Source organism: Pongo abelii, chromosome 16 (assembly GCF_028885655.2).
Source record: "Pongo abelii isolate AG06213 chromosome 16, NHGRI_mPonAbe1-v2.0_pri, whole genome shotgun sequence".
Taxonomy (NCBI): domain Eukaryota; kingdom Metazoa; phylum Chordata; class Mammalia; order Primates; family Hominidae; genus Pongo; species Pongo abelii.
This window is the reverse complement of record NC_072001.2, coordinates 43,130,858-43,254,073: the sequence shown is the minus strand read 5'-3', so window position 1 is coordinate 43,254,073 and position 123,216 is coordinate 43,130,858. Positions and strand designations below refer to the sequence as shown.

At 54.4% G+C, this 123,216-nt stretch overlaps 5 protein-coding genes, 1 long non-coding RNA gene and 1 pseudogene across 17 annotated transcripts; 5 read left to right on the top strand and 2 right to left on the bottom strand.

The window, feature by feature from the left end:
• Positions 1 to 14,239: 14,239 nt before the first annotated feature.
• On the top strand, positions 14,240 to 23,792 carry CCDC9B (coiled-coil domain containing 9B). 5 transcript variants are annotated; one of them, NM_001133825.1, is given in 12 exon segments: positions 14,286 to 14,438; positions 15,234 to 15,344; positions 15,632 to 15,739; positions 16,348 to 16,503; positions 16,592 to 16,717; positions 17,358 to 17,530; positions 17,819 to 17,877; positions 18,462 to 18,515; positions 18,607 to 18,697; positions 19,449 to 19,491; positions 19,575 to 21,871; positions 22,301 to 23,771. In NM_001133825.1, coding segments are annotated over 11 exon segments (1,608 nt in total). In that variant the 5' UTR covers positions 14,286 to 14,294; the 3' UTR covers positions 20,118 to 21,871; positions 22,301 to 23,771.
• Positions 23,793 to 28,544: 4,752 nt separating this feature from the next.
• INAFM2 (InaF motif containing 2) lies at positions 28,545 to 31,646 on the bottom strand. 2 transcript variants are annotated; one of them, XM_054531385.2, is made up of 3 exons: positions 30,686 to 31,646; positions 29,767 to 29,906; positions 28,545 to 28,865 (listed from the first exon to the last, which is right to left on the bottom strand). In XM_054531385.2, exon 1 carries the CDS (start codon positions 31,194 to 31,196, stop codon positions 30,735 to 30,737), a length of 462 nt encoding a protein of 153 aa, XP_054387360.1. In that variant the 5' UTR covers positions 31,197 to 31,646; the 3' UTR covers positions 28,545 to 28,865; positions 29,767 to 29,906; positions 30,686 to 30,734. The 2 variants fall into 2 exon arrangements, with proteins under 2 accessions (XP_054387360.1, XP_063572204.1); XM_063716134.1 differs by having other exon boundaries at positions 29,767 to 31,646.
• A 10,295-nt stretch (positions 31,647 to 41,941) lies between these two features.
• LOC100460198 (large ribosomal subunit protein uL10-like) lies at positions 41,942 to 42,983 on the top strand (annotated as a pseudogene).
• A 4,330-nt stretch (positions 42,984 to 47,313) lies between these two features.
• On the top strand, positions 47,314 to 67,506 carry PLCB2 (phospholipase C beta 2). 6 transcript variants are annotated; one of them, XM_024232488.2, is made up of 32 exons: positions 47,314 to 47,663; positions 51,165 to 51,242; positions 51,885 to 51,953; positions 52,632 to 52,772; positions 52,892 to 52,971; positions 53,053 to 53,106; positions 53,209 to 53,284; positions 56,208 to 56,308; positions 56,472 to 56,638; positions 56,729 to 56,875; positions 57,057 to 57,214; positions 57,478 to 57,560; positions 57,832 to 57,916; positions 58,526 to 58,676; positions 58,800 to 58,912; positions 59,042 to 59,138; positions 60,147 to 60,231; positions 60,373 to 60,497; positions 61,003 to 61,157; positions 61,708 to 61,872; positions 62,420 to 62,519; positions 63,002 to 63,106; positions 63,286 to 63,380; positions 63,513 to 63,588; positions 63,787 to 63,831; positions 63,950 to 64,172; positions 64,254 to 64,419; positions 64,614 to 64,690; positions 64,779 to 64,874; positions 65,369 to 65,426; positions 66,048 to 66,134; positions 66,488 to 67,506. In XM_024232488.2, exons 1-32 carry the CDS (start codon positions 47,580 to 47,582, stop codon positions 66,689 to 66,691), a joined length of 3,546 nt encoding a protein of 1,181 aa, XP_024088256.2. In that variant the 5' UTR covers positions 47,314 to 47,579; the 3' UTR covers positions 66,692 to 67,506. The 6 variants fall into 6 exon arrangements, with proteins under 6 accessions (XP_024088256.2, XP_024088255.2, XP_024088257.2 ...); XM_024232487.2 differs by having other exon boundaries at positions 58,526 to 58,688; XM_054531383.1 differs by having other exon boundaries at positions 47,321 to 47,663; positions 58,526 to 58,688; positions 63,790 to 63,831.
• A 4,761-nt stretch (positions 67,507 to 72,267) lies between these two features.
• ANKRD63 (ankyrin repeat domain 63) lies at positions 72,268 to 77,038 on the top strand. The gene has a single exon (XM_002825292.4). The coding sequence runs from the start codon at positions 72,801 to 72,803 to the stop codon at positions 73,947 to 73,949; it is 1,149 nt and encodes a 382-aa protein (XP_002825338.1). The 5' UTR covers positions 72,268 to 72,800; the 3' UTR covers positions 73,950 to 77,038.
• An 877-nt stretch (positions 77,039 to 77,915) lies between these two features.
• PAK6 (p21 (RAC1) activated kinase 6) lies at positions 77,916 to 116,362 on the bottom strand. 2 transcript variants are annotated; one of them, NM_001132552.1, is given in 11 exon segments: positions 77,916 to 79,474; positions 81,096 to 81,230; positions 81,696 to 81,821; positions 81,900 to 82,026; positions 82,371 to 82,504; positions 82,649 to 83,146; positions 88,881 to 89,534; positions 90,371 to 90,579; positions 102,579 to 102,690; positions 115,199 to 115,281; positions 116,070 to 116,362. In NM_001132552.1, coding segments are annotated over 8 exon segments (2,046 nt in total). In that variant the 5' UTR covers positions 90,575 to 90,579; positions 102,579 to 102,690; positions 115,199 to 115,281; positions 116,070 to 116,362; the 3' UTR covers positions 77,916 to 79,306.
• Positions 102,980 to 103,559, top strand: PAK6-AS1 (PAK6 antisense RNA 1). The gene is made up of 2 exons (XR_008513537.1): positions 102,980 to 103,210; positions 103,329 to 103,559. It is a non-coding gene; the product is annotated as a PAK6 antisense RNA 1 (long non-coding RNA).
• Positions 116,363 to 123,216: the final 6,854 nt, after the last annotated feature.

Here is a 123,216-nt window from a genome sequence, read left to right as displayed (position 1 = left end):
TAACCTTCCATCTTGGCTGGAATCATTCCTGAAGCCCCAAGGCCAGGGGAGTTTTTTTTTTTTTACCTCTTGCCACAAGCCCAGGGGGCAGGTAAGAGACACCACCTTGCTTCTGTGGTAGGGGACTGGGGGTCTGGGGCCCTGTGGAGCAGGGTGGGGCTATGCTCCCACTGTCCAGGCTGGATAACTCCCCGGTCTCCTTCTGCCTCCTAGGGCTTGATTAGGGCTTGGTACCAGTGGGGAAGAGGCAGGCTCCAGGGCTGGGTGCTTTCCTGTGACCATGGTAGAGCAGCCCCTGCCCCATCCAGGCTCAGTGATGCCTGGAAACAGCCACTTCCCACCCCACCTGCCTCTCCGATTATGGCTCTTTTGTTTGGGGGTTGGCACACAGACCCAGGCCTAGGAACTGAGTCTGCTGGTGGTAGCCAGTGGGTGAGAAGAGGTGGAGGAAAGGCAGTCTCCTTTCTCTGGCAGGAGTAGGTCCTAGGGGCCTCATAGTGTGGTTGGAGTTTGGGAGCAAGCCAGCTATCCAGCGAGGCTGTGGGGGTAGCCAGGAAAGCAGAAAAGCGTAGAACAGGCGGGGAAGCAGCAGGAGAGAGGATGGGCTGCTAGGGCAGGGAGGGGACGTGAGGAAAGGAGAGAGACAGATGGGAAAACAGAGGAGAGAACGCCAAGAAGGCTGCAGCCAGCAGGGGGTGGAGGAGTGCAGCGCTGCCCACCCCACCCCCACTCCACGGGGCTGCTACCTGAGCTTGCTCCCTTCTTTTCATTTGGGGGAAGTGGTGGCTGCTCCCTGAGGGTCTAGGAAGGAGGCTGGGGGTCTGGAGGACATGACAGTGGGAGGAAAAAGGGGAGAACATTGGGGGAACTTTCCTACCTTCGGACCTGTGGGAAAGGAAGGGAAAAAAAGAAGCAGCTTTGGTCATTTGGTTCTGCAGTAAAAAAGAAACCTATCTTCTCCCTGGCACTAAGGATTTTGTGCCCACACCCCTACCCCAACAGGGCCTCTCAGACGTGGTCACTTGCCTGACAATCATTTCTTCATTCATTCTCTCAGCAAAGATACATATTGGAAGTCAATATAAGGTTCAGCGGTGTGTCCCTGTGTGCTCAAGGGCTGGCTGAGTCCTCCTGGGTGGAGTGGCGCCAGTTAGGAGGTATGGGTTCTTGTCTCAACTCTGTCAGCCTGGAGGTGCTCCATGGTGGCCAACCCTGTCATTCACCTGATTCTTGCTTCTACCTCCAGGCCAACAGCCCTGCCAACCTCCCCATCTGTCCTCTGCCCCGTCATGCCCCACGTATCTCGGCCCAATCTCTGCTCAGCCTCTCAGAGCTGTTTGTTGTCTCCTGTTTATGACCTTCTGTTCTCAGCTCTTGGCCTTTGCTCATGCCTCCTGCCACTTGGAAATCTCCCTGGCACAGCTGCGTGTTGCCCTCATGCAGGAAATCCACATGGGGGCCATCCAGGCTGCCCAGCTGCGGGTCCACTGGGCTCCTGCAGCACCCACCTGAGTGGTCCTGCGTGTTCTGAAGTGCCCCATTGGTGGGAATCAGCTGCTACTTCTTAAAGTCTAGGACGGTCTTTTGTTCATTTCGAGGGAAGCCAATGGCACAGTTCCCAAGAACTGGATTCTGGATTCCAACCCAGCTGCACCTCTATGGCCTTTCCCTGAGCATAACCCCTAGCTCCCCTGGGCCTCGAGTGTGCAGTGGGAGAAGCACCTACCCTTAGAAGCACCCAAGAACATGAGTAAGCATGCTTCTTAAACTGTAACGTGTTCTACAGAATATAAGGGCTTGTCTTAATTGTGGACCCCTACCACTGCCTTCATACAAACACACACGCACATACATTTTTGGCACACACTAGTTATGGCTGACTGATAGTCCCTGCCTTTACCGTTCTCCTGCTCTCTGCCTTCTTCCAATTCCCAGTCTCTCAGCCAAAGTGCTTACCTGGGTCCATCTTTTTGGAGTAAGAGCAGGGAATGACACAAGGAATACCTGTGTTCAAAAGGTGACTTTTAATTTACTGTAACCTGAATTGCAGTCTTTCCTTTCTCCCTCCCAGGGATGCGCGCGCACACACACATACACACACACACGCACACACACACACACACCCTTCAAAGGAGAAGGGGAAAAAACTGCTCCCTCTGGCTTAGCTTGGCCCCAATATAGAGTTGGCCCTGTAGGTGCCAGGCATGGGGGTTAAATGGACACAGCGGGTTAGGTAGATGGAGACACAACAGCACCATGTACCAGCCCCTACACCCCATACTCTTACACTTGCCCCCCTAGACTCACAATTGTGTGTTAATTCGATTCCGCTTGGGAAGATTTCAATATCCATTCATTTGCTAATTATTCATGTTGTGTGCCTGCCCTGTGCCAGGTCATGGTATGCCTGTCCCTACAGACTCTTGTCTTGTGTAAACATCTGGCATGGCGTGGGAGCAGGAAGCTTGGAGTTATCAGTGTGCCCAGAGCAGGGAAGGGGAGGATGGTTTGCTAGGACAGGAATGGGGTTGGTGGCCCCTGAGGGCACAAGTGAATGGATTTTTGCCCAGGGGCACAAGTGAATGGAAAGCCTTCCATGGGGTCCTAGCTGCTTGTACCTGTCTCCTCCCACCAGGATTGGAAGGGGGTGGGAGCTTGGAGCCTGAGCCAACTTGTCATTCACCAACAAGCCGTGCTGTCATGAGATGGAGCTGCTGAGGTAAACTGGTGCCAAGGCTGGCCATGTCTTGCTTGGGGCTGGCAAGTCACAATGGACAACCCCAGAATGGGCCCAGTGAACATACAGTACATTCATTTTTTTTCAACCCTCAAATGGGAGTGTAGTATGTGATGTCAGGAGCAAATACTTGACATCAGGGCTTTCTGGTACTTACAAGTTTGCCGAGCATACAAAAACAAACAGCGCCCCCAATACAACAACCCTAGCCTCTTGCAAGACACGGCCCCCTGAACCTCTTTTTTTTTCTAGGAAGCGTTAGTGCCTCTTTAAAAGTTTTTTTGAGACAGTCTCGCTTTGTCATCCAGGCTGGAGTGCAGTGGCGTGATCACAGCTCACTGCAGCCTTGACCTCCAGGGTTCAAGCAATCCTCCCACCTTAGCCTCCCGAGTAGCTGGGACTATAGGTATGTGCCACCACACCCAGCTAATTTAAAAACATTTTTTTGGCAGGGCACGGCGGCTCACGCCTGTAATCCCAGCACTTTGGGAGGCTTAGGTGGGTGGATCATTTGAGGTCAGGAGTTCGAGACCAGCCTGTCCAATATAGTGAAACCCCGTCTCTACTAAAAATACAAAAATTAGCTGGGCATGGTGGCAGGAACCTGTAGTCCCAGCTACTTGGGAGGCTGAGACAGAAGAATCGCTTGAACCCGGGAGGCAGAGGCTGCAGTGAGCCGAGATCACAGCACTGCACTCCAGCCTAGGTGACAGAGTAAGACTCTGTCTCAAAAAAAAAAAAAAGTTTTGTAGAGACAAGGTCTCACTATGTTGCCTAGGCTCAAGTGATCCTCTCACCTTAGCCTCCCAAAGTGCTGGATTACAGGCATGAGCCACTGCACCCGGCCTCCTGCACCTCTTGAGCTACCCATTTTCATTGGCCTCTACTTGTACTCAAAATGTTCAGCTGAGGTCAGCCCGTGAACTATACCCATGGTCCTTCCTGCTCCCTCATCCTTTCCCTTAGTGAGTGATGAGGCTGGAAGGGACCCATGGGGCTGGGCTTTGCGGGGAGGAGAGGTAAAGAAAATCTCAGGGCCAGTCAGGATCTGGGTAAGACGAAAGAGAAAAGACAATCCTCAGAATGTATCTCCCCAATTCAGGCCCAGGTGTTTGAGGGACAGGAGTTGGCAGCTCTGGAAGGGACCTCATGCAATTTCTTCCACTCTCAGCTAAGCCCTGCTGCCTGGCATGGCAACGGCTGCAAATCAATCATAACTGAAGAAGACAGTGGAAGTGCAGGGGCCCAGCCCAGGAGTGGGGACAGGGCAAATGGACAGACACACACCCCCACACAGAGACACGGAGGCACAGATACCAATTCAATGCACATACACACCCAGAGAGACCCTGACCACATGGACACACAACATACCCCACAGAGACCCTACTGTCCCCAGCCAACAGCAAGCAGAGCCAGGTCCCTACCTGAGAGTGCAGAGCAGGGGCAGGAAGTCTGGGGTACTGTCTGTCCTCAGGTGTATTTGTACAGGTCAGGGAGGGGCTGGGATTGAACAGGTGCACTGGGAGGGCCAGATGCAGAAGGCTCAAGGGAATGAAGAGGGATAGGCTAATCCTTATCTGGGCAAAGGACAGTTGAAAGCAGGATGTGTGTGTGTGTGTGTGTGTGTGTGTGTGTGTGATGGGGAGGCTGGGGAACAAGCCGTTACCAGATTGGTGTGGTAATGAGATGCCACAGAATCCAGGCAGAAGTCCCCAACGCTGGCAAGGCTGTTTACACCAGGGACTGGCTCTGAACATTTGTAGAGTTCCTACTGAATGCCAGGCCAGGCATGCGGTGCTTCACACACATTAGTAACCCAGTGAGTCCTACAAGATAGATAGGATGATTACCTCCTTTCAGCAGGTGGAGGAATAAACAGTGACCGTAGTGGAGGACCTGGTGGAATCTTTGCCCTGGGCGCCAAGCCCCAGGCATGAATTGTCAGATGTGCTGCCTAGCCCAGGGAGCTAGCCTGAGAATGGAAATTAGACACAGAAAAGGGAACTTTTGGGATGGATCTAGGCAGGCGGGGAGGGAGCCCAGGCTGCCACCTTGCTCTGCACTCTGAAAGCCCCTTGTGGTCCGGTCCCCACTGACCCCTGTGGCCTCTGATGCCTGCCACAACCTCTTGCTTGGTGTGCTGTAGCCATGGTGGCCTTCCTTAGTCCCCTGCAGACAGACCCGGTGCCCTTGCTCGGCTCTCCTGTCTCCCTGGATCCTTGCTCCTGATGTCTTTTGATCCCAGTGGGGACTCTGTGCTCCTCAGAGGCAGGGGCTGTGGTGGCTTCCTTCCTTCCCTCCTTCCCTCCTCCTCCTCCTCTCTCTCTTTCTCTCTTTTCTTTCTGAGACGGAGTCTCGCCGTGTCACCCAGGCTGGAGTGCAGTCGCACGATCTCAGCTCACTGCAACCTCTGTGTCCTGGGTTCAAGCGATTCTCCTGCCTCAGCCATCCGAGGAGCTGGAATTACAGGCGCCTGCCACCACTCCTGGCTAACTTTTGTATTTTTAGTAGAGACAGGGTTTCACCATGTTAGCCAAGCTAGTCTCAAACTCCTGACCTCAGGTGATCCCCCCACCTCGACCTCCCAAAGTGTTGGGATTACAGGCATGAGCCACCACGCCTGGCCCGTGGTGGCTTTCTTAGTCACCTTTATATCCCCTCAATTAGAGCAGTAAAGTAACCACCATCAGGATACAATGTGGAAAATGGAGAGGAGGAAAAGAGTGATCCTCCTTTATCTCCACAGTGGGCAGGAAAGTGTTTGTGTGCCAGGTTCTCTTACAGTATCAGTTATCTCCTATCAGCTCTTGGAGGTAACGGTAATGATCTTCCCCTCTTTTATAGATTAAAACATTGCCAGGGTTCAGAGACATTAAGAAATCTGCTTGAGGTCACCCAACAAGTGTGTAGTTAGTCCCAACTGGGAACTATTTGAGTCTAGAGCCCGGGCCCTTTCTTCACCTTAGGTAATCTCTCCTTTTAGGAATGCTCTTCTGAAAAATTCCAGCCTGCTTTGCTAACATTGTTGGTCAGAGGACTTTGGTTTATGACTTGGTGGGAGGTTATTAGTCCCTTCTGCACACATTTGTTGTGGGTCTATGGGGAACCAGGACAGGGCGGCCTACTGGGGAGGGGCAGAAGTCCCAGGGGAGATTTACAAAGGTGTGGTGCCTGCCAGGCTCCGGCCCACACTGTGTGAATGTTACCAACTGTGTCCACCGCTCACTGTGCTCACCGCCCTCACCAGCCCTCTAAGCCCTACTCGGCTTCCTTTTACCCTTCAGGGATCTTGACACCGCAACCTCTCCACCTCTGTCCTCAGCCTTTGGCAGGAAGCTGAAAGAGAGGCCTGTGTCTTCACAGACCCCCAGGAGGAAAGCAAGGGCTGAGAGGAATGCATGGGGGCCCAGTGCTCTGGGTTCCAGGCTTGAGGCCTAAGTTCTCCATCTCAGGAATCAGGGTCTGAGCTCCAGTGGGTGCCAATCACAGAACCCACTACAGCAGCAGGCGGGCAGAGTAGTGAGGTCTTGGTTGGTGGCGGTAGGCCCTGCCTTGATGGGGTGGACTGAGAAGACAGGGCGGCCTCTGAAGCCTGAGTGGGCCCAGAGGCCTGTGGGAAGTGAGGAGGGCACCCACAGTGTGGTGGCACAAGGGAGATGATCTGTAGCAGGGTGTATGTGTTCATGGACTCTTCTCCTACCCAGTCCTAAGATTTTGAGGGCAAGCGGGGCCTTCTCCGTGTGTGTGGCCCCGCTACCCCTCAGCAGGCACTGTGCCTTACAGATGATAACTGCTCACCAAGTGCTTGGGCATATTGCCTGGCTGAGAGTGGTGGCGCTTCCCTGCTGGAAAGCCACAGAACGGAGATGGGAGCTCTGTGGAGCAGGAGGAGATACTTCTGGGATGAGGGGCTGGGATCTGGAAGAGGAGACAGGAGATCAGGGAGGGAGGCTGAAGGGCATCTCCTGGGGCAGTGGAGGCCATGAGGGGGCCCTGGGAGGTTGAGGACACAAAGTGAAGGCCCTCTCTGGAACCCCCAGTGCCTGTCAGCAGAACCAGGAAGCCCCCCTGCCTGCTGGGCTGCCCTGCAGGGTGGGGAGGGAGGCGGGACAGCCAGGCGCCACTTGGTGGACAGGTTTTCCACAGTATGAGGCCAAAGGTACGTGCTGGAGAGAGTGCTGCAGGGATGGGCCACCAGCCACAGTGATTCAGAGGCAGTTGGGAGGGCCCCGCCCTAGAGACTCCTGGGCAGGTCTCTGACCTTCATCTCCAAAGAGAAGCTAATAGCACCTGCCCTGGCTAATTCACAGGTTGCAGAGCTTGAAGAGATCCAATGGCATCATCTGTGTGAGGCTCTGGCAGTGTTAGACGTTGGAGTGCAGGGTGTTACTGTTATCAGTATGAATATCAGTGGTGACCTCTATGCCTCATCAGAGGCTCCGTTGCCCAGCCCTGGGGACCTGCCTGCGGGACACTTCCCTCGCACCTTTGGCCTCTGGTCCCTCAGAGCATTTCACTGACAGGCCCCCAAGAGGCCCCCCTCCCTGCCCCAGCCTCCTGCAGCCCCCTCTTCCCCCAGGGTGCCGAGCATCCAGGTGTGCCTAGGACCGAGGTATATTCCAGACTCAGGACTTTCAGTGCTAAAACCGAGACAGTTCCAGGCAAATGGGGACAATTAGTCACCCTGCTGCCCATCTGCAGGTGTCCAGGCCCGGCATTTCACCGCACTCTCTAACCCTGGTTGCCCTTTCCTGCCTAGCCACCTCTAGGCTGGGTGAAAACCCCTGAGCCACACCACCTAAGGCCACTCCAGAGGCCCGTGCCCTCTCCTCAGTGGCCTGGGCTCTCATCCTTCCCTCAGCCTCCTAGTCACCCTTTTCTCCATGCCTCAAAGCCACACTGGACCTTTTCCCTGCCCCAGAGATGCCGCCTCAGACCCATGTGACAAGCCTAGAGAAGGGGTAGAGACTGTCCCACCCAGCCTTCCAGCCTCTGCTGCCCAATGGGCACCCTTCCCGGAGACATCAGGCTAGGCCATTCCATGCCTGACTCTGTGAGGGCCCCCAGGCCTGAGCGCTTAATGCTCCCTCTCCACTGTGTCGCACCAGCCGTGCCAAGGCTCTGAGTCCTCCTGAAGGCTCTCCCGCTCACCTTTTCCCTGGACCCCCCATGCCCTGCCTGGCCCACGTGCCTCCCTCTGGTATCTGGACACAGCCTCCTAACTGCCCCCAGCCCTACCCCTGCCCTATGCGACCCATCTAGACCACTCTGGCTTCAGCTTCCTAAACCGCGGGGTGGCCTCATCAGCAGCTGCTGTAAAACTTTCAGCCCCTCTGGATGACTCCACCTCCTCAGTCTACCTTCCAGTGCCTCCCCAGTCTGGTCTGTACCTTCCTAACCTAATGTCCTCTTGCAGGTAAAAGCCACCGCCACTCCCCTGCCTCCTGCGATCCTGCTATCTCCCGTGCATTCATGGAATGCCCTCTCCTCCCATCCCCCTGCCTGAATCTTGCTCATCCCCTTGAAGCTCATCCCCTTCTGGAAAACTCCCTGGTGGGCCTGAGCCCTTTGCTGGCTGGGCCTCAGGCCAACGCAGCCTAGTGTTGGCAGGTGCCTCTGAGGTCTTTCCCTGCTGGTTCCTGCATCGCCTTGGCCAGGTGAAGCACACAGTAGGTGCTCTGTTCATGGCATAGTGTGGGCAAGTCCCAACAGGGCAGCATTCAGCCTCTGCTCATAGACAGCTCTGGGCTGGGGGTCAAGGTGGGGCTTCTGGGAAAACACAATGAGTCCCCTTTGCACCATGAAGAGATCCAGTGTTGGTGCATGGGAACAGAACACCAACAAACAAGGGAGACCTCAGGGGCTCAGGTCCACGCCAGCGTTTACCTCCTATTACTGGGTCTGACGCTGGAAGGTTCAGGATGCCCCAGCCCTGGGTATGTCTTGGAGAGCAGAATGGAGGAGTATGTCCTTGGTCCAGCTTTCCTTCTGCTTCCAGTGCCTCAAAAGACTTCAGCCTGGGCCCCACCTTGCTCTGGCCTATGTGTTCTTTTGAAAGGCGTGGCCCAGACTTTGTCCCTGGCAGCTGGAGCCTGCCCAGGGCTGGTCCCTCCAGCCCCACCTCATGCAGTCTTGAGTTCTCCCACCCAAGACCAGGCCTGGCCTGACCACACCTCAAGTCCTGGGAGCCAGGACAGGAGTTTCCTTGAGACAAGAATCGCCACGGTGGGGCAGGGAGGGAGGATGGGTTTGCAGAAAGGGAATGCTGTGCTTTAAGCCACTCTCTGGCCCCTTTCCATCTGGAGGGTCTCCCTCCCTAGTAGCTGAGCTCTCATGCAATCCAGCCTGGCTCACTCTCTTCCTCAATGCTCACCCACACACCCAGGGCTGGCTAGTGGCACCAGTGACCTCTAAGAGCTCGGCCCTCCACCAAGAAGAAGGGTTCCTGAGCACTGAGGTGTGACCCTGGAACTGCGCCTGGGGGGATCCAGAGGCAGGTAAAGTGCAGGGACTGCTTCCAGAAGCACCAGTGCTGGCTGGAAAGAGATGGCAACCAGGGTTTGGGACTTCAGAGGGGACAAAGAGGGACAGGGAGGACTCCCTGGAGAGGGTGTGCTGGGCAGGAGACCTGAAGGGAGGTGGCTGAGGGAATGCCTCAGCATCTGCCCCACCAGATCACAAATGGTCTCCATAACCCAGAAGTCTTGATGTGTTCAGGCCCCAGCAGGCTGGTAGGAGGCAGCCTTTGGGCCTCTCAAAGAATGCTGGGGAGTTAGCATCCAGAAGGTGGCCATCAGGAAGTTACCTGAGGCAAGAAAACTGTTTTGAGCCTTACTCTGGGCATACTTTGTTCCAGATATGGATGGTTACCCATGTTATTTCATTTCCTCTCCAGATGATTCTGTGAAGCAGGTACACCTCATTTTATAGATGAGGGCCAGAGAGAGAAGGGACACAGCCAGTAAGGGGTGAAGTTCATTTGGAATCCACCCACCCCCCATCCCATCTTCTGACAAAGCTGAGGGGAAGGGCAGGGGCCGGCTTGCTTATGTTTCATTGATCCAGCTGCAGGGGCAGCATTCTGGAAACAGAATGAGGTCTGAGCTGTGCGGCCCTCGTGGGTGGAGCCTCTGCCAGGGCTGTGATCCCAGGGTCGCGGTGGCTCCGTGTGTGGTTCCGAGGGTCTTTCCTTCCCTGCAGCCGCTTCCCTCTTTCTCCTCAGTGAGAATCCCAACTTGCAGCCATCTCGTTCTCAGGGCTGGTCCCAGGTCTGTGCTCTGAGGACCATGAATAGGGTCCAGATACATTCCCTTCTGGACCTCAGGGGGTAGCCCCTGAGCCAGCGGGTGGCCTGGGAGGGTGGGGGACCACAGAGAAGAGCCTGTGCCCGAGGTGCTGGGACACCCGGCCCAACCCCAGGTGGAGAGAGGGAGGGCACAGAGGGAAGGATCAGCAGAACGGCATTGGCGGGGCAGCCGGTGAAGGCGCCCTGGGCAGGAGGCAGCGCCCGGGTGTGTGGCCTCAGCGGCATCACAGATAGGCTGTGCCACCTGGGCAGAGGACGCCACCTCTTTGGGCTTCAGCTTCCTCATCAATAAAATAAGTCTTCTACAACTAGATGGCTTCTCTAGTCTGATGGAGTTGGGAGGTGGAGGTTACAGGGACTTGGGGGAGGCCCTGCGGAACAACAGAGAAAGGGAACCGCCTCCCGCACCCAGAAACAGGCTGTTGTCGCTCTGCTGCCCCTTAGTGGCGACACAGAGAAACAGATACACAGTCTCATGGGGATGGCAAGCTGGTCCTTCTCCATCTCCCCTGCTTCCTGTGGGCTTCTCCGGCGGGGGGGGAGGGGGCACTCTTAGGGCACCTTTACCACCCACCGGCTCCCTCAGGGCTGCGTACATTCTAGGTGGACAGAAAGGAAGTCCCAGCCTATGCATAGGATACCCACAGCTATGCACAGGATGGCAAGCACAATTCACGCATGTCTTCATTCTGCAAGTGCTGATGGAGGTTCTTTAGTATGCAGGGGCACCGTGCCAGACACTGGGGATCCGGAGGCACTTGGCACGTCATTCCTGCCCTCAGAGAGCCTCTGTCTAATGGAGAGCAGACAGGCCAACCACAGACTCTGGGGAAAGTGGGAGACTGTGGGGGCTGCTCAGAGGTGTGACGTCTTGTGTGAATAACACTGGGAAACACACAGTCAGCAGATGCTGGTAACCCCCGTATGATGATTGGTTTGTCTTGGGCACATACCCCTCCAGCCTGACGGACCAGAAGGCCTTTGCCCTAGGTGAGGGGAGTGTGTTCCTGCAGGCCCTTCCAGAAGAGCTGTGTGGCCATCCCATAGGCAATGAGCCTGTGCCCATGCCTTTACCCCCCTGCTACTCTCTTGCCCCCACCTTGTCTGGGAATGGGGGAGGGGGGTACACAGACCTTGCCTTATCCCTGTAGCTTCCTTCCCCCATCTACACATCTCCTCCCCAGACCTGGTCCAGGCCTGAGTTCTGAAGAGGCTGGAGAGCATTAGGTCTCCTTTCCCAGCAAGTGCTCTGCGGGCCTCCCAGCTCCAACACAGTGCGGGGCAGGCAAAGGGAAGTTTGAGGCTTCTGGAGGCTTCTGAAGCCTCCTGAGGCTGGCGTGGAACTCAGTCCACTGTATGGGGCAGGACGCAGAGCGGCTGGGAGAAGGAGAGAGAGTGTGTGTGTGTATGTGTGTGAGAGAGGCCCAGGGCACAGAGCCTGGGTGCGTCATGGTTGCTGGGAGAGTTTGACGACTCTGACTCAGTGGGGACATCCGGCAGGGAAGGAAGGGAGAGCGCAGTGGCATTTGCAAGCAAGATGGGAACTCCGGGGTGGTGGAGATGGGGTGTGGGGCCAGGTGTGCTGTGCGAAGGCCTGGACAGGAAGAGGGCTAAGCCTGGCGGAGCTGGGGGAGGGAGTGGGGAGGAAAGGGCAGTTCTGGAGGGGTGGAGGTTGGACCTCTGGCTGCCTGGGTGGGTCTGGGAGGAGAAAGAAGGCAGCGGGGGTTTCTGCTCTGGAGACAGAGGGGACGAGTTGTGGCATTTGGGAAACTGGCCTGGTCAATCAGGGATGTGGGGAATGCAGGGGCTTCTGATTCTCACCTGAGGGCCTGGAGGTGAGGGCCTGGAGGTCAGGGCCTTGTAGCTGAGGAAACAGACTCCATGAATTCCTAGTCCAGAAAGACCACCCTTCTCTCAGCACCCCCAAGCCTTGAGTCCCAGAGGCTCTAGGGTGGCACTGCCAGGCAGGCTGTCCCCCTAGGCAGGGAGACCAGCCTCAGCTGTATGAGGAAGATATGGGGGAGGAGCTTTCCTGAGAAGGGCTGATTCCTTTGCCAGGTTCAGAGAGGCTGAAAAAGCCAGTCTTAGAGAGCAAGGCCAGGAAGGGCCCAAACTTAGGGCCCGAGGGAGGAAGGCTGTTGACCAGCTCTGAACTGCCATGGCAAGGGCCCTGGAGGAATGCCTGGCTCACCATACCAAAGTGCTAGAGACCCAAACAACAGAGCCTCTTGGAAGTGGCTGTGCTTTAAAACATAGTCATGTGTCTGCTAATGACAGGGCTATGTTCTGAGAAATATGTTAGGTGGTTTTGTCATTGTGTGAACACCACAGAGAGCACTTACACAAACCTAGATGGTATAGCCTACTACACACCCAGGCTATATGGTGTAGCTATTGCTCCTAGGCTACAAACCTGTACAGCAGGTTACTGTACTGCGTACTGTAGGCAGCTGTAACACAGTGCTAAGTGTTTACATATCTAAACTTAGAAAAAGATATAGTAAAAATACGGTGTACAAGATTTAAAATGGCACACCTGTATAGGGCACTTACCATGAGTGAAGCCTGCAGGACTGGAGGGTTGCTCTGGTGAGTCACCGAGTGAGTCATGAGTGAATCTGAAGGCCTAAGACATTACCATCTGCTACTATAGATTTTATAAGCACTGTACACTTAGGTGAGACTAAATTTATAAGAATGATTTTTTGGTCAGGCATGGTGGCTCATGCCTGTCATCCTAGTACTTTGGGAGGCCAAGGCAGGAGGATCACTTGAGCCTGGGTGTTCAAGACCAGCCTGTGCAACATAGCAAGACCCTCTCTCTACAAAAAATTTAAAAACTACCTGGACATGGTGGCATGCGCCTGTTGTCCAAGCTACTCAGGAGGCTGAGGCGGGGGGATCCCTTGAGCCCAGGAGGTTGAGACTGCAGTGAGCCATGATCATGTCACTGACCTCTGGCTTGGGTGACAGAGTGAGACCCTGTCTCAAAAAACGAAAAATTAAAAAATATATATTTTTCTTTGTTCAGTAATAAATTAACCTTAGCTTACTGTAACTTTTTTACTTTATAAACTTTTTAATTTTAAAAAACTTTTTGACTCTCTTGGTAATAACACTTAGCTTAAAACACAAACACATTGTACAGCTGTACAAAAATATTTTCTCTTTATATCCTTATTCTGTAAGTTTTTTTGCTATTTTGAAACTTTTTCTTTTTTTTAACTTTTTAAACTTTTTTCTTAAAATCGAACACACACACATCAGCCTAGGCCTACACAGTCAGAATCATCAACATCACTGTCTTCCGTTCCACATCTTGTCCCACTGGAAGGTCTTCCGGGGCATTAACAGGCCTGCAGCTGTCATCTCCTATGATAACAATGCCTTCTGGAATTCCTCCTGAAGGACCTGCCCGAGGCTGTTTTACAGTACACTTTTTTTTTTTGTAAGTAGAAGAAATACACTCTAAAATAATGATAAAAAGTATAGTATAGTAAATACATAAGCCAGTAACATAATTGTTAATTATCATTATCAGGTATTCTGTACTGCACACACTTGTATGTGCCATACTTTTGTATGACTGGCATGCCGTAGGTCTGTTTACACAAGCATCACCATAAGCACATAAGTAGTGCCCTGTGCTATCACGTTATAATGGCTACAATGTCACTAAGCCATAGGAATTTGTAGCTCCATTATAATCTTATGGGACCACCATCATATATGTGGTCCATTGTTGAGTGAAACGTCGTTATATGGTGCATGACTGCACAGAGAAGACAATGTCCAACCTAAAAGAATGAATGACTAGTGTTGTCATTTTAGGGATGTGGTAGTACTTGGTAGTCTAGGGGAGGTGAGCTTCTTGATCCCTTTGAATTACTTAAACCAAGGCTGATGAGGAGAAGGAGCAGGAGAGGGCAGGCACATTTGTGTGCTGTAGGCCTTTTTCTACTCATGGGAGGCACAGAGGCCTACGCTGGCTGCCCATCTTGTCTGCAGGCAGGCCCAGGCTGGGGTCCTGCTGGGGCCTAGGCGGCCAGACCTCCTGTGTGGGCTTGACCCACCAGGGAGAAGTCCCTACCAGTTTGTCTGGGGACGCTGGGGTGGGGCAGGGAGAGGTGCTAGGCAGGACCAACCAGCTGCCAGTGCCCTGGTCCTCGCCCTCTGAGAGTGGAAGGGTGGGGGTGGCGGCCCGACGTTCCTGGCTGGGAGCCCAGAGGAGTCTTTTGTAATCACAACATGATCTCGTGTGCTGAGCAGCGAAGCCGGCAGGGAGAGGCCGGCAGAGGCCCGGCTCCGGTGGCTCCAGCTTTCCTCCCAATCTGGCTCCCCAGGGGCTGCTCTGGAATTCTCTCGGTGCCCGCCGTTGCCATGCACTCGGCTGTGAGTGGCAGTCTGCCTTTGGCAGGGGGCTTCTTGGGACTGGGAGGGGGCTGGGATACCAGGCAGCCACCCTCTGGGGGCAGCTGGGGACAGCTGGGGCTGGGAGGAAGAGGGCTGTGACTAGATGGGTCACAACAGAGACCCTGCATCCAGACAGAGAGGAACCTGGAATCTTGATGCAGAGACATGGCTTGCCCAGGGTGACTCCTGGGCTGGGGCCGCCAGGGGAGCTGGCTCTCTCCGCCCCGACTACCAGCAGCTTTCGGCCTGGAGAGGCTGGGCCCATGGGAGCAGCTCTTTCCTTCAGGCTGGGCACAGGCCTGGGTGCGGGGTCCAGGGCCTGAGAGCCCAGGACGGAGCCAGGGCCTCTCCTTTTTCTCTGGTTGTGGATCTGGGAGCCAAACAGCTCCCCCCTCGACCTCCCGAATCCCCTGGCAGCTTCCCAGTCACGGCAGGTTCCGCTGCCAGAGCCATTTATAACTCCCATTCCAGGCTCTGCTCGGCAGTGAAGCTCCCTGGAGAGCTGGGGGAGGGGCAGCCCACTGCTGGGAGCTGTGGCGTGGGGTATGAGGCCCTGACCTGAGCCCCCCGAGGAGGTAGGGACAGGCAGACAGGCCTAGCTGGAATGGGGGCTTGGGGCCTTCTTTGGGCCATCTCCCTGAGCAATCCCCTTCCTTCCTGGGTGACCTTAGCTGTGGGTCTGGGATCTGTTCCTTGGGTGGTGAAAATGTGAAAGCTGGGGACTGGTGAGAGGGGGACCCGGAAGTCAGGAGCTTGGGTTCCCTGCCTCTGCAGGGACCTCCCAGAGCCGAGTCCTCCATGAGCAGGCAGGAGAAGGACGCAGAACTGGATCGGAGGATAGTTGCCCTGCGCAAGAAGAACCAGGCCTTGCTCCGCAGGTACCAGGTGAGTGGGCTGCCACAGGGCCGGGAGGACCCACTTGGCTGCCGCTCCCTGTGCCCCACACGTGGTGGTCTCTCCCTGCAGGCTCAGGAATGCGCCTCTGGGGCTGGGGTCAGGGGTAGGGTGGGCATGGTCCCTCTTAGAGGCTTGGTCAGGGTCCTGGGGATGTGTGATGTGGCGCCTCTGCCCCCTGGTGTCCCACTGGTGTCTCTCTGTGTAGGCCTGTCAGCGTCTATGTCTCTGTGCACCTGGGGGGCCATGGCGTGTGCTGACCCCTGGCCCTCCCACAGGAGATCCAGGAGGACCGTCGGCAAGCAGAGCAGGGGGGCATGGCTGTGACCACACCAGCACTCCTCCGGCCCGATGGCCTCACCGTTACCATCAGCCAGGTTCCCGGTGTAAGCCTCACCCTGGGAGACAGGGCTCGTAGCAAGGAGGTGGAGGCCCAGACCATGTCGGGGGAAGACAGCTGCCTCTGTTCCCCTCTCCCACTAACTATTCTGGGGTGCACCTGCCAGCTCCCAACCTCCTGCAGTCGGACCACTGCTGTCCCCACCAAAGAGCCACAGCTGAAAGCCCCCCTACCCCCAGTAGACACATCCTCATACCCTTTTCCAGTCCACAGCCCTGCGCCTATGCCACAAAGCACAGGCCACTCCTAAACCTCAAGCCCCAGGGGCTAAAACCCTGCAGGAAGTGGGGGACAGAGAAGTTGGGGCTGAATGCCAGGAGCAGTGTCTGAGGGACAGAGACCCATTGTCTGAGTGCTCTGGGTTTCCCAGCTCAGAGATGACGGGCCACTGTGGCATCTTGGGCTGCTGGGTGGCCCTGGGCCCTGGATAACCTCATGCCATTGGCATGTGAACACCCTGTGGGAGTCAGCTCTTCTGTGGGGAATGCAGGGAGGGCTGGGGTTGGAACCCAGGCCTGGGGAACCACCGAGAGGACCCAGCACCCAGGTGCTGCCCAGCACTGCCCATGTGGCCTGAGGGTCTTTGTTCTGCAGGAAAAGCGGGTGGTTAGCAGGAACTGGGCAAGGGGTACCTGTGGACCCGGAGTGATGAACGAGATGGTTGAGGATGAGGATGCTGAGGACCACGGGGGTACTTTCTGCTTAGGGGAGCTGGTGGAGCTGGCTGTGACCATGGAGAACAAAGCAGAGGTGAGCAGGGTGGGTGAGGAGTGCAGGCATCGGTGGGCAGCCTCTTCCTCCCTGGTTCTGCTGCACTGCCCATCTTCATCCTCCGCAGGCCAAACGGATTGTAAGTGAAAAGCCCACCAGAGCAAGGAACCAAGGCACAGAGGGGTCACCTGGAGGGCGTATGACCCGGAGCCCCCCGACACAGGTGGCCATCAGCTCGGATTCTGCATGGAAGGTGCGTCTTCAAGAGGGGATGGGGACATGGATCTGAAGGTCCTCACTTGGGGGAGGCAGAGAAGCTGAGTCAGATATGTCCCTCATTTGCGGGGACATGGCCGAGGGAGCACATGCAGGAGTTCCTGCTCCTCCTCCCTTTCTCTGGCCAGTCTCTACTTTGGGTGGGCTTTGAAGTGGGAGACAGTTTAAGCCAGAGATGGGATCCAGCCCCCTCCCCTATTTAGCCCTGCTGGTGGCATGGGAGTTGGGGAGGGGGCAGGAGGGTGGAGTTGACTGGCCAAGTGCCAGATGTGACCTCTAGGTGGCAGCAGCCCCTAGTCCTTGCCCTTGCTCACAGCCTCCAGGGCCCCTCCCACTCCGGCCCGTCTGCCTACCCCTGCAACACCCCTGTGGGTTGGTGCTACGGAGATCCTCCCCATTTTACACATGAGGAAATGAGACACAGAGAGGTTAAATTACTTGCCTAAAACACACAGCTAACAAGTGGATGGAAACCATTTCCACGGGAGAGCTGGAACAGACCTAATTTTTAGCTGGAGATGTGGAAACCTTGAGAGAGGAAGCGCCTGGAGTCTCCAAACCCCACCCCAAGCCTCTTCCTGCTTCTCCCCGTCACTCTGAGTGTCTTCTCCCTATAGGGTGCTTGGGAGCCCCGGAGGAGCCGGCCGATGGGGGAGCCCCCAGAGGCGGGCTGGGACTACGCCCAGTGGAAGCAGGAGCGGGAGCAGATCGACCTAGCCCGCCTCGCCCGGCACAGAGACGCACAGGGTGACTGGCGCCGCCCGTGGGACCTGGACAAGGCCAAGCCCACGTGGGTGGCTGGGTTGGGCAGGTTGCCTGTGGTGTGGGGTGGAGCTGGCAGTGGGCGCTGCTGGGAGGGCTGCAGGGACCTTCCTCGGGGTTGAGAGGACCTTGCTGGGCATTCTGGTCGAGCCCAGGGTTCAAGGCTCTGTGTGCACACTGGGTCTCCCATCTTTCTTGGGCCCACCAACTCCCTGCTGCCTTCAATTCTGGGCCTGGGCTTTGAGGAGGGGGGTGTCAGGGTGGGGCCCGCGGCAGCTTCTGTGCACCAACAACCTGACTCCCTGTGTCTACACAGGCTACAGGACTGCAGCCAGCTGAGGGGAGAAGGCCCGGCCAGGGCAGGCAGCAGAAGGGGTGAGCCCACACCTACCTCATCCCTCCCCTCCTTGGCTTTGTTCATCTTTAACCCCCTTGTCCTCTCTTTTCTCTGTCTCTTAGTCTCTTACTTATTTTCAGAGCTGAAAGGAAGCGTTGGAGAACATCTTCCTTCCTCTCCCTCACTATCAGAGGAGGGCACCAAGACCTCCCATCCTCCCCTCTGAGCCCACAGCTCTTGTCCAGGTTTCGAGCAGAAGGCCCCAGAAGGAGGCTCAGTGGAAGCCTGCCCGGGGTCTCTTCGAGGTGCTGGTCCCTAATGGGTGAAAGTCCTGGTGGTCCTTCCCCAGACCTACTGTAGAAACAGCTCTGTGGAGTTCTGGTCCCCTTGTTTTATATATAAAGAAGCTGTGGCCTGAGAGTTGGGGCCAGACACCTAGCCACGGAGTGGCAAAGCTAGCACAGGACCCGATTCTTCTGACCCCCAGGCAAGGGTGCTTTTGGGGAGGCAAAACCCACGACTGGCCCCAAGGACTGACAGCTTCCTGAGGCTGGAAGAACTGGTGTTCCTGTTTTGGAACCTTTGTCACCCCACCTTTCCCCACTTCTTTTGCCCCCCGCAGGTCCCAGGAGCCACCGGAAACTACAGCCCCCACCATTGCTCCCTGATGGAAAAGGTGAGTTGGGGAGGAGGAGGGGCTGGGTCTCGTCAGCTAAACATGGAGCTGGCTGCTATGGGCCTCTTCTCTCCTTGGCCATCTCTTGCAGGTCGGGGCGGGCAAGCCAGCAGACCCTCGGTGGCACCAGCCACAGGCAGCAAAGCCCGGGGCAAGGAGAGGCTGACTGGCAGGGCCCGAAGGTAACAGGTGGCAGGGGGCAAAATCAAGATGGGCATCTGGGTGTCCCAATTTCCTGGACCAGTACAGGCCCAGGTGCTAGCTCCATCCCTGGGGCCCCTGCCTCCTGGCTGACTGCTGCCTGGCGACAGGTTAATGAGATGCTGGGAGAGGCCATTAGCAGAGGCTGCAGCGAGAGCCTGGTGCCCAGGGAGTCTGGTGGTAATTACAGCAGCTCCCTTCCCCTGGGAAGTGAGGTATGTCTTTCCCAGGCATTGCAGGCAGGGACATGCCTGGAGTCCTCACAGAACTCAAGGTGCTGCAAGTTTGGCCATAAACAGCAGCTGGGGACCCAGGATGGGCCCAGAGTGCGTTGCATTCAGAGGAAATGGTTGGATTTAGGGAACAAGGTCAGGCTTGGGAGGGGGAAGCAACCTGGGGCCACATTCTGGCTCTGATCCCAGTCTGAGACCCTTGGGCTTTGGCTTCTGACAGGGGTTTCTTTGGCAAGGAGATGGAGGCCCAGAGGAGGTGGAGGCCCCTCCTCTCTGGTCCTGCCATGGCTGCTCCTCTCTGCTGAGGGCTGTGGGGCTCTAGGGAGAGTCTGGGTCACCCCTGGGATTTCTCCACTGCTCAATGTGAGGCCTAAGTCATAGGGTCCCAGCTCAGCCTTCCTCACTGGCTCTCAACTCCACCCCACCCCTCTATTCAGGCAGGGGGACATGGCTCTGGAGTGAACTGGGGTGGGGCGTGCCATGAGCTGTGTTTCTACAGGTGGGATATGAAGGAAGACAAGGAGGAGCTGGAAAGTCAGGAGGTAGGTACTTGGGTATAGGATGGGGCAGGCTGCGGACGCGAGCCCTGGATTCATCAGCCACTGGGGCTGTTCTCTTGTTTCAGGGAAGCCAAAGCACCAGAGAGACTCCTAGTGAGGAGGAGCAAGCACAGAAGCAGAGCGGGATGGAGCAGGGCCGACTGGGGAGCGCCCCTGCAGCCAGCCCAGCCCTGGCATCCCCAGAGGGGCCAAAGGGGGAGTCAGCGGCTTCCACAGCCAGCTCAGTCCCCTGCTCTCCACAGGAGCCTGACTTGACTCCTCTTGACCTCTCCCTAGGAGGGGCTGGCATCCCTGGGCCTAGGGAGAGCACGTGTGTGCTCAGTCTGAGGCCTGGGGCCCAGGAGAGCCCTGTGTCTTGGCCAGAGGGCTCTGAGCAGCAGCCCCTGGGGTGGAATGATCACCAGGCTGAGCTGGAAGTCCAGACTTGCCCTGAGCCACAGAGTGGAACAGGGCTCCCGGAGCCCAGAGAAGACAGGTCTGGCAAGGCTGGGGCCCAGCAGGGCCTGGCCCCGAGAAGCCGGCCCCCGAGAGGAGGCAGCCAAAGGTCGAGAGGCACAGCAGGTGTGAGGCACAGGACAGGGCGCCCCGGCCCGGCAGGAAGATGCTGAACACAGCTCCTGGGAGCTGGGGAGTCCCAGGGGAGAGGAAAAGGGAATCACTCCGTTAAAGGCCCTCTGTGTGATGGCCATGTGGTTGCTGGTGGCTTGCGCCATTGTCACTGAGCAGTGTGGCAAACTCTCCAGCATGGTGACCTTGTGAGGGCAAGGAGTGGCCTCCCTGCACCTCACACGCTCATCTCTGTGCACATGTGTGTTTTCACGCACGGGCACAGCCCCTGGTGTATTCCTGTACTGGTATCTGGCATCTGAGGCTGGTGCACCCTGACCTGGGCCTACCGCTGCCCAGGCCACAAGCCTTCTCCACTATGATGAGAGAACAAGGCTTGGTGGCACCCAGCACCTGGCTCTCCTGGCTCCCCGTCACCGCCCCAGGGCCTGGCCTCCCTCTCCAGCTGCAGGCTTTCACCTCTTGCCTGGGCTGGATTCCCCCAGTCCCAGATTCCCAGGATGCCCAACCAGGGGAATCCCAGTAACCACGTGCCAGCCTCCTGCCTCTCCTGAGTGGTGGCTGAGGCCTGGAGGAGGGGAGGCCACACAGCTGGCAGGGTCTGGCCTGGGCAAAGAAGAGTAGTGCTCACGTCTTCTCAGTGAAAAGGAGGATCTCTGGAAAGTCCTCCTCTCTGAAATGGGTTGGGATGGGGAGGGACAACGTCCTCTTCCCACAGCAGGATGGGAGCGCTTACTCCCAGGCCCCCACACCCAGGTCAGACATCACGTGCACCCTGAATGTAGGCAAGGGCCTGGCCCTGCAGCCCAGGGTCATTTCCTGCTCTTTCCACTTCCTCTTTCCCCACCGTCCTGCACTAGCACCAGGGCCAGGCCAAGGCAAGAATCAGACAGGGACTCCACAGACAGAGAAACAACTTCCAGCTAAGTATGACATCAGGACTTGTCTTTCCTACTAAGCCTCCATCCCCGCCCCTCCCCTGAGGCCCACGTCTGCTGAATTATCCGGACTCCGCACAAGCTGTGGCTTCCTCTCAGTTCAACAAACATTTCCTGAGCACCCACTACCAGTAATCCAGCCGGTAGGCGACAGAGACTGCCAGCAGGAGGGAGGGAAGAAAGCCAGTCATCCGGCAGATCTGGGCTGTTCTGGGCGGGAGCTGTTCTGGGCCACAGGTGCCCTACAGGGCTGGGGGCAGGATGGTGGTGGGAGCTCCAGGGGACCCTCCCACCTCTGCCTGGCAGAAGCAGGTGCCCTTCTTTCTTGTTATGTGTGCCTTCTGCTCCTGAGCCCTAGTGTGGACCTCACTGCATGGTCCCCTCTGCCCCCTCCTTCTGGTCCTGCCATGGCTGCTGCTCTCTGCTGAAGGCTGTGGGGCTCTAGGGAGAGTCCAGATCACCCTGGGATTTCTCCACTGCCCAGTGTGAGGCCTAAACTGTGGGGTCCCAGCTCAGCCTTCCTCACTGGCTCTCAACTCCACCCCACCCCTCTATTCAGGAAGGTGAGGGGTGTCTCTTTAGCAGACCAGACTGTTTTGAGAAGTGTCTCTCACACTTTAACTGAAGAGTCATGCAGATTCTAATGGTGTGGGGAGGGCCTGAGAGTTCGTCTTTTTTTTTTTTTTTTTTTGGTTAGGGTCTTGCTGTATCACCTAGGCTGGAGTGCAGTGGCACGATCATGGTTCACTGCAGCCTCGAACCCTCCAGACTCAGGCGATCCTCTCACCTCAGCCTCCTGAGTAGCTGGGACTACAGGCATGCCACACGCGTGGCTAATTTTTGTATTTTTTGTAGAGGCAGGGTTTCACCATATTGTCCAGGCTGGTCTCCAACTCCTGGGCTCAAGCGATCTGCTCACTTTGGCCTCCTAAACTGCTGGGATTACAGGCGTGAGCCACCACACCTGGCTGAGAATTCATATTTCTAAGAGGCTTCAGGTGAAGCCCATGCTGGTTCCTGGACCATGCTTTTGAGTAGTTAAGGGTTTGGACTAGAATATATGAAGGGCTGGGGGTGAAGACAGACTCTAGACTCTAAAGGTTGGTGGCTAGCTATGTAGGGGATGGGAGAGTGCTACCCCTGTCAGGTGGTGGGGGCTTCCTGGCTGCAGAATTGGGTGGGAGACTTGGGGAAGATGCTTTGGAAGGCAGTGAGTGGGTGGTGTCAACTTCTGGTAGTGCAGTGGGAGAGCTGGTCAGGGATGGGATGGAGTGAAGCGGGCAGAGGCATTTGGTGTGGGGTTGATCAGAGGAATTTTGGAAAGGCTTGGAAACATTCCTATGTATGTGAGACACGCCTATGCCAGGGCAAAGACTCCAAGCTCAAGTTTTTCTCTTGCCTTCTAATCACAAGAACATGGCTTTGGAGTGTGACACTGGCCTAGGAATCCATGACTCCCAAAGGACGGGGCTAGGGGTAGAGGAGGTTCAGGCAAAGCCCTTGGATTTTGAAGACATCAGGCAGATGTCTCCAAAAATGATTGTGATCAAGAATCTGAATTATAAGATTCACAATCTGCTCCCCAACCCAGTGCTGCCAACCGTACAGCTGCGCCTCCACGAAGGCACATATGCCAGGCTCGTCTGACCCTGGAATGAGGATGTAGGAAGCAGGCAGAGCTCCGGTTCAGCCCTCACAACGGGACTGAAGCAGGAGAGAAGGCTGGGCAGAAGGGCTGTGGGGAAGTAGGGTTTGTCTCCATGGAGTGACATCCAGAAGGATGTCAGGAGGAGGGATGTCACAGGAGTTATAGACATTGGAGGGAACAGAGACTGGCACAGGACCTCTTCATTGCAGGAAGATGGTGGTGTAGGCAGGTAACACTGAGCTCCTTTCAAAAAAGGAGAGCTCTTCAGGAAGTGGTAGCTATGGTGGTAACCTCCTGCTATCAGTCCGGATGGTTGCCACCCCTCCTGCTCTAGGATGGAAGCAGCCATGGAGCGGGAGGGAGGCGCAATAAGACACCCCTCTACAGACCTGGCATCATGGGAAGCTGGTTCTACCTCTTCCTGGCTCCTTTGTTTAAAGGCCTGGCTGGGAGCCTTCCTTTTGGGTGTCTTTCTCTTCTCCAACCAACAGAAAAGACTGCTCTTCAAAGGTGGAGGGTCTTCATGAAACACAGCTGCCAGGAGCCCAGGCACAGGGCTGGGGGCCTGGAAAAAGGAGGGCACACAGGAGGAGGAAGGAGCCGGTAGGGAGATGCTGGCTTTACCTAAGGTCTCGAAACAAGGAGGGCAGAATAGGCAGAGGCCTCTCCGTCCCAGGCCCATTTTTGACAGATGGCGGGACAGAAATGCAATAAACCAGCCTGCAAGAAAGACATGTGTTTTGATGACAGGCAGTGTGGCCGGGTGGAACAAGCACAGGCCTTGAAATCCAATGGACTGAATCATCTGTCAGCCGGGTCACCTGGGTCAATTTTAGCCTCTAAAAGCCTCAGTCTCCTTATCTGCAAAATGAGGCTTGTGATACCTGTTTTGAAGGGTTGCTGAGAAAATTAAAGATAAGGGTATCCAAAATAGTCTACGGCCATACCACCCTGAACGCGCCTAATCTCGTAAGCTAAGCAGGGTCGGGCCTGGTTAGTACCTGGATGGGGAGAGCATGGAAAATATACCTGCCCGCAGTTGGAGTTGGACTCTGTCTTAACAGTAGCCTGGCACACAGAAGGCACTCAGTAAATATTTGTTGAATAAATGAAGTAGCGATTTGGTGTGATCTCTGTCTACTTTGTTTTCTATCTTTTCCTTACCTTCTCTTCTAGCCTCATCTTTGCTGGGGGGGTGGGGGGTGGAGGCACTCAATGCACTTTCAGGGAAACAAGGAACGGTCTGTAAAGATTATCTGGCCCACCAGGTGAGCTTCCTTCAGTCCCATGGGGGGGTCCAGTGGAGTCGCAGCCTCGAGCAGTGCCCCTGCTTTACCAAGGAGTGTTCTTTGACTTCCCCCACTGGCTCCATCACACTTACCCCCCTTCACCTTGCACGCTGTGCTGCGCTTGGAGCTCACAGGGGTTCCTCCTCTCTTCTGTCTACCTCAGTAGCAATCTCACACTCACACCAAAGTTTTTTGCTTATTTTCCCCAGAAACAAACCCCCTTGAGGAGTTTGCTCTGTGTGTCCCAGAGTTGTTTTGTCACCCAAAGGAGCAGCATGACTAGAGTTTGCTATGGTCAAGGGACAGGAACTGGGGATCCTTGGAAGCAGGAGAGCTTAGCTTATCTAACAAGGCACAAGTTTGGAAGGCTGGAGCACCAGTCAACTCCAGCCCCGACCCTGTCAGGGACAAGAACAACAGGAAAAGATCGCACTCACCCCCCAAAACAAGAAGGAACTGTCAAAAATCCTAATACAGCCACATTTTCTTATTTTAGGGACTAAATCAAGCAGAGGGGCCGAGGGAATAGGAGAACTAAAAACACCACGTCACTTCCGTCTTGAGTCACTTATCCATGTCCACACACCCCACACACATCTTCTGAGCAAGGGTTATCAGGGCTCATGAGGAAGGGCTGACAGGGGTTGATCACAACCCCACCAAAGGGGGAGAACTCAAGGCTGGGAGAGGGAAGGAGAGCAGCCAGCAGAAAGCATGGACTGCAGCTGCTTTCTCTCAAGTCTGCTAGGCCTTACGTCACAGCTGCTCATTAAGCACCCACTTGACGCCGGGGAAGTGAAATAGCACAGACCTGGCACCAGAAAGAACAAATGTGGCACCCACTGCTCCTTTTAAGGACTGGCTCAAGAAGCAGCAGGCCTCAGGGCAGGAGGTGAGGCAAACACAGCAGTACCTTCGCGGGAGAGGGAGGGGACTCGTTCAGGGCTGCCTCCTTTTTAACAAGCTCTCCAGGGCAACTTCTGCGGCAGCTGTCAAAAATAATGGACAATGCAGCCTTTTTCCCTTTTCTTACAAGCACTAGGGACACTGTTTCCTCTTCCCCCAGCAGGACTGCTGGCTTTAAGCAAGAGAAATGTTCAAAAGGCACCTCAATGACCATCTGCCAAAACAGAAATACCCTACCCCTAAGTTACAGCATCAGAGGAAAAGGCTGGGCCAGTGGTTCTGACTTCAGTGTGCATCAGCATCACCTGGAAGGCTGGTTAAAACAGAATGCTGGGCTTCCCTTTCTGAATTTCTTCTTCAGTTGGTCTGGCTTGCGGCCTAAGCTGTCATTGTTCTAACACATTCCCGGGTGACGCTGATGCTGCTCGTCTAGGCACTGGTGTAATGTTTACCACCTACCCCTTCACATTTCTTTCTGTGCATCATATTGCCCAAGGGACAGACATTCCCTTGAAAATATATTACTTCTTGTGTACACGTTGTACTTTTATTCCCAAGATCTCAAAGCCCTTTCATATCTATAACCTCCATTTGCTCTCAGGAATTCTCATTTGGTTAGCAGAAAAGAGAGAGGTCAAGGGCCTTAACTAACGCCATTGTTGAGTCCCCAGGCTTCCCATCTTCCAGTTCAGGGGTCCCTCCCAAGAACACACACAGTCTCCCTGCCCAGGGCCTTGTGATGCCATGAACTGTCTATACCTCTAAGCCTGACTGCTGTGACTCTACACCATCCAGGCTACCAGCAGGGAGCTGAGGGAGCAGGTGGGCCTTCAGGACAAGTGTGGGGAGACCTCAACTAATGACTCTGAACACTGAGGTAGCAGAGAAAGGTATATGTATGTCAAAGGAAATCCTTGGTAATCAACGCAATTGCTTTTTTTTGGACAAGTTGGTTTTCGGAGTTTTGAGGCTCACTTAGCACACTGTAGACACCAAATAAAGACCTAAACTAAACTAAAGTTCTTGAATTAAAGGTAATGGTTCGTGGAAAATATCCCTAAGGATATTGGCTAAAATCTTATTGCTATTTAACTGATAAGCTATTGCAAAAACAGAATACTGAAGTTAAGAAAACAGGATAGTTTGACAAGGGGAGACTTGTGGGCATGACTGTAAATTCCTTGAGGGTAATTTTCTGGTCCTTTATAGTGGTAGCTTAACAAATGTTTATAGAATTGAACGGGGCACAGGATCCAGTGAGGAGCACTGACCAGGTGGCTCCCATGCTGGGTATTTCTGCATTTAGGGTGGAAAGCCTGGTAGAGTCTAGGTGAGTGGTAAAGGGAAGTTTGTTTGCTTTTTCAATTAGCTACTGGAGGGGACAAAAAGCATAACACAGGCTTTCTGGCAGCAGAAAACCATAGGCTATGTCAGCAAGTAAAACAGAGGTAACCAAAAAACTGTCAACAGAGCAGGTATTTTTATAGCTTAACATGAGGCTGCAGGGCTGGGACCTAGGAGACAATGAATGGGTCACATATCCTACGGTGTGTCCGTTAAGCACCATATGGAATACCACTGTGGACTTCCAGCACCTGGAAAGAACAGGAAGGCCAAGGCTGAGTCCTTCAACTTGGAAATAAAAAAACTGAGGCCAGAGAGATCAGTGCAGCTATGATTTGCAGGGGTTTTCTTTAGCAACCCACCTCCTTGAACCAGATTATGGGCTGTGGATACGGGTATGCAAGTAGATTACAACAGGGACACCACAATGACACTAAGGCTGATTCCATCAGCACCCAGCACCCACTGGGTGCTGATCAACCCAGAGATCAACAAATTCTGAGTACCCACTGCCAGGCACTGAGTGAGTACTGGTCATGAGAAACAGGCAAAGCCACTGCAGTTTCTCCTTCCACCAAGGGAGATGGAAAACAAAAAGTACAGCTGTGGCCCTTTTGTTACTGAACTGCAATTCCAGAAATACCTCCATTCTCTGTAGACAGGAAACAGAGGACAATTATTACCCCTTTTAAATAGCTGTGGTAGTCCTAAAGCTTGTGACCTGACCTTTCAGCTCTCCTTAAAGAAACATGTAGAAACAAGTAGATGCTATGCATTCAGCATTTCAAGACAGGATATAAATACTCCACGAAAGAACACGCTATCTCAGAATTCCCCAGTGAAAACTGAAAAACAAGGTAGACAGAAAAGCTTCCAAAACATGGTCTCATACCATGTGGAAATCTAGGGCTGTTAGGAAGAGAAATATTTCTTAATGCTTAAAACCTCGGAGAAACACTTCATTGTACCTTACCATTAATGGGGAAAGTGAAGATACCCTCACAAACTCAGCCTAATGGGTTCCTTCCCTGATCCTCCACCCCCCAAAACTTCACTTTCAAAACAGGCTTATCTCTTTCTTCAAGTTCAGGCTGTCAGGAAATAAATGAATGCACACCGTTAACTTCTAATATAATCAAACACCTAGAAAGGGTCCTGGTAGTCCCGGTACAAAGCCGTTGAAGGAAAAGTAACCCCCTTTGCACAGATCTCTCCTTCCTGGCTTAAAACTTGATGGACAATTTTGCAGCTGATTTCTAACCCTTGGAAATAAAGCTATTCAGACCACTGCTCCTCAGCCAACCAGGCCCTGTCTCGTCGGCTAGCAGGCTCCCACTGTACATATTGCTGTATGTGCCCAACATGTGAAGCTGCCGTGGGCAGCTGTAGAAGCCACATGTCACTGTCTGCAAAAAGGAGAGGCCGACCAAAAGAGCCTTGGAAACTCTTTCACTCCCCTTCTGCTCTGCCTTATCAAGCCCTCTCTCAGAAAGCCATTGTGTAGGCTGAAGAGGGAAATAAAAGAAGGGCGGACTTTTTCCATGCCTCCCTGCAGACTACAAGGTAATGTAAAAGAACAGTAGCTACCCCCCAACAGCTCTGCTGAAGTGCAGGCCTCAGGGGGCCCCACCAACACTCGCTTCTCACTCTGGATTTGTACTGGGCAGCATTGTCTAATAATGAGCTGAGCTCAATTGCTTACCATGTATTTTGCAGCATAACTAATCCCTTATATTTGTGCTTTTCACCCACATGTCTTTTTTGTTTGCTTAAAGGGAAGAAAAAAACCTCACCTTTGAAGCAACCTAAACCTCTCAGCCATTTGGATCTCTTACCTCCTCCATGGTAGACAAAGCTCTGACCAAACACCACAGATATACACCTGCCTTTCTGGTGTTAGCACTTCTTGAGTTATCTAGAGGCCAATGGTTGAAAGGTGAGGACAGTGATGCTATCAGGCAGCTTATCCTCACCTCAGTGCTTAGCCAGCTAGATGTTTGCAGTAAATCTTAATATTCATGCCTACTGGTCCCTTAGCTTTGTCAGCTAGGCATCTGCTCTGGTAAAGCACAACTTTTTCTCAGCCTGTTTAAGGTTGGCAAAAGGTGGCTGAGCTAGAGATCACTGTTCTTCCACCCCGGGATTGCTTCCCGACTAAGATGGATTCTGCCACCCTTCGCTAATCAATTCATTCAAGCCATCAGGCACTGAGAACAGCAGGGCAATTGCTTTTTCCTCCTCAACCTATTCATCACCATCCATCACACCTCAGACCACTTACTCTTCCAACCTCTACTCCATCCCCACGAAGCACAGTAAGAGAAATGATCAACTTACACAGGCTTAGGCAGAGTTCTTAGGATGTATTTTTGTTCACCTGAAAAATAAAACTTTTAAAAAATATACAGGACTTTTTGAGTACAGGTATATCTTAAATGGCTGAATTATAAATAATGTCTCTGGTCATGTTCACAGCTAGGGCTGGAGCAAATGTCCCAATTCCAGTGAAGGCTTTGGAGAGTCAGGAGGCCAGCAGCTGGACCTATGAGTGGCCTCTCTAGACTCTCTGATCCATCCCAAAGAGGATTTAAACAGTCCAGAAAGCAGGGATCAGGACGAGGACAGGGAAGTGGACTCCCAGATGTTCTACAAGTTCAAAGGATTCTTGGAATAAGAGATCAATTTACAAATTATTAAAATATAGGACTAAAAATTCACACAGTAAATATAAATTACAGGCTATTATCGAAGTTATAAAGTGGCATTTTATGTTTCTTCCCCATCTCACACCAAAAATGTAAAGGCCTCATAGGCTTCCCAATGACTGAAGTCCTAGTCAGCTGCTAAGAAATCTGCTCTAGAGACCCTGGAGGTGTTACCAGCCTGCTGGTAGGCTGTGACAGCTCAGTTGCTATTATCGTGCCCACAACAGGACATGGCTTAAAGCAAGGCTGTTGTCCTGTAAACTTGGATCAGAGCTAACTAGAGTATAGGCCAGAAAACTGGAGAGACAAACTGTTTCAGGACTCAGGTGGGTAAGTTGTCTTTTAAAAAAAAATAGTGCCTCATTTCCCAAAAAGGAAACACTAAGGGGTTTGATATCTCATCACTACCCACACTCAATTGCCTAAAAGCAAGTGGCAGAAAAAAATGGAATCCAAATTGAGGAAGTCTAGTTCTTGCTACCCCAGAGCTACACGTATGTCATTTCTCTTGATGTTTCTCATCTCCTTTATACAATTACAGGCTGCATTTAAGTAGGGCTTATCGCGAAAGGTAAAGACAGACAATTCAACCTTCCCTTGGCTGGTCTATTAGCTGGCTCTCAAAGCACAATCCTGAGTGTGAAGCCCACCTTCCAGCCTTTCTGATTCTGTAGAATAACTCAAAACCAGAGGATGTGTAATCAAAGCTCTGGTGTCACAACAGATTTCATCCCAAATCGCAGGGCTTTGTCACTACACGCTCGGGAAAGAGGGAAGGCAAAAGTGATTGCCGGAACAAGACAACATTTTGAGGAGCAGGAAAAAAAAAAAAAGATAAAAACACTTGCCACTCTACTTACAAAAGCTTGCTCTTCCTAAAAGAATTCTGTGAGGGGAAGGCCAGGATTGAAGCACAGCAGCATTGCTCTTTCCCTTCCTTCCTCCCTGGCCCATATCCAGATACTGAGGGCTGCAACAAGAAGCCTCTTTGGTGGGGGCACTAGGATGGAAAGAAGACGGGATGAGTACATTCTCCACCCTCCCTAAATTGCTTCTACTTCTCCTAAGGCTTTCCACAGCCATGTCAACAGTCTAAGAATGATTATACTCTTTTGTGAAAGAACGTCATAAACTTATATTTCAGAAATAGAAGGGGAACAGGAGAAAGTGAGTGATTTAAGAAGCCGTGTTTGTGCCCTTCTGGCCAGGTGTACTTTGGGGGACAGCAAATAGCCCTTGCTTGACCCCTTCAGTCAGTAGCTACCCAGGGTGTGGGAGGATATACATAGAATTCTATGTGATTATAGCTTCTAGTGCATATGTCAACAACTATATACAGGGATCTAGAAATTTAATGCATCTCTGGCCACTGCAACTAGGTTGACGTACCTGAGCTCCACTACTTTTGGTGCCCTCCTCCTTTCGAGAGCTTCAGCTTACTTAAAAAGAGCCCCTACAGCTCCATCCTTCCCCTGAGTCTTGGGGGAAAGCCCCAGTCACCCTTGCATGTAGGATACACCAGAGCGAGCGGCGCAGAAGGGTTTGGTGCCGGGATCTCCCCACCCCTCCCCCCATCCCCCTACGGCTCAGGGCCCTGGTGCAGCACGGTCCGGGCAGCAAACCCCCAGCCTCCCGGCGAATCGTGGTCCCTTGGCTGAAGATCTGGCTGCAGGCCTCCCGCTCCGGGGCCAGCCGGCGATGGTGAGAGTGTGAGGGGCGTTCACTCCCGCGGGGGTCACTCCCGCGGGCTCTCCACCCCATCCGGCTGCGAAGTCTTGCCTCTGGGCTTGGGGAGGATGGTTCCCGGCGGCCTCCAGCGCGGAGGGCTTCAACGACTCCCGGGCGCCGCCGCCGTTTCCTCTTCGTCCTCGTCCGGCCCCCGAGGCCGCTCGAGCGGCCCGGCCGGGGGGCTGTCCGCAGGGGGCTCCGGAGGCGCCGGTCGCGCCGCCTGCAGTGGGGGAGCGTCGCGCGGCGCCTCGCGGCGGGACGACCCAGTGGTATTGGGCCCCGCCGCCGCCGCCCCCGAAGTCCCAGACGGGCCAGTGGCGTTGGAGCCGCCGGGGGGCGGGCCAACGGCTCCCCCCGAGGTCCCGGCGCCCACCGGCTGCCAGATGAGGCTGTAGTAGACGGCGAGCACGATGGCGGCCAGCGACACGGAGAGCACGTAGGCGAACACGGTGGCGAGCCGGACCCACTTCTTGTTGGTCTTGGCCGCCATCTTCGCCTTCTTGTCCCCGGTGTAGGTGGCCGGCTTGCCCCGCTCGGCCGGGGCCGCGTCGCGCTCCTTCATGGGGGGGCCCCGGCCTTTGCCCCGGTGCTCCACGGCCCCGGCTGGAGGGGGCCTGGCGGCCTGCAAGGACTGGGCAGGGGGCGGCCCGGCGCCCTCGGTTCCCGGCGGCCCCGCGCTCCGCCGCCGCTCCTCACGCCGCCCGCCCGCAGCCCGCCACCGCGTCGCTGCAGCCGCCGCCGGGGCCTGGACCAGTCACCGCCGCCAGCGCCGCCGCCGCCGCCGGCCCGTCAGCTGCTTCCCCGCCGCCGCCACAGCCACAGCCGCCACAGCCGCCCGGCTCCGCGTCCCCATCCGCCGCCACGCCGCCGCGCGCTCCGCCGCCGCCTGCCCGGCCGCCGGCCGCCTGGTCTCCAGTGGCCGCGCGGACCGCGCGCTCCGCTCCAGCCCGGCTCCCCCGCCTCGCGCGCCGGCAACAGGGGGCGGGGAGAGCGCTGCTGGGGGCTGCCCCTTAAAAGGGCGACGCCGGGGTCCGGAAGTGCCGCGAGGGGAGGCGGCGGCTGCCGGGAGCCGCGAACCCGGCCGGGACGCCCCGTTAAGAGAGAGTTAAGGGAGGCTGGCTCTTAAACGGGCGACGTCGCCGCGACCCCTTGCGGGCTGGCGCGGCGTAGACTGGAGCCCCGGGCACTTCTTTAAAAGGGGGAACGGCGTTGTGCGAGGCGGAGTGCCGAGCTAGAAGGGGGCGGTCGGAGCGCGAGCTGTCAACTCTGGCACCTCCCCGCTCCGCCCCGAGGCTCCGAAGTGACAGGTGGAACAGCAGCCCGGGCTTCGGACTCCAGGCCTTGGTTTATCCTCTGGGAGGGGACGGTAAGAGGGAGAGGGAAGATACCACGTTCCAGCTCTCAGCTTGCGGCCCGCTCCGCGTACCCCCTGGGCGGGTCTCCCAGGCCCATTCACAGCTAAAGAACCTGGTTGACGCCAGGGGTAGGCGGTTCTGGCACCTGGAGCGCTCACTGGGGCCGCAGCTGGTTGTGTTCCTTCTACCCAGTCAAGGCTGGGCTTCGGAGCTCTACTGAAGTCTTCGCAATTCCATACCCCGGCCCGCCTCACCCCGCCAACCCTGAGCCTCCGGGACAGAGCCACGGACTGAGCTGTTCTCCAGACTCGCCTGCCACCTTAGTCCTGAAGTTCGCAGCAGGTCGCTGGTCCCGCTTTTTGCGTCTTCCAATTCCTGGTTTTGGCCTGGATTTGGACCCAAGGGGCTGCACTGAACCTGAGGAGTTTAACTCTCAGGACTCCTAGAGCGTTTTCACTCTCAGATCCCCTCCAGACCTCAAGGCTTGGGCGGTTGTCCCCTCCCCACTTTCCCATGTGAGGTTTGTCTTCTTTGGCTCCAAGCCAGGGGCCAGGCAGTGGGCTCTGTGCCTGGTCTTTGGACCCCCTAGGTGCTAACAACCCTTCATGCTCAGACTCTCCCTTAGGGCTTTACTTGTGCCCTCCCCCTCCTTCCGCTCTCTGCTCTCCCTGCCTTCTCTCCTCCCCATTCCCTCTCTATAAGGCTTTCCAGAATTCTGGTTCCCTCCTCCTTGGATGCTACTTCCTGTGTTCCCAGAACTGGGCATATGGACTGCCTGGGTGTCTGAATGAGTGAGGGAGACTTGCCTGGGCGTGTGTTGGGGAAGAGGACTATGGTTCTGATGGGGTTCTGTGGGTGAACCCTTCCTCAAGCCCCTGCAAGTGTGAGCCTGACCTGGCTTCTACCCTGTGGGGCAGGATCCCCTCTGCCCTTCTCACTTCCCCCCTCCTCCAGGAATCTTTGGCTTCCAGAGGACCCCCCCTACACACACACACACACACACACACACACACACACACACACACACACACACACACACACGAGGAAGCCCTCCCAAAACTGCTGCCTTGCCACCTCAGCAGCACAGAAGTCAAGTGGCTACCAGAACTGAGTGTGCTAGTGGACTGCTGGAACCACAGGCCTCTAACCCAGCCTCAGACTCATTCCTGATCCAGGCCCAGGTGTGGGGCTGCCACTAGTAATGGCTAGCCAGATGCTATTTCAAGGAAAAAGCTGTTTTTTTACTTTCTGAGAAATTTCAAGGATATTGGTAGTTTGGAGTGTTTATGGCCTTTTGTGGGCTGATGGGGAAGAAATAACTCACTCCTCCACCCTGCTCCTAGGTCAGCCAGGGCAGCCTGTTGACTTAAAATTCCTGAATTGTCGCCGGGCGCGGTGGCTCACACCTGTAATCCCAGCACTTTGGGAGGCCGAGGCGGGCGGATCACGAGGTCAGGAGATTGAGACCATCCTGGCTAACATGGTGAAACCCCGTCTCTACTAAATATACAAAAAAATTAGCCGGGCGTGTTGGCAGGTGCCTGTAGTCCCAGCTACTCGGGAGGCTGAGGCAGGAGAATGGCGTGAACCCGGGAGGCAGAGCTTGCAGTGAGCCGAGATGGCGCCACTGCACTCCAGCCTGGGCGACAGAGCCAGACTCTTGTCTGAAAAAAAAAAAAAAAAAAATTCTTGAATTGTCTCTGGAAGTTGTCCTCTCTTCTCTCCCCTGCTCTAGGGCCTTCCTGGCAGGACATATCATACAACTATTCCATGATGAATTATTCTTAAAGATTCCAGGTTGAGGCCAATACAAAGCTTCCTTCAGTCCCCTTTCCTGAATGCACTCCATATTGCTTCTCCGTATTTCTGTTGCAAATTAAATGCCTTTCTTCTTACTTGGTTCCCAGTGGAGTGGGAAAACAGCATGTCACTCTTCTGTACCAAAGAATAATGTACTTGAAGCCTTTATTCAATTCCTCTCACTCTATCTTCTCTAAACGAAACAGTGCCAGATTCTTTAACCTGTCATCAATAATCCCTATTTATTATCTGAATTTACATAGTGTCTTTTACCCCAGGAACTAAGAATGCTTTCAGATATAATTGAGCCTGATCTCCCTGGTGCCTGAGCCATTAAGAAACCATTAGTGTTCTCCTGTTGCAGAAAACTAAATGGCCCCCTAGTGGCCTGAAAGTGAATATGCCTCCCCCCACTAAGAACAGGCAGGGATCAGAGAAATCAGAGAATCAAGGCAGCTTGGGGACAGAATGGGCCCAAAAAGTCATCTTTTGTGAATACCCCTGTGGGCCCTAGAGCCTCCTCCACAAAATCCCTGGGGAGCACTCAGCAGCGTCAGCCCAAAGACCATCTGGGATGGTGGCATACCTTACTGTCTGCTCCCTGAGGCAGCCCTTTTTGGCTTTGGAAAGTTCTGACCAATTATGACAATAACAGTGCCCTTAGAATGTGCTAGGCACTATACCAAGCCCTTACATTCCTTGTCTTATTTGTCTCCCAATGACCTATCAGGTAGTACTATTTATCTTCATTTCATAGATGAAGTCCCTGCCTCAGAAAGGGCCAGGAACCTGCTCAAGGTCACATAGTCCTAATGCCTTGGAATTCAAAAGCCCTGATGGAATTCAGACCCCTGACTCCAGGGCATTAGGCTCTTGATCCCGGATCTGCCCTGCTCATAGGCAAAGCTAGACTTTGTCTCTGTAGTGGATATTGGGGGTTACTACCCAGGTCACCCTCAGGAGGGAGGTGCTCATTCTTCCAATTGTCAGGAGTGTTGGCTATGATGGCTCAGCTGCAACTGTCACTGGGACTTGCCTTCTGACGCCAAAGGAAGCTGCCTCTCTGTCCTGGCCTACAAGCCCAATACATAGAGCCAGATCACAATAAAGCCCAGTCAGAGATGTGCAGGGGCCCGCTAGGGAAGAAGGCTAGACCATGAAGTCGTTGCGGAAGTAGCCAGTATATACTGGCAGGATCCAGGAGCGAATGTATAGGCTAGATCAAGGTGAGGTGCGGTGCCAAAGGTTAAGTTGAACAAGGGAGACTTTGTTGTTATAGGAGTATTCTCCTGAATCGGGATGTGATATCCCGACAAGGATCCTGGAGACAGGAGGAAGGCAATGGCCACCAGAGCGTAATGGAAATGCCAGAACTACCACAGCAGAATGTAGAAGAAGGGTTCAAAACCTCAGAGAAGTGGGTATATTCTATGTAAGGCCAGAAACCACGTAAGTTCTTTAGGAAGGCCCAGAGGATACTCTAGTTATCAAAGCAACAAGGAACACACTGGTGAGAGGGGTACCAGCATCCCTGAGAAGCTGAGTTTGGACGGTCCTCTGTAAGCCATGCCTGACAGCAAGACGCCACTCCAGAACTGGCTCCAGATAGCAGTGGGGATGATAGGACCGTGAAATCATAGAAGCTAGACAGCACAACTGTTGTAATAAGCAGCAAGTTGGAGTGGCAGTGGGGGCAGTCCTGGCCAGTAGAGGACCATGGTTGAAGATGGTTGATAGCATAGCATCCCTGGAGCAAGCTAGCTGGGCAGCCAGTAACAGTACTGCTCAATCTATACCAGTGATTCTCAAATGTTTTAGTTTCAGGATCCCTTTACACTCTTAAATATTGAGGTCTCTAAGCCTGATGTGGTGGCTCGCACCTGTAATCCCAGCTACTTGGAAGGCTGAAGCAGAAGGATCACTTGACCCCAGGAGTTCAAGATCAGCCTGGGCAAAATAGTGAGACCTCATCTCTACAAAAAAAAAAAAGTTGAAAATTAGCTAGGCAGGGTGGCACATGCCTGTAGTCCCAATTACTCGAGAGGCTGAGGCAGGAGGCTCGCTTGACCTCAGGAGTTTGAGATGGCACTAAGCCGTGATCACGCTACTGTACTCCAGTCTGGGTGACAGAGACCTAGTCTCTAAATATATATATATGTATGTATATATGAGAGAGAGAGGCATCTAAAGGGATTTTGTTTATCTGGGTTATAGCTATTTTAATTTGACATATTAGAAATAAGACCAAGGGTTTTGCAAAATATTTATTAATTTGTCTAAAGAATAATAAGCCCCACTACATGGTAACATAGATAATATATTATTTATTTATTTATTTATTTATTTATTTATTTTCCAAGACAGAGTCTCACTCTGTTGCCCAGGCTGGAGTGCAGTATCATGATCTCGGCTCACGGCAACCTCCGCCTCCCAGGTTCAAGCACTTCTGCCTCAGCTTCCCAAGTAGCTGGGATTACAGGCGCATGCCACCACACTCGGCTAATTTTTGTATTTTTAGTAGAGACAGGGTTTCACCATGTTGGCGAGGCTGGTCTCGAACTCCTGACCTTGTGATCCACCCGCCTCAGCCTCCCAAAGTGCTGAGATTATAGGCGTGAACCACTGCACCTGGGCAGATAATATATTTTTATGACAAAAAATAATGAAAAGAGTGGCTTTGCTTTGTAAGTTGGCAAATCTCTGGAATGTGGCTTTATACTGTAGAAGACAACTGGATCCTCATATCCACTTTTTTTTTTTTTTTTTAGATAGGCTCTCACTTTGTCACCAGGCTGGAGTATAAATGGCGTGATCTCAGTTCACTGCAACCTCCACTTCCCAGGTTCAAGCAATTCTCCCACTTCTGCCTCCCAAGTAGCTTGGGACTTCAGATGCACACCACCATGCCTGGCTAATTTTTGTATTTTTTTGTAGAGACAGGGTTTTGCCATTTTGCCCAGACTGGTCTCAAACTCCTGAGCTCAAGTGATCCACCTGCCTTGGCCTCCCAAAATGCTGGGATTACAGACATGAGCCAACATGCCTGGCATCTCATATCTGCGTCTACATTTAATCTGCTGGCAATTTGTTATGGCTAAAATATATGAGGAAAATCCAGCCTCATATAGACATGTAGTTGGAAAAGAGAGGAGCATTTTAACAGCCTTTTCAGATAACTGTGGCTGTTTTTCTTTGATACTACACCAAAACCCAACAAGCAGTATGTTCTTAAATGGTGGTTGAAATGTAGACTATAAAACTATATCAGTGAACTTTTTTTGTATTCAATTACATTAAAGTCCATTGATCTAACTTGCCCTTTGAATGGCACTTTTACCCATGCATGATTTTATAATATCCCACTTTGATCATTTGGAAAATATTGGTTCACTGAATTAAACATATCTTTGCAATATTGATACATTTCATTATATAATAGAAAAAATCACATTTGATAATATTATAAAAAGTTTAAGTATTAGGAATCTAGGAAGCTCATGATAGTGCATACATGTTTTCTAAAATTCTAGTTTTTATTTGAAAACTCAAATTTTATAATTGGTAACAAACACTATCAGTTATTTTTTCTCAAAGTGACAGGCTCACTTGGTTCAAAAGTGAGAAAACATCTGCCAAATAGCCAAGTCTGCATAGCCATGGTTTTTCAGTTCTTCTTTCAAGTAAAACTGGTGTTCCATGAAAAGAGCGGCTAGTTGAGCTCATGACCCAATGGCAAAAGTGCTTTTCCCCAAGAGAACCATTATACTTCCATATGCAGTAGAGTACTTTTCATTTAATTACATGGAATATTAAAAAGACATCTATTTAAGGGTCATAACTTCATACAATTTAACAATTGTTATTGTTTTGTTAAAGATATATTCTAAAGTAAAATGACTTTTCTCCCTTCCTTTTTTTTTTTCTTTTCTTTCCTCTTTCTTTCTGCAATGAACTACTAGTTCAGTTTGGTGTCACTGCCTTGGTTGTTTAAGGTGCCAGAAGTTGTACCCATCATTGCTTTAGCACCATCAGTGCAAATGTCAACACAGTTAAAAAGGTAAATAACATGTTAGTATTATTATGAAAGCAATTTTGACCTTGTGAAACCCCTGAAGTGATCTCAGGGACCCCAAGGGGTCTGGAGACCGCACACTGAGAATTGCTGAGCTATACAATTAAAATAAATCAAGGATGAAAGACCAGGAGGTTGATGGCAGCTGCTCCAATAAAAAGTCACAATATCTTGTTTGGTTTCCAGTCCCGATTCAATTTTCAGTTCAGGTTCCCAGGAGAAAGGTTTCTGCAATACTATAGCAATACAGTAATGATTTCCCCACTACTTCCCCAAAGGGAACTATGCCATTTACCTGGGTAACTGTACACTGGGGATAGTAGAATAGTCAAACGCTTTAAGGTCTGCTGGATGCAGTGTCTGCATTGACATTGATACCTGACTGGGAACTGAATCATCAGCATGGCCCCTAGTAGAGCGGCCTGAGGTAAAAATGTCTACAGGCTCATGAGCTATAGGCAAATGGCTTGACTGGTTGGTTAGAGGGCTAGAAAGAGAAATACTGGAAGACTGGGAACAAGAAGGTCTTGGGAAGAGTTATGTGGCTATATCTATTTGAGTGAGCACCAAGTGTGAATATCTTTATTTTTTATTTTTTGAGACAGGGTCTTGCTCTGTTGCCCAGGCTGGAGTGCAGTGGTACGATCTTGGCTCACTGCAGCCTCGACCTCCGGGGCTCAAGTGATCTCCTACCTCAGACCCTGGAGTAGCTGGGACTACAGGCACACACCACCACACGAGGCGAATTTTTTTTGTAGAGCTAGGTCTCACTATTGAAGATCTTGATATTGCATGTTAATACTCATCAGAGAGCACCTGCCACAGGGGAGGCTGCATAACCAAGTAGATAGAATGATGTGGAATTGATGTTAGCTTGCCTCTGTCATTGACCACCCCATGCCGGCACAATGGGCACATGAATAAAGTGGCCATGGTGGCATAGGTGGAGGTGACACATGTGTCACGTGTGTGGTGGCAGGGGTGGCTCAACAGAATGGGCTCCCACTCACCAAGGCCAATTTAGCTATTGTCACTGCTAAAAGTCCAACCTGCCAGCAACTGATACCAGCCACGCAGTACCAAGCTGGCTACCTTGGACCTGTTCCACTCCAGAAGGGTGAGGGACTCATCTTGACCTGAATTGCCATATATTCTGGATATGGATTTGTCTTTTCTGCTCAAAGGCCACTCTCTGGGGGCTAAAAGAGTGTTTGATTCACTGATGTGGGATCTCACATACCATTGCAGAAGACTGAGTCCCACTTTAAGGATAGAATGGGCACATGATCATGGGATCTTTTAGGCTTATTACATACTTCACCACCCAGAAGCTGAATAGAGCTGGTGGAATGATAGAACAGCCTTTAGAAGTGCAGCTGAAATACCATGTTAGAGATGATAGGACACCGTGCTCCAGGATGAGGTATGCATCCTAATCAATAACTATTATATATGGTGCTATGTGTCAACGTGTAGAATAGAGGTTTAGGAAACTAGGGGTAGAAGTAGGAATGACTCCACTTACCATCACTCCCAGTGACCTTTCTGGAGGAATTTGTGGTTCCCATTCCTGCAGTTCCAAGCTCTCCAGGTTCAGAGAATCTGGTTCCCAGAGGGGGAACACTTCCACCAGGGACAGAACAAGAACCCCATAAACTTAAGTATGGCTGCTTTCTGTTAGTCAGACTCTTTGTGCCAAGAAACCAGCAGGAAAGAAGAGGAGTCACTTCCTGGAAGGGCAATTGACCGCGATCCTTTGGGAGAGATAGGGCTGCTGTTACATAAGGGGGTCAGAAAAGAATATGTTTGGCACCCAGGTGATCCACTGGGGTGTCTGTTGGTATGCCCAATTTTGGTGGAAGGTGGGCACATCAGCAGCATGGTCTGAAGGCCATGGTGATTGGTGATTGGTTACCCCAACAGGCAAGCCACCTAGACCAGCAGAGGTGCAAGTTGAAGGTAAAAAGAATCTAGAATGAGTGGCAGAGGAGGGGAATGATGAATATCAGTTGTGTCACCAAGACTAGTTGCAGTAGTGGGGGCTATAGTTTCTCCATTTAATTCTTGTAAGTTTCCCAGAATCCTGGAGGAGCTATTCCCAGGTAGCGTGAACTTACCACATAAATCAAGTAGGTCTGGGCTATGCGTGGGGGTACTGTCTCGGTTGCTGTGGTGCACCACCCAGATACTGCTTTTAGGACCAAGGAGCTTATCCCCAAAGTTGCCAGAAGTGTTGGCTGCCAATGGCTCACACATGAGTCTCTCCCTTGGCATTTCCTTCAGCTGCCAAAGGGAGCTGTCTTGCTGGACTTCACAACCCTTCCCTAGGAGTCATCTGCCAAGTCAATGTGGAATTCAAAGGTACAGCCCTCTTATCCAAGTTGGGGCTAACTCTACAGGGCCAGCTCAACCCCAGGGCTTCCTGTGGAAGCATTCTGTATTGTGACTGCATTGTTCACCAATTTCTTCCTCTGGCTTGATTCTGATTCTTTCACTACTTCAGAGATGTTATCTCTGAAAGCACCCCCAATAAACTTCCTACAAGAAAATCTCTATCTCGGCATGTTTCCTGAGAAACCTGACCTAAGACAGTCTCCTAAGATTCTAACTTTAAAAAAAAAGTACTTAAATTTTTTTTGAGACAGAGTCTCACTCTGTCGCGCAGGCTGAAGTGCAGTGGCACAATCTTGGGTCACTGCAACCTCCACCTCCCGGGTTCAAGCAATTCTCCTGACTCAGCCTCCTGGGTAGCTGGGACTACAGGCATGTGCCACTGCGCCTGGCTAATTTTTATATTTTTAGTAGAGATGGGGTTTCACCATGTTGGCCAGGAGGGTCTTGAGCTCCTGGCCTCAAGTGATTTGCCCCCCTCAGCCCCCCAAAGTGCTAAGATTACATGTGTGAGCCACCGCACCTGGCCTAGGTTCTAACTTTTGGGACCTCAGAGAACAAGTCTCATCCATGTGAAGTTGGGCCTCCTAGCCACCTGTGTCTTCTATAAAGTGGTTCCCTTCAGAGTGTTGCCTGCATCCTGGCTGCTTTCCACCAAATATCCTTCAACTTATGACTTTCCCTGCAACAAAGCAACCTAAACTGAATTCCTCAAGTATTTTGGGTGTGGTCTGTTGTGCTGAGAATGAGAGTGGGACTGAGTGTTCCTTGGTTCAAAAGCCCTGGATGCATCTTGGAATGAGGGGGGATACTTTTTAGAAACTCAAACTCCTGGCTGGGCGCAGTGACTCATGCCTATAATCCCAACACTTTGGGAGGCCAAGGCACGAGGACTGCTTGAGCCCATGAGCTTGAGACCAGCCTGGGTAACAGAGTGAAACCTGTCTCTAAAAAAAAAATAAAAGAAATGCAAACTCCTCACCTTCCTTTCTCTCTCTCAACTCATCCCAGATCATGATTCAGAGGGTCTTGGTACAGCAAGGAATATGCAGTGTTACCAGATCTTTGCAGGTGGTTCTGGTGTGATATCAAGATGGAGAACCACAGGGCTCAGTACCCGACTTCAGTTCAGCAGCCTGAGTCTGTCCGTTTTTATTGGCAGCACTGTCATTTGACTCAGATGGAGCTGGCTGTCAGTGAAAACCCTCAGTTTTATTCACACTTGCTTCTGCTAAGCTGCCACTTCCCCACCCTGTCCTTGTACAGTCGGTGTCTTGGCACCAAGCCCAGATCTCTCAGTTAAGCCCTGTTCATTTCACCTTGTGAGGTTTAGGCCAGTGCTCCAATAGGTTAGAATGTTTTTGGATCCTGAGTCTGTCTTCCAACATATTCCTGTCTTCACTGGCTCCTTGCTATTCACAAAGTTGAGGGGCTTGTTCTCTGTGGCTTTGCCCAGGTCCTGATAAAAAGGTGGATCAGAGGCCAAGTTTGGTGATACATGCCCATAATCCCAGCTACTGGAGAGGGTGAGGTGGGAGGATTGCTTGAGCCCAGGAGTTCAAGACCAGCCTGGGCAACAGGGTGAGATTACATCTTATATTAAAAAAAAAAAAAAAAAAAAAAAAAAAAAGCTCTCTCTTGGCATCCTCATGAAAGTGACATTGTCTTTAAACCCTGCGTGGCAATCCCTGATGCACTGCCGTGATGCTCAGGGAAGACAGGGTGACCTGGAAGTCCAACTACTTTAAGATCATCCAGCTTTTGGATGATTATCCGAAATGTTTCATCGTGGGAGCAGCAATGTGGGCTCCAAGCAGACGCAGCAGATCCGCATGTTCCTCTGAGAGAAGGCCGTGGTGCTGATGGACAAGAACACCATGATGCTCACGGCCATCTGAGGGCACCTGGAAAACAACCCAGCTCTGGAGAAACTGCTGCTTCATATCCGGGAGAATGTGGGCTTTGCGTTCACCAAGGAGGACCTCACTGAAATCAGGGACATGTTGCTGGCTAGTAAGGTGCCAGCTGCCACCTGTGCTGGTCCCATTGCCCCATGTGAAGTCACTGTGCCAGCCCAGAACACTGGTCTGGGGCCAGAGAAAACCTCCTTTTTCCAGGCTTTAGGAATCACCACTAAAATCTCCAGGGGCACCATTGAAATCCTGAGTGATGTGCAGCTGATCAAGACTGGAGACAAAGTGGGAGCCAACAAAGCCACGCTGCTGAACACACCAAACATTTCTCCCTCCTCCTTTGGGCTGGTCATCCAGCAGGCGTCTGACAATGGCAGCATCTACAACCCTGAAGTGCTTGACATCACAGAGGAAACTTCATTCTTGCTTCCTGAAGGTTGTCCGCGATGTTGCCAGTGTCTGTCTGCAGACTGGCTACCCACCTGTTGCATCAGTACCCCATTCTATCATCAGCGGGTACAAATGAGTCCTGGCTCTGTCTGTGGAGACTGATTACACCTTCCCACTTGCTGGAAAGGTCAAGGCCTTCTTGGCTGATCCATCTGCATTTGTGGCTATTGCCTCTGTGGCTGTTGCCACCACAGCTGCTCCCGCTGCTGCAGCCCCAGCTAAGGTTGAAGCCAAGGAAGAGTTGGAGGAGCCGGATGAGGATATGGGATTTGGTCTCTTTGACTAATCACCAAAAAACAACCAACTCGCTAGCTTTATTTACAAAACAAGGAAATAAAGGCTTAACTTCTAAAAAAAAAAAAAAAAAAGGTTGGACCAGGACAGGAGTAAGAACAGAAGCAATTGATCAATACTGATGACCTTCCCTATATGCAATGCACCGTGCCCACCCAGAGAAGGACATCATCTAATTTATTTCTATCACACTTATTAAAACTGGCCCATTTCACAGAGGGATTGACAGAGGCAGAGGAGTGATTGTGCCCAAGAATCTCACACTGGGGTGAGAGCTAAGCCTCTCCTGCCACCTATAGCTCTCATCTCTAGGTTTGTCATCTCTCAGAGGAAAGGCAAGAAAGAAAAGTGACAAGATTGGCCCTTCCGAGTGGAAAGAGATTTTTAGAGCTGGAAGGAATCTTAGAAATGATCAAAAGTTTGACAGATTCAAGGGCTCAGGTAACTTGCTAAGATCACAGAACAAACCTTTGCTCCAGTGGGGACTAAACTCTGGGTTTCTTGAAGATGGACACAGGTAAATTTGATCCAAAATAGCACTTCAAAGAGAAACATACATGGACTGATTGTTTTCCACTTTTTTTTTTTTTTTTTTTTTTTTGAGATGGAGTCTCGTTCTGTCACCCAGACTGGAGGCAATGGTGTGAACTCGGCTCACTGCAACCTCCGCCTCCCAGTTCCAGCTGTTCTCCTGCCTTAGCCACCTGAGTAGTTGGGATTACAGGTGTGTGCCACCATGCCTGGCTCATTTTTGTATTTTTGGTAGAGACGGGGTTTCACCATGATGGTCAGGCTGATATTGAACTCCTGACTTTGTGACCCACCCGCCTCGGCCTCCCAAAGTGCTGGGATTACAGGCGTGAGCCACCATGCCCAGTTTGTTTTCCACTTCTAAGTCCCACATGGTTCCTTGTGGGGTTCTAGAGGGGCTTGGAATGGGAGGACAAGCAACATCTTCGTCCTGGGCATCTACAGGAACCTTGATTGCCTCTCTCCTCCCTAAGGGATCAGCGTTGGCTACCCAGCCTTGCCCATGCCTCCACTTCTGCTTAGCTCTCAGTACGCAGAGGGGGGCTGGAGCTGGGGCCACAGATGGACATACAGCTGGGCAGCTCAGCACTCTCATCTGTGCCTCATCAGCTGGGGGGCTGTGGTGGCATGAAGCCGGTGGGAGGCTGGCACTTGCTCATGATTGGAGCCCTTGTGCTCATCACTTCATGAGTTCAGGCCGCTTGGGAACAGCTTGCTTCAAGTCCACAGACAGGAGCAACCCTAACTCAGTATGCCCTGCAAAGGTGGGTCCAGCCCCTGATCCACATGAACTGCCAGAAGAAAAATCCAAAGAGAAAGGCAGTGAAGACATTCGTGGAAAGAACTGTGGAAGAAGGAATAAGAAACTGCCATTTTTCCTGCCAGTGTCTGCTAATAAGTAATAATAAAATAACAATGATAACTCATAATGATAATGATAGTATTATTGAGCTCATGTGTAGGCACTGTATTAAGTACCATTCATTATATTCTTTAATCCTTGCAACATCCCCATGAGGCATTATTATCCCCATTTTACAGGTGAGCAGGTTGAGGCCCAAGAAGGTTAAGTATCACAAGATAAACCAGCTAGTAAGTGGCTGGGTTCCTAGAGTGGTGAGTGTGGCTCCCTTTGCCAGACTGGGAAACAGATACCATAAGAGCCATATTCCCTCCAAAAGAGGGCCAGCCCTTGACCAAGATGGACAACAGGGTTCCACGCTCCTGAAACCCACTGCTTCAACAGTCATGGCATCAGATAAGAAACCGACCTAGTCTGATCCTCTCATTTGGCTGGTAGCTGTAGCACCTGAAGGTCTGAGTTCAACTTCTGCCACTAAACTTCTCTGATGAGCAAACTGGGAAACCAATGCATAGGGCTCCCACATAGCACTGGCAAGTGAACAAATGAACTTGGGACATATGTGCTGGGGTCCAGGTCACAAGCATGTCCCTTGTGGGAGGCAACATTTGGTTGAATGTAAGTTCTTACCACATTCTATGGCCCAAGGCTCCCACTTGCCAAACTCTCTGGCATAGATGTTCCCGTGGGTCACAAATGACAGACCCAACAGCAACTTCCAGGACATGCGTGCTTTGAGTGCACCCAGCAGGGGGCATCCTTGCCCTTCCACTGCCCACCCTGGGGGGTGAGACTGGCCCACTGCAGGGAGTGCCCTCTACCCAGCTCAGCCCAGGAGCCCGAGGCCACATTTCCCAAACGGGGCATTCATGTAACTTCCCTGATTTTCTCTACTATTATTTACATAACATTTTTCTTTGTCAACACAAATTTTCAAACCTAAATGTATTTTTAAAAGAAAAAAAGCCCTCTTTGATGAAGATTTTCCGCTCTCCTGACTGCCTGGATTTTCTGCATTTTTGGAGCTGGCTTTGCAGGAGGTCAGGATGTGAGCAGGAGAGTACAGGCCCCCACTGAAGCTACAGTCGGGGTCCCAAGAACAGTGCAGGTAGTGTCATCACTGAATAAAGATGGGCAAGGCTTTGTTCTGTGGATTCAGAGCTGGAGATGGAAAGGAACAGAGTGAGGAGCCCTGAAATCCTGAAATGAGGAGAGGAGCCTGTCCCTTTCCTCCTCAGGCTGAGGGGGAGGAATGGACAGGTCTCTCCAGGCCCAAAGTGGAGAGGGGGCTGATGGCTACAGGACAGATGAAAGGGAGGGACTTGGGTGCCGGGACCAGAGCAGCCGCAGGTGACAGGTGCAGGGGCTTTGGGAAGGGACAGGGATTTCCCTTGCAAAATCCATTCAAACAGACATTGAGGGAACCTGATCCCAGGGAGGGACCCAGAACAGCATGGGCTACCAGAGGGGCCCCCAGAAGGGCCCCAGACTGGAGGGAGGGAGAGAGGAGAGAGGACTCTGAGGGATTGGGGGGAAGGAGGAGGAAGAGTCCTCTGAATTGTTACCATTTCCAGGAGGCTTGGTCAGGCCCTGCTCCGGCTCCATCCCCCTGGCCCTAGAATTGCTCTTCTGCAGATTATTTCTGTGCTGGGAATTCCCTTAGCTCCAGCCTCCACTGGGCAGTTTATTATCTTAATTCCCCATGAAGAGTGTCCTCCCTCGCCCTCCATCCTGCCCTGGACCAGACCTCCAGCCGTGACAATTCTAGGGCCTGGGTGAGGGTCTCACCGTTGTTGGGGGTATGCAAAGCCCCATGGGGGGGGCGAGCCAGGGCAGAAGGCCAGGTCCCAGAGGGGAAGGAAGTCTTGGGTAGAGCTCCCTGCCTTCCGGGCTGGGCTAAGAAGGGCGATAAGAGGAGCAGATTAGGCAAGAGGAAGTGGGCTGGGCTGAGCTGGGCTGGTGCTGAACTCCCTGGGCCTGGGGCAGAGTGTGGGTCAGGCACCTGAGCAGCTGGGGCTAAGCCTGGCCAACCAGAACAGCCATCCCTCCGCCCCAGCCCCGCTGCAGGCTGGGGTGCACAGCAGAGGCGGACACCCAGAGGAGAGCACAGTGGAGGCAGGGGCAGGGGCTGCTCAGTGGGGATCCAGGCCTCAGGCAGTCCCAGAGGCCCAGAGGTGGGAGTCTGGTGAGGTGGGTGAGGGGAGTGATTGCCTTGCCTCACGTGCCCCTCATTTTCTTTCTTTTTTAATATTTTTTTGAGATGGAGTCTTGCTCTGTCGCCCAGGCTGGAGTGCAGTGGTGCGATCTCGGCTCATTGCAAGCTCTGCCTCCCGGGTTCATGCCATTCTCCTGCCTCAGCCTCCAGGGTAGCTGGGACTACAGGCGCCACTGCCATGCCCGGCTATTTTTTTTGCATTTTTAGTAGAGACAGGGTTTCACCGTGTTAGCCAGGATGGTCTCGATCTCCTGACCTCGTGATCCGCCCGCCTCAGCCTCCCAAAGTGCTGGGATTACAGGCATGAGCCACCGCGCCCGGCAGGTGCATCTCATTTTCATGGGGAGGAAGCATTGAGAAAGAGGAGCATGTGTTCAGCAAACTTTGCTTATTCAAAACACTCCATTCCAGCTGGGCCCTGTCCTCACCCCACCCCTGCCTCTACGGGGCTCCCAGCCTTTGGGGTCAGATGCCCATGCTCTGGACCCTGCCCCTGAGGAGGTCCTTTCTCCTAGTGAGCTCCCTGTGCCTTCCCTCAGTCCAGGCCTGGGCAGCAGTCTCCCCAGCCGGTCTCCATGTCGTTCTTCTCCAGCCCTCCTGGGCCAAATCTGACCAGAGACCACCACAGGGACTGAGAGGCCCTGGCTCCAAGGCGACCCGGCCTCATGACCACGTCTCCGCTGTGAGCAGCGCAGAGAAGGAAGCCCAGAGCAGGAAGTGCTGAGAGGCACAGGGTGGGGGTGGGGGCGGGGGCTTCCAGAAGAGGCGGGGGCTTCCTGCTTCAGCCTCCTTGGGCAGAAGCAGTGACCACAGGCCCCCATGGCAGGCAGGGCGGGTGGGAGGAGGGTGATTTACAAGGCAGATGGGCCTCTGGCTACAGCTCAGTCCTGCACTCAGCCAGGGCCACCCCAGGGGCTATAAGAGGCAACTAGATTTCTGGAGCAGCTCGGGGATGGGTGCCATTTGAGCCCAGCTTGGCTCCCCCTCCTGGCTGGCCTCCTTCCTGCCCTTCTTCTGCCTGCCTGTGTCTGCCAGATTCTCCAAAGAGGAACGCTTGGCACCATGTCTCTGCTCAACCCTGTCCTGCTGCCCCCCAAGGTGAAGGCCTATCTGAGCCAAGGGGAGCGCTTCATCAAATGGGATGATGTAAGTGGGGCAGGGGCCTCAGCTGCTGGAGCACCAGGTGGTGGGGGCTGGGCTGCTAGGGGGCTTTGCTGGGGTGGGAGAATTGGTTTATGTCTCCTAGGATCCAGGCGCCTGTGTGGTTTGACCAGGCAGCTGACACCACTGCTTGGATAAACAAACCTGGGGTTAAGGGTGTATGTCCCCAGCTGCAGGGCTAAGCCTTGGTTCTAGGTGTGAGAAGTGGGTGAGCTGCCTGGGTGGTCACTGGAGGTAGTTTATTTGGGTCTGCATCTCTTCTCCTTCAAACCCCCAAGAGAAGAGGAGGAAAGCACACCCCAGAGCTGAGGCAGGCTAGGAGGAGAGGTGAGCTCGTCCCTGCTCCCAGCACAGATGTCTTGCCCTTGCTGCGGCAGGGCGCTCAGACCCAGCTCCTTCACCCCCTCCACTGGGCATCATTCTGTCCTGGGAAGCCTTGCTCTCCCCTGCGCTGCTGTGGGGGCAGCCACAAAAGGCCCCTGGACCTAAGTGAGAACTAGAGGCTTCAGCTCCCAGGGAAGGAACTGATTTGACTTCTGCTACCCCTTGCTGGGCTCAGCATTGCTCCCCGATGCAGGCCTGTCAGCAAGGGAAGGGGAAGGCACTGCTGCACCCTGCAGCCCTCTCTCTGCTGTGTCTGTTCCTTCCTACATGGGGCTGCTCCCAGCCTCTGGTTCTCCTGGCCCCTGAAAATGTTACCTTAGGCCAGGGATTCTCTTAGGCTGGAGAGAACATTATGGAGATCCTCCTTCAGGGAGGGGAGGCTGCTGGGCTGGCCCAGTCTGAGAGTTAGAGTGCTGGGCTTGTCCCAGGAAGGGAAATGAAGGCTTGGTGGGGGAGGGAAGACAGCCCTTAGTGCTGGCTTGTCCACCTGATGGGAGGTGGGATGAGGGGGTCTGGGTCTAGGCCCTTCGGCGCTGGGCTAGGCTAGGGGATCTCGCTGCCCATGACTATGGGTTGGGGCCCTGTGGTGAGATGCTTTCTGCTTCCCTAGGAGTGATGTGGGGTTGGTGTAGCATGGCAGTGGCATGGAGGTGACATGCCCCAGGAGCCTGTGGAATGAGGGAAGTGGCTCAGAATGAAAAGCGAAGTGGCCTCTCTCAGTTCCTCTGGGCAGTGTGTGTAACCTGACTGGGCAGAGGGTCACAGGGTGGCAGTGGAGGTGGGGGATTGGTGGCCAGCGGAGACTGTTTGTCCTTCTTCCTAAGCTGGCACCTGTGTACCTGGCTGTTCCCTTCCCTTCTCCAAGGTAGGGCATTGGATGTTCTCTGGATCCTGACCTGCACAAGCAAGAATGTCCCAAGCCTATCCACAGGTCCATGCTGCTGCGAGACAGGGCTCTGCTTTCAGGCTGCTTTCGGCACAGTTAGTGGATGGCATGGGTGTGCTGTGCCATGTTGAATAAGCAGAATACATAGGATGTAAGCAAATCCCAACTTTATTTCATCTCCCATGGCCTCTACAATATATTTCGTAGGAGAAGCTCTCCCCCTGGCCATGGAAAGAAACTCTGCAAGGCCACAAGCATTATATTTACTCTCAGGTAACACAGTCCAGTGGTCACTTTTCATCACAAAATCCAGTCAGATGTCAGAAACTGGCTATAATCAAAACTCCAACCTTTATTTACATTGACATCTTCTACCCTTCTCCTTCTAGGAACGGTTTCAGGTAGGCTGTAGGCCCCCTGGAAAGGGCCTTGGTGGGATTCCCTGCTGGTCCTGCTCAAGGCCCCTCTAGGCATGAGCTATAGGGAGGGAGATGGGAAAGGGGTAACCAAGTTCTATTTAAATAGGTGCTGTCATAAATTGGCTCATGCTTTCTGAGCCTGGCAGAAGCTTAAAGCTGATTCTTTCTCTGGGGGACATTTTTGAGGATTCTTGGGAGACCCACCCCTTCTAATGGGAAGCTCTTGCTTGAAGTCCCCCCAGTGTTTCTATTTTAGGGGTCACTCACAACTATGTCTTCAGCCCCTCGTTACCACCTTCAGCTTCCTGTGGCTTTAGGCCCTTTGCCCCCACTCTCCCATGGGCCCACCCTGGACCCCAGCAAATACCCATGCATCCATTGTCCCAAGGGTGCAGGCTTGTCCGACAGGCCAGCATCCCCTGCTCTGCCTCACACAGTTAGCTTGCTGTAGTCCACTAGGTCTCCTGGGCAGGAGTCCGACCTCTGTCTGTTACACCTACAACTTCAAGGATCACAGGGGCCTGTTGTGGGGTGGGGGGAAAGGGGACGGAGAGCATTAGGACAAATACCTAATGCATGCGGGGCTTAAAACCTAGATGACAGGTTGACAGGTGCAGCAAACCACCATGGCACATGTATACTATGTAACAAACCTACACATTCTGCACATGTATCCCAGAACTTAAGGTAAAAAAAAAAAAAAAAAGAGAGAGATCACAAAAGCTCTCCAAGTAGAGTTGAAACCCCTCACTAGGCTTAAGGTGGGGGATCAGGCACTCCAACTCTCCCTTGGGGAGGTAAGGGAATGGAGCTCCCAACACAGCTTTCTTAAAATTAGCTTCCCCACAAAAATTTTCTCTTTCCCCTGTACTCTAACCACCTCTGATCTGAGAACATTTTTTGGATCATTTACTTTGTAAATGCTGCATTTGGTCTGTTTTAGTATGCGGCAACTATTGTGCCTTGCTGGAAACCTTAATTTTAATATCTTGTTATATACACATACAAAGACCATTAAACTAAAAGGTAGCCTATGTGCTCTGTCAGTGAGTGGAACAGGACTTTAGAAGGTGAGTTCATTCATTCATTAATTCATTCATTTGCTCATTCAGCAAACACCACATTCAAGTGCCAAGCACCAAGCTCAAGGTCTAGCGCAGGCTTGTTGTCCTGGAGTCCATGAGTCCCTGGGGATTTCCTAGGTGGGCTTGTAGGTCTGTGACTCACATTCCCCCAGTTACTATAGCACATTTCAGGAAGGGTTTTCAGAAGTTGGGGGGCTTGGGTTGTCCTTGAAGTTATTTCAAGCAGAGATTTGGGCACTTAGGTTTGGAGGTGGGAAGGCTTGGTATCTTTATGGGACAGTTGAATGGACAGGGTAGGAGGTGTTCATGGAGGGAAGAAGGGGCATATGGGAAGTTAGGTTGCATCTGGATTGTGCAGGGCCTTGGATGCCGGTGCAGGAGTTTGGGCTCTTGGCTCTCGCTGTGTCAGTCTCTCCTGGGTGGTGGTAGGGAGTCTCCCTCTATGAGGTGAGGTAGGGGCCAAGATCCTGTTTAGGGTCTAGAGGGAGAATGCCTATTTGGGCTTTAGAGGGGAAAACCCTTCTCTTCCAGAAATGGCATCCCCAGTCCTCTGTCCCTCCCGGTGCTTAGCTCTAGACAACAAAAGGAAATGCCTTCAGATTTCTGGGATGGGCACCTCCTGGGAAGATAATGAGCTCTGAAACCCCTGGCCTGGACCAGGGAGGCTTGGCCTGAGGTCTCGGAACAGAGTGCTGGCCCCTTCTCTCTGCAGGAAACTACAGTTGCCTCTCCAGTTATCCTCCGTGTGGATCCTAAGGGCTACTACTTATACTGGACGTATCAAAGTAAGGTGAGAAAACCCTTGTGTGCCATGGCCCTGGACTCCTGCTTATCATTGAGGATAATGATGCACCGAGGTGGAGGCATGGATGCTGGGGAGTACAGAATGGCCTGGAAGGGTGGCTCCAGGGGCTCCCCTGTGGGCAGGGGCTCTTTGCTCTGGAAAGGAGGATGCAGTCACTCCAACCTGTGGCTACCCAAATGTTCCATCCTTAGCATCCCTTGGGGAGAGAGAGAGACAGGCGAAAGCGCTGCTGCTGAAGGCTGATGCTCTGCCTATGGCTGTGGGTTGACTTGGGGCTCCGGGAGATGAGAGATAGGCCCCAGCTGCTGGACAGGAGGACGGGAAGGGGAAGCTGGGGAGGGTCCAGGATGGTGGAGGAGACACTGTAGGCTCCAGCTCCCTGCCAGGGAGGAATGGACAGAGGGAAAGGGAGGAGGATCTGCATGAATAGAGAGAACCTGGGCCATAGGAAGGGAAGGTTGGGTCCAGGTGTTCCTGGGCAGCCTGGCATCTAGAGAGAGGTGTTGGCCAAGATTTGAAGGGTGTGGAAGCTCCCTTCTCCCTGTTGCTTATTCTTGACCTGGACTTTTTGTCCCACATCCCTTCTTTGCTCCCACCTGGATCCACACCCCGCCCCCCCACTCCCAGGAGATGGAGTTTCTGGATATCACCAGCATCCGGGATACTCGCTTTGGGAAGTTTGCCAAGATGCCCAAGGTAGGTGTGTCCAGTAGCAGCCCAGGCTCAAGCACAGCTACTAGCTCCATGGGGCAAGGGCAGGGGTCCCTGTGGGCGTGGGAAGCCTGACTTCTGGAGCACAGGGAATGGTTCCTGGGCTGGGCAGCAAGGACCGTGGCCGGAAGCCAAGGAAGGGGAGCGGCGGCTCCTGGGCTCGCCTGGGCTCTGAGCTTCAGAACTGCGCACAGTGAGTTGAGATGGCAGGGATCTGGGAGGAGGGGTCACCTCCTGCCCCTAAAGCACCCCGGCCTGTCTGGGAGGGGTGGCTTACACCCCCACCCCCGGACTAGTTTGCCTATATTTGCCTAATGCTGGTAGGAAAATTGGAGGAAGGGATTGGTGGGAAGCGGGGTTTCCTGAGACTGGGAGCTAAGAATCTATCTTCAAACAAAAGTGGCAACCAACATATACAGGACTCCCAGGCCCGCCTCCCCGCCTGCCCGCCATCTTGGCTAATCTTTTCCTCAGGGCCTCTCCTTCCCATCCCAGCCGCTGGAATCAGGGACAGGAAGATGCTAAGGCCTGTGGTTCCTCGGATGGGGATGGGGTTCTGCCCAGTGGGCCATAGCCCAAGTGGCTGAGGGGAGGGCCAGAGAGAGCCACACTGGGCAGGGAGGGAGCACACCTCCATCCTAACGATGCCACCACGTGCTGCAGAGCCAGAAGCTCCGGGACGTCTTCAACATGGACTTTCCTGACAACAGCTTCCTGCTGAAGACACTCACGGTGGTGTCCGGCCCGGACATGGTGGAACTCACCTTCCACAACTTCGTCTCCTACAAGGAGAACGTGGGCAAGGTGTGCCAGGGAGCACTGGGCCTGGGTCTGGGCCCCTGGGATAGCCTGGACTTCCTGAGAGACACAGGCCTGGGCGGGGGTGCTCAGGAGCCTGACCGCTGCTCTCTGTGGTCCTGCAGGTGTGGGCTGAGGACGTACTGGCCCTAGTCAAGCATCCGCTGACGGCCAACGCCTCCCGCAGCACCTTCCTGGACAAGATGTAAGTGCCCCCTGCCTGGCCTGAGCCCTGGTGATGAGCATGCCAGCCCTGGGCCTTGACGGGCTGCTTTCTGCCCCCCAGCCTTGTGAAGCTCAAGATGCAGCTCAACTCTGAAGGGAAGATTCCGGTGAAGAAGTGAGCCCCCCAACCCCTCCCCAGGCTTCCAGGGGCTCCCAAAGCCTTTCTTTTTCAGATCTGACTCCTCTCTGTACCTGGTACCTTTCTCTTCCCCTTCAGCTTTTTCCAGATGTTTCCTGCTGACCGCAAGCGGGTGGAAGCTGCTCTCAGTGCCTGCCACCTCCCCAAAGGCAAAGTGAGTGGATCTGCACTCCTGCCCATCCCCCAGTATTCTTGTCCCCACCAGAAAGCAACTTGGCCAGGAATGGTGGGTGGGGGAGCAGAGGTGACATCATAGCCCCAGCCAAGAGCCTGGAGAGCCAATCAACCCTGGAGCTGCTGGTTACTGACACTAGGCACAGGGGTGGAGCCAGGGCAAGGGGGTGAGACACTGAGCTCCAAGCAGGTTTGTCTGTATCCCCTACCCTGGGTGGTGGGGGCGCTGGGGCTGTGGTTGACGGACTGTGTTCAGGGCAAGCAGCAGAAACAGCGTGCATTCCCAGTCTAGTGTTGGGAATGGGAGCTAAGCGTGAATGTTTTCAGCCTGGAGGAGCGAGATAAGGTCGGCAGTGGCAGGCGGCAGTCTGCAGGGATCTGGAAGTCTGCAGGGTGTCGAGGCAGAGGAACTGAACCAAAGGCAGAAGCTGCCAAGATACAGACTTCTGCTCTGTACAGAAAAGCATTTTTTTCCCTCTCTTTTTAGTTATTAATTTTTAATTACAAGTTGTAAGCAGGGTCACCCCATGAGGCAACTTATGTGAATTACAAAAAGGAGCCCTCTGGGCTGATACGGCCCTGAGCTAGGGTTCAAACCTGGCCAATGGAGTGAATCTCAGCCCCTGTCCCTGCTTGGCCAGTGCTCTTGTGTGGGTCCCAACCTATACCCCATGGAGTATTTTCTCCTGGTAAGAATTTGGAACATTATAAATAAATAGAACTACGACCCCCATTGATCACCTGCCCACATGAATCCCAAGAGGAGCATTTACCCCACAGCCACAGCTCTGCAGAGCTGGTGACTCCTTGATGCAGTCACAGGGATCCAAATGTGGCGTTGGGGAGAGGTAGGAATGGGCTCCTGCGGCTCCCCTACAGCCAGCAACACTTACCTGTGGTCAGCACACATCCACCCTCCCTCTCTCCTGCAGCCTGAGCTCCTCCCTTGGCTAAGTCCTCCTTATCTATCTGCTTTCCTTGTGTCTCAGTAGAGGCTACTGACCCAACTTTGCTTGGAGCTGAAGCTCCAGAGACAGGGATGGATTTGGGGAGATCCAGTTAGACTCTCCTGCTCAGACCCTCTGCTCCAAACTAAGACTGATGTTGGCCTTCCAGTGTGATTCTGAAAGACATTTAATGTTGTTTTTTGGGGGGAAGGAATGCAAAGGTACAGAATCCCTGAATACCACAAATGTACTTTTTGTTTCTATTTCTATAGATTTGCCTATTCTGGTGGTAAAGTAAATGAAATCATAAATATGTGCTCTTTGATGTCAGGCTTTATTCATTTGTCATAATGTTTTCAAGGTTTATCCATGTTGTAGCATGCATGAGTACTTCATTCCTTTTTACCGCCTAATAATATTCCATTGTATGGATATACCACATTTTGTTCATCTGTTTATCAGTTGGTAGATGTTTGGGTTTTTTATACTTTTTGGTTATGAATATTTATGTACATGATTTTGTATGAACATGTGTAAATTCTCTTGGGTATATAACCAGGGGTGGAATTGTTGGGTCATGTGGTCACTCTATATTTAACATTTTGAGAAACCCCCGAACTGTTTTATAAAGTGAGAGCATTGTGTAGGGATTTATTTATTTATTTATTTATTTTGAGTTGTCCTTCTCTTTGTCCTTGTTTTTTTTATTTTTTATTTTATTATTATTATACTTTAAGTTTTAGCGTACATGTGCACAATGTGCCAATGTGCAGGTTAGTTCCATGCTGGTGTGCTGCACCCATTAACTCGTCATTTAGCATTAGGTATATCTCCTAAAGCTATCCCTCCCCCGCTCCCCCCTATTTATTTATTTTTGAAACAGAGTCTCACTCTGTTGCCCAGGCTGGAGTGCAGTGGTATGATCTCAGCTCACTGCAACCTCTGCCTCCCAGGTTCAAGCGATTCTGCTGCCTCAGCCTCCCAAGTAGCTGGGATTACAAGCATGTGCCACCATGCTGGGCTAATTTTTGTATTTTTAGTAGAGATGGGGTTTCACCATGTTGGCCAGGCTGGTCTTGAACTCCTGACCTCAGGTGATCCACCCTCCTTGGCCTCCCAAAGTGCTGTGTGGGGTTATAGTTTAGTCACATCCCACTAACACTTGTGATTGTCTGTTTTTTGTTTTAGCCATCCTAGTGGGAGTGGTATCTCATTGTGGTTTTGATTTGCATTTCTCTAACTACAAATGATATTGAGCACCTTTTCTGTGTTTATCGGTCACTTATGTATCTTCTTTGGAGAAATACCTGTCCAAATCCATTGTCCATCTTTCAGTTGGGTTGTCAGTTGGGTTGCAAATCAGATATCTGATCTGCAAATATTTTATCCCATTCTGTGGGTTACCTTTTCACTTTCTTGATGGTGTCCTTCGAAGCACAAAAGTTTTTAATTTTGATGACATTTAATTTATCTTTCTTTGTCCCCATGCTTTTGGTGTCTCCAAATATTATTGTTGAATTGTCCTCCTTTCAATTCTATCAGTTTTTGTTTTTTATATTATGGGGTTCTGTTGTTAGGTGCATATATGTTTATATTCAAATTGTTTCTTTTTGAATATTTGTCCTCCACTTAAAAAAGACAGCCTACTAGCCTGGCAAGCAGCACCCATTTCTTCTGACTTCTTTTCTACCTCATTCTGGTCATTCTTAGTTCTGATCCTGCCCCAGCCGATGGAATAGCCACTGTACAAAATCAGGGTCAGAGCAAACCAGCTAAGCATGCTCTTGGCTCAGCAACCAGGGCTTTGAGAAGTGGGTGCTTGGCTGTCCTTGAAGTTCTTCTGTCTGCCTTGAGCCCGCCTTCTGACCAGGTCCCCTTGACCAGGGCTGGGCCGAGTTTGCGGTTCTTAGCTCTGAGAAGGTGAGGGCAGGGGCAATAAGGTTACTATGCCCCCAGAATGACGCCATCAATCCTGAGGACTTCCCAGAACCTGTCTACAAGAGTTTCCTCATGAGCCTCTGTCCTCGGCCAGAAATAGATGAGATCTTCACTTCTTAGTGAGTTTCTTGGGTTGTGCTGGTCATGGGAAAAGGGTGGTGGCTAACAATCCCCTCCTCCCACCTGCCATGCTGGGAATCAGGAGGCTTCACTGGACAAGGGGGTTGTCTAAGCCTCCAGGCCCAAGGGATATGAACCTGTGCTCTTCTCTCTGGCCTGAAGCCATGCTAAGGCCAAACCCTACATGACGAAGGAGCACCTGACCAAATTCATCAACCAGAAACAGCGGGACTCCCGGCTTAACTCCCTGCTGTTCCCGCCAGCACGGCCTGACCAGGTGCAGGGCCTCATCGACAAGTATGAGCCCAGTGGCATCAATGTGCAGAGGGGTGAGGACTAAGGGAACCCCCCGTCCCCTGTGGTCCTGTCCTGCCTTGGCAGCAGGGCTGCAGCCTTGACAGCTATCTCCTGTCCCCCAGGCCAGCTGTCACCTGAGGGCATGGTCTGGTTTCTCTGTGGGCCAGAGAACAGTGTGCTGGCTCAGGACAAGCTGCTGCTCCACCACGACATGACGCAGCCACTCAATCATTACTTCATCAACTCGTCCCACAACACCTACCTGACAGGTGGGCCCTGATAACCTCGGTGCCAACCTCTGCTTTCACAGGGGTTCCCTGCATCCTCCACAGGGGTTGCCCACATGCTGCTGGCCCTGAGAATAACACAGACCATGATGGAGTGGCAGTTGGGGGAGAGCTGGGCTGCCTTTGGGTGATGCCCTCACCTCTTTGCCATCCTCTGGCTCAGCCGGCCAGTTCTCAGGCCTCTCCTCGGCTGAGATGTACCGCCAGGTGCTGCTCTCTGGCTGCCGTTGCGTGGAGCTAGACTGCTGGAAGGGGAAACCCCCTGACGAGGAGCCCATTATCACCCACGGCTTCACCATGACCACAGACATCTTCTTCAAAGTGAGACCCTGGGCACAGAGGCTGGTGGCAGTAGCAGTAGGGAAGGGCTCTGGGCCAGAAGCTTTGAGGGGTTGGAGGGCTGAAGCTAGAGAGGAAGAATGGCTGGAAGACCTCAGACCAGTGGGGACCAGCAGGGATTGGGGGCCAATGGTGGCCATCCAGTTATATGTGTGTATTGAAACTAGGCAGGGGGGAAAAGTGCTATCACGGGACAGGCAGTCGGAATACTGACCTTCTGTTCATGGAGTCTCCTTCTCCTCCAGGAAGCAATTGAGGCTATTGCAGAAAGTGCCTTTAAGACCTCCCCCTATCCCATCATCCTGTCGTTTGAGAACCATGTGGACTCGTGCGTATCCAGGCCCATTCAGCCACATTCTCACCCAGTCCCCAGTCTCCTGCCTGCAACTGTCCTCCCTGCAACTGCCCCAGCCTCTAGCCATTGCCTACAGCTTCTCCCATGTCTCAGTATAATCTCCCTAAGGCCCCATGTTCTCCTGCTCAAGTCCCAGCCTCCCTCACCTCCTGGCCCCTGATCTGGGTCATCAAGGGCACAAAAGGATGCATAATAGGGTTGGTGCTGAGCGGCTGAACCCCATCCCCACTTTTGCTCCCTGCAGACCCCGCCAGCAGGCTAAGATGGCTGAGTATTGCCGGACCATCTTTGGGGATATGCTGCTCACAGAGCCCCTGGAAAAGTTCCCGGTGAGTGGGCTTCGCTGTGGGACATTTGGGCCTTGGGCCTGGGAACCTGGGGCAGGGTGAGAACCAGGTTAGGGAGGGAGACACTCCCAGAGGATGCTAGGGTTCACTTGGTTAGATGCGGGTCTGGGATCCTGTCACCTACCATGTGTCAGGCACTGTGCTGGGCTTCGGCGTATGCTAGTGACAAAGACACAGTCCCTGCCCTCAGGTGTATTACCCTCCAGTGAGGAGACAGACAAGTAACCGGGCCATTACAACCCAGTGGTTGTTATGGGAGCACCTGGGGAGTTCTGATCTGGTCTTGGGGATCAGGGAAGGCTTCCTGGAGGAAGTGATGGACAGGGCTCCTAGAGTAGCCTGTTAGGTCCTCCTGGTGCAGATGGCCTTGGGCCAGGGTCCCGTACTCAGGGACAGCTACAACAAGCGCCAGATGAGCCGCATTTACTCCAAGGGATAAGCTGGATTTATCTCAGTGAGAATGAGGATGACGAGCAGTAGTGAGAGGCGGGTCAAGATGAGTGGGGGAGGCCGAAGCATGCTTGGTATTAAGGAGCTCAGGCTATGCCATGAAGGTGAGAAGATGGTGCTGACCTGCTCTCCACTCCATAGCTAAAACCAGGTGTCCCCTTGCCCAGCCCCGAGGATCTCAGGGGCAAGATCCTCATCAAGAACAAGAAGAACCAGTTTTCTGGCCCCACCTCCTCCAGTAAGGATCCTGGTGGGGAGGCTGAGGGCAGCAGCCCACCCAGTGCCCCTGCAGGTGAGCGCACAGGTGAGTCGGGGAGGACTATGGCAGGGGGTATTAGGAGCATCTGGAACAGGAGAGGGGCTGGACCTGGAGGAGCCACGCAGGAGCCAGTGCCGACAAAGCTGTGTGTGGCAGTGTGGGCTGGCGAGGATGGGACTGAGCTGGAGGAGGAGGAGGTGGAAGAGGAAGAGGAGGAGGAGTCAGGAAACCTGGACGAAGAAGAGATTAAGAAGATGCAGTCGGATGAGGTGTGTGGGGGTAGCCCCGGGCCCCTCTGTGTCATCCTCCACTGCTAAGCCCCCTGGATGGGGGCCTTGGGCCACATTCCTGGGCTCTGCACCATCCTCCTCTTCTTTGCCCTCCCCTCTCCTCCTTAGGGCACAGCGGGCCTGGAAGTGACGGCTTATGAGGAGATGTCCAGCCTAGTCAATTACATCCAGCCCACCAAGTTCATCTCCTTTGAATTCTCTGCCCGTAAGTTAGCATGAGTAACTTATGGGTGGGTAAGAAGAAGGGGGATCTCCCCCTTCCTTGGACTTGGGGCCCTCCCTATAAATATCCAGCCACGGAGTCAGGCAAAGGGCTTGCTTAAGTGGCAGTGGCTCCCAGTTTCTCTAGTGAGGAATTTGGCACCAAACAGAATGCTCTGGAGTGTGTCGGTGACAGGCTGGGTGTTATGACAGGCCACCTTGGCTGGGATGGCCTGGGGCTCCTGCAGCTGCCTGCAGGCTCTGTGGCTCCCAGGGCTGAACTGTGCTGTGGGCTGGCCCAAGCCCAGAAGCCCTGGCCATGGGACATGAGACTTCCTGAGAGGGAGTGGAGGCAGAGAAAGCCACCAGAGCATACTGCCCTTTTGCACCCCTCCCCTTTCATGCACACCCCGGCTGTTTACCTTTATCTTCTCTGGACACAAGCACAGTGCGTTCCTCTCACTCTGTATGTCCCATGCACGAGCACCTCTTTCTGTCTCCTCCTGTGCACAGTTGGACTTCTGCAGCACTGACTTCTCATCCCTGAACCCACAGCCTGCATCCCCACCTGGGCACACTCATGGCATGTACTACAGTTAATGTGCCCCTCTCCCCGGACGCGTTCAGCCATAGCTTACATACCTCACTCCCTGTGCACATCAAAGCATGTCTTCACATTTCATGTGTGCACAGCATGTTACTGACCCCCTAGGCTCAGCCTGGCATGTTCCCCATGCCCTCTGTGCCCATCTATGGCATGTGGGTCTCACTCTCCACATCCATGGCACACACCCCACCCCTGTGCATACAGACTGAGAACACCCCTCACCCCAGCAGGCACTGTGATCCATACACTTCTGCCAGAGGTTCGTCCCCAAACCTCAGGCCTCAGTGGAAATGCTGGGTTGGAGGCATCTCTATAGGCCAGAGGGAGCTGCCCCAAAGGGGAGGCCAAGACTGTGGGAGGGGACAGCCTGATAAAACTCCTCCCCTCCTTTTCTCCCCTATATAGAAAAGAACCGAAGTTATGTCATCTCATCCTTCACAGAGCTCAAGGCATATGACCTGCTCTCCAAGGCCTCGGTGCAGTTTGTGGAGTATCCTTGAGGTTTCAGTGGCCAGGGTCCCTGGCTGGGGTGGGGAGCCAGAGGAGGGCCTGGGGACAGGGCCCCCAGGGTAAGTTGTTAGGTCCTCCTGGTGCAGATGGCCTTGGGCTAGGGTCCTATACTCAGGGACAGCTACAACAAGCGCCAGATGAGCCGCATTTACCCCAAGGGAACCCGCATGGACTCCTCCAACTACATGCCCCAGATGTTCTGGAATGCTGGATGCCAGATGGTTGCCCTCAACTTCCAGACAATGGGTGAGGGCATTCCCAGGCCCCTAAGAATCCTTCCCTAGTCCTTGTGCCCCCACCTTTACATCCTTGAGGGGTCTTTGGAACAGCCTGGGGAGTCCTGCTGTTAGTGTAGACTCTGGGAGCATGCCCAGGTACGTGAGAATTTGGGGGTAGAAATGCATTAGCCTGTGCCTGCGTGCCTGCGCATACATGATGGATGTGAAGATGCCAGGCTGCCAGCGTGGGTTCTGGCCACTCCACCCAGGTATGTCTGTGGGCCACCTGCCCCAGCTCCCACCACAGGCCCTCAGCCTGGCTGTGGCTTTCCTCCTTGCTGCCTCCAGGCTGTGGACCCTGCCTAAGAGAGGAGACACCGCAAGGAACCAGACTGGGACAGGAGAAGCCCTCATCCTCATGGTCCACCCAACCTCCCTATTCACCAGACAGCAAAGGCTGGGAATAGAGGAAATGGAGACTGGGCACAGCCCCAGGGCTGGGCCTTCCTCACTGAGTGTCCTTGTCCCTCCAGACTTGCCCATGCAGCAGAACATGGCAGTGTTTGAGTTCAACGGGCAGAGCGGCTACCTCCTCAAGCACGAGTTCATGCGCCGGCCAGACAAGCAGTTCAACCCCTTCTCAGTGGACCGCATCGACGTGGTGGTGGCCACCACCCTTTCCATCACGGCAAGGCCCTGGGGCACAAAAGTGGCCGTGAGGCTGAGGTCTTGAGTAGAAGGGCACAGGAGCCCACCCCTCACTCAACTCCCAACCCCCTCCCCTGATACCCTGGAAACTTCAGCCCCAGCCAGTTCCTGCAGTAGCAAGTTGCCTTGGAAACTGCCTCCTCCTCAGCACTGGAGGCTGCCACTTGGTCCCCATGGAAACCAACGGGAAGGGCTGAGGCTGGGGTGGGGGAGGGGAGGAAGAGTGGGCAGAGTAGGGCAGCCGGAGCCCCAGCTCCTGGGGGAAGGCGTTGTTCCCTCCTTGGCTAGGGAGGGTGGTGGGAGGCCGGTGGGAGGCCCACCTCTTCCCTTCATGCTAGAAGCAGCCTGGTCCTCAGAGCTTAGCTGTAACCCGTGGGCTACACAGCCTCTACTCATGGCCAGAGCTGAATGAGGTTCTTCATAACACCCAAGAACAAATGCTTCAGCTCTAGGGAGCCAGGGGCCCCAGATGCTTGGGGAAGAGCCTGGGTGGGGATTTGATGCTGGTTTTCCTGGGCCCCTACCCCCAGGTGATCTCTGGGCAGTTCCTGTCAGAACGCAGCGTGCGTACCTATGTGGAAGTGGAGCTGTTTGGCCTTCCTGGGGACCCCAAGAGGCGCTATCGAACTAAGCTGTCACCCAGTACCAACTCCATCAATCCTGTCTGGAAGGAGGAGCCCTTTGTCTTTGAGAAGGTGGGGGCCAGGGCACGGCAGGGCAAAGTCTGTCTAGTTCTTGGCCTCTACTTACAGACAAGAGGAAGTAAACAAGGCAGCTCCTTGACCTTCCTCCTCCTCCTCTTCCCACCCCTCACCCTGGGCCCTCCTGTTTCAAGAGTGCAAAACCCAAGTTTACAGAAGTTTACTTGGTAGGCAGAGTGTGTGTGTATGCGCGTGTGTGTGTGAGGATTAGAGGCAGAAATGTGCAATCAGGGTTGAGAGTCCCATGTGAGTCTTTGCCCCACTGGATACCCACTGGCAAAGCTGCCAAGGGCTGTCTGCGCCAGGCCCCCTCAGCCCTGGGCTGCAAAACCAGCCCTCCTCCCCTGTGTGGAACCAGCCACGGCATGTGCCGTGGGGATGTCTTTGTATATGGCCTAGAGTGTGCCCTCTGTCTGTCCTCACCAAATCTGGTGACACTCACCATGTTCTCACACTGATGCTGAGACTTCTGGAGCCAGGGAGGGGGTCAGCTTGGTTCCTCTCTCCCCTCCCAACCTGTCATGTCCCCAACTCTCCCCAGATCTTGATGCCTGAGCTGGCCTCCCTCAGGGTGGCTGTGATGGAGGAAGGCAACAAGTTTCTTGGACACCGCATCATCCCCATCAATGCCCTAAATTCTGGTAAGGAGTGGGGTCCTTCACTGTTCCAAGATCAGCAGCAGGAGCCTGTGCACAGGGTGGGGCAGCTTCTGGGAGAGGGCCTGGAGTGAGGCCTTACCTAAGCCCTCACATTGTAAGGAGCAGGGCAGAACAGTACCTCTCCAGGAACCTGAGAGAGGCGGGAACTCTGCCCACCTAACAGAATTGCTGTAATTTTCTGAAACGGCTGGGGCAGTTTCTCAAGTAGCTGACACTTATGGGCATTTAAAATGTGCTAAGGGCTTATAATACATTCTTACTTCATCCTCACAATAACCACACGAGTAGACACTCATCCCCTCTTCATAGATGAGTCAAGTCTCAGACAGTTAAAGTAACCTGGCTGAAGTCACACAGCCAGGATGGTGCAGTGCCAGACTCAGACCCGTGGGTCCTAGGCTGTGTGTGCACAGCGCTGGCAGGAACGGGCTCTGGCTCACTGCCTACCCTGTCCTGTCTGACAGGGTACCACCACCTGTGCCTGCACAGTGAGAGCAACATGCCCCTCACCATGCCTGCGCTCTTCATCTTCCTGGAGATGAAGGACTACGTACCTGGTGCTTGGGCAGGTAGGAGCCCATGGCATGCCAGGAGCCCCAGGGTGTCTGTTCCCCCTTCCTTCCCATCAAGCCAGCTTCCAGAGTGGGGTGGGATCCAGATGGGGCATCCTGGAGTGGGTGAGGACAGGGGAGACTTCCAGGCACATCTCCATATACACCATGTTGTAATGTCCTGTGCACCCACCCAGATCTCACTGTGGCCCTCGCCAACCCCATTAAGTTCTTCAGTGCCCATGACAAGAAGTCTGTGAAGCTCAAGGAGGCCATGGGAGGTCTGCCTGAGGTCTGTGTTGCCTGCACCGCTGCTCACCAGAGATCGGCCCTATTTATGGGAGAGGATGGGGAGAGGGCCGAGTCCCAGGCTCGGGGAGAGAGGGCTGTCAAGCCACCTTCCTAACCTGCTCTCCCTACACAGAAGCCCTTCCCACTGGCGAGTCCAGTTGCCAGCCAGGTCAATGGGGCGTTGGCCCCAACGAGCAATGGGTCACCAGGTATGAGCTTCGGTCCGCACACCTACTGGGGGCACCTCCACCTCCGCACCCACAGGCACTTCCCTTTAAAAAATTTCACCTGGGGAAAGTGCGGGGCAGGGGGCACATACTGCGACTCCCAGGGGGTGGTGTGGGGGAGGCGAACGGAGCCAAGGGGCCCTCCAGAGCACCTGCCAGCCCAGCCCGTGGCTCTTGCAGCAGCCAGGGCCGGGGCCAGGGAAGAGGCTATGAAAGAAGCTGCGGGTAAGGCCTGCTGAGCCCGCTGATCTCGGGGATGAGCCTGGGGCGGGTCCGGGGCTCCCTGGGGGTTGGACGGGCAGGACGGCCTGGCCGGTGGTGCGCCTCACCCGGGCCTCCGCAGAGCCGCGGACTGCCAGCCTGGAGGAGCTCCGGGAGCTAAAGGCCGTCGTGAAGCTGCAGCGGCGGCACGAGAAGGAGCTGCGGGAGTTGGAGCGGCGCGGAGCGCGGCGCTGGGAGGAGCTGCTGCAGCGGGGCGCGGCGCAGCTGGCCGAGCTCGGGCCACCGGGCGTGGGAGGCGTTGGGGCCTGCAAGCTGGGTCCGGGCAAGGGCTCTCGCAAGAAGAGGTAAGGCCCGTGGCGGTGTCCTGCCCTCTGCAGCGCGGGCGGCGGAGGATCTCAGGGCCTGTCCCCACGTGGCCTCCCCAGGAGCCTGCCCCGCGAGGAGAGCGCCGGAGCTGCGCCGGGCGAGGGCCCTGAGGGCGTGGACGGGCGCCTGCGGGAGCTGAAGGACAGGCTGGAACTAGAGCTGCTGCGGCAGGGCGAGGAGCAGTACGAGTGCGTTCTGAAGCGCAAAGAGCAGCACGCGGCCGAGGTGGCCGGGAGGGGCGGGGCGACAACCCCACCAGCCCCACCGACCCCACCAACCCCATCCGCCCCTCCCACCGACCCAACCCCCTCACCGACTCCCCCCCCCCCACCGACCCTTCCCGCCCTCCCACCGACCCCCCCACCACTCCCTCTGAACAACAAAGGGCTTCTCGCCAAGCCTATTTCCTCTTCCCGCAGCAAATCTCCAAAATGATGGAGCTGGCCAGAGAGAAACAGGCGGCAGAGCTGAAGGCCCTGAAGGAGACGTCGGAGAAGTACGACTGCCTCCCTCCCACACCTGCCTCGCCTCCCAGCAAGGGCTCAGCCGCACAAAACAGCTCCTTCATGCCTGTCTCTCTGCAGCGACACCAAAGAGATGAAGAAAAAGCTGGAGACGAAGAGACTGGAGCGGATCCAGGGCATGACCAAAGTCACCGCAGACAAGATGGCCCAGGAGAGGTGAGCCCTGGAGGGGAGGCCCAGGGCTGGGCAGACCCCACTTCAGGTGGAAAGGGGCCTCTCTACAAGTGGATCCTGACTCACTTCCCAAAGATGCACCTGTCCCCTGGCTCTCCAAAAAGCGGATCCCACCTGTCACCTTTGATCAGAGTGTCCTCCTCAGACAAAACATGGAGGCCAACACTACATGGGCAGAGCTCTGGAGGCAGCCAAGCCTGCAGGGAGGGAGCTGAGGCCTTGGGATCGCAGCCTGTCCACTGTGGTGGCACTGTTTCCCACGGAAGGACAGTGTGTTTTGGTGGTGAAATGGTTCTCTCAGAGGGCCCCAGGACTCCCAGTGGCCCCTACATACTGCTTGAGTCCCCACACCTGCCCCCAGCTGGTTCCTGCCCTATGTTGGATTTCTCATTTGCCTACACCCTGCGTAGACTTCATGTTACCCTACTCTCCCTAAGGGTTCTCTCCCTTTTCTAAAACTCCAATTACACCAACAGGTTGAAGAGAGAGATTAACAACTCCCACATCCAGGAAGTAGTGCAGGTGATCAAGCAGGTGTGTAAGGGCTGTGTCCTTCCTAAACACACACACACACACACACACTCTCTCTCTCTCTCTCTCTTTACGAGTGGGAAGGGGTGGCCCCAGGCCCTGACTTTGCCCTTAGGAGATACACTGTCCATGCAGCTGGGGTGGCAGGGGACATCCTGGGTTCTGGCCTGTGTATGGAGGTTGGGGTACCAGCCTGAAGGGATCTGTCTCTGGCCAGTTCTCATGTGTGGAAATGATATGGGCTAAGTGGCCCATATCAGGGCCAGGGGAGGCTGGGACTGGCGAGGGTCAGGGGATGAAAAGGGAGTGAGGAAGCTTCCTGAGGTGCCAAGGAATAATGGACCTGAAGCTCCCCTAGGGATCATTAACCACAGAACACAGCTGCCACCTACTGGGTCCTGACCTGTGCCAGGCACTCTGCCAGGTGCCTCACATGAGCTGTCTCGTATAATCTTTCACAGTCCAGTGAGACAGGTGCTGCTATCCTTATCTTACAAATTTTAAAAACTACCTAAATGTTAAGGAATTTGCCCAAAGTCTTACAACTAGTTAGCTGGGATTACAGCTGGATTCTGACCCAGCTTGCCCGTCTGCGCTGTCCTGACTCTCTGCACTCCCACCTAGATGACGGAGAACTTGGAGGGGCACCAGGAGAAGCTGGAGGAGAAGCAGGCGGCTTGCCTGGAACAGATACGGGAGATGGAAAAGCAGGTAACAGGTTCACTACTGGGGCCCCCAGCAGAACTGAAGGGGTTCCGGGTTGTAAAGGGGCCTTGCCCCAGGGAGCTGCCAGTGAGAGGGTAGGGGAAGGGGGCCGTCATCCTTCACTGTGGGGTCCCGAGGCCCTTTCAAATGAGGCAGCTCTGCAGATCTCTGCCTGGTTAGGATCCCCTTTCTCGAGAGGCTTCTGATGGGCTCCACCACTCCCCCACCCTGCCTCTCACCCCAGTCTCCTGGGAGCTCCGAACATGGGTATTGGGCATCTCCTTTTCCCACTGTCCAGGGAGCGAGGGTGGCCAGGGGGCCCCTCCTGAGCCAGGCAGGGGTCCTTGCTGTCTCCACAGTTCCAGAAGGAGGCGCTGGCAGAGTACGAGGCCAGGATGAAGGGTCTAGAGGCAGAGGTGAAGGAGTCGGTGAGGGCCTGCCTCAGGACCTGCTTTCCCTCTGAGGCCAAGGACAAGCCCGAAAGGGCCTGCGAGTGCCCCCCAGAGCTGTGTGAGCAGGACCCACTCGTAGCAAAGGCAGATGCCCAGGAGAGCCGCCTCTGATGCCCCCATCCCACTGGGACATTTAGCAAGGAGGTTCAGCCCCTTCTCTGGGATGTGGGTCTATTCCCCCAGGAAAAAGGAGCCCCAGCCTTCTGAGGCTGTGGGAACCTGTGGCTGCCTTGGATGCTGCAGCCCCCTCCTCAACGGCCAGGCCAGAGTCTGAGACAGGACCCAGGCACCCTCACGGCAGGGCCTCTCTGGGGCCTAGAAGTCTTCTCAAGCTGACTTCCTACCTCCCCGCCCCCATCTCTAGATAAGTGTCATATATTTGTTGAGGGCAAAAGACTATGGACTGGGAGGAAGAAAGTGGGATCCTGGCCCCACTCTGCCTTTCCTATTGAGCAACCAGCTCTGGGCTCAGTTTCCTCACCTGGAGGGTTGGACCCACCCACCTCCACTCTAGCCCCGAACCGTCCTGCCCCAGGCTTCCAGGCCCCATCAGGCCTGCCCTGAGTTGGCCTTGTCCACTGCTTGAGGCAGAGCCTGGCACTACCTCACAGCTCCCTGGGGACGGCCACTCCCTGGCTGAGGGCTCTCCCCCTCCCCTCTGCCTGTCGGGAACAAGAACGGGAGTCTGAAATGGAAAAGCTGTCTTGGCCCTGCTTGGCTGAGTCACAAGGGGCAGTGGCCTCTTGGGTGCTGTTCCACCCTGAACCTGGCTCACCCCTCTTCCTAGGCCTGGGGGCAGGCAGTTCCCAGCATGTACCCCTCTCAGGCTGCCTGCCTGACAAGGTCAGCATCATTTGCTCTCCTGAATTTATGAGGTTTATTTATTTTTCTCTTTCCTACTCCTATTAAAGAACCTTGTCCCAGTGTTTCCGGCTTAAGCCTGGTCTCTAGTCTACAGGTAGGAAATGGAGGCAGGGTAGTGGAGTGCCCCTGAAATGAAACGGGCCGGGGAAGAAGAAATCTCCTGGGAGCTGAACCCAGGGTGAGGTCCTTTCCAGAGTCCGGTGAAATGGCCCTGCCTTTGAACTTGAAAAGGATTCATTTCCCCTTCTGCTGGCCCTGATGCCACAATCACTGGAAAATTATGTCACCCCCTCTTCGCCCCCACACATATGTGGCCCTTCATTGTCTCCACTCTCAGGGTTGGAGCAGAAGAGCTGAGTGCAAAGATGTCCCCTATTTTAGGGGGAATTCCAAACTTTTAGGCAATCTAGGCCCCTTTAGGAAGACAGAGTGGTTGGATGCTCAGGACCCTATGGCAGCTATGGTTGACCTCAAAACTTGCTGTGGAAGGGCTTGTGGGCAGCCACTCACTGCACCGATGACATGATCCCAAATCCCAAATAGGGACAGGCACTGGCTTAGGAGAGGCAGAGAGGGGTTGATTCTGGGAAGAGGTTGTTTTCTTATTAGAGAGTTACAGCAGATGCCATTAGCTGTGAGCACCTGTTCCTTTGGAAAGTAAACAGGTCCTCCTGCCCCTACCCTGCCATCCCATCCCTCTGGGAGTCTGACCTCTGGGATTCTACCAGGCCCTGGCTGTAGGGTGAGGTGAGGGGGCCTGATCATTTACTGGGCTAAGGCCTAGCATTGATCAGCCTGCTCCCTACATCACTACAGACTGGATACACTGGGGCAGACCACATATACCCCAGGGCGGTGCCCTATCTTCAACCTTTCTGCCGGGCACTGGCCTGTAAAGGTGAGGATTCGGGTCTAGAGGAATTCACTGACCCAGGCATGTGCATGTAAGCCAGAGCCAGGGCCCAATGGAGCCCACTGGGCAGCCCCCAGATTTTGCTGATGACTGTACAGGAGAAGGAAAAGCTGCCTTCCCCTCGCCTCTGGACCGGGTCACGCAGAGTCTCTGGGCTCCCAGTCTGGAGCTGGGTAGCCCAGGAATGGGGAAGGCGATGCAATCCTGCCCCTGGAGAGGCCTCTGCATAGCAGACTGGGGCCTTCCCATGTGGCCAGGCCTGGATACCCGCCTCCCTGCTTTCCTCCCAAAAAGGCAAGGTGTACCTTAGGCAAATGCCATATCTGGGCCCTGGAGATGAATTAGTCTCTGGCTGCAGGGGATGTATAGAAGAAGAGTTGACGCCCTCCCTTGGGGCACTGGGGCAGGTGAAGGACACCTGGGTTCCATCACTGCTGTGTATCTATGGGACTGGGGCAAGGCTGCCTTCACCCATCATGCCTCAGTTTCACCTTTTGCACAAAGAGAAGGGTCCCTACCCCTTTCCCAATTCCATTGCTGACTCAGACTTGAGTCCCCTGCTGACTCACCCCGCCCCCTGCATCCCCTGAGCAGCCCTCTGGATCTCCCAGACACACGCTACCAGGCCCAACCCTGCCAAGCTGGTGCAACGTGACAGTGTGAGGGGGCTGGTGACACTTGAGGAAAGAAGGGGCCTGGGAGGGAGGCAGTTGCAGACAGAGTGGCAGACCACACTGAGGCATCTTGGGGAGGGAGCCCTTTTGCCAGCCTGGGGCCTGCTGGGGGGACAGGCCCAGCAGGTGGAACGGGAGGGGAGAGGAGGGGAGGTGAGTATGACGTGCCTGCCTGCCCTCTGCCTGCCTGGGCTCCATCTCCTGTCAGCCTTCAGCTCCCTAAGCGACAGCTTCTAATTCCGGCTGTTGGTGCCTCTGTGCTCTGCAGCAAAGTCTCAGCTTTTTTTCAGCTTTGCTGTTTCTTTTCTGTTCAGAACATAGTGAGCCCATAGGGAAGTCAGAGCAAAGGCTCCAGGGCTCGAGACCTGGCACCACCACCCCCTTCCTGCCATGGGAACCAACTGCTCCTTCCAAAGGGTAACCAGCACAGCACTTTCTGCCCCAACTCTTCTTCCCTGGAACTGTCTCAGTCCACCACGGGGGAACAGGGACAGAAATGAAGCTCAGTTGTTTCAGGGAGGAGGGGCTCTTCAGGACCAAGAAAGTGCCCATTCTGGGTTTCTGCTGCTTCTCTCCTCCACCTGGGGGGTGTGAGTCATGGCTTGTCAGGCTGGTGGGCCACACACAGGTTCCAGGGGTACACCCTCCTCTGACCTTGGAAATAGAAGGGAAGAAAGCAATTTCCCTCACAGTGCTGAAAAGACAAGTTGAGTCATAAAGGGAAAAAAAGGCTTTCTTCTGCTGAGTAAAGGAGAGCATTCCTGCCCAGTTACGGGGGGTGGAGAGTCTCTACCCATTCCTGGGGGCCACCCCAGAAGGGGGCCCTAGCTCTGGGGTGGGAGCAGCTTTGAGGGCTGCACTCTAAATAACTATGCAGCTCTAGAAAACAAAACAAAACAAAACAAAACAAAAAAAATGAAATAACTATGCAGCTCTTTCCCTGACACTCTCTAACTTGTTCTTGTGTAAAGCAGGCAGGGCTGGTATTTATCAGTCTCATTTTGCAGCTGAGAATATGCAGGCTTGGAGCCACACTGCTAGTAAATGCCTTCAAGCTGGGACTTAACGCTGATGTCAGATCTGTGGCCTTTCCATGACACCAGGAAAGAAAATTGGCAGATTCCTGACCAAAGGCTTAACAAATGCAAAAAGAGAAAAGGGGGGCTTCATAGTGGATGCAGGTACACATCACATGCTCCTCACGTGACAGAGGGGAGCGGGAGCCTCTGCTCCATGGCCTGGGCGCCAAATTCAAGGCGGACATCCCTGGAGCCTGGGAGCTGGAGAGAGGCAAGGGGTTCAGGGTGCAGGACCATGAGCCCACTTTGCCACGCCTATCTATGCCCAGTACCTTTCCCCAGGCATCTCCTACTGCAAAGCATCTGCTCAGGCTGAGAACACCATCATTCTTCCCTTATTTCCTGTCTCTGATAGGAAGGGACCCCTTAAAGCAGCCCTCAATAGTGTCCCCTGAAGGTTTATCCCGCTTCCAAGCCTTTGCCTCCAGAACCCGTCTGGAATTCCTTTTGTTTGAGATGGAGTCTCACTCTGTCTCCAGGCTGGAGTGCAGTGGCGTGATCTCGGCTCACTGCAACCTCCGCCTCCCAGGTTCAAGCAATTCTCCTGCCTCAGCCTCCCAAGTAGCTGGGACTACAGGCGCGTGCCACCACGCCCAGCTAATTTTTGTATTTTTAGTAGAGACGGGGTTTCACCATGTTGGCCAGGATGGTCTCGATCCCTTGATCTCGTGATCCGCCCGCCTCGGCCTCCCAAAGTGCTGGGATTACAGGCATGAGCCACTGCACCCGGCCTGGGATTCCTTCCTTTTTTCTTTTGCAGCCAGATCCCGCACATCCTTGAAGTCCTATCTTTAAAAGGCCCGAGAGCCCTCTCCTCCCCACAACTCCATCTTTTCATCCAAGGACTGTGTTGGTACGTATTTAGCAGATGTATTCAGCCCTCAGGTGACAACGTCCATTTTTTAAGTCCCAGTGTTGTCTTCTTAAGAGGGGGAACGTCTCACACCCAGAACCGAGCTTCTGTCTCTCTCTTACCCGCTGCCGGCAACAAAATGTGCGGCTCATGAAAAGTCAGTAAATGCTGCAGCTGATACCTGCTTTACTCCTTACTTTACAAATATCCATTCCAACCCTACTCACTCCCTCCCCACCACCCACACCCAGGCACTGAGGCGCCCTAACTCCGCTCCGCCCAGGCCTGTGTATCATCCCCCCTCCTCCAGGACCGAGGGGGACCTGCTGGCGGGAGGGAGAGGAGATGCAGTGGTTTCTTCAAGCATCTTACGGAAAATGGAACGTGTGCTCGCCCCCTCTCTTTAGGGGTCAGCCAGTGGTCAGAGCCAGAACCCTGTGGCCTGGGGGTTGTTTTGTGCTCCAGGGAGAAGCGAGGGGCAGGGAGCCTCGCGTGGGTCCCTAGCTCTTTCCAGGGCGGCGGCGCCAGGGAAATCCTAACATGCCCGCGGCACTCCCGGGTCCTAAGGAGCCCCTTCCTGGTCTGGGCGTCTACACTCTGCCCGCTAGGCAGCCACCGGGAGCTGGCACGCGGGCTCGTTGTCGGGGTTGGAGACGTCTGAAATTGGAGAGCGCACTCGGCCCCCACCCCTCGTTCCCAGGGAGCGTGTGCAGGAGGAACAATTGTGTGTGAGTGCGTGATTCTCTGCACTTCGAGTGGCAGTTCCCAGCCAGGCTGAGCGCCCCCAACCCGCAACCCCTCCCCCAAATTACTCCGCATCCGCCTTTCGCTGCCACCGCTAGCTCACGCGTGGTCCAGTTCTGCGCTCATGGGGTCCCACTTCCTTTCACCCTGGACCGCTGGGGGCAGCTTTCAGTCTTCCCCGACGAGCCCGAGGTCCCGCCAGTTTCTAAGGAGCCGAGGGCACCGACTCGGGTGGGGGCGGAGGGCGGGGAGAGAAGACTGCGACTTTGGGATTGGCCCGGTTGGATGCATGTGGCCCCCGGCGAGCAGCCCCCGCCCCCTCCCCGCAACCGCCGCCGCATTCCCAGGGGAGCGCGGAGGAGGAACCGCTCCCCGACTTCGTGGCCCACGAAGGGGTGGGGGTCAGGAGCGGTCTCCCCCGCCCCGTCCGTCTCTGCCCTGACGGCGCAGTCCGCTTCCAGGACAGCCATTGCCATGGAGACCCCCAAGGCTATAAAGTCAGGTATCTAGGCGGGCGGCAGCTCGTCGCTGAGCCCCCCAAGTAAGGAGCAAGCGCCCTGGCGTGGCCCGGCCCCCGCGAGAGGGGAGGAGGCGGAGGAACGGCGCCAGCAGCTTGAGGAGCGGCGCGCCCCGCCAGGGCTGGAGGCAGGCGTGCACGGCGGGCGCCACCGTCGCTGCGGGGGAGCGGGGGCTGCCCTGGGTGCGGGTGAGTGGCACGGCGGCTCCAAACCACGAGGACTGAGGGGCGCCGGACACGCGGAAAGCGGCGGGAGACTCGGGAGAGGGTCGAGCCTCTGCTCCCGACGTCTGGTGGAGGGCCAGGAGCGGAGCCCGGAGTAGCAAGCATTCAACACCTTCAGGCGGGAGGCCCGGGGAAGGAGCGGCGAGACGCCAGGCGTGCGGCCCAGGAGCGGCGGGGCAGTCGGAGCCTCCGGGACACCGGAATAGGAACCTCGGGACCGTCGGCTGCAGCCGCCCACGCGCGGAGGGAGAGGTATCAGAGCGCGGGCGGAGGCCGCAGCCCCGCGGGGCGCGAGAACAGGGGCGCCCCCGTGCGGAACTGCCAGGCTGCCCGGGCGCGGCGGCCGGGGCCATGCTCAAACCCAAGGACCTGTGCCCCCGAGCGGGGACGCGCACCTTCCTGGAGGCCATGCAGGCGGGCAAAGTGCACTTGGCCCGCTTTGTGTTGGATGCGCTGGACCGCAGCATCATCGACTGCCGCGCGGAGCAGGGCCGTACGCCGCTCATGGTGGCCGTGGGGCTGCCGGACCCCGCGCTGCGCGCGCGCTTCGTGCGGCTGCTGCTCGAGCAGGGTGCTGCCGTGAACCTGCGGGACGAGCGCGGCCGCACCGCACTCAGCCTGGCGTGCGAGCGAGGCCACCTGGACGCCGTGCAGCTGCTGGTGCAGTTCAGCGGTGACCCCGAGGCGGCCGACTCTGCGGGCAACAGCCCGGTGATGTGGGCGGCGGCCTGCGGCCATGGGGCGGTGCTCGAGTTCCTGGTGCGGTCCTTCCGCCGCCTAGGCCTGCGCCTCGACCGCACCAACCGTGCGGGGCTCACCGCGCTGCAACTGGCTGCCGCCCGCGGCCACGGGACCTGTGTGCAGGCCCTCACCGGGCCCTGGGGCCGCGCCGCCGCCGCTGCTGCGGCCCGGGGCTCCAACTCCGATAGTCCCCCTGGCCACCCGGCCCCCGCGGCCAGCCCCGAGCGTCGACGACCCAGCCCCCGCCGCCTCCCGCGGCCTCTCTTGGCGCGCTTTGCGCGAGCGGCGGGCGGCCACGGCCACGGCGGCGAGGCTGGCTCAGTGGGCAAGAATTCGGGCCGGCACCGGGCGCAGGGCAGCGAACGGCCCGAGCTGGGTCGGAGCATGAGCTTGGCTCTGGGTGCGGTAACCGAGGAGGAGGCGGCCCGCCTGCGGGCTGGGGCCCTGATGGCCCTACCAAACTCGCCCCAGTCTTCGGGGACTGGGCGGTGGCGCTCGCAGGAGGTGCTGGAGGGAGCGCCCCCAACCTTAGTGCAAGCCCCCATTGGCCTCAGTCCCCACCCGGAGGGCGGCCCCGGCTCTGGCCGCCTGGGTTTGCGCCGACGCTCCACAGCCCCAGATATCCCCAGCCTGGTCGGGGAGGCGCCAGGGCCCGAGAGTGGCCCGGAGTTAGAGGCCAACGCTCTGCCTGTCTCGGTGCCTGGGCCGAACCCTTGGCAGGCGGGCACCGAGGCTGTGGTGCTGCGTGCTCAGCGGTAAACGGCGCCGAGGCCCGAGGCCTGCTTCCCCCACCCTCCCGTTTCTACTCCACTGGTATTTCTCCCTTCTAGGTCCCTCACCTTTTCGGCAGCCGCCCCCCGCAGTCCATTTTGGAACCTGCCTCCCTGCCAAGGCGAGACCTCCACCAGCCCTCCACCAGAAATAAGGGACCTCCATCTTTTTTGTGCTCCTCGGTATTCCCTGCCTAGGTCTAGAGGTGTCGATTGACTGGTTCCGTAGGCTAGAGACAGGAAGGTGGGTTCCCCCTCCCCAGCCCTCAGGCTCAGTCCTGGGTCGGTCTAGCCACCTGTCGCTCCTGTCCGGCCCCCCTCCCCTCCCCTCGCTGGGTTTCCCAACAACTGGGCAGCCAGGCAAATAGAAGGGTACACCTTGGAGAATAAGGACCCAGCCTCCCCACTTTCTGCCTACTGATGCTGACAATAATCCCACAAAGTACCAAAGTCTCCTTTCCCTCGAAGTGTGGGAGAAAGAAAGGACCGAGGGGGCCCTAGAGCCTTTCAGGACTGGAGGGCTGAGGAGGAAGGGGTCTGGCTGTTATGTTTTTCCAGGGTAGAAACTCCTGTCTCAAGACAATGAAAGCATATTTTGGGAGTGGGAGAGTCCCTAGTGTTGAACACCAGTTGTCCCTTGAATCAGCTCCTGGGTAACTCCAGCTCCCTCTCTCTCTGCCCCAGGATTCAGCTTCATTGATAATGTGGGGTCACTGCTCCACACAACCCCTACCCAGGCCAACTCCGGGCTCCTGAGCCAGCCCGCTCTTCAGCTCAGATGTATTTGAATTCCATCATCGAGGTTCAACACCTCACCCCTGGAGGCCCAAGCCCTATTTCCGCTGGCTCACAGAGGCCTGAAATGGAAAGGACTGAGCGCTTCCCCGCCTCCACGCCTCCCAGCTCCCCCGTCCCGCACGTGGGTGCTCCCGCGGGGTGGAACGGTTGCGAAGGCTGTGCTTAATTGTATTTCTTCCAATCCTCAAAGAACTCGTGTTTTAAGCCTTTGTATATGAGGCAGAAAGCAGCGGGTCTGATTCCGAGGCTTAAGAGCTTGACAATATCTCTTTAAATAGAAGCTCCGCGAGGGGGATAATTGACTGAAGTGTTTGCGACGTGAAACGGCGGCGCGCGGGAGTCGGGAGCCCACACGAACCGCAGGTCCAGGTTTAAATTATATCAAACTGGGGCGAGAGCTGGAAGAAGCCTGTTAAACGGCTCCTGCTTCTCGCTGGGCAGTTAATGGAGGGCAGGGCGGACGATGGATGCTAGAGGTCGAGACCTGGGACTCCTGCCTTGGTCCTACCGCGTGGGACGCAGGCCCGGCCCAGTTTTATTACCGGGTAGATGAGTGAGTCAGAGGCAACCGCAGAGAGGTGGTCAGAGGCCCTTTCCTGACATTGTCCTTTGTCCCCTGCCTCCTCGCCCCCACCCTCCTGCCCTGTGCTGGCCTAGCGAGGCGGCGGGGTTGGGGGCGGGGGTCCGGCGGGACGCGTGCGCTAGGACCCTGCGGAAGCGCTAGCACTGTGTCAGTGCGCCTGGCCCGCGGGGAGGCGGCAGGTGGGGCTCTTTTGTGAACCCTGAGGGTGGAACTTGAAGCCTTTCACCTGCCTGCAGTAAGGTCTTTGCAAGACGTCGATCTGTTTGCCTTTGCAGTACGGGAGGTTTCTCGCCAGCAACTCCCAGGGAACTGCCCAGAGCGAGAATGACTGTGCCGAGATACTGCTGGGCCTGGCGGTGAGGGGTGGGCGGCCAGGAGTGGGCCTCGTGCAGGTGTCAGGACACCTATCCAGTCCTTGCCCCCCACTGCCCCGATCCGCTAGGCCACGCAGGCCGGCGCACTGGACGTGATCTCTGGTGCCCCCTGGTGGCAGCGCTGGGCCCTCGCCGCTGCGCCCCGACTCGGACCTCAGACACTTGGTTTTCTTTGGGATCACCCCTGTGTACTTCTTCCTCCATGTGCATTTATCGTGGAATCCTCTTCCTCTTGTAGAATATTAAATCCGGATACTTGAAGTCACTTCACAGCAGTGAAGTGAGGGACAATGAACAAAAAACTCGCATTGAGAGTAGCAGGAGCCCAGACCCTTCACTAAGGACCCCATGTTGAATCTTCCAAGTTCAGGCTGCGTGTCCTGAGAGCTAGTGCTCTCTTCCGAAAAGCTGGAGCTGCCAACCCTTCCCTTGGGACCTGCCGATTATGCAGTTTTCTTCTGATATTTGCTTTGGTTTCTGAGGTATTCTGCCCTCTCCTTCCCCTCTTCTCCCAAAACATCTGCCTCTCCTCAGTCCCCCTGTCTGGGTGGTGGGTGCACAATACCAAGTGCCTGAAAAGCCTGAGGGAGAGGGTCTGGGGTAGGGTGGGGACCACTGGACACCTCAAGTGCAAACTGCTGCTTTCTGACCCTTGCTTGCTCGTGTACTCCCTTTTCAAGTGTGTTGAATTTTAATGACGTTTTTAGTGGTGTAGGAATGCAAGTATTTTGGCTTAACAGCATGAAGTCTGGGTTGCACATTGTATCAGAGGTGCTGTAATCTTTCCAGTATCTCTGATATGCGACTTTCTGGTTGAATGTCACCCTGGGCCCTCTTGACTGGATAAACAACCATGAGGGCTCTTCTCTGTGGAGCTGCCAAGAGCTTGGTGGTAGAAAGCGATGTTTCTAAACAACTGCAGCGGCTCTTTCCTGTCTGAACTGCATCGTGTGTCTGACTGCCTTGCTGTCCATACATACAGACGCCTTCCCAGGCCCGGCTCCGTGCAGAACTTCCATGTTTTACCACATTTTTCTCCCCTGAACTCCCTTTGTCAACCCCAGGGTGTTGAGGCTGGGTCCTCTCTAGCAATCTCTACCTTCAGAAGAGACTTTTCTAAATATTTTGCTTTTCCAATTCTTGTTGCTTTTGTCATTGTGAAGAGTCACCCAGGATGCTGGCGCTCGGTACCCTAAGATCAGAAGCAGTCTGTGTGTGAGCTGTGGGACATACGCACACCCTTTCAGAGTGATATTGTGTGGTGGAAAGACTGTTAGAACTCAAAGAATAGTTAATAAATCCAGTATTATTCCGTTGCGAGAACTGGCCTCTCTTTGCCTTATCAATCACTCCTGACCCTCGGCTCCCTTTGGAGAGATGGACAGAGCCCTTGCCTCCTGTGGAGGCCCCTGCCTTAGTGAGCCTCCGCCCTGCCTGTCCCACTGTGCTGGCTCCTGAAGGTAAGTCACAGGTGCTGCTTCTGCTGAGCTGGGGGGACAGGCCAGGCCAGCTGCAGCACCAGGACACCTGTCAGGGTGTGAATGCACTGGGGAGTGAAAGAAAGGCTGCATGGTTCCTTGCTCCTGGCTTGCTCCTGAACCCTCGGCAGTGGGAGATCTCAGGAAGGAAGTGCGGGAATCCGTGTGGGAGCTGGAAGTCGCAAGATAATTTCATCCACCTCCCCACCCCCAGGACGAGAGCCCAGGCTCTGCTCCGTTCTTTCTGAACTCCACACCATCTCCCTGAGTCCTGAGGAGTGAGGCAGGGACTGCTCTCCCACTGGAAGCAGTTTCAGACCACTTCCTATGGACAGCTGGAGGTCCGGGGTGGGGGTGAGGAGCGCACAGAGGACGGGAGAAGCTGACACGTAGGGTGGTCGTCAGCCACTGTGGCCACCCCCAGCAAACACAGCACAGGGCCCTGGCTTTCCTTGTGGGCTCTTCTCCCCTGGGGAAGTAGCCCCATCTATTTTTCATCACCTTCATTCCCAAGGGCCTTTCACTTCCTATTTCCCTTCCTCTCTGCCCTCCTTTCGGGTCCACAGGCCACCCAGGGAAGTTGGGTGTTCTGTGGCGTGGCTGCTGGAGAGCTCACGTGGGGAGGAGGGGAGGCTACACCCACCCTCAGATTCACCCACCACAGGAGACCCCCACCTCCAAGGGGGCCAGTCTCCGCTCCCAGAGACACAGGAAGCCCAATGGCTTTGAACACTCAATTTAATTTAAAACAGGCACAAGTGCAAACAATTCACAAAAATTTCTAGGGAAGATGCTTTTGTTTCGAAAACTCTGACCCTTAAAAAAAAGTCCTTGCAATTTCTTTGCCCCCAGTTAGGTCACTAGGGAGCAGAAGAATCTAAAAATATTATCTAGATAGAAAGGGTCCAGACACCTGAAGTTCTTTCCTGGAATTCCATCTCACAGCAGCCCTGAAGTGGGGCAGGGCCGAGGAAGACAAGGAGACAGCTGTCTGTGGAGGCAGCCGGGGCAGATGGTTTGCACATATGGGTGCCTGTGACCTTGACATGATGGAAACCCGGAGGTGGTTCGCCTTCTCTCCCAGATAGGGTTCTGAAGAGAACAATGGGTCCCTGATGACCTGGTTATTGAGATAAACTTGAAAGGTAACACAGTTGCCATTCCTTACATTCCTGTCTCTGGCCCTCACGCTGCACAGTACAGGAGAAGCTCAGAAGCCTCCTGCGCCCCCAGGATGTGTTAGACTTAGCATGGACCACTCCACTGGCCAGGCAGACACAGGAGCGGAGAGATGGAAGCCAGGCCAAGAAAGCAGGTCCCTTCAGGCCAGAACTTAGTGGGAGAGAGGATGGGGCAGCCTTCCTGAAGCTGGCTGTGGGTGACCTGGAGGGACCTGGGCTGTCAAGGTGGCTTTCCTCCCCTTACACACACACACACACACACACACACACACACACGATGTTCTCTCCATTCTGTAAAGTGAGAGCACCTTCACCACCGACCCCATTCTTCCTCTTTCACTCAGAAATTGTCCCCTCACTCCCTGCACCCAGCCATGGCCTGGAGCAGGCCATTCACAGTTCTGGGAGGGGAGGGGCCATACAGGTGGGACTGCACCTTCAGGACATCAGACATGAGGGAGGAGGCGGGATTCCGGTCATAAAAACCACGCCGTGGCCCTCTCGAGACCCCCGAGGTTTGAAGCTGGAGCTGAGAACAGCAAGTATCTGTGGAGACCAGCAGTCTGCCCTCTGCAGTGGCCTAGGACGTTAGTGGACAACTACCTTTAAAAAACTGCAGCAGCCTTTTCTGCTGTGTTGGCTGCAGAGGCCAGGAACGCTGGTCTCTGCGTTTCTTAGAAATATCCCTGTGCAAATATCAAGGGGTCATCCTGTAGAAGGGGTCTCCATCTGGGGACTCGGGAAGGAGAGACACTGAGGGGGCAGGTCCGGCCTGGCCCAGTAGGCTGAAGGGCAGAGGGTGGGGCTGGGGCTTCACATTTCAATCTTTGGAGAGAATACTGAGAGGAGGAGGCAGGCAAGTCCTGCCGGCAGGCTGGCTGCCCAGTGTGCCCTGCTTGTGGGCATAGGTGGCAGGCATACTCGGGGTGGGCTCAGCAGGTGGAGGTCTGCTTTCGGTAGAGCTGGATCAGGGGCACCAGGCACTCAGGTAGCCCTGTCTGCAGCAGGAAGGGGTGATCTAGGAGCTCCTGGGCTGTGGCTCTCTCTTGGGGGTCCCGCACCAGCATCCGCTCCAGGAAGTCTCGCAGCACTGGGGAGACCTATACAGACAGGGCAGTGAGATGAAGCCACAATTTGCATTCACTTTGGGGTGACCTGATTGCCTGGCCTTATCATTGTTTGAAAGTCTTGAATTCCCTGGTTTTTTAACTTCCTGTCCCCTTGTCCCTCCCCACCCCCCAAGGCTCTCAGCATTCAGATGCTATAGCTCTGTGGAAGGGGCAGATAATTGGCATCAGTGATCCAGGCCTGGCTCTATCCCTGATCTCAGGCAAGTCACAGTTTTCTCTAGGCCTCAGTTTTCTCATCTGTAAAATGGACTAGTGATAAAGTATGCTTGCCCTGTCTGCCACATGGGGCTTTCGAGATTTTAAAAACAGGTCGCCGGGCACGGTGGCTCACGCCTGTAATCCCAGCACTTTGGGAGTCCAAGTTGGGCAGATTACGAGGTCAGGAGTTCGTAGACCAGCCTGACCAACATGGCAAAACCCCATCTCTACTAAAAATACAAAAATTAGCTGGGCATGGTGGCACGTGCCTGTAATCCCAGCTACTCAGGAGGCTGAGGCAGGAGAATTGCTTGAACCCAGGAGGCGGAGTTGCAGTGAGCTGAGATCGCACCACTGCATTCCAGCCTGAGCAACAGAGAGAGACTCCATCTCAAAAAAAAAAAAACAAAAAACAACAGAAACAAACAGGTCAAGGATGAGGATGTGCTCTGAAAAACAGAAAATAAAGTGAGACCTGAAAAGGAAGATTTCTTTGTTGCTCTAGGCCTTAGAGTCTAAGGCAAGGGCTTATCTTGGTTCATTTTGAGCCAGTATCCTGGGATGAGGCTGAGTCTTGGGCAAAAGGCTACATCCTCTGAGGAATTAGCCAACTGGAGATCTTTATATGCTAATTTTGGGGTTAGCGGTGCGGGCTCCAAGGACCAGTTGTCTTGGAAGATGTTTCCTGTTGGTCCTGCCATCCAGCTTTGTGCTGGGGCCAACAGAACTCTTTTTTTTTTTGGCTATTTTAGAGGCGAGGCTTCAGCCCTCTGAGGCATTTCTTGCTTTGGCCACCAGATGGCGGTGCCACTTAGCAGTCCGGTGCTGACCTGTCAGCAGGGGGCGTCCACAGCAAGGCCTGCGGGGTTGGGGCGGATTTGGCAAAAAGGGTTACATGTATACACTTCCATGCACTTATACTGGCTTTAAGGGGAACGCTGTGGCTTAGCTGTGTCGGGGTGTGCAACGATGGAGCATGAGCCGACTCGCCGTGATAGACAGGGACATCGAATCATGGTATGGATCTCCCGACACGGGTTAGAAGGGTTTGTGCTCAGTGAAGCTTCTCCGGATCCCTCCCTGGACAGCAGGGATTGCTGGTGTCCTGGCTTTCCCTGCTCACGGGCCCCACTGGGCTTCCGACCCGTGCCTGCCAAGCAGCAACCCTCCTGCCACAGCCGTGGGAGGCGACTTGTTGGAGCGCACATGCGAACTTGTGTGTAGATGCGGCTCCACACCCAGGTGCAGGTTTTGTGTGGAGAAAGAGGAGCCTTTTCCAGGAGCCCAGACCAAGTGGCTTCAGTGGAAGGGAGATGCTGGGAGCCCAAGTTCTGGTCCCCTTGCCTCAGGAGGAATGGGGTCTGCGAAGTCGCACCCTTGTGTGCCAACTGACCTTGTGAGAGTTTTTCAGCTTGGGTGGGGGGCTGTCCCGGAGCCTCTTCATGGCTTGCACTGGGGAGTCACTGAAGTACGGTGGCTCCCCATCCACCATCTCAATCACCATGATGCCCAGAGACCAGATATCCACCTGCAGGAGGAAAACGTCCCTGACCCCATGGCCAGACCCTGGCCCCTTAGTAGCCGCGTTCTGGTGGCGGCAGCGGTGGAGGGGGGACAGCTGGCCCCAGCTCTCCTTGGTGGGTCTGTCTCCTTCCTCCCCTGGTCACCTGCCCTGTGGCCAGTTACTGCCTGCATGAGTGACCACTGCCTATAGGGACACAGCTGTCAGTCACTCAGAGAAAGGCCATCATCCATGGGAGGCCCGGACATACCCCATTCTGCCCTTGAGCTGAGGAAAGCACTTGCAGGACTCGTTCCTGGCAGCAAAGTCATTGGGTGAGAGCAGCCCCATCAAAAGGGGGAAGGGTGTTGACTAGGTGGGACTCTGAAAACCAGGGCTGCTTTTGGTAAGATCACTGAAGGGGCCACAGCAGAAGAGCTGCCAGTTGCCAAATTGCTTTTGGGACGTCTGGGGGGTGGAGGGAACGGTTACCTCGGTGGCATACAAAGACCTGGAGATCACTTCAGGAGCCATCCAGTAGGGGGTTCCCACCAGGGACTTCCTCTTAGGGACGTCTTTGCTGATCTGAGCACAGAATCCGAAGTCTGAGAGCTTCACCTGCGGTTGAAAGGGGAGTGAGTGGTGGACCAGGAGGAAGTGGGAGCGTGGCTGTGCCAGGGACAGGATGGGACCTACCCTGCCATCGAGGGTCAGCAGGATGGAGTCACTCTTGATGTCCCGGTGGATGACACCCTGAGCATGCAGGTAGGCCAGAGCCTGCAGCACAGCCTCACACACAGTGGCGATCTGCTCCTCATTCAGCCTGGACAGGAAGGTGGGGCCAGCCGATGGAAGAGAACGTTAGCTCTGGCAGGTCGTGGGGTGGCTGAGCAGAGTAGGAGTCCCTGGTGCTAGGCCCCACGGCTCCCAGGCAATGTTTGGCAGCGCAGTCAGGCCATAGCCCTGGTGAAAACTGGGGCCTGAGCCTTGGCTAGAAGCCATCCTTCTCTTCTCGACTCCCAAGAACCCTGGGTCTCAGTTACCCCAGCAGGCAGGGGAGCCCAGGCATCCCAAGTCTTCTGGGCCACAGGCAGAAGACCACATTGCCCTGGCAGGGCCATGGTGAGGGCAGCCTGCACTCAGGGCCCAGCCCTCCCAGCTGCCCACCTGACTTGGGAGACGATGTCTGTGAGGGCTCCTCCCTGCAGGAACTCCATGAGCACCCACAGCTCCTCACCCACCAGGTAGCTCTTGTACATCTCCACCACGTTGAAGTGCTGGTAGTCCCGCATGATCACCACCTGGGGGCAGGCGGGGGCCTGAGTGCCAGGCACAGTGCCCAGACGCATGGCCACCCACTGCCCCTGCTCACAGATGTCCAGCCTGGCTGGCTGCTCATTGCCCATCCCCGACGCCCCCGTCTGTGTCCCACCCTGTCCTCCCACCTCGTTGAAGAGCAGCTCCCTGCGCTGCTGCTTCCTGAGGTCCATCATCTTGACGGCCACCTGGCGGCCCGAGTGCTTCTCTCGGGCCAAGCAGACGATGCCGGTGGAGCCCTCGCCAATCTTCACGTAGCTGTCCAGCAGCAGCCGGGGGTCACCCTGGTCCACCACCATCCTGAGCGCAGCCTTGAATTGCTCATGTGTCACAACACCTGTGTCCTCACCAGCCAGGGCGCCCTTGGCAACCGTGGGGTCCTGGGGCAGGTACAGGTTGCTGGTGCTGATCTGGGCGTGCCAGGTGCGGGGGGAACCCGCTGGGGAAGACCGGCCTGGAAGCTGGCCTGTGGCCGGGGCTGTGCGGAGGGACTTCTGGGGGCTGCTGGTATCTGAAGTGGTCAGAGGGCTGAAGGTCCCCACCGGCTGGTCCGAGGGCAAGGACTGGGCCTTGGCCACCAGGCTTGGGGGGTTGTCTTTCTGCGGCGGTCGGAAAGAGGAGTTGGGCTGCAGGGACAAAGCAAAAGGAAGGGGCAGGGCTGTGGGAGCATTTGGAATAACCTTCCCGGAGGCAGGGGCTGGCCGCCGTGACCTCTGGACTCTGGCAGGGTCAGGCGGGGTATCAGATCAAACTAGGGAGGTGCTCTGAGCAAAGATTTTCAGACAGAGCTGAAGCCCAGCCACAGTCCTGTGCCAGCAGCCCCCGCAGGGCGCCAAGCTGGGCAGGCCCAAGACAGCTCCTTACACTTGCTCTGCTGCACCTGGGAAGACAGAGAAGGCCAACTCCCCGCCGGGTCCTGCGCTGGGTATTTCTTCCTGGGCGATTGGCAGCCAGACCCCAGGGAGGCTGCCATAAGGCAGATTCTTCCTCTGAGCTCAGAGGCTGCTTGAAGAATCTGGGTCAGAGGCATTCTTCACTCCCAAGGCTCCCCCACCCCAGGACCCATGGGGGCAGAAGAGGCCTGGCAGTGGGGTGGGGAGCAGTGGGCAACTGTGTCTCCACTCCCTGAACCAAGGCAGGGGAGCCACACCTGGGGCCCGATAGCCCTGCTTGTGCCTGCAGCAGGGAGTTTGCGAATCTGTGCTGGGAGGTTATGTCCCTGACAGAGGACCACAGAGGTATGTCACCATCTGAGGGGTTCTCAGGTGTCTCCCCTGGGCTGGGAATCTGGTGCCAGAGAGATCTGGAGTTAGGAGGGTAGGTCCAGCCAAACCCAAGCCTTGAGGCCAGCGATGGGGAGATGTCTTAAGGACCCCCTAAAGGAGTCCTTCCACTTCCTCCCTGGCATGAAACTCCTGGCTAAGGAGCCCCCGGGAGGGAGGAGAAGGTAGGGGGCCTATCCTCATTGGCTCTGGCGGGGAGGGAGGGAGGGAAGGTGGAGCTGAGGGGCAGCCTGGGCCCCCGGTGAGCCCTGCTCAGGCCCAGCCCTGGAAGCCTGCGAGGCTTCTTGCTTTTCCGAGCCCAAGCCCTCCTGCTCTTTCTGACAGGAAAGGTGCCCGCCCATCTTTGGGTTCTCCCCAAGGAGCGGTGATATGCACCATGACCCCTCCCGGGGATTACGTGTTTTTAAAGGGCACCTGGAGAGGGATGCTTCAGGAACTGCAGAAAAAGCCTTCTAGGAACTTCTCCAAACCCATCATGTAAGCCATTGTCTTAGGTGCCTAGTGGGTCCTGGTCCTGATCCCATAGCTGAAACAACTTACAGGAAATCTCAAGCAGTAAGTTTGGGCTGGGATGCTTGCTCAGGGACCCCAAACCCCAAATCTGGGCCTTCGGCCCCACCAGAGTCTTTTCAGTGTCTTTAGCAACCCCCACTCCCTTCTTTCCCCTACCCCCCGCAGCTTCAGGGCTTCCACTCTCTAGCCAAGTCCCTGGCCTGCTTAGGGTGGAATAGGCACTCCTGCTGGCCGACAGCCACACTGGGGCAGACTTCTGCCACCCCCACACCAGCCTGCCCACCCGAGTGTGTGCTCGACCTTCACAAGAAAGAAGCTAGAAATCCTCCCAGGACTGCCTGGACTCACCCCATCCCTGATGAGTGCATTTGGACAGTAAACATTCTCCCATGTCCTCGCCAGCACCTGACTGTCACCATCCACTGTGACACTGTGACACTGTCACCATCCACTGTGTAGTGGAGCAGTGGGACTCCTGGACTGGGCTGTCAGGACCTGGGGCCCAGCCCTGGTCTGCTCTGCCCTGTGATGAGCCTTAGGCAAGTCATCTTCTCTGAGCCCCAGTCTCCACTACAATGCAGGGACGTGCGCGGTGATCTGGGGAGCTAGATAAACTGCAGACTTCCCGCCTCAGAGCCTGATTCGGTGGGAGCCTAGAGCAGAGACTCTGCATTTGAACAAGGTCCCTGGGTCCTAGGAGGCCCATGGAACATACTTTGAGAAGCTCTGCATGAGTGGGCAGTATGATCTTATGGCCTCAGGGAGCCTCTGGGAGGGCTGTGAGGGGGTGGAGGGAGCATGGCCATGACTGAGGCTGTGATGCCAGGTCCTGGGAACAGAGGGTCCATGAAACGTCACCAGGCAGGGACAGGGAGGGAAGTGGGGCAGGGCTCGCTGCATCACACAGTCAACCTGTAGAAAGGCTCGGAGCTCTAAGGAGGCTGCCTGCTGGCCTCAGTGTGGACTTAACTCAGAAAACATGCTCTCCAGGCACCCGTCCATGTGGGTCGGGGCAGAAGCTTGGGGACCACCTAAAGCTCCTCTTGAGGTGGCTCTGATGACCTCTCATCCTGAAGCTCCTAAGAAAGGCTGTAAAATGAGATCATTCCCCTCCTGGCCTCCAGGGCTTCTGCATGGGCCAGCTCTTCTCTGAGGATGTGTGGGTACCACGTGGACAGGCTGAGGTAGGGGTTTCTTCCCTGTCTCCATGGGCCAGGTCCCTGTGCTGCTGCTGCTGCTGCAGGTGCTGGCTGGGCTCAGGGTGGAGCCTGCGTCTGGAGGCTGGGGGAGGGATGGCCCAGCCAGGAGCCCAGCACAAGCAGAGTCTGGGACACAGGCTGGGGAGGCTGGGGAGCTGGCTTGGTCTTCAGCCTGGCAAGGTCTGGTCCCTAGCATCCTTTCGTTGGCTTCACTGCCTGTCTCCACAGGGAGGGAGCTTTTATCAATGTAATCACGAGCAAGGACCAGATGAAACTTGTGAGGCCACACAAGAAAGGGAAAGGGGGACACGACAATGGAATTAATTAATTGTTACGGGCTCTGGATTAATACTGAAGTTACTCATGTGATAGACCTCTTGGGAAGAAAGCTACTAGAAGAGTCATGCATACATTTACAGCAATGCCTCATTTCCCACCCTGAGCCATGGCTCCCCAGCTGTGGGCTTAGGGGGCTGTACCTTAAGTATCCTAAAGGGGAGAGGCCATGGCATAATATTTTTAAAAATAATAAAGCCGGCCTGGCATGGTGGCTCAGGCACCTGTAATCCCAGCACTTTGGGAGGCCAAGGCAGGTGGATCACTTGAGGTCAGGAGTTCGAGACCAGTCTGGCCAACATGGTGAAACCCCATCTCTTCTAAAAATACAAAAATTAGCTGGGTATGGTGGAACGCCCCTGTAATCCCAGCTACTTGGGAGGCTGAGGTGGGAGGATCACTTGAACCCAGGAGGTGGAGGTTGCAGTGAGCCAAGATTGTGCCATTGCACTCCAGCCTGGGCGACAGAGGGAGACGCCATCTCAAATACTACTAATAAAACCATTTATTGAGGGCCTATCACTTTGACAAGTGCTTTCAATGTACTATCTCATGTAATCCTCGTAACCCTGTGGGTTGTTTGGTTGTCCTGTAGGCACTGGAACCCGCAGGACGCCCGTGGCTGCTGACTCCCATGCTGCAATCCCGCTGGTGCCATGTATCCTTGACATATATCGGAGTACACAGTAGGTGCTTAACCAGTGTTTGCCCTTCTGACTCTAAGTGGAACATGTCTAATCCCTGCAAGCTCCTGACAAACTGTCTTGCCTCTTTGGCCTCTGTGACCCCACGCCCTGTCTTCCTGTGCTCTTTAGCTAGAGTGACTCCAGGCCTTACTGCCTGGGGCTAGGTACAGGAGCCCTGGAGTCTATACTCGGACCCTCCTGCAGCCATGCCTGGCACAGTGCATGGCGTCTGTGGCCTAACTGCTGTTATGGAAGCTGCTGCGAGTGTCCAGAGTCAGCCCCAGTGCCAAGGGCTGCTGGCTTGATCTGGGAGCTCCTGGGGTAGGTGGTGGAGGAGGAGGAGGAAGGCTGATGCTCCCCATCTGTTATTGAATTTGCTTAAGGCAGTGTTTCTTAATGGGGGTGCTCAAGTGACATTTGGCAATGTCTGGAGGCATTTTTGGTTATTCCAACCGGGGGTACCACCAGCTTCTAGTGAGTAGAGGCCAGGGAGGCTGCTACAGTGCAAGGAGAGCCCACCACAAAGGTTGGACTGACCTGAGCGTCTGCAGTGAGGACGCTGAGAAGCCCCGGCCCGGAGCAGCTCGGGGGGTCTCAGCTTGCCATCGAGAGGCTTGGCTTCAGAGTAGAAATCTTGAAAGATGTGTCTGAGTTGCCCAGAAGGAAACCACTCCCCTGGATTTGGAAGTATGGTGTTGCTGAGCTCAAGATAACTACCGCCTGCTCCCACAAGTATGGGGGACATACCATCATACCCAGCAGCAGTGGCCCATGGTGAGTACTCAGTACATTGTGCAGGGATGGACAGGCCTCTCCCCCTGCTGTGGGGTGCTGGCAGGAGCCCAGAAAGATGCAAATGAGTGCCCAGCCCAATGTTGACAATCCCTTTCTCCAAATCCCTGAGGCCTCCCAGCAGGACTCCTGAGAGACAGAGGGAGGTCAGGCTCCGATTCTCACCTTCCCAGCAGGGTGCATTGTCCTGATCTTACATTGGTTTTCTGGCTGAGTCTCCCCAGGGGCACAGCCTTCCAGACACCCTGCAGCTCACACATGCTCATGTTCCTCTCACAGATACATGAAGCCACAACCCGTGGGGATCCCAACCCACTGTCCTTTAACCTAGTAGGGGACTGGAGTGCACAAAGCCCAGAACTTTCTCTTTTTTTTTTTTTTCTTTTGAGATGGAGTCTCACTCTGTCTGTTGCCCAGGCTGCAGTGCAGTGGCACGATCTCAGCTCACTGCAAACTCCGCCTCCCGGGTTTACACCATTCTCCTGCCTCAGCCTCCTGAGTAGCTGGGACTACAGGCACCCGCCACCGCGCCCGGCTAATTTTTTTTGTATTTTTAGTAGAGACGGGGTTTCACCGTGTTAGCCAGGATGGTCTCAATCTCCTGACCTCGTGATCCATCCACCTCGGCCTCCCAAAGTGCTGGGATTACAGGCGTGAGCCACCGTGCGCGGCCACCCAGAACTTTCTCTGAGTACCTCAGCTGGCAGGCAGTGACCCAGAGAGGTTGTAGTCCAGGTCATCCCCAAACCCACACCCTGTGCAGGCTGGGCCACACTCACCCCACTGATGACAGGGGAGTACCCAAGCTTGTCTTAAAGCCCTCCCAGGAGGGAGGGGAGGCTCCATTACCCATGCCACTGTCAGCAGCCGTTTCTTAGGCCTGCCTTTGACCCTCCCAGGAAGGAGCTAAAGAACAAGTGGCTGCTGTGCTTGTAAAGCCTTCATACGCAAGAGTCATAAGCCAAGAGGGCCCGGGCCGGACAGGCAGCCCCAGAGCACTCCCCACCTTCCTTCTCTGACTCACTCTCCATCATGCCTGGGGGTGTCTCACCCTCTCTCTGTCAGTCTCCTCCTCTGCCAAACGGGAAAAGAGGTTACTGTCACTATTGACAGGATGCTGGAGGGCCTGGAAGAAGCAAAAAGGTGCTCCACTCTGCCTGCCAAGAAATGTCACCACGGGGGCTCCCTTCACCCTTTCCTTTCTCACAAGAAAAATGTGCGTCTGAAGCAGTCACATATGCCACAAGTCGGCCTCCTGCTGCCCCTGGACTAGGCAAATCCAGCTTTTCCTATGGCCACACACTCGGGAACAAATAATGACAGAAATGGGAAACAACACAACAGCCACAGAGAAAAGAAAGAAAGGAAGGGAAGGAAGGAGGAGGCGAGCCACTCTCCTTAGAGAAGAGGTTACGGTGCACATTTCTGCCGCCTTAGGTGGAAGCAGTCCAGGGAGCCTCTTTGCAAGTCCTCCAAGGGGAAGGCTAGGCAAGGCCTGGGTCCCTACACCCACTCCCCAGTGGACACCTGAAGGCCAGGCTCCTGACTTACCTTGCTCTGTGGTGGAGGGCCTGGCTTGCTGCTGCTTGGAGGCGCCGTGGCAGCAGTGGACAGGAACATGCTTCGGAATAGCCTGCGCTTCAGGCTGCTCTCCCGGGTCTTAGGGCTAGGGCTGCCTTCCCCACCTGGCCTGCCTGTGGCTGAGCCCACCAGGCAGGACTGTGGCCGGGCCTCCTCAGAGCCATGCTTGGCAGCCTTCATTCCACGCCTATTGGTGCCCGTGGGGGGCGAGGCTCCTGGTGGGGAGCTCTGCAGGCAGGCACCCAGCTGCAGACAGCGCTGCGAGGCACCCTGAAACTCGGCGGGGCCCAGGGACTGTGCCTTTGCAGCCAGCCCATTGGGCAGGACCCGTGGGCTCTGTGGCTCGGGCCACGGCATCTGCTTGTGGCCTGCTGGTGTGCCCCCGTTGCAGCTGAGGTAGAGGCCATGGGGGTCAGTGCGCTCAGACTGGGGGCTCTGGAGGTACATGTCTGGGTCGGTGGCCCAGTGCTCATCCCCCAGCAGCCCCAGGGACTGTGCCCGCCGCCGGCTGGTGGGGCTGCGGCCACGCAGGGTGTTGGAGCTGATGACTGACAACTTCTGGATGTCGTTGAGCAGCCCCGAGATGTAGCCATCCATGGGCATCGTGCTGCCCCGCACCACTGTCTGTAGGGGGAAGAGAAAAGAGTGTGTGGGAGCTGCCTGATTGTGGCAGGGAGGGGCGACCGGGAGGTCAGGGTCCTCCCTGGGGAGGACCACCTAAGGACCTTCCCTGCTGTGTCATCCACCCATTAATTTTTCCATAATTTATCAGGGCCCACCGTGGGTCCCGCCTGTGCTGGATGCAGGGATGCGGGGAGAAGGCCCAGCATCAGCAGAGCAGATGGCGAGTGCCATGGGGCTGCATCCAGCATGCCCAGGGTTGTGGTCGGCTGGGCCAGGGAGCTGGAGCTCAGGGGGCGGGGCTCCATTCTCTAGCTCCACGGGTGGCTGGGAGAGATGTGCCCAGCCCTCTGAGGAAAAGAGATCAGGCCAGGGGGCTCCTCCACACACACTGGCTTCGCAGCCTCCAAACCCTGATAGGGCCCCTGACCCCAACTTCTACCAGGCTCTTGGGTCTACTAGTCCTGACCCTCACAACTAAAATTCTCCTGGTCTGGGAGAGTCCTCAGTCCCTATGGGGCTGCAGGTCCAAATATTGAATGGGACATGTCCTAAAAGACTATTCGTTGTCATCTGAAATACAAATGCAATAGAGCATCTTACATTTTCATGTGCTGAATCTGGCAACCCCACCACCCTGCAGAGAGGGTCTCCCTAACCTCCTTCGCCCTGGCTTACCCAGGGAGAGAATGGCAGGCTGACATGCAGGGAGTTAAAACAGCTGGTTAACTGATAGCTGTGAAGTAGGTGGTTCCTCCAGGGGCCTTTCTGAGGTTTAGCCAGGCATGGTTGTCTGAGTACTGGGAGAGGCTGAACCTCACCCCTGCCTGCCCCCTTACCTTCATGGGCTGGAGCTGCACCCGTGTGATTCGCGAAGGGTCCACCACGGGCTTGGGGCGCCGCAGTGTGTCCAGGATGTTCTGCCATTGTGGGGGGAGGCCCACAAACTTGCCTTCTTTGGGGTCGAAGGAGGTGTGGACACGGTGCTGGAAGTTCTGTGGCGCTGAGATCTCAGGGCGTTTCTTCTTTTTCTTGCGGAACATGGTCCCTGTAAGGGCAGAGTCAGGTTGAGCTCCTGCCCGGGAAAGAGGGATGGCTGCAGCAGGGGCTGGGGCACCAGGTTCAGGGCTCCCTCCCCTCCCCCAGCACAGCTCCCCTAGAAGCCTAGGGCTTCCCTCCACCTCCATCTCTGTTTCCTCAGGGAAATGGCTGGCTCCCAGCAGGACAGTCCCAGAAACAACAAACGTGCCATAAATAAGCCAATGCAGACTATAAACAAGGAAAAGAGGTGTCTTCTTGTCTGTGCCAAGTCCCCTGCGGAGCAGGCAGACTGTGGGGGTGTGTTTTTATAAAATCCAAAGCCCATTACAAGTATCATTCCACTGTCTGTCAACGAATTTTAAAAATGGGGAAAGAGGGAGGAAAGTTAGCAAGCTTGTTTTGTGAAACGAGTATGACCTTGATTCTTAAAACCAGATAAGGAGAGTACAAGAAAAGGAAAATTTGACTCAATATCATTTAGGAACATAATTATGAAAATCTTAAAACTATCGAATTGAATCCAACAGTATATTAAAGTTATTTTTTTGTTGGCTTTTTTTTTTATTACAACTCAGCTTTGTCCCAGGATGGTTGAACCTGTTAATATGATACATTAATAAAAAGCCAACCAGCTGACCACAGACATGCCACCCAGTCTGGGACTATTATGTATCAGGGAGCCCCCAAAGGGCCTTCATGGTTACCACGCGCTTTACCTCAATTCCAGAAAGGCCCTGAGCCAAGAGGATAGCCTGGGGTGGGTGAGGGGCAGCTAACTTAGGGGTAAAGCTCTCCAGAGAAGGCAGAGAGCACCACCTCCCTTTGACACTCTTCTCTCTGGTGTTGGAGCTCTATGTAAAACGTCACCTGGGCCGGGCATGGTGGTTCATGCCTGTAATCCTAGCACTCTGGGAGGCCGAGGCGGGTGGATCACCTGAGGTTAGGAGTTTGAGACCAGCTTGGCCAACATGGTGAAAACCTGTCTTGACTAAAAATACAAAGAAATTAGCCGGGCCTGGTGGCACGTGCCTGTAGTCCCGGATACCCGTGGGGTTGAGGGAGGAGAATCGCTTGAACCCAGGAGGCTGAGGCTGCAGTGAGCCGAGATTGCACCACTGCACTCCAGCCTGGGCAACAGAGTGAGAGACTGTCTCAAAAAACAAACAAACAATAAAACACTTAACCTGCAATGAAGCCTGTGTCCTGTGCCTTGCTGATTCTGGCTTTGCCTAAGGTCGTGCCGAGCTGCATCCACAGAAGTGACACAGGCTTGCAATGGATAGCATGGGTAGATCTGAGGGGGAGGAACTGGGGGCCTGGGAAGGGGAGGGACACTTCCAAAGGTTTGCTCTAGTTTTGCCTTCAGGGGAGCCTGGGACCTGGGATCACATGTTGATGGCAGACAGGGCCAGGGCTGCCGCTTGAATGCTTTTGGAGCTGAAGAGGCTCAGAACAGCTCACTGGGTTCTTATGTATCTGAAAAGGTCACTTCCAGGCTTCAAGAAACAAACTGAAACATAATTCTTGAACTGAAAGCTTGGATTACTCATCCACCCGAAGATCTGGAGTGCAGGGCCGTCGTGTTCTCTTTTGGCTCTTGCTCTGGAAACAGCATTTTCCTAGTCATTTTGGCAGGTTCTGAAGGAGGTCGCAGATCTGGGAGGCAGCTGGCAGAAAGGCAGGGACCCTGGACAGCCAGTGGTTCCCCACTAGGAATTCACCATGCATGACTCCAATATCAGAGCCCACGTCACATCTCAATATCAGCCATGCTGCTGGGTCTTGAGGTTCGGGAGTCCACCAAACACTCCCTAGAGGCAGAGCCACATGTGCGGGACCCTTACAGACCAAGCCCTTTGGAATAAAATAACCTGTGTGAGTTGCAGATGAGTTGTAGGGAGTCTCCCACTAATTTGGAGAGATTTTGAACAAGTAACTGAAATGATCTGAGCCAGGGGGGTTAATGAAAGACAGCTCATAGGGTTTAGGGTGTGTGAAGTAAGCAGAGTCCCCATACATGATGGCTGTTTCTCTTGTGATGTCACGTCTCTTTGAATCCCTGTCTTGAAGCTCAGGCCCTCCAGACACTGGCACTTGGGCAGATACAAGTCTGGGAGTAACACCAAACCACTTTCTGCTCAGACTTACCGGTCAAAGGGGTCATGCCTGATGTCAGGGGTCTGGGACCTGGGGACCTCGCCATATATACATCATAGTTTGGTAAAATTTGTCCTCCTCCCTTTTGGCCTTTGCCTTTTTTTTTTTTTTTTTTTTTTTTTGAGAAGGAGTCTTGCCGCCCTGTCGCCCAGACTGGAGTGTAGTGGCACCATCTGGGCTCACTGCAACCTCCACCTCCTGGGTTCAAGTGATTCTCTTGCCTCAGCCTCCTGAATAGCTGAGATTACAGGCATCCACCAACATACCCGGCTAATTTTTGTATTTTTAGTAGAGATGGGATTTCACCACGTTGGCCAGGCTGGTCTCGAACTTCTGACTTCAAATGATCCACCTGCCTTGGTCTCCCAAAGTGCTGGGATTACAGCCTTTGCCTTTTGCTACAGAAGAGTCTTTATTCAGCAGGTCTATTCCCCCAGTCCCTTGGATAGACCTGCTATCCCTGGATTAGTTGAGCTGCCTGTTTTGCCCTCCTCCCTAGCTCTGTGAAGTCTTCTGGAGGTGCAGGGACGCAGACTGCAGCTGAAGAAGAGCTGGTGAATCCGCCCCCCACCACCCACCCCAGAACACCCCTCTCCCCAACTCCCCTGCTCCACCCAAGCGCTCAGCTTTTGCTGTGGGGATGCACGGGGAGAGCATCTTTAGCAAATGGTCTCTGACTCTGGGAGCCTCTCCTGAGTCCATTCTAATAGTGAGCCATTCTGGAACAAGTTCTTCCCAGAGGCAGCAGGGAGGCTGGAGAAGAAAGAAGGACAGCCCAGAGGGTGTCTCAGGGCCAGGAGTGGTGATGGTGAGGGTGGGAGTTTGCAGAAGCAATCAGCTGAGCTCAGGCTTTGGGGGCAAGGGAGTAGAGCTTTAGAAACCAGAGGCCATTACTTAGCTCTGGAAAATCAACCAATCAACCACCTAAAGGGAGGCAGCTAGGACTCATCTGAAATTTGGTGAGGCCAACACTGCGTGGGACAACATGACTGTGTAAGTAGAAAATGTGGGAGAATCTACATAAAACTGGGATTAAGGGAGTGAATTTAAAAGGTCCCTGATTCAAGGTCAATATATATATATATATATATATATATATTTTTTTTGAGATGGAGTCTCGCTATCTTGCCCAGGCTGGAGTGCAGTGGTGTGATCTCAGCTCACTGCAATCTCCGCCTCCCGGGTTCAAGTGATTCTCCTGCCTTAGCATCCCGAGTAGCTGGGACTACAGGCGCGCGCCATCACGCCCAGCTAATTTTTGTATTTTTAGTAGAGATGGGGTTTCACCATGTTGGCCAGGATGGTCTCGATCTCTTGACTTTGTGATCCACCCGCCTCAGCCTCCCAACGTGCTGGGATTACAGGCATGAGCCACCGTGCCCAGGCTCAAGGTCAATATTTTAAAAAATCAACTGGATTTCTACATACCAGTAACAACATGAAATTTTTAAAAAGGGCCGGGCACGGTGGCTCACGCCTGTAATCCCAGCACTTTGGGAGGCCGAGGCGGGCGGATCACGAGGTCAGGAGATAGAGATCATCCTGGCTGACACGGTGAAACCCCGACTCTACTAAAAATACAAAACATTAGCCGGGCATGGTGGCAGACACCTGTAGTCCCAGCTACTCAGGAGGCTGAGGCAGGAGAATGCCGTGAACCTGGGAGGCGGAGCTTGCAGTGAGCCGAGATCGGGCCACTGCACTCCAGCCTGGGCGACACAGCGAGACTCTGTCTCAAAAAAAAAAAAATGAAATTTTTTAAAAGGTATCATTTTACATTAAAAATACAAAATATCTAGAATAAATCTAACAAAAAGATGTACAAAGTCCTTATATTGGAAAATACAAAACATTATTAAAGATATTAAAGAATGTTCATAGATGAGAAGGTTCAATACTGTAAAGATGTCAATTATTCCCAAGTTAACCTGCAGATTTATTTAAATCTCAAACAAAATCCCAGCATATTTCCTTTGGTAGAAATTGATGAACTGATTCTAAAATGTATACAGAAACATAAAGAACCAGGAATAGCCAAGACAATCTTAATGAACGAAGTTGGAGGATTATACTAAATAGATATTAAGATTTATTAGAAAGCTACAATAATTAATTTAGTATGGAATTAGCAAAAAGATTGACAAATAGACCAATGGAACAGAAGAGAGAATCCAAAAATAGACCCACTCTTATGAGGTCGTTTGATTAATGACAAAGGTGACCCTGCGACATGCTGGGGGAATGGATGATGTTTTTAATAAATGTAGCTGAAGTAATTTGATATCTGCATGGAAAAAAAATGAACCCAGAAGAATGAGCTCATATCATACTCCAAAATTATGCAGACAGATCACAGACCTCAATGTGAAAGGTAAAATAATAAAGCTGGTGGGAGTGATGGCAGGCACCCGTAGCCTGGCTGTCACCTCCCTCAGGTCCAGTGTGGTCATTATGAGGGGCCCGGTTTGGTGGGCTCTCCTGGATCCCATGACCTGCTGGGGCCTAAACCTGTCTACACTCATGGGTCCCAGACACAAATTAAACTATCAAGGCTTACTTTGCCCAAAGTGGAATTCTTGATGATATAGATTAGGGGTAGGGGATTTTTAAATATTTTGCCTATGGTAATTTGTCAATGCAGTGTGAATACAATGGCTATTTGAAGGAAATACATCAAAATATTAGTTGACCCATTTACCTGGTGGGGCTACAGGTGATCTCCTTCTATTCTAGCTTTCTATTCTTTTTCTAAGTTTTCCTTAAAGACGACGGATTGCTTCTCTAAAAAAAAAACAATTTTTTTTTTTTTGAGACAGAGTTTCACTCTGTTGCCCAGGCTGGAGTACAGTGGTGCGATCTTGGCTCACTGCAACCTCTGCCTTCCAGGTTCAAGTGATTCTCCTGCCTCAGCCTCCCAAGTAGCTGAGACTACAGGTGTGCACCACCACGTCCGGCCAATTTTTGTATTTTTAGTAGAGATAGGGTTTCACCATGTTGGCTGGGCTGGTCTTGAACTCCTGACCTCAGGTGATCCACCCACCTTCAGCCTCCCAAAGTGCTGGGATTACAGGCGTGAGCCACCGCGTCTGGCCAAAACCAAAATATTTTTAAATACAGAGAAGAGTGATCCATGGAGACTGAGTGCATGAGACATTCGCCCACCTGAATGGGACCAGTGTTGCCCTGGTCATCGCGAGTGAATCACCCAGGACAAAACGTGCCCTGCCTCGCCCCAGCATCAGGCTGTGTCCTCAGAGCATGCCCACCCGGTCAGCCAGGGCCTCCGCTTGCCATTTCCAGGGCTCCTTTTCCCATCCATGTCTCCAAGGCCACTGGGCTGAGGGAGGTGGGTGCTGCACCAGCCATGGGGCCCCAAGGTTAAGTCAAACAGGCCATGCCAGCTGTTACTGTCGCCACTCTAGCATCTCCATCTGCGCGTAATTCATCTAGAAGAGGAGCTTTCCTCCAAGAAGACACCAGAAGGAGGAAGGAGTGGGACTCCCCCTCAGAGAGCCAGACCCTGCCATTTCTCCTGCCTAGCTTGAAAGAAGTGATGTGAGCCTAAGACCCTGAAGTGGAAACAAGCAGAACGGGCTGGCCAGCTCGGGCACAGCTCCAGCCCCTCCTGGCTGACACTTCGCCTTAACACAGGGGAGGGAGGCCACACTGAAGATTCCACCTCAGGCTGGAAAGGCACTGCCGTGTGTGAGGACTGCTTTGAACTTTTCTCTTCTGGATGTCTGCAGACATCTTCCTGCTGGCTGACCCATGACTGCATCAGAGGGGATGCCCTAGGCCTGGAAGGGAAGGGTCCAGCCCAAACCAGTTCAAGAAGGAAGCTCCCCTGCTGTGGGGCTTCCTCCAGCCGGAGCCTGGCCAGTAGGGGCCGACAGTTCCTGGCACAGGCTTTCTGGAGGAAATACTGCTACCTCCAGTAAACCTGAGGGCAGAGCTGGTGGACAGTTGAGGGAGCTATGTACCTGGGGTCACTGAGGAGTGGGACAGTGGTGTTGGAGGAGCAGCAGTCTCAGACACAGAAAGAGAAGAAACTTTTCTTGAGCACCTATTATGTGCTAAGCCCCTTCCGAGGGTTAGCTCATTTAACCCTCACAGCAACCCTGAGAGAAGGAATTGTTATCCACAAATCCAGATGAGGCTCAAATAGCTTGCCTGAGGCCGCAGAACCAGGAAATGACTGAGTTGAGGTTTGAACCCAGATCTGATTCCAGAGCCCCTGCTCCATCCACCATGCTTACCCCGGACTGAGTCGGCTGTGGTTCTTCTCCCTCCCTGGAGGTCTTTATGAACAGAAACGGGCGAGATATGCGTGAGGTGTGTAGGACAGGGCGGGCCCCTCCAGGGAAGAAGCCTGCTAAATTCTTTCCTGGGCTGACCTGTGAGTCAGAGGCCAGGGGGCCTGGGGCTGTCCTAACTTGCCGGCTGACCCTTACCTTGCAAGGAACCAGGTGTTTTTCTACCCAGCAAGGGGTGAGTAAAATGTTTCCAAGAGGTCATGGTGGGGGCTGTGATGGTCAGGGCCTGGCATCTAGGAAAAGCTACAGAAACAGCAGGTGTGTGTTCTGTCCAGCACAGGATGCGTCCACAGCCGCTCTGTAGGGGCTCAGCCTGAAGCCAGGCAACCCACAGGCTTGGCTTGAGGAGGGGGTGTGTAAGTTTTGTGGCGGGTGCTACTGTTCCACAGAGACAAGGGGATTCCCAGAGCATGGCACTGAGGCTTGGCTGGTCTAGTGTCCACAGCTGAGAAAAGCAGCTGCACTGTGGGTGGGCCACCCTCCCCAACAACGTCTCCTCCCTGGAGAGGAGACATCCATGGGCCGGGCCCTGGGATGCCAGGGCCACCAGAGTCATCAGGGCCCCACAAATGCAGGGTGGCACTATAGAGGATGAGTCTGCCTTTAAACCTCAAGCCAGAGCAGGGGCATTCAAATGAGCGTTGCTGTGCGAGGCAGACCCCTTGGGAATGTACCTGCCTGTTTCAAACATGCTCTGGTATTTCCAGAACTTCTCTTTGGGAACTGCCTTTGGGGCCGTTGTGAGCCCACCTCAGCTGTCCTCCTAACCCGTCACCCCGCTTTTCACCAGAAGTGGTGGTATCCCACGTGGTCACCCACCTGAACCTCCAGACCTGGCCTAGAGTGAGTTTGGGCTGTTTGCACATATTGAGTCCCTTTCAAGGAAAGGACACAGGCCAGCGAAGGGATTCACAAGAACGCGCTGAGGCTGGGAAGCTGGCTTCCAGAAAGTGAGTCTAAAGGGGTTTGTGAGGCTGGGAAGCTGGCTTCCAGAAAGTGAGTCTAAAGGGGTTTGCAGCCACCTGGAGGGGTCAGCATGGGGTTGGTTGTGTAAGCGCTGGGATTGCTGGGAAGCTGTTAGAAATGAAGCTAGTGGAATTCCCTGCCATTTCCGGGTGACTGGGAAGAGAGGAGGCCGCTGCCTAGTGGGCCAGCTCCTGGGTTGCTCGAGGTGCCAGGGAGTGAGAGGGGGGTGGCATGCCCAGGCTTCTCACAGAGAGGCTCAGGGTCTGCTTATCAGGGCTCAAGTCCTGGGCCACAAGGCCGAGCGCTGGCTCAGCGTGGACCTTGGGCTTGGTGTTCCTAAGTCCCGGCTTGTGACCTTGGCCTACTCGCCTTCTGTAGGCCTCGGCATTTTTGTAGGTGACAAGGGATGGATTAATTCACCTCTGCCAGCTTCTCCAGGCACAGTGAGGGGGAGCATCTGTTCCTGCTCACGGAGGAGCTTTGGATAGTTCTCATGGTCGTCGCTCAGGAAGAGCCTAGCGTAAGTCCTAAGTAGCAGGCTCCGGGCTGAGCATTTCACACATGTGATCTCCTTGCCATAAGCCTGTGAGGTAGCACTAGTACTGTCTCCATTATGCAGAGAAGGAGAGACTAAGTGACTCGTACAAGCCGAGAGGCAAAGAAGGGGCAGACATGAGTCTGACCCAGGACCTGATGTGAACTTGGCTGCAGTGGCCGTCTGCTCCTGCCACCACCCTCTGTTATTCTCAGGCCCACCCGAGACACTTTGGGGAAGGGCCTATCCTAGAATCACAGCCCCAAGACAGAGGTGAGCCCCCTGAGTGCTACAAAACTTAGGAAACTACTCTACTACCATCACCAACCTGTCAGAGTGGCCTCCAGACGACCCTGTCACCTCCAGGGCTGGGCCCTGATGTGCTGAGACCTGCAGCAGGGTTTCTTGACTTCTTTGTAACCCCCTTTGGGAACTGTCATCCCACACACATTCTGACAGGTGACAGGCCTCACCTGACCCCTTGGCTGAGAATTACCGTGAACAGAAGACAGCCTTTCACTGGAATATTCTCATTGGCCAGAAGGATTTTTCTCAAACTTTACTTTCAGAAGTTTGTTTCAAAAAAAAAATTTTTTTTAGAGACAGAGTCTCGCTCAGTCGCCCAGGCTGAAATGCAGTGGCGCGATCAGAGCTTACTGCAGCCTCGAACTTCTGGCGTCAACCCACCCTCCCACCTCAGTCACTTGAGTGGTTAGGACTAGAGGAGCATACCACCGTGCCCAGCTGGGAAATTATACTATTCCTTTATTCAGAAAGTAACTATTATGGACCTACTCTACTCCAGGCTCTGGGGACCATGGTAAACGAGAGGAAATCCTCGCTCCTGTGTGGTTTAGTTTGCTTCTTCCAAACAGGTGTTGCTCTAGGCCATCCTTCTGCAGCCAGAAGAGATGGTAATGCAAGATCTGTGGGACTCCTGACGGGGTCTGACCTTCCCCTTGGCCCAAATTTCAGTCCCTCTGGCATTCCCAACAGGAGGCTGCCCGCACTCTGCTAGAACTCATTCAGCGATGAAAAGCTCCCCCTGCAGCCCCTGCCTTCTGTCCCCTCTGTCCCCTCGCTGATCCTTGTGTGGAGCTGAACTCTGTCTCACCTCAGCCTCTACTGGGGTCTGAGTCTGCCACCTGCTCCTCTTCACGTGACTCGAGAGTCAGGAGAGGCGGCACCCCAGCACCCTATCCTGGCCCCCAAAATACATGGGGGAAGGAAATTTCATCTGCTTTTCTGCTCAGCTGTCACCTGCAGGGGAGGAGGGTCCTAGATGCAGGTTGTGGCCCTCATGTGGATACCTACAAGATTCAGACAACCTGCTCAGGGTCAGTGTGCTGAAGTGTGGAGCGGCCCCAGGAGGATGAGCAGGACCCTGAAGCTCTGCTGTCCCACTTGAGGGACCCAGAGAGATGCAGCGTGGGCCAGGGCAGACAGCATGACATGCAACCTGGCAAAATGTTTGGGCTCCCTGCCTTTGTCACCATTCCCATACCACTGGCCCCAGTGAATCCCCAGGGGAGAGATAATGGGCTGCTGTTTAAAAGAATACAATAATACAGCTCGTTCAGTCACTTGTGTCAACACTCCAGCTGAATGAGAGGCTGAAGAGCAGGCCGGCCAGCCAAGGAAGGTCAATATTGACTCAGGCCCTCCTCCTGGGCCCAGTTTCAGCCTGCATGGACAGTGCTGCGGTCCAGCAGCAGCTCAGGCTATACCAGCCCTCTGACCTCCGTTTACTGTACCTTGAATCCCAACCCTTGCCTATCCTCTCCTGCTGCACAGCACTGGGCTTTCCTAGGCGTGCGGTTATTTCTAAGGCAAGACCTGAAGAATGGCTTCCTGGGAGGGCTGCAAGCCAGGGACCCTCTCACTACCCTAGATTCTTTTTTTTTTTTTTTTTTTTTTTTGAGACGGAGTCTTGCTCTGTCGCCCAGGCTGGAGTGCAGTGGCACGATCTCGGCTCACTGCAAGCTCCGCCTCCCGGGTTCACACCATTCTCCTGCCTCAGCCTCACGAGTAGCTGGGACTACCACCGTGCCCGGCTAATTTTTTTTGTATTTTTAGTAGAGATGGGGTTTCACCGTGGTCTTGATCTCCTGACCTCGTGATCCGCCCACCTTGGCCTCCCAAAGTGCTGGGATTACAGGCGTGAGCCACCGCGCCCGGCCTACCCTAGATTCTCAACAGCCTCTGCACACAGAGGTCTGAGTCCTTAGCATAGGGTCCTCAATGCCTAGCTAGAAGGAACCTCTGGCATCCCTAATCACAAGATTGCCTTTTTTTCTACAGCTCTTAACTTTCCAGACCTCTATTTCACCTCCTTACTTTACACTCACAACACCACTGTGAGTTGGGCTGAACCTGCTTTGCTGGGCCCATTTTAAAGACAGCAGGGAGCTGGAGAGAGGAGGAGGAGGTAAGAAAAGAAAGGTATGCTTATAAAGTGCCTACCACATGGAGAGACTGTGCTAGGTGCTTTTTATTAGTGCATCTGATGGCTAATTGTAGCTACTGCGAGCTCTGTTTTACAGGTGAAGAAACTGAGGCTCAGAGAGAAGTAATTGTCCAAGACAGTAAGTGTGGAGCTGGGATTCAAAGTCAGATCTCTCCGACTCCAAACTCCAGGCTCATCCACAATGCCCAGTGCCCAGAGAAGTCAAATGACCTGCCCTGGATCACACAGCTATGCAGAGCAGAGATGGGACTGGAAGCTCAAGCCAGAGGCTCCCTCTGTTCCAGGCAACATTTGAAGTTCCAGGGTCACCCATGAACACATGAACATGTGTGATGTGCAGGGGGCGCTGCTGTTTCTGATGCCCAAGCCAGATCCTCTTCCAGAAATGGCCCCTTCCCTGGGTCACCATGAGGTCCAGAGACCCTGAATTAGGGTCTCTCACTACTCGCCCTCCAAGGACCCCTACCTTTACTTTATTCCTATTGCTTTGCTCTAATACCCTCTGACAACAGCTTGCCAAACAGCCAGACTGCCCTCAAAGCTCTCCAGGATGGGAGAACTTGGAGTGGTTTAGCCCTTCCCAACATAGCAGCTGGAGGCTGATGAGGCAGTTACTCCCCACAACCGCCTTATGAAGAGGAAGGCATTCGCATTCCCATTTTACAGATGAGGCCATTTATAAGTTTGTAGAGAAGTGAAGCAACTTGTCTAAGGAGTCAAAGGCAAAGTCTGGATGGATTCAAACCCCACTCTCTTCGGTTCCAAATGTGTCTTCGGCCACTGTCCTATATACTATGGAGAAGAATTCACGGCATTGCAGGCTGAACCTCACCTTGCATGGAACCAGGCGTTTTTTTTACCCAGTGTGGCAACCTGTGCCACACTGGCCACCAAAAACGAGCATGGACAAAGACCTGAGCCCCTCTGCCCCCTTCACCCAGAAAAACAAGTCAGAAAAGCCCCCAAAAAACCACCAGAATGGGGCAAGATACAGAAAATGCAACCTACACCCTGGGAGCTCTTCATAGCTTAGCCTCCAGTGCTCCTAGCAGCACCTACACTCCAGATCGGATGCCACCTGAGCAGGTCTGGAGATCTGGGGAATGAGCGGTGGGCTGGGATGTGTGGAGCGGCAGCTTCACCTGTGACTCCTGCAGGAGTCTCCCGCGGCTGCCTCCCACCCTATCCTGCACAGCCACTGGGCCTGCCACCACCCTTCCTGTTTGGGAAGCTCTTCCCCGGCATGAATTCCCTGCACTCTGCCGCGGTGACACCCTCACCCAGGACAGGCATCAGACCTGAAGATGGGCCCGGGGGCAGGGCGGGCCATTTGAGGTCTTGACGTCTACCAGCCTACCGTGGGGCCATGGGGCAAAGTGGTGTAAGTGACTTAACATGCACCCACTAAGGATCGAGAGACAGCACCTGGAAGGGACCACCTCCGCTGCCTTGCGGTACCAAGAAGGAGCCAGCCCAGGAGGGCCACCTGCCTGCCCACTGTCCCTCCCTGCCTGCTCTTCGAAATGGGTTTAGAAGGCTCTAGGGCCGGGGGCCGCTCGCTCACTCACCTTCCGGCGCCTTCCGCCTCTTCCTTGCGACTCCTCACCCGCACTGGGCCGCTCTCTTAGGCGCTGAGGAGAGGGAAGACCTGGGACCTTGCTGGGCCAGTCCTCCGCAGGCCTGCGCGGAAACAGATCAGAAATGCATTATGGCAAATGTAGCAAGTGTTCCCGCGGGTGTTGCGACTGGCTGGCGTCCAGGCGCTGGGAACCGCCCCGCGCCCGCCTCCCGACTGAACTCCTGGCTCAGGTGCAAGAGGCGGCAGGCTCCTTGCGGGGCTTACGGGGAGAAGGGGACGTTGGGCGCAGCACCGCTTCCGGGGCGGCCCCTCTCCAGCCGCACTCCGACCCGGCGCAGCCACCCGGCCCCAGCTCGCAGGCCCCACTGCTGCGCCCTCTCGGGGACGCGAATGCCCCGCGCCGGGCGGGCGCCCGCGGAGGGAGGTCTCGCTCCAGGGGCGCGGAGCTCCAGATGCCTGCGCCCAAGGCCCCTCGCCTGGCGCCGGCTGGTCCCGAACTTCGGGACATGGGCACCCAGGAAGGGGGCCGCGCGTGTTGGGAGGCCCGTCCTCTCGCCGCGACCCTCCAGGGCAGCCGGGGAACCCACCTGCGGAGCGGGAAGCCCAGGAACGCTCGAAGAGGTCGTGGGAGCCGGGCCCGCCCTCCGCGGGAGGGACCTCGGCGCGGGAACGCCGAGGAGGGGCCGCGCTTACACGTTGGTGCAGCGCCGGCTTCACCTGACCGCGATTTTGATTTCAGGGTGTGGCCTCAGGTAGGACGCGGCGGCGAACCCAGAGCGCGGGAGAAGTTGCCAAGGGTCCCTGGGGCCTTGGCCAGGAGCCCCTCTTCCCGAGGGGCGCCCTGCTGCTCAACTCTTTCTCTACACCTGCTTGGCCCCAGCTCCCGCCCGCCCTTCGCCTCCGGGCCCTGGCCTGGCCACAGCCGCGGGGACCTGCCTGAGGCTCCACGGCCCGGTGGCCGCCTCGCGGAGACCCGACTTGGAGAACCAGCTGCGCGCCGGCTGTGTGTAATCACCTCGTTCACTGGCATCGCAGATGCACGCTCCAGAGCCGCGGGCCGACTCTCCCCAACCTGAGCGGGGCCGCGTGTGCCCACCCACACATCCTGGAGAGCCCACGCGGGAGTCGGAAAACCTGTCACCTTGGATGATCTGTCCCATGTGGACAGGGCCCCAAGACTGTGCTGGGGTAGCCCCTTGCGCAGGCAGGAAAGCGGGATTTAAGGGATTCCAGTTCCCTTGTCGGACCTTGCGCAGTCCTGAGTCCTGAGGACTTTCTAGCCTGAGAGTTCTAGACCCGCACCCCCAGAGCGGCTAGGGCCTGTTCCGGAGCCCCTCCGCGGGTGATTTTGTTCCAGAGTCGGCATCCTCTGCTTGTCCTCAGCAGTCCCTGCCTAAGATCCGAATGGCCATTCCAAGGGGCTCACTCCTGGCTGCCCCTGTGCCATGTTTCTTTTGGGGTACAGGGTGTTTTCTATACTGGGGGAAGGGACAGGGATCACCTGTCTCTTCCCCAGATAAAGAAGTGAGAAGACCTTTGCTCTCCTTGTCTTGGGCCCCCAGAGAGAGGCTGTGTGCTGGCTGAGTGCTGAGGAGGTTCTGGCTTGGAAACTCAGTACATGTGGACCCCAAATGGCTGCCGTCAAGTGGTGGCTGGGTGACTGCCAGTGTCAGAGAGCAGGGACCAAGGACAGTGCAGGGATTTTAAAAATCATTGTTGGGCACCTCAGACTTCAATGATTAACTGAGGTCACTATGGCCACTTATTTTTGTTCACTGATTCTTTAGACGCATCAATCTACTCACGGCTCAATCTTTTGCATTACAGGCTGTATTGGTTTCACACAATTTACTCTAAGGCGCCCACCAAATAGAGCTCAGGCAACCCGTGGGAACCTGCCAGTCCCAAACAGGTCTGTACCCTGTGTGGCTGCACCACAAGCCCAATGCCCTCAGCTTTCCCAGGGAAAGCATGGTGCCAGGTGCAGATGCTGGCCCTGTGTGCTGTGGGACAGTGGTGTGGGAGCCAGCCAGCTAACCATACCCTGCTGCCATCCCCAACATCCCCAACACATATTTATATTTAGTTTCTGTTCTCCTCCCCTTACTCTGTCGTCTCCTCCTCCTCCTCCTCTTTGTGTCTTTCCCACGCGGATTCTTTCTCTTTCCTCTGACTGGACAATACTGTAGGCCTGACCTGCTTAGACAAACTCTGACCTCCTGTGGTCACCCAGGAAGCTGACTGCTAGGCCTCGGATGAGGGGGCAGTGGGAGGGGGACCAGGTGATACCAGAATGGCTCCCCCCACAGATTCATTACCCAAGGACATGGGTACACTGGTCGAATGCTGGCTGCAGAAGCAGAAAGTGCTGTGTGGAGGTGGGAGAGATTGGTTGCTGAGGATTTGAAATGAACCATGAACCAAAGCTAGAATGAAACGCATTATATTGTCTAACCTAGAATCGACACCCTAAATTATTTTTACTGATTCGTGAATGCACATGTGAATTATTTTCTTTTACTACAAATGCCTTATAGACCTAAATCACAGATCCAAGCAGTACTTTTGAACAGAACTACAATAAAGTATGAATGTTAGATTATTACCAGAAATGAACTGGTATTTAATTTGGTTTGAATCCAGGCTTAGGTACCCTAGAATGGCGACTAGCCAAGTCCCATCCTCACCCTATAGAGAATAACTCTAGGAAACCCTGGGTTCCTCCCACCCCTTGGGAGCTACAGTGGGTTTGGGGCCTTGAGAGAGAGGCAGAGGGTCAGACTGACCAAGGAGGTAATGAGTCCCCCATCACTGGAGGTATTCAAGAATAACTGTCAGTTGGGTAGGCCAGAGAACTGGATACAAGACTAGACTAGGGAATCCCTCAGGTCCCTCACAACGCCAGTTTTCTGCACTTCCAGTCTCGTCTACACGAGGTTCAGCTGCACTGGGTTGCATGATCCGCCCCGTTGCCACCCCCTTCCCCACACATTGAGACAGCTGGGGATACACACTGAATCATCCATTCAGGGTAGGTCCTGAGTGATTAATTCCTGTGTGTGACTCTCCCCCTTCTCTATTCTCCTCTGATCCATGCCCAGCTCAGCCCTGCCCATGAGGAAGGGGCAGAGCAACAGCACAGGAAGTGTCAGGAGCAGTCTGGGGACAGTGTCTCCTGCAGCATCCATGTGCCACCCTTTGGCCTTGTTCCCAGGTTGCCATGCTGAGCACAGGGGGCTCCAGGCACATCCTCCTTTGAGGAGCCTTGGCTGCTGGCACAGACCTTCTGGTTGAAGGAATTGCCCAGGCACTCCCATTCTACAAATTGGGTAGGATCTCTGAAAGAGACACCCAAAACAGACAGTTCGCCAGGGGACGACTCTTGGAGTGGTGCCATCTCAGAGGCATTGGCAGGCCAGTATGGTCTGGGAGGGCAGCAAGGTGGGCACATCGGGTGGGGCAGGCACTTCCCGGTTATCCCTCAGCCTGTGGCTGTCGGGGCCTGTTGTAACATCTGAGTGCCAACAGCCAGGGCTGAGTGCTCGGGCTAGGGCCAAAGAGGAAAGATAGGGATCAGCTTGTGGTTTAGAAAGACAAACACATTATCCCTTCCCTGCATCTTTCTGCTCCATGACTTGAAAAGTTTCCTGAGGATGAGGAAGGCGACTAACAAGCTCTTTTACTCCGTTCAGACTCCTTCCTCTGGGCAACTCAGCCCTCCCCTAATAATAGAAATAGTAATGGCTGCCAATGATGGCATGCTTCCCGTGGGCCAGGCCCCGTACAAAGCTATGTACCGGTGCTACCTCCCTTAGTCTTCACAGGAACCCTGGGATGGAAGTCCTGTACAATTATTGTTCGCATTTTACAAATGAGGAAACTGAGGCTCGGAGTGGTTAAAGAACAGATGAAGGTCTCATAATTACTGCTAGAGACTGAATGTTTGTGTCCCCCCAAGATTCATCTGTTGAAACCTATGTCCCCCCCAAGATTTATCTGTTGAAACCTAATCACTAATACGAGGGTATTAGGAGGCGGGGTTGTTGGCAGGTGATTAAGTCACGAAAGCAGAGCCCTCATGAATGGGATTCATGCCTTTACGAAAGAGGCCCCCGGAGAGATCCCTGGCCCTTTCCATCATGTGAGGTTATAGCAAAAAGACAGCCAGCTCTGAACCTGGAAGCAGGCCCTCACCAGACACCAGATCTGCCAGCACCTTGCTCTTGGGCTTCTCAGCTTCCAGAACTGTGAGAAATAAATTTCTGTTGTTTATAAGCCACCAGTCCATAGTATTTTGTTATCCAGTCCAGAAAGACTAAGTAAGCCAGTTACTGAGTGGAGGAGCTGGAATTTGAACGGAAGCGTATCTGACACCAAAGGTGGTTCTCTCAACTCTGCTGCTTAGAGGCTGCTGGTGCCATGGAATGTTTGAATAGGCAGTGGGGAGAGACCAACTCAGACCTTAATATAAGGCATTTGTATTTAAAAAAAATCACTGCCCAGGCAGGCTGTCACACGAGACACAAGAGGGCTGGGGGCGGGGGTAGGAGGACTGTCCCTTCCTATTTCTGTGTAACACATGAGGACCCCCACACGGCACCGGGTGTGAGGGGCAGAGGGGTCCTCAGGTTCCCCCACGCTGTCACTGAGTTCCCTGCTAGGAATCAGGTGCTAGGCTTTCCTGGCCACAAGCCAGCACCCTGCCTGAAGTTCCTGCATCCCACATCTGCCCTTCACAGACCCAGATGGCCCAGTCGCCTCAGGCCCTCAAGCAGGACCTGCCGGGGAGGTGGGGGCACGTGGGCTGGATGCTTGGCAGGAGGAGCCCTGCGGAGCCGGGGCTCCTAGAGGGGTCGCTGCCCACTCACCCTGGAGCCCGAAGCCTGGGAGAGAGGCACTCTTGGGAGAAAATCCCTTCCTCCCCCTCTCCTCCAGGCTGCCCAGCACCTGCTTCTTCCTGCTCCTCACCCTGATGGGACCACCCATCTCTCTCTGCTGATGGGACCAAGAGGGAGGTGCAAACCTCTGAACCTCCGAGCATCTGGAAGTGTGAGCCGAGGGAGCTGACACTGCCAGGCCCTTGGGGTCCCCAGGCGGGAGGGAAGTTGACAGAGTCTAGCTGCAGAGCCATGGAGTCCTGCGGATGGGAGCCCTCTTGCTTCTCAAGACTTACAGCATGTTTCTGGCCTCAGTTTCCTGATGCATGTAATGGAAAGAGTACCTCCCTCCCTGGGGAAGGTGATGGAATAATGAGGTCTAGAGCACTGGGGTACAGGGCTATGGAGGAGCAGCACCCCCAAATGGGGTGAGAGGTTCTTAACCCTCAGCCCTCACAGCTGCAGAAGGGACCAAGGAGAAAGCTCCCCTCCCCGACTCTGGGCATGCACACTGGAGCTTGATTTGATGTGCCATCGAGTAGAATCCCAGGATTCGTCCAGAAAACAAGGCTACCACTTGCTACTAAATCAACCCAACAGGTCTGTTCACCCCAGGTTCTGGAAAGAGAGCCCAGCGCCAGGGAGTAGCACTGTCTGGGGCCTGGTTAGCTGTTTTGGAAAAGTCCATGGGTCCCCGCCCAGCTGCTGGACAGATGTGTCCTGCTGATACCCTGGGCCTCAGCAGAACCTCGAGCCTCTCTCTGGCTGCCTGCCTTTCCCTCAGGTTCTGCATCTGTACTAGGCTTCCCGTGCCAACAAGAATATATAAAACCATCCTCCCCAAACACAAGCTGACACTGGGGGCTAAACCTGCTTGACAGTCCCAAAAGCGCCTGGTGACCTGGGAGGAGCTCCTCAGATGCAGGGACCATTGCAGGCTGTGGCGCCCGTCCCAGGTACATCCTGGGCTACCCTGGGAAGGGCTGGGGAATAGCAAGAGCCAGATCTGTGGTAAGGACACTCATTTTAGAGACATGATGGATTCATTTAATATCTTCTCGCTACAATTTCTTTGCAGTGCCTGCTCTTAATGGCCTCCAAAGTTCCATCCAAATATCTTTTGCTGGCAGTTTAGCTCTCTGGCTGGCATTTTTGCTGGCAGAACTAACAGCTGGATGCCTCCTTGAATGGGAAACTTTCATTGTCTTGTCTTCTCTCTTCTGAGCTTCCAGTGACTGCCCCAGGTCTGAGGCTGGAGCAGGGCTCTGACTGTGACACCCCTGCGTGGAGCCCAGTGGCTGACTTTCAGGAAGGACAGGTGAGTGTGGGGGAGTGGAGGCCTGTGCCTGACTAGGTGAGGGCCCAGGCCCAAGCTCCAAGGAAGAAAAGGGGGTGTGAGGAAGCAGGGTATTTGTTGCCTGAGGCCCACCTCCAGCACTTTGGGCAGAACACCTTAGCTCCAGATGTACAAAACTCCAGATGCACAAAACTAACTAGCTGGCCTCAGAGTCTGTGGACCTCTGCATGTACCCTAGGTCAGAAGGCATGACCTGTCTAACTGCCACACGGCGTGTCTGTGCCATGCTGCCATCCTTCTCAGGGTCCTCCCTTCTCCAGCATTCTGGCACACACCAGACAGAACCCCTTGACAGCTGCAGGGGTGGTTGGCCTGCTGGGACATTTATTTGAATGCTGACATAGCAGGGTTCTGGTAACACCACTGCCACAGCCTCGTCAGTGGCTGGTACAACAGCCTCTGCTAGGATGATGGACCTCATCATCCATGAGGCAGCCCCTCCTCCTGTCCTGACCACCCTCTCCTCGACAGGAGCCCGGAATGCCTGCTCACTGGCGGTCTTGCATTCTTCCCCCTGGGGCCGGCCCCATCCCTCCCCAGGATCTGAGACCTCTACCTCTCCCCACCTTTCTGGATCCCAGACACATCATCAGCAAGATCCACTCTAGTGGAACAGAAAAAGTCTTCTTGTCTAGCTTGGGCCTGGTGACCGGCGACAAGTGACAGGCCTCCTGCTTCTGGGAACTGACCTCTGATGGTGGCTATTGGACATGTAAATGCCCACCTGGGGTCAAAAGTCTACACTGATAAGAAGATCACCTGAAGAACAGGGCCTCCCAGGTGCCTCCCCTACCCTCTGCCCCAGAATCTGTTTCATCTCTGACACTCATCATGACTCCCTTCTTTGGCTTAAGACATGAAGTTACCTGGGACAAAAAGAACTAAAGAACTTCAATCAATCAATTTATAGACTAGTTAGATCTCTTCATCAGAGAGTGGCCTGGTCCCCAAGAGTGGCCTGGGTGCCGTGTGCAAAGTTTATCCTCGGGAAGCACTTGACTGACAAGCGTGGCTGGGCTGTGGTTTCAGGTCTAGCAGAATGCAGGGGGATGGCAGGAGGCACCCAAATAGCACAACAGGAGCAAAGGGGGGACCTGCCCAGCCTCCCAATGTGTCAGGCCAGGCCGCCTCTTCCAAGCCATCAAGTTACCCAGTGGCTGCTGCCTGCTCTTGCACGGGCCCCTTGGTAGCACGGGGGTGGGGGTTCAGCCTGGGTAGCAAGAGTGCTGGGCAGGCAGCTGGGGATCCCTGGGCTGGAAACTGACTCTGCCATTAATTAGCTGTGTGGCCTCAGGACCCACTTTCCTTCTCTGGACCTGTTTCCCGCTCTAAAATTATGGGGGCTGGATGACACATCCTCCAGGGACTCCCTTTGGCTTGAATGTGCTACAGCAATCTGAGATGGCCAGCTCTTTCCTGGGGCAGCCTTTTCCTCCTCAGAGCTCCTCTTTGCTGAACTGGGACTGTGCTCTGGTGGTGCAGGAGGCTGTGGCATAACTGGTCCCCTCGCTCCCTCCACCCTCTGTGCTTTCTTGCACAATTCCATAAGCTGAAAGAAAGAAAATGGAGGCTGGAGCCTCTCCAGGCCAGGAAGCTGAGCCACAGAACCAGTCCTCCCGGTTTTAAAGTTTTAACTCTGCTGCTGCTGCTGCAGCCTTTAAGAGTCCTGGTCACCAGGCAGGCAGGCAGCAGGAGGCCTTGGGCAAGGTGACTGGTTTGTTGCTATCTGCACTGAGTTGAGTGGGCTGGTCCCTGCTGTGCTGGGATCAGAGATCAAAACACAGCACTAGCTGAACTGAGCTTTCTGAACCTGCTTCCCTGGACACCCAGAGGATCCCTCACCAGGTCCTTGACAGCCTGAAGGACACAGCTCTGCTTCCAGCCCCTTAGCAAGAGGCCCAAGGAAGTGAGTGCATGGAGGCTGTGGGCAGACCAGAGCACAAGAGATTGTTGCCTGGGCAGAGAGACACTGGGATTTGCTGACCGAGGCAGCACTTTTGGGGAATAGGTTGCCACGGAGAATCCACAGGTGTGCAAAAAAAGTCATCACTGGCCCTCTGTGAATACTTGGGTCTCTGCCCTGCCTGATGTGTCGTGATGAGGTTTTGTAGGAAATGCTGGCCAGCAGAGGTGTCCCTTTGCTGGGGCCGAGGCAGTTGCGGCCTCTCATGTAGTTATGAGGGAACCTGTTTTTTCACATGTGAGTTCCCCCAGCCCAAGAAAGCCTGTCATGCTCTGGGGTTGCCTTGTTTTTCTTAGGTGAATAAGCTTTAGGATTACTTTTCCTAAATTCATAGAACAGGTAATCCTTTGTAGAAAAAACAGGCTGGGTGTGGTGGCTCACATCTGTAATCCCAGCACTTTGGGAGGCTGAGGTGAGTGGATCACCTGAGGTCAGGAGTTCGAGACTAGCCTGGCCAACATAGTGAAACCCTGTCTCTACTAAAAATACAAAAATTAGCCGGGCATGGTGGTGGGTGCTTGTAATCCCACCTACTTGGGAGGCTGAGGCAGGAGAATCGCTTGAACCAGGGAGGTGGAGGTTGCAGAGAGCCAAGATCACGCCACTGCACTCCAGACTGGGCAACAAGAGCAAAACTCTGTCTCAAAAAAAAAAAAAAAAGAAAAAAAGAGAAGAAAAAGAAAAAAAGAAAAAACAAAAGTCTCTGAGATGGAGCCTCACGATTACTGGCATTTTTTATTTTTATTTTTTGAGACAGAGTCTTGCTCTGTGGCCAGGCTGGAGTGCAGTGGCACGATCCCAGCTCACTACAACCTCCGCCTCCTGGGTTCAAGCGATTCCCCTGCCTCAGCCTCCCGGGTAGCTGGGACTACAGGCACGCGCCACCACGTCCTGCTAATTTTTTGTATTTTTTAGTAGAGACGGGGTTTCACCATGTTGGCCAGGATGGTCTCGATCTCGTGATCTCGTGATCTGCCCACCTTGGCCTCCCAAAGTGCTGGGATTACAGGCGTGAGCCACTGCACCTTGCCCACGATTACTAGGCATTTCTAAGCCACTTGCCAGAGTGGTCCAGGAGCCTGCTGTGGCCCCTTCTGGCCCCTCTGCCTGCCACATCGCCAAGTGTATGCTTTAGATGGGGCTCAGCAGAACACAGTTCCTCATGCAGTTAGGACCAGCGTGTGATAAAAGCTTCCAGGCCCCAAAAGGAGTAGGGTCAGGGCCACAGCCCAGCTCTCGATCCCTTCAGTAGGGGCAGCCCACTTCAAGTCCTCAAGACCTCCAAGTCTAGACCCCAGAAGGAGGAGTCTCAAGTTATTCCTTAGAAAGCCTCAGTGGACAAACAATGTGCTATTTGGGGAAAAAATAGACCTGGCATTATTGTTTCTTCCCAGCTTTCCTGGGCATTCTGACAGCTTTCGTTTCTCCTCAGAGGAGGGTTCTTTCAAAGTCACCTCCTCCCTGAAGCCTTTCCTGATTCCCCCGAACAAGGTATGGTCTCTCCTGGCACTTTGTTCCTCTGACACCAGTTATCATCACGGTGATAATAGTTATCTCTTGCTGAACATGTACAAACGTGCCAGTCATGCCATTCAGAGCATTCACTTATTATCTTATTTAATCCTCTCAACAACCCTAACTCATAGGTATTATAATTATCTCTGTTGGACAGGAGAGGAAATTGAGACCCAGAGACATGAAGCAACTTGCCCGAGTCACCAGGAAGAGGCAGCACCGGGCCTGAGGCTCACGCTGCTGACTTCATGTTAACCAACCACCATCCTGCCTCTTCCTGCCCTGGTCTATCTTCCCAAGCCTTCACCTCCTCCTGCAACTGCAGATAGAAGCTGCTTCTTCCTTTGTTTGTCATTCTCAACTTATCTTTTTTGTCCATCTTTATAAAGTTCTATGTTAAGAACCATTGCCCAGTATTGGTGTAAATTTATAAATTATCTGGGCTGGATGGGTCATGGCTGCCAACTTCAGCAATGAGTCGGACCCAGAGTGGGCAAAAGGACGAAGCCACGCTGGGGCTGATGGCGGCTTTGTGGCTCCGCTTGTTTCTGGCGCGGTTGGCCCCATGCTCAGCTCAGCTTTCCTCTCCACTGCTCTGCTGCAGGGCTATGAGCATCCCCAGGGCAAGAGCTCTGTCCTGCTTTGTCCACCCCCTCTTCCTGCCACCAGTGCTTGCACCTAGTAGTCGGGCCATGGCTGTCATCTGCTTGGCAGACTGTGCGCCAGAACAAGGTGCTGCCTGGACCCCACACCCTGCCAGGAAGAGACACGGTCCCCTTTATCTCACATCTCACTCTTCTCGTCTTAGCCCTTCCTGGGCCCTAGGGCTGAGCTCTGGTGGGGTGGAGGGTGCCTCCTCAGAAGGGGACAGCTTCCCAGGCCCAGGCAGACTGCTCGCCCTGGGCAGGAGGGCCAGCCTTGGCTTCAGCGAGTTGAGAACTCATTCTGCCCTCAGAAGCTTCCATTTGCAATGCTCCTCCCCAACCTGCTGGCTAGTCCACCTCTTTCTACCAAGGAGGCTCCCAGAAATAAGCTCTCTCCTTGAGGCCTGGTAGGTGCAGGTGGCCAGATGCCTCCTGATGAGCTTTACTGGCATCTTTCCTGCTGCTCAGGTCTCAGGCACTGCTTCCGCAGCCTGGGCCTTCCTGCTCAGGGCAACGAGGGCATCTTACGGGAAGGACTTTCTGCTTCAGTCCACAGGACAGCCTCCCATGAGTCCTTCCTGCCTTCTGCACCCAGGACACTGTGTGCGGTGGGCATCTCTGGGCCATTTGGGTGAGGAATTCAATCTTTCAGTGTCTTAGCCTCTTCCCTGCCCAGTCACCTATGCAGAGGGCGTCTCCCACAGAAGCGGGCTGGCATAAGAAGGCCAGCTGTCTGGAGTCCTCCCTGAGCCCTCAGGACCCCAGGCAGCCTTTTCCTTTCCTGCTCAGCCTGCCCTGGCCCCTACTCTCTGCTCCTTCCTGGCCCAACCTGCTGCCCGCTGCTGGCCTGCTGTCTGCCTAGTGCTCAACAGCCTCGGCCCCTCTGACCCCAACTGGGAAGCAGCCCCTGCTCAGCTCTGCATGCATGGAAGACTCCTAGGCACAGAGTCACCTTTTGTGAGGCAGCAGGAGATACCCCCACAGCTGGGTGATTCTCCTCATTCAGGAGCCAGGTGTGGGAATTCACTGGCATGAGAGACACTTATGGGTTCCTCCTGACTCTGAGCACATGTGCTCCTCCAGGGCAGGGGACTTTTTGGTCATCCTCAGGAGTTGTGCCCAGAGCGGGCTTTCCTTGGCTGGAGACCCCACCCACTGCACCCTCCCTGTGTCTGGCAAGTCCGGGAGGGCCCAGAGCACTCACAAAGCATCAGTTTGTCCTCAGGGCACTGGACAGGCCGTGCAGTCCCCACACTCCCCCTCTCAGATGCACGGAGCTGCCATCCAAATCAGCTGCTCCCAGAAGGGCTTGCCTCTGGTGCTGACCCTTCCCTGACCAGGCGCTCTGTCACTAGGGCTCCCAGGTGCCACCTCCAAGCCTGGGCCAGGACAACCGCCAGGGAAGCCTGCCTGCAGAGGGGACTCCTTGCTTGCCCCAAAGGCTTCAACCCCAGCTAGATGAGCTCCTGTGGGGCTGAGTCCCAGGCCCACCAGGCCCAGGGGCCACATGGCTCCTAAGCTCATCCTCTCCTCCTGCAGCCCAGTTCCCACCAGAACCAGCCTCAGGAAGACCCCAAGCAGAATGGCACAAACCTCTTGGTGTACAATGCCAGGGAAAGGACAACTGGAGACCGCAGGACATTAGCCTTGCTTCCCGGTGGGGCCCAGTGCTTTATAAACCTGAGCTCACTGGGCCCGATGTCCCCGAAGCTGACCAGGTCATCCACCCTGCAGCAGGGGTGGGGAGACCAAGGCCTGTGAGGAGTGACCGTGCTCAGCCAGGCAGCTCCCTGAACCTGCCGTGATGCTGAGTTTCAGAGTCAGAATCTGTGCCAGGTCAAACCCAGCCAAAGGGTGTGACTTGGAGCCTGGGACCCAGCAGTGCTCCCTAAATATTTGTGGAATGAATACACAAGGGAAATGTCCCAGAGGTGGTAAAGTGAGAGGGGCCTTGGATAGGGTTGTCCTGGTGGCACTGGCTTGGCCCAGCAGGGGCAGGAAGTACATGCTGGAAGAGCAGAAACAAGCACCTCTCCCTCTAGCTAGGGAGCCAGAGTCTAGCTGGGATTGGACTGTTTCACAATCAATCTGGAAAGAAGGTGGCAGGTCGGGTGGGGAGTGGAGCCCCTTGACCCAGGAACCCACAGCTGTGGAGTTAGCCTCCCTGTCCCAGGTGGGAGGCAGCCTGGACACCTTGGCACCCCCGTCCCTAGCCTAGGAATCCGGAGCACGCAGCGGCAGTGGGGACCTTACCGTGGCTGCTCCTTCTGGGCAGCGGGGCCCTGCGTTCTTCACTGCAGGCTGGTGCTTGTCTCTAGCCCAGGAAGCGGCACTCCCTTCAGGCAAAATAGAAAAAAAAAAAAAAAAAAAAAGGGAAAAGAAAACCTCAGTGCTTTTCTCACCCAGCCTCTTCTCTTGAAGGCTCCTAGTTGGTGTTGTCCTGCCACTGTGGGCACACAGCCTCCCTCCCTCTGGCAGCTTACTCACTGGTGCCTGCAAAGCTGCCAGCTGTGTGGGGGAGAAGGGACCTCCCCCCTCCTCCTGACACACACTGGGGCATGCCCTGTGGGGACCAGGACAGGACTGCTGGGTCCTGCTCATGGGGAAGCCATGCCCTGGCCAGCACCCTTCTCATTGAATGTGTCCCTGTGAGCTCAGCAGAGACGCACATGGGTGCTGACTGGCCCTGCATAAGAGAGTGACAAGGTTCTTGGTAGGAAGCTGTTTCCTTGGTACCCAGGCCTGCCAGAATGAAGGGGCAGCTGATGAGCTGTCCAGCCCCCCCAGTGATGGGCTGTCACCCTGGCCAGCCCCTCCGGACGGCTTCCTACCTGGGCGTCTTGCTGTGTCTCTGTCCTGTGCACCCAGACAGGGCCTGGGCCTTCCGGGGCTGGCAGCTGCTCCTCACCCGGCTCAGGCCGTGTGTCTGGCGTCCCCTCTCTCTGACGCCCATCTCAGGGCCTGCGCCCACCCAGCATCAATTAGGATAAACTCCTGTCAAGCCCCCAGCCAGCTCTCTGCTGGACCCAGCTGCTGTCCCCAGCAGGGGGACGGCACACACACTGGCTTACACACTCTCGCACTCACACACACGTGGGTCCACGCCCAGCACAGAGCCACCTACCTGCCCAGGCCAGCCTAAGCCAATCCAGCCTCGCTCTCCAAATGCCACTCCGACCCCAGAAGCCACTCCTTTACAGAAACATCCCCGTGGGAGATGAGTTCAGAGCCAGCCCGGGAGGACTCCAGTCAGCTCGGACAAGACTGCCCTTCTGTCCCAACACCTCCAGAGGACACACACGGGCAGCCTGACCACCACATCTGCTATTGCACTCTGCCTGCTGCCACAGCCCCCTGGGCACCTCTGGCCCCCACAGCGTCTTCCATATCTTTAGGGGGTGGCAGCAGACTCACAGCAAGTCCCATCTTCCTGGAGCCCAAGGTAGGGAAGGGAGAGCTAGAAGGGGCGGGACTCAGGTGCAGCTCCAAGTTTCCAGCTCCCAAAATAATCAGATGCAAAGGAGAAGCAAGAACAGCTCGAGGCGGGCGGTGACTCAGTGCTAGTGGGCCGGCTTAGTCACCTGGATGGCTGCTGGCGGCTCCTAGCACATCAGGACGGGAGCAGCGCCCTCCCCCACCTGCCTGGACCGTGGCTGTCTCCAGAGTGTGGCCCTGGAGCCCAGCGCCCAGGGCTGCCTGGCAGGCGAGGCCGCTCCACCCCGCTCCCGCCCATCAGGGCCCAGCGGCCCCGGCGGCGGCGCGCCCCTCCTCCACCGTGCGCCCCGGCTCACTTTGGGATTTCTCCATTAAATCCTCAGGCATCGACCTGCTCGTTTGGGGCGCCGAGCTGCTCCAACGTTGCTTGGCAATTTTGATATCGTCGGGGGTTGCCATGGGGAGGAAGGTGATGTCATTGACACAAAAAACCCACTGAATTTACAAATCAGCTGGGGCTGGAGCTATTTATAAAAACACGTTTTTCTCTGCCTTTCTTGCTGAAGGGGAGGAGGAGGAAGGGCTGCCTGCCGGGCTCAGGGTGAGCCTCCCTGCTGTCCTTCCTACCCTTGCCCTAGAGAAGCCAGACCTCCTTGGCTCACCCCCACCCCCATCCCCTAGAACTTGGAGCTGCGCATTCAGACCTGGCAGGTGCTGGTCTCAGCTGGTTTTGCTTCGAAGGCTGAGAGTGGCACATGGGATGTAAGGCAGGGTGGGTGCTGGCTTCCTTGGCTGGCAGGGACCAGAAACCAGTTACTCAACTGGGTCCCTTTATTTCACTGCCCCTGGTCAGAAACAGAGGCATTTGCTGGTGAGGCAGCTTGAGCTCCTTGATGTGCCCCCCTGCCAGCTCCCCGGAGCGCCAGGTGGAGCCCAGCCTTCCACAGTGCCCTCCCCATCCCTAGCCTCAGTGTCTCCTCCACTGGCTCCTTTTCTTCTCCGAGTGTCCAATCATGGGCTGCGCAAGCTCCAGGCTTGGTCCCCTGCTGATCTCTCCCCACACCCAGCCACCACTCCGTCAAAACACCTTTTTTCTGTGGCTTTGACCATTACCTGGGCAAATGCTTGCCCCAAAACCCATTTTGTGCCTGCCCCACTTCAGGCGCCACCTCTGAAGGCCCAGCTCCCACTGCCAGGACCCACTGGGTATTGACAGCCAGAGGGAAGCCTGGGAGTTCTTGACTCTTCCTTTCTCCCAGTCCCTTATATCCAAGGTGGCACTTGGCTCTACATTTTATTTTTGAAAACTCTTTCTAACTTTCTTCTGTAGCAAAGCCATGTTGTGTTTGGTTAAAAGCCCAGGCTCTGAGTTTTCAGTCTTCCGCATCTCAGCTCCACTGTTCATCAGTTGAGTGACCTTTGGCATGTTATTGAACCAATTGAACTTCAATTTCCTCATCCATAAAATGGGGATGATTTTACCTGCCTCACAGGGCTGTGGAAATTAAATGAATAAAGTTTCTGGCACAGAGACTGCTCATCTTGATCCCAATAAACATTAGTTTTTATCCACCCCTCCACTGGTGGCAGATTAATCTTCCCAAACCATGACCCTAGGCACCTTCTGTGCAAAGGTCTCAAGCTGCATGCGTAGACATTTTGATTGAACGCAGTGTTAGATGTCATGGCATTAAACATAAGAATTTCAATTTGTGGCCAGGCACGGTGGCTCACGCCTGTAATCCCAGCACTTTGGGAGGCTGAGGCGGGTGGACCATGAGGTCAAGAGATCGAGACCAGCCTGGCCAACATGGTGAAACCCCGTTCTACTAAAAATACAAAAATTAGCTGGGCATGGTGGCACGTGCCTGTAATCCCAGCTACTTGGGAGGCTGAGGCAGGAGAATTGCTTGAACCCGGGAGGCGGAGGTTGCAGTGAGCCAAGATTGTGCCACTGCACTCCAGCCTGGTGACAGAGTGAGACTCTGTCTCAAAAGAAAAAAAAATTTCAATCTGTGGTCAATATGAAACATTTTCCCTTTAACTAGGTTATCAGTTCCTTTTGGAGAGGAACTCTGTATTTTTCTTCTTTTTGTATCTCAGTGTAATTTTGTGTGTAAACTTATAAATAATCCACTTCTGCTCTGTCTCACTAACGAATGATCCAGGAAATGCAAACTAAAACAAAAGGGATATACCACTCCCTGTCATTATACAGTGAAAAAAAATGGCAGGTGGGAGGGTGAATTGGTACAGTCTTCTTGGAGGGCAATTTTACAGTCTTGACCAAAATTTCAAAATGTGTATGTACTTGATCCAGCAAATGCACTTCCAGGAATCCAAGTTAAGAAATAGTTGCACATTGGCCTGAAGATATTTGTATAAGAATATTCACGGTAGCACTGTTTGTAACTGCAAAGAATTTGAAGCCACCAAAATGTGCATCAATTGGGCAGATTAATTGGGTGACAGATCTATACAGGATGGTACATCCCCATGCAATGGAATATCTGCAGCCTTAAAATGAATGAGTTTGGTCAGTCGGTATGTATGTACCAGCTATGTGTGTACCGTTATGTATGTACATATGTATGTGTGAGGAAGGATGACCACGATAGTTGAGCGAAAAGACCAGGTTGATCAATGTTAACTTGAAAATGAGATGGCATAATCTCATATAAGTTTTTTTATTTAAAGATATTTCTATATCTGTATGTTTAAACCGCAAACTGTCAATGTGGTTGTCCTTGGAAATAGGGGTGGTGGTGAGAGGGGTCTTTCACTTTGGACTTTTTACACTCTTGCATTGTTTCAGTGAACATGTATTGTTGTATTTAAACAATACAAAAGTAAAAATAAAGGAACGTATGTTTTTAAAACTAATAATAGGCCAGATGCAGTGGCACACGCTTGTAATCTCATCACTTTGGGAGGTCGAGGCGGGTGGATCACCTGAGGTCAGGAGTTCGAGACCAGCCTGGCCAACATGGCGAAACCCCGTCTCTACTAATACAAAAATTAGCCGGGCGTGGTGGTGGGCACCTGTAATCTCAGCTACTCAGGAGGCTGAGGCAGGGAGAATCGCTCGAACCCGGGAGGTGGAGATTGCAGTGAGCAGATTGCGCCATTGCATTCCAGCCTGGGCAACAGAGCGAGACTCAGTCTCAAAACAAACAAACAAACAAACCCTAATAATAGAAAACCAAGAGCTATGGAGAGTACCTAAAACTTGTATACTTGAACATTTTCCTCTGCAAATTCCACTTTAAGGCAATGTGGGGATATGGAAAACACTTTTTCTTCCTTCATGTCTTTCAAATTTTCAGAAATGTTGTTAGAGGGAGGGGCAACATGAAGATGTGAAGGCACTAAGGCAGGAGATAGAGTTTATTGTGTTAAATTCAAAACTCTATCATCTTATTCAGATAATAATTACAATGACTCTTTTTAAGAAATGTAACATTTCTAAGTTTCTGCCAGTTTATGAGAAGCAGGTGGAAATTCCTGAAGAAACATCAACAATTTCATAAATCAAGAAAAATCATGTTTTCCAGATTTCTGCTATAGTAGCTAGCAGAGATAATAGCCATTTCATGAAAGGAACTGAGAACTAAACAAACCAGCTTCCCTGAATCTGCATCAGTCAGGTTCTCTGTTAGCCTGGAGAATCAAGTCCAGGACAGAAGCTATGGCAGTCCTGGGGTCTCTAAGCGTCAGGACTGACTGCAGTCCCACAGATCACCCCTGCCTGGATGAGAGGTGCTCACACCATGCCGTCCACCTAATGCATCCTTGCAGGGAAGGAGTCTGATTGGCTGGCTCAGGTCATATGCCTGTCTCTCAGGGAGGGTATCCTGGAGACAGTGCTTCTGTTATCATCACACGATATAGGGAGGAAAGTTAGGGTGCTGTTACTAAACCAAAGGGGAATGGGTGCTGGAGACCAAAGGGGACCAGCCAATGGTTGCCACAGCATCTTTGCCTCTTTTTCTAATTATTTTCAGTTCCTGAGTGTGATAATCAGCCATTGTTGACATTTGATTCCTGTCTTGTGAAACTGATGGCCTGTGCAAACTGAGACCGGTTCCTCTATTCTATCATGTTTCATGACTTCCTGATTTGATGAGAGGATCTGCAAATTTAGAACCATTTTTTCCACAGGCTGTAGAAAGGGGGGCTCCACCAGCCTGCAAAGGTATGGCTGCTGCTGCAGTGGGCAGGCCAGCAGATGCTTGTGTTTCTGGGCCTGTGGTGGGCCCTGGTGCTTAGCACATGGCAGGTGCTCATGTAAACTTTGTTGAAGGAATGAATGAACATCTTTAGAGGTTCTGTGCTCTAGCCACCCTCCTTAGAATGCGTGAATCCCAGAGCTGAAAGGCACTCTAGGGATAGCAGCCCTGTCCCTCCTACAGGTGAGAAAACCACAGCCCCAAGAGATTAGGTGACTCAGCAAAGCCTCAGAGAAAATTAAAGGCAGTCAGGAACTCAGCTGTTCCTCCTCACAGACCCATGGAGTTCCCTTTGCTGCCAATGGCAGCCCCATGCTAGCAGCAAGCTCTGAGTGTGACAGATCTGTAATTTGGTCAAAGGCAGTGGGTGGTGCTGTCACCACAGACATTTCTGCCTTTGAATCTTGGCTCCCAGGGATTTGCAGCAGCATGAATCAGTCAAGCCAGTGTCCTTACAATTTCTTAAAGTCTTTTACTGTGTTTTTGTTAATGGACATATACAGTACTTGCAGTCTCAAAAGTAATTTGCCTCACCTGCACCATTTTGGTGAGTTGGCTTCAGCTGGAACAACTGTTTATATCAACCTTGTCCCACTGCATGGTTTTAAAGAAACCATCTGGGGATGTGTTTGGAAAGGCCATGTAGCAATGAAGTTCTAAAAATTTTCATCAACCAGTGCTTCCCAAGTTTTCCTAAAGAATAATAAAAACTTTTAGAAACAAAGCCTAGGGCTCCAGTGTGTGGGTAAAATTCCTTTGCTGCCAAATTTTTCTAGATCTTTAGATTCTTCCCCACACTCCACACCCGCTTGTGCTTCATGTACAGAGGGTGCCTCACTCAGGCCTTCTGATGGGCCTGTCTCCACCCACCTACACTAGTCAGCACCTCTCACCGCAGGGACAGGAAGGGAGGAACAGATTCTGTCCTTCCTTCCCACCATCCCAAGCCAGGGCAGGTTCCGGAAAGGAAGGGCTGATTAATGAGCAGGTGTTGCCACTGAAGGCCTGTATATCCCACACTCCAGAGCTGGCCTTACCTTGGCAGCACTCGTCAACCCCGCGCCTCCAGGAGAGCTAGGCCAGAAGCAGGGGCTTTACCTTCAAGAGATTTTTCTCAAGCTCCTTCCTTGGCAGGGAGGGTACAGAGGAACAGACGCTTCCTGGACATCTGCCTGCTCCCAAAGTATTGGCAGCAAAGTGGGGGATGACTAGGTCAAGTCCTGGGGTCCTCAGTGGGAAGGAAGTTTCAGGGCCTTGTTGGATAGGTCCCTTGCATACCCCCTCTGTGGCCCTGCTCCCGCTGTCCTCCTGTGGGCAAGGTGTGTGGAGGATGCTGGCAGGGGCCAAGGGTGGGCACAGTCAGTGACAAGAGACTCAAGTGGCCAACGTCAGCAGACAGCCGGAGAGGATAGCAGGTGGGCAACATTTGGCAAGGTCTTCCCTTTTTACCCAATCTCTAGTCACAATGCTACACAAGATATGAGGGAGGGGAGCACAGGCCAGAATCTTATCAGTATTAGAAGTAGCCCTGGCAAGGGACTCTGCTGTTGACTTCCAGAACAGTTTTCCCTCAGGAAAAAGGGTTTTCAGGCTGGGCGTGGTGGCTCCTGCCTTAATCCTGGCACTTTGGGAGGCCAAGGCCGGAGGATTGCTCGAGTCCAGGAATTCGAGACCAGCCTGGGCAACAGTGAGACCTCGTCTCACAAAAAATAAAATTAGCCAGGCATGGTGGTGGACATCTGTAGTTCCATCTGCTTGGGAGGTTGAGGCTGCAGTGAGCTGAGATTTGGCCATTGCACTCCGGCCTGGGCAACAGTGAGACCCTCTCTCTCGAAAAAAAAGAAGAGGGGTTTTCAAGTAAGTGAACAGCGAATGAAATTCTTTTTGCCAGGACCAGGTGTATGGAATTGTGAAAATACTTAAAAGATGGGGGTGGCAGCAGCTGAAAACCCTTTTATGTGAAGTCTCCAACGAGTCAGGCATAGTACATCTAGGCTCTTTCCATCTGTGATTCCATGGAATCCTTAAAACACCATGAAGTAGTTATCATTACCCCAAGTTCTACAGATAAGGAGTCTGAGGCTCAATGTATTTACACATCTTGTCCCAAATCAGGAAGTGGCAATGCCCTGGCTTTCCTCGTGACACCAAATGGCTGAGGCAGGAACTCACTGGGAGCTTTGACTTGACTTGTTTCTGGGTGACTGAACAGATGGCTGAGAGGGAGCCACTCAATCAGGGTCTGGCCACAGCCTGCCGTGACAGGGGCTGTGGGTACTGCTGCAAGGGATGTGCCTCCCTCTGTGCTGGCTGGACGGAGGCCTACACCTCAGTGGGGCGTCAGCTCTCAATTGCCAAAGGCTCAGTGGCTGGCAGCAGGCCCGGCAGAGGCCTAGCCTGTGGATGAGCCTTTCCCGGGAGCAGCCCCTATGGGAGGGGCTGGCCCATCTCTGTCAGAGCAGGAAAAGTGGGTGACTACCAAAGACTGGCTGGGACTTCACTAGGGATAGGACCAAAAATAAAAGCCTTTTCCAGTGAAAGCGTCACCCCTGCAGACCCTGACCAGATGACCTTAGGAGTGGGGCTGGTCCAAGGGGCGTCTGGGGC

Excerpts from the sequence above, each read along its gene's own strand:
- CCDC9B (XM_009249698.4), top strand. The coding sequence starts at position 14,295 with ATGATCTCGTGTGCTGAGCAGCGAAGCCGGCAGGGAGAGGCCGGCAGA. Across the intron at positions 17,531-17,818 it reads CTGGACAAGGCCAAGCCCAC|GCTACAGGACTGCAGCCAGC; the intron begins GTGGGTGGCTGG and ends GTGTCTACACAG. Across the intron at positions 19,492-19,574 it reads AGGAGCTGGAAAGTCAGGAG|GGAAGCCAAAGCACCAGAGA; the intron begins GTAGGTACTTGG and ends CTCTTGTTTCAG.
- INAFM2 (XM_063716134.1), bottom strand. The coding sequence starts at position 31,196 with ATGAAGGAGCGCGACGCGGCCCCGGCCGAGCGGGGCAAGCCGGCCACC.
- PLCB2 (XM_024232487.2), top strand. The coding sequence starts at position 47,580 with ATGTCTCTGCTCAACCCTGTCCTGCTGCCCCCCAAGGTGAAGGCCTAT. Across the intron at positions 57,917-58,525 it reads AGCCCCTGGAAAAGTTCCCG|CTAAAACCAGGTGTCCCCTT; the intron begins GTGAGTGGGCTT and ends TCCACTCCATAG. Across the intron at positions 64,875-65,368 it reads GACAAGATGGCCCAGGAGAG|GTTGAAGAGAGAGATTAACA; the intron begins GTGAGCCCTGGA and ends TTACACCAACAG.
- ANKRD63 (XM_002825292.4), top strand. The coding sequence starts at position 72,801 with ATGCTCAAACCCAAGGACCTGTGCCCCCGAGCGGGGACGCGCACCTTC.
- PAK6 (XM_054531107.1), bottom strand. Across the intron at positions 82,505-82,648 it reads GGGAGCTGCTCTTCAACGAG|GTGGTGATCATGCGGGACTA; the intron begins GTGGGAGGACAG and ends GCCTGCCCCCAG. Across the intron at positions 81,231-81,695 it reads GGTCTTTGTATGCCACCGAG|GTGGATATCTGGTCTCTGGG; the intron begins GTAACCGTTCCC and ends TTCCTCCTGCAG.